Genomic DNA, 144,179 nt, shown 5'->3' with positions numbered 1-144,179 from the left:
GGCTGGAATACCACATATGAGGTACTAAAATCTGAAAGGATTAAAGTAGCCAGTGATAAAACCTATCAGAGCACAAAATGATATTCTGTGCTTGTGTGCTGAAGGAACAAGCACTAAAGGCACATCAGTAGAAACCTGTAGAGTGTGCCAGGTTCTCAATAGAAATATTAGCCGCTGATTCTCTCAGTGGTTTTCTATAGGTGCAGTGGAGACAAATCCTTTACAGCCAAACAGTGAAACAAAGCAATTTCTTTTCATTGATCTGTTTACTTTGGTTAAGTGTCTCAGGACATTAAGGTAGAAGAGAAGCTGGCTCAGTAAAGGAGGATGCCGCACTGTGAGAAACCACTTTCTGAGCTTATGATTGAAAGGTGCATTTTAGAGAGTCTGTCCCAAGGATGTGTTCAAGATGCTAATATTGTTTTAATGTGTGTAATTTTCTGTTCAGGCCGTCTCCTCATCACATTTTCTTGATTGTTGCAGGGCAGCTGAACTCCTCCACGACCCCATGAGTTTGGTTTGGGTAAGTAAAATGGCTTTGTGCGTTTGTGCGTGAGTAAGCTGTGTTGTCACGCATATGCTCGTAGAAGCGCCGTCTACAGTACGCAAAGTTTTAATGTGCAGTCGCTTTATGCATGAACAAATGCTTTATGAGGAGAGATCCTGCCACACACACACACACACACACACACACACACACACGAGTCCCAGTGAGCGAGTCACAAAGAGGCTGCTTTGTTACTGAAGCCAGCTCGCCCTGTTCACTGGTTTTATTCCTTCACTCTGAATACTGAACATCTCACTGCCGTCATCCAAGCCAGGAAACCCAGGACTGCTGTGTGTGTGTGTGTGTGTGTGTGTGTGTGTGTGTGTGTGTGTGTGTGTGTGTGTGTGTGTGTGTGTGTGTGTGTGTGTGTGACAGTTGGTTTTTTTGAACAAATAGAAAATGTGTGCGAGTCATCCCTCCAGGCTGTGTGTGATGTAGCAGCATGCATCAGGAGAACAGGGACTTGTTGCCAACAATCAACAGGCTGTTTCCTCCATGTTTGTGCCATTTTTCTCTTTTTTAAATGCTTCATTCAGTAAACCTTACCACATGACTTCATGTTTGCAGTACTGACCCAGTGGAAATAAGTAAAAGTGTTTGGAGAAAGTGACAGCTGTATGTTCTTTTGCCTTTAAGTTTTCCTTATAAAACTGCCAACAGCCAAATGTCACCTGAACAAAGAAGGTGACACCATGATGCTCTTCTCTAATTCAGTCCCTTTTAATGCAGGCAGATGTTGGATGATGCTAGATTGCAACGTAAAAACAAAAAGATCAAAGCAAATCTAGAAAACACAGTGAAAATACGAAACAGCAAAAAGGAGGGATTTGTTGTTACTGGTTTCTGCATCTAGTTGTGTTGTATCTGCAGTGTTGTTGAATTGAAGAAGTTTTTTCAATTTGCTTTCGATCACTGTAGTGATCAAATTTGAGTTCTGAATAAGATTCCTTTAATGTGGCAACAGTTATGAATGGTCACAAATCAACCATTTCCAGCCACGACTGTCAACTACAAGTAGTGAAGTGTCATCACAAACCCAGGACACTCTTGCTGTGAGGTGGCAGTGCTAACCACGGCACTGCTGTGCTGTAATAGCTGTAATCTGCATTGATCCCTAAACTTTCAAACACAGCAAACTGGTGTTTGAGTTAGAGATGCGCTGATTAGAGCTATCAGACGGTACTGTGGTGCAGTGGCTGGCACTGTTGCCCTGCAGCCAGAAGGTTTCTCGTTTCAGCATCCTGATTGGTTCAGGCCTTTCTGGGTGGAGTCTGCAGGTTCTTCCTGCGCTTGTGTGGATTTCTTCTGGATACTCTGCTTCCTCCAACAGTCCAAAAACAAGCCTGTTAGATTAAATGTGGAGACAGTCAGGTAAAGTGTTTAAAGTTCATAGAATGTGTTAAGCGTACCGTATTAATCTAAATAATAATTGTAAAATGTTTGAGCTGTCAGTAACAGAGAAGTGATATAAATGCTTGTCCATTTTCATTTTTTCTCCCATTTCTGATTATCTTCCTAAAAAATGAGATTTCATGATATACATGATTCATCTTCTTTAAATCTACGAGACATTGGCCATTCAGTTAAAATGTATACAGTATTCCCCCAAATTATTTTGTAAATGTTTGCATCATACTATCATACTAAGCTGTGTTTAGCTTCTTTTAGTATTTCATCTAAACCAGCTGCAACAGCAGAGCTGAGCTGATTGTGTTGAAGATGAATCCATTTAATGCTGAACAATAATTACTTTTATGGGAATCACTGCAGCACAAAAAAAGACTTCCTAATGCAAAGCTATTGGATCGATGAAACGGCAGATGGCTGCAGTGCAATCAGAATTATAATTAAAACAGAAACAGTCACAGCCCAGCGCATGTTCCATTTTGTTTCAGAGAAAAGAAGATACACTGGGTTTACATTAATCAAGGTGTTTACCCAGCGAGTGAATCAGCTGACAGCGCATCAGTGCATCTCTAAATTTAATCAATCTCTAACCTCTTATTAAAAAAGCAACATCAAGGAAGCCTTTTCTCACAGAATTCGTGTTTTCTTTCTTTATCATTTTACATCATCCTTTCGTTCATTTTTTTCATCATCCTTGTCTTCTTGGTCTCTCTGGCCTATACCGCCTCTGTTTTTCACCGTTTCTCTTTCTGGTTCCAGAACACTTGCTGTTATTTCAAAAAAGTAGTCAACCTCGTGCACTTTACATCCGTGATTATACTTCTCTGTCCTTCCTCCTTCTTTTCCGCCATCCCTGAAATGTAATGGAGACAGTGATTAGGGACAGCTCAAAGTATGAGATATATTTTTGACTGGGGAATCACCTCTAACGATGTGGGCAGCGGTCCAGTAGGATGAGATGCCAGTGAAAGTGGCCATTTCCTCTCCATTGTCGCACACATTGATTATTTTTATGCCCGGTTGAATTATCTCATCCTCATTAATACTTTATTACTTTCATTTGATCACATTTTATTACACCTCTGAGCAACATTTCTTCCTTCAGTCGATATATCTGTTCTGGGTGTTTGCGTCCAAGCTTGTGCCCTGTGTGAGAGGTCTGTTTGAAATATAAATTAAATTTATCTGTGACTATCACTTCATTAACCCCATAAAGGTAAAATAGATGAAGTCTCTTTGAGTTAAAAGTGTGGTTTCTGTCCTTCTCCCTGTTTTGCAGTAGGTTGTAGAATGTTTGGATACTTTATACCACTTTGTACTTGATACCATAGGGGAAATTACTCTTGCAGCAGTAGCAGAACAATACAAACGGTATAATTTACAACAAAAATAAATTTTTTACAAGTAGAAGTACTATATGGCCTAAGTGAAGGCCTAATAATTTTTATATATGAGAGTGAGCATGTGCTGATGAGGGATAATGGATATATTGAACCATGGATGTCAAAGACGGTGCTGGCAGAAGGAAAAGACCTCCGAGAAGATTCATGGATGTAGTGAAGGAGGACATGCAGATGGTTGGTGTGATGCCAGTGATTGGGTGAGATGGAAAGAATAAGAACAAGACCAAATTAAATAACAAAAAATAATAAGGTCCAACTGTGTAATATGGAATTCTAACAAGTAGTAGTGCAAATGACATTAAGAAATCTGTATATTATAAAGCAACATCAGCAAAAGGTTTAACACAGACAATTTTTACTTTTTAAAAATTTAAAGTGTTTTTAAAAAAATATGATCTGATTACTGATTCAATACATCCCAGTGAGCGCGGAGCGTGACTTTGAGACTGGCTCTAGAGCAACAGCATCAGCACACTAATATGTGTCCCACCTACACCAATATCTTTGGACTACAACAATATTCATTTCACAGCACAAAGCACCACTGCATGAGCATGTGGATATGTAACTTCATGCATTTACTCAACTGAAGCTCGCTTTAATGTTATTATACTCCAGGTATTTTTATTTCTTCTACTCTACCACCTTCCTGCATGTAAGGCCACATAGTTTAAAGCTTGGTTTCTTCTTCTGTTGCAGATTTTAACATTTGGATTTACTCATGCAAGCTGCACTATTATTAAAGATAAAACTACCCAGTACTATAGAAGTACTTAAAATCATCTCCAGCTGCAACATTAAAGAGAGATACACATAAATAAATAATTATGACCCGGTTGTATAATATTAATTTACGTGTTCCTGCATAATACTGAAGTACTATAGGGGTAAAGACACTGAATACTGCTTGCATTTCTTTGTAAAACATTTGTTGAACACGAAACCATGCTAGACTCTTGTTTATGCAGGTTACAGTAATACATCTGTATCGAGGCTTCGCCTGAAAATCGTACTTTTCGTTCCTACACTGGATTTCTATCTAAGCAGTTGTTCTGTTTTGCCGAGTGCCCCCTACTTTAAGTTTGAATGTGCCGCTCACTGACAAAATCCTGGGAATGGCTGAGACTATCACAAAATGTTTGTTTTAATCAAACACACGCCCACATTAACAAGGTTTTTATTAACTATGCAACATGAAACCTGATCCATCATGACTTCTGCTTTTTTTGGGGCCTCCTTGTAAACCCGTACCTCAAAGGCTGCCATTATATTGTGAGCCTTGAATCTCCACTGACTGCTTTCCTCTACAAAATGATTAAGATACATTCTAAGATTGTCCTTCGGTGTCCCTGCATCAGCCACCCCCCACGTGCAGCTTCCTTTAATCACGTACACATTGTTTGCCAGAGGTTTCATATTTCCATTGGCTTCCTGTCTGCCTGTTTGTAGAATGTAGATGGCAGCACCCGCGGGATTTGAACCTGTAACCTTGTTACCTCCAGGGACTAAATCCTGCCTCTGAGCCTGAATGTTATTACCCGACAATCCAATCCATTACTTTCACTGAACAACACAGACTGTTGCACACCAGTAGCTTCGGGATGCTGGGTGAAGATGATTGAAGCATAATCAATATTTTATTAGAAAGGCTGACACCCCCTCTATGTGTGAAAAAGACACAAAATCAATAAGGCTAGATTTGTGGCATGTTGGTCACAGGTCTTTGTTTGGATTCAGTCTTGGCAAAATCCTCCAATTCGTCCCATTAAAAATGTGAAAAATAAAATAATGTAACCTGTGAAACCAACTATTTACTATTTTAGTATTTATTAACAGTACAGCAGTGTGACAAAAGAGTCATTTGCCAAGTCATATAAAAAATGTAATGCAATAGTTGTAATATTTTAAAGACCATTTTGATGATTTGTTGAAGAATAATTTGGTTTTCTAGTGAACCATGTTATGTATACAGCAGCGATTTGTTTTGAGGCACAGGGTTATTTTAATATTTGTGCCTCATTATTTTATAATAATGAGGTATATTTAATGGTGTTGCATGCATTAGAAAGAGCGTGCATGGAATGAAAAGATAAACGGACAGCAATTTTTCTCCTGCTCCTCGTGTAAACATTGCTCGAAGCAAAGAAGTGAGTATTTTTCTGTAGCAGAGGCACAAAAACATCTCTTTGGTCGTTCCCAAACAAGCACAAATGTTACGAATAGACTTGAACTGGAGCCTCACATGAGCACAGTTGGTTGGCTCTCTGGAAGTTACTGCAGTCGAGACATATTTTCCATTTTATGTCTTTTACCAGGACAGACAATTTTATTTTACTCTAATGCCAAAACCTCTCCTCCTACCAGCATCAATTTGGCCATACTTTAATAGTTTGGGGAATATGTCTCCCAGGGAAGTGATAAGAAGAGACCAAAACAATCTGAATGTGGAGCTTACTGATCCCACAGTGAGAGGAAATCCTTCCCCACCTTTAATCTTGCTATTTTATATTATGAAAGAGAACAGGGAACGGATATTGTATTAAATGTGCTCAGAGTAAAAAAGCTCTATATACTGTACATAGCACTCCAGTCATGTATGCACAAGAATTCTCTTATGCAATTTAGTGCATGTATGTGTTGAGAGAAGATGTCGCTCATACTGCATACCTCTGCATTCTGCACATGTGAGCAGACTACAGAAAAGCGAGTTTAGAGGCTTCACGATGTGATTAGATGATAAATGAAAAGTATGTCTGTAGCTACAGTAGTCGATCGTTTTAAATGCCTTTAAGGAAATTCAACTATAAATGTATTTGCAGTCTCACTCTGACTGAAAGTGACGCATATGTCAGAGCTGTGGGCACTGGTAAAGCGATATTTCTGTAGTAGTGACTGTATCTTGCCTTTCTTCTGTAAACATTGCTTTTTGATTAATGTGTAGGTCAGTTCTGTTTGATTAGTCATTTTTAAAGCCAGGGCCGATTCTTTGTGTGATTTTTAAATCGTTTCAGCTGACACTTTCATTCTGTCACTCAGTCGACTGCAGAGTGACTTTTTTGTGCATCGCTGCAGATTATTTAAACTTTATTAGCGCTCAGTTTGACCAACTTCCTGTCACATTCCAAGCGAATATAACAGTCGAGCAGCAGATACCAGCATGTGTTTCCCACCATGCTGAGCCAACACACAGTGTGTGTGACATGAATAGTCCTGTGTCCATAAATGGTTCAGTGTTCCTGCTGTGTGTGGTCTCTAATGGCTTCTGCCTGGATACAGCGGTGGGTGGATGCTAAGGCAGAGGGGAGGAGTGTGTGGGTGGGTGGAAGGTGGTGAATAATAATTGGCTTTATATAAGTGGACCAAAGGGGAGTTGAAGATCCCGGCGTGTGCGTGTTGGAGAGACGGTGATGCATTACAAGTATATAAATGCTGATGACTTTAAAAGGACTTCGTCTGCACGTGTTTGTTTAGTAATGTCCATGTCACCCTCCAGTCCTGTGTCCCGTCTCACCCATTATGTTCTAAGTTTACCTGAATGAACTCCTTTGGTTCATTTGGTTTACTTGGTCTGAGGCACCAACACACACTGAGTGGTGTGTTGCTTGTAAGCTTACAGTTGAAGGTGGTAATTGGATGAAATTATGATCTTCAAGGTAAAATAATACATTCTGTTTGTTTTTCATTCTGTTATATTTCCCTTCTATCTTTCACTTCATGATAAATTGCTTTCTTTCCTCACCATCATATTTCCAACTGTTCCAGACTTTTCAGCCCACTGAATAGCTCTTATCATTTGATACACAATCACACCCACACCTCAGTCACCTGCTGGTCTGCATTCATGCTGCGTTTAACTTTCCAGCCACCAGAAGCCTTCTGTTTGTAACTGTTTCCCCATGTTTGACTCCAATGCTCTTATTTTTACTTTTCCTGAACATCTCAGGCTCTCTCTTTCTTTCTTGTTTACTCGTGATCACACACGATTTTTAAAAAGCACTCTGTGGAGCACAGTGGGGTTCATGATTTCATGTGTTCTGCAGCCTAATTGGAGTCTTCACACCATCCTTTCACACGGCTTGATTGACAGATTTATTATTTACTTAACAGATTCACAGTGACAGCTGTCATTGAGGAAGCCTTGGAAATCTTTGCTTAGACAAAAATGAACATGTTTAGGGCTCAAGAAAAAACAGTGTTTGGGACTCAGTGCCTTCTTTTACAGCAGTCACCAGATTATAGCATCATTTCATAGATGATAAGGGCACATTTATTCAGAGGTCTTAGTGCATCATCAGGATGGCTGATAATTCCTCCTTGTTGTCCCTTTTATTTTCTCAGTTTTTCTGCCACAAGCCTGATATCAAACTTTTCTCCTCTCCCCCCTCATTTCACATATTCCTCTATTCCTCCTTCCTTCACTCTGTTTGGTGACCATCACTTCCTCCTCCTTCTGTTTTTTTTCTTGTTCTTGCAGCTTATGATTTCACTCTTCTCTCCAAACTACAGCCTCCTTGTTATGGCCCTGTCCATAATCTGTTTTGGTGGCTGTTGTTGTCTGTGCCTTTAAGTCTTTGCAGGTCCCGGAGTGGATGAGCTGACGGCTGCTGATTGGTCCCCTGGCCATGTGATCTTCATTCAAATCCCTCACCAGCAGTTGTCCCGGGGCAGCCACTGACAGCAGCAGCAGACCTGACCCTGGCCTCCAAAACCTGAGACTTTTGTGCCTGTGACTTTGTGCGACTTTTTTGGAGTTTTGTATATAGTGTGTACATTAGTTTTCATTGTAAATAGCCTTGTAAATAGCACTGCAACAGAAGGGGTGAGCTGCCTTATTGTTTTTCCTTGCACTGTTTTCTCCTGTTTATTTCAGTTAGGGAGTTAGGTGTAGCGCTTGTCTTTTGTTTGATATTTGATTTCACATAGGGTTGTAGATAACACCTCCTCCTGACTTAGCTTGTTTTGTTTGTTATTTTGGCCTTTGTTCACCCCGGAGCTTCATTTTTGCAGTGCAGAAAAATAAATCACGATTCACTAAGAAATTGGTTTCCCTTTGTGTATGGTTTTGGGGACCAGGGCGGGGCAATTCTTTCAAACTTGTGTTGCGTTCCTGTACCCCTAGACTGGGGCGTAACATAAAGTGGGGGCTCGTCCTTTTTTTTTTCTTTTGCCATTCTTTTTGCTCATTGTATTTTGTGGGTTGTCTGCAGTTTTTGGTTGGCAGTTTTCTTGTAGTGTTGGGGGTGATCTAGTCACAATGACTTTTGATGTGGATGATTTTGCACTACAACCCACCGTGGATAAGTTGGATCGATGCACAAAGGCGGATTTGTTGTTGGTGGCAGATTTGTTTAATGTGGGTGTGCCTTTACATGCTAAAAAGGCAGAAATTAAGCAGTGCCTGACAGCTCAGCTGGTGGATAAGGGGGTTTTTGCGGAGTCGAAACCTCGGCCGGTTGAGGCGACTGGAGGTTTGGTGGTGGATGCGGGAGCAGAAGCTGCTGCAACCATCCCAAAAGCTCCCAGTGGACGGGTGTCGCCAGGGGCGGAGGCTCCTGCTGCCATTCAGATCCCAAACGTTAGCCCAGCCGGACAATCAACAGGATTGGTTACGGAGGATCTTGGGCTCGCCCTTCGCCTGAAAGAGGTGGAGCTTGCGACTAAGTCCAAAGAAGTTGAGCTTATGCATCTCCGCATAAGGGCTATGGAGCTGGATCCTTCCCGGCAGCGCAATGTTACCTCTACCCCAGTGAGTAAAGTTGTGAGTAAATCTTCTGATTCACTCTCCTCTGACCAATTTGATGCTAGCAGGCAAATTGCTTTAGTGCCACCTTTCAGAGAAAGTGAGGTTGACTCTTACTTTAATGCCTTTGAACGCATCGCAACCACTTTGAAATGGCCCAAGGATGTGTGGAGTTTGTTGCTGCAGTGTAAATTGGTGGGGAAAGCACAGGAAGTGTGTGCGAGCTTGTCTATTGATGACAGCCTGGATTATGAAATTGTGAAATCCACTATTTTAAGGGCTTATGAGCTAGTTCCAGAGGCATATCGCCAGAGGTTTCGGTCGTGTGAAAAATAAGGCTTCATCAGATTAACATGACACACACGACGCTTTCTCCTACGGTCTGGGGTACCTATAACATAATCTGTGTCACTCAGTTTCTCTTGGACAGTATAGGGCCCACAGAGCAGCTTTATCAGCCCACACCCAAAATCTTTTCCTCATCCTCTTCCATCCCTTCATCACTCCAGCTGCACAGTCCTAATGATGCTGGTGGGTATTAATCAGTCATTGTAAAGATGATGTAAACCAGTGTCAATAAAAAAATCAGGTTGAGCTCCAGACTGATATGCCTTTCTGAGAATGAACCTACTTTGTTATAAATGAAAAACACAGGAAATGAGCATGATTAATGTTTAGCATAAAAAACTGCTCCCATGAAGCTTCGACAACATGTCAATAAGACAAATGTGATATTTGCCAACAGCAACATTCCCCCTGTGTCAAAACCTCATGTGAGCCCTATGTGCTGGACACTAACACACATATATTTACGTGTGTAATTAAACTGAAAAATATTCTCAAAACTGTATCGTGATTTGTCAAGAAAAATTATGACGCAGCAGCGTTTATAACTGTAAATAAACGAAGGACATTTTTCCATCCTTGTTTTCTGAGCTACTGTCACTGATGACACACTTCTTACTAGGGATGGGTATCGTTTAGGTTTTATCCGATACCGGTGCCAAATCGGTACTTTTGAAACGGTGCCGGTGCTTAAACGGTGCTCGAACCGGTGCTTAAAGAATGGAGAACACAAACTTTGTCCAAAAACCTCTCATGTTCAGCTGTTTTTTTGTTTTTTTTTTGTAAAAAGATAACAATGTTAGCCTTTTCTGCAGCTATGGGGCATATATGGTATCACTCTTGGCTGGAAGCAGTGCTTAAACAATGGAAAAAAAACACAAACTTTGTCCAAAAACCTCTCATGTTTAACTGTTTTCCTCTTTTTCTTTGGTCATTTTAGCCTTTTTGGCCAGGGTGAAGGGAGTATCTGCCATCAAACAAGAAGACAGCCGCATGTAGCTATGATGATGTTTGCTAGTTCACCTTACATGCATTAATGTAATAACGTGGTTAGCCTACTCAACGTAAATTACACTCGAACAACATTAAGCGACTCACGCAGAGAAGAACGGCTGCTGCCATCAATATCCTCATCATTTCTGCTACACTGGCAGGGCTAGGGGCCAGGACTCTATTCTTCGGGTTTTTGGGGGATGTTGCTCCGGGTCCGATAATTGGCAACCCACCCAACGTGCACAGTGTGAGGTCTGGCAGCAAGCTATCAAATACGGCACATTTCTCGGCTTTTAAAAAAAACGCTATACGTCGCCAGGTGTTTCATCGGATTCTTGGTGTTACCTCCTTTGACAGTATCACAGTATCAGCTTAAAGCACTTGTTGCTGCTGAGTTTGCATATTTTGCTGTGAAGTACAGCCAGACTTTTGACCGCTTCGCCTTGGACATTTTTAATCTGTAGCTCTGCTCTAACTGAACGTACGTACCTGGCCCCGCCTACTATCCTGGGAAACGTAAAATGATTGGCTAGAAGTGTATCACAGCTCAGGAAAAAAAAAGCACCGAAATAAAGCACCGAAATGTGCGCTGCTTTTCGGTCTGGTTACTACCGTTTATGTCAGAACCGGTGCCATCATGGCACCGGACACCGGTACCCATCCCTACTTCTTACTATGAATTATAGCTTTATGGTCCAATAGTAGTGTCAAAGCATAAATCAAATGTAAGCACAGAAGTAGCCCAGGTAGTATTTTTCCCTGTAAAAGTACAACATTGAAGACTCGACACCTTCATTCACCTTTTGCTCTTCCTGTCGTGAAGTAAAGCCAGTGAGTGCTCAGTGCAAACAAGTCCTTTGTTTGCATATTGGTTTATTTTTGCCTCGAGAGGTGAAACACGTTTCTTGTTTCCACATTTAACGGACTCATCACTGGAGGCTGATACACAGCTCTTTCTCTCAGACATGCCCAGGGCTTCTGCACGCACTAGAAAACATACACACGGCGTTGCTATGGAAATGATATCGTGATTTGACATTTTAATAATTTTGTTATAACAATTTTATTATACTGTCCGGTGTTATTATGAACAATATGATATGGGGCAGTCATAGTCCTATTAAATATATAGTCATGTAAATTTAGGTATCCGTCTATTCTTCTGTTCACATAAAGGTTTACCTGTGCTTACCTGGTGCTTTCATGGGTTCTCTGGCTATTTCAGCTTCCTCCTGCAGTACAAACACGGGCTCATTAGGTTACTTGTTGTTTCTAAATTGGCTGCGGATGTGAAAGTGAGCATAAATGTTAGCTTCTGTTAGCCCTGTGGCAGGCTGGGGACTCTTGGATTTGCATTTAAAAACATAGATGGATGCTCATAAATTGTATGCATTTGAAGTTTGAGCTGCTGAGAAACTGAAACAATCTGTGTTGCTCTTCCTCAGGCTGTAGGAAAATGTGACTGATTCTTCATGTTTTCTTCACTTTGTGTAATTGCTGATTTCATGAACTCATTTAAGGAAAAAACAGGCTGCTCATTCAATGGGGAAAATAATTTTACCACATATGTGGCTTTTGTCGTTGCAGTGCTGCCAACCAATGAGCCGCAGCACATTTCACAAGTGTCCTAGAAGTGTCTCTCTGCTGCGTGTCCATCACAGCTGCACAGAGTGTGTGAGGAAGGCAGGAAGGCAGACAGGAACAGCATAGGGAATGCTGTCAATTCTCAAAATAAAAGACCCTGTGCAGGCTGAAGGCTCTGCTTCTGAAGTGCTCCCAGTGTGATTTGAAGCCATGTGAAGTACGGAACAAACAGACGTCACAGGCACACACCAAGTGTATTTCAAGAATTAGGATGTTAATTCTTAGCTCTTATGTCAGATTACCTTGGTAATCACCAAATGAAGGCTGACTTTGGTGCTCAAGCCAGGCACCCCAGTACAATTCATTCAGTGAAGCAAAAAACCCGTTTAGCCTGATTCATGTGTGTCTCTGTTTGTGTGTGCAAATCCCGAGCTTCTTGTTTCAGATCTGAAAAGGTGACAGCTGATGTAGACTGCGATTACCAAGGAGCGGAGGTGGTGGTATTTTGGTATTTGATAAGCACACACACACAAACACATACACAATGTAATGAGGAGAGCATTAGCTGGCATGGAGGGAAGGCAGAGCCACTGTAATTATAGAGCGGCCAGGGACGGGAGATGGATGGCTCTCAGTGAGACACACAAACACACAATGAACTTTGTTAAGAGAAAAAGCGCGAGAGAGGCAGCGTCGCGAGAATAAAAAGGATGAGGAGAGGGGAGAGAGGAGAACTTTGCTCTTTTTTCCCTGAGTATCCACCATATTCCTTTATTGTATGCATGAGTGAGATTTTCTTATCTTTTTTCAGCGTATCGGTACAATGACAGAGTAAAGAGCATGCTTTATGTTTCTGGTTAGGCACACTGTGCAGTCACGCAGCTCATTTCCTTTCTGTCACTAAGGTCTGATGTGCCAGCTGCTGTTTTGAGGCTGAGCGAATTAAATAAATTACAACAAATATGATTGTCAACGATTCTTTTGGGATTTGATCCCACTTTATAGTTAAGCTGTTAATGTGAGTTAAGCGAACTGATGTAAAATTCAGTCTTTACAAATTGCCCAGTGATCACATGGTGCCCGAATAAGCTCATCTGTCTGAACAAAAGAGAAACAGAAAATGTTTCTTTTTCTCATAGAACAGCAAGAATCTTTAGAAAAGACTAAGACGACTGAAATATAGTGCTTTTATGGTTTTAACAGCTCTGTGCTGTTACAGGGGATCTGTGAAGCTCATTTCTAGCTTTATATTATTCTTGGACTGTAGTCTTGGAGTAGGACAGCTTTGTATATTTTACAGTTAAAAAAAATGACAATCTAATACTGTGAAATCTTCAAGATGCAGTTTTAATCCAGCTTTCCTTTGATTATCTGTCTCTCATCAACAGAACGTTTGAGCAGGTTGATAGCACTTCTGTGCTCACAGCCAAAGATGACTATATTAGGAACATCCTCTCCTGCTGAAATTAGTGAGAGCCAAGAGTAGAAAATACCACGTGAAACCGAGTGTTTGAAACAGTCTGAAGGCTGAGCCTTTGGCTCATTACATTGGGCCGATTCTCTGAAATTGTGTCCTGCTTTAATATGAACATTTGCCACTGGAAAAGAATAGAACTAAAAATAAGGAAAATACACCAATAACTTTAAAATGTCATCATGAAATGGGCAAATATTGATAAGTAAATGCAGTGGATAAATGCAGCCTCTCTTGTGGTCATTCCACAAACTTTTACCTGTATTTACCCAAAACCCTGTTCAAAGATGACAAGTCTGTCAAACAGAAACCAGAAGCCTTTGTTACCAAAAATCTTTCCCTTCCTCTTAAAGATTACTTTAGTGCATTTATCCAATATTAGAAATTTACATTTTATTAATGCTGTTTTAGATACGTTACCACTTATGATAGTGGCATACCCTTTATCAGTATTTCTATTAGGAACCTTTATAGTTACAGTAACTGCATAAACACACAAAGTGCTCGCGCCTCACTGAGATGGCAAACAGACCAAAACATATTTGTTAGATCTGCTGAATACTTACTGTCTCTTATACGTGGTTGGTACACAAAAATCCAGCCTCATTTGTTAAGTTCAGTGAGTCAATAAATGTGCACACATAGTTCAGACACTACAAAATATGTAACACGCCAGATGTAAGAAGGCATTTGTTATGTGTGTCAGAACAGAAAGTTGCTGAATGTCGACAGCAGGAAGATGATGGAATGGTCTCAGCCTGGTGCACCAACGTTAAAAGTCTTTAAACTTTGACTCATAAGTCATCCACCGCATGGCGGAGGGAGTGACCTGGCAGCAGAGCTGGCGGAGAGGAAGAACATCCCTTTGCATTTTCAGCTGCAGACAAAGGTGTGAAAAAAGTGGTACATCAAAAAATATCTGGAGAAGCAAATATCTGATCTTTTTTATCCTAGTGTAGGTAAAGGCAAAAAATGGTCTTAATCATTTCTGAAGCATGTCTGCAGTAGACGTTAACTCTGCTACTCTCATATTACTCTCATATTTGTGAGATACAACTTACTTACTTGGTTGTCTTCGGCAAAGACGTGCAGAAATGGCCACTCATCTTTAATACAGCATTACAATTGGAGCATCACAGAATGTTTTGTATTTCTGTAGATCTTATGACAAACCAAGTATCAAATTACAGCATGTCCTCTGCACCCATCCTGTCACTGGTAGATATTGTTGCTCTATAGAAAGCTAATAATAATATAATAGAACACAGTGTGATAAACATGAATTACAATATCTTTGTGAAATAATTTTAGAAGCACATTTTTTTAATATATTAAAGCTGTTTGCTTCAAGTTGGAACTCGCTGCATTGATACTATTTTAAGTTCTAGGCCTACAAAATAAAAAATCTCAAGTTATATATTATTAACAGTAAATTCTCCATTTTAACCATGAACAGCTAGGAGTGTGTTTTGGGAGAGCTTTTCTTGTCCCTTGTTATTAATTTATTTGGCATTATTTTGTTCCCAAAGCCCATCTTTAAATTAACCGTGTTTCTTCTGTCTGAATATTTTTCTCCATTTTCTGATTTCTACTATTTCAATTCACATAATGTGTCTGATGTGTTATATTACTGCTATATGTATAAATATGCCTCAGAGCTAGGCTGTGTGTAGTGTTTATTGGTTCACATATTAAAAAATGAGAATATTCCTTCTCAGCTCTACAAAATAATAGCTGATATGTTAATACCCTTAAAAATGGTCACACCTCAAGCTGAGAGTCAGTTTAATGAGGTTGGGTATGCACAGCTACACAGACGTCACATTCGTAACAGAGTCGCAGAGAAGGGCCCTATAAATAAAAAATGTAAAAAAACATTTTTAATATACAGGCGTCCATTCTAAAATGACCTGAATTGCCTTCATTGTCATTGTTAATACATAAAATGAAATCAAAATGCTTCTCTACAGTGCCACTGAAGACACATGATGTTGATTGGAACATGGATAACTAAAGCATACAATAGAATCTATGATAGATAAAGATGTGAAAACCCTGTATGTATGTTAACAAAGTACAGGAGCATGGCAGGAAGATGGGTGGCAATTTAGTGTTTTTTCTTATTTAGCATGTTTATTGCATGGGGGAAGCAACTGTTACTTAATCTGGATGTGTGTACTCTGGTTGAACTGCAACATCTGCCAGAGGTTTAACAGTTCAAAGAGATGATGGCTAGGGTGGGTGAAGTCCTTAATGATGTTGGCAGCATGAGATGACAGTCAACTCCAGAGGATGTTGTGGGCAGTCAGTGATTTTCTGCAGTCTTCCTTATCCGCAGCCGAGCAGCCTGCATACCACACAGACATGCTAGTAGCCCTGTTAGCATGTTAGCTAATGGCCACCCAGTAGAAGACCACCAGAAGCTTTCCCTCTCTGTGTTGCGTCTCCTGGGCATACTCAGGAACTGAGCGTGCTATTGATAATTCGAGTAGTGCTGGCTGACCACGAGAGGTCCTCAGACACGACAACCCCCGAGACCTTGGATGCCTGCACCCTCTCCACACATCTCCCCGTGGAGAAAAGGGCCAGAACAGTGACTTATTTCCTCCTATAATCCAGTACTGACACTGACAGTCTTTTTAATCCCATCCCTCTGGGCTGACTCATCTCCTCCTGTGATCAACCCAATGACAGTTGTATTGTCAGCCAATTTAATTATGATGTTGGACAAGTGGACCGGTATGCAGTCATGAATGTACAAGAAATAGAGGGCTGGACTCAGCACACAGCCTTGGTGTCCACTAGTGCTTAGTATGATGGAGGAGGAGAGGTGGGGTCTTTTTATGACTCTCAATGGGCGGTTAGTGAAGAAGTCTTTGATCCAGGGGCACATGGAGGGGTCTAAGATGTCACTGATCATGATACAGATTATGATTATGATACTAATTCCAGTCCTATACTCACATAGCTTTGTGTTCTAGGTGGTTTAGTTGCCATGGATTACTATAGCAGCAGCATCTTCTGTGGGTCGGTTAGCTCTGTAAGCACACTATGTGGGTCAAATGTGGGACAGTGGTTGGTTTTAATGTGATGCAGGACTATTTCCTCAGAGTACTTCATGATCATTGGCACAAGTACAATGGGTCTATAATCAATTAAGTCCACAGATTGTGGCTTTTGGTGAACAGGGATTACGATGGCTGGTTAGCGCATGTCAGGGGCCTTTGCTAGGATTTGACTGACCTTAGCATACACATCATATCCTGTTCCTGCAGTGTGTCTGTCTGTTTGTGTGTGTTAATGTCTTGAAGGCAGCCAAGTCATGAAATTGGAGCATCTATTAGCCTCAAATCAAGCAGAGAAGTTATTTGGCTCTGCCCTGTATACCACACTTTATACTCCACCCTTTATAGGTGGTTATATCCTGTGCCCCTGCCTAACCCTCATGTGTGAGGTGGTCTTCAATCCTGCTTTTCTAGGCCCTCTTTGCCTCCTTTATGCCTCTCTTTGGGTCAGCTCTCGGTCTGCTGTCGAGGGTTTTATCACCTAACCTGAAGACAATATTGTGGTTTTTGTGCGCTTTGCAACACAAGAACAGCACTTCCCAATCAAAAGCCTTGTATTGCTCATCCTAGCCATCTGCTGTACTGTACAAGGAGTTCCCTTTCCTTAAAAAGAGACATAAGAACACCGCCACTGGTTTATCAGCAGACACTGAATCAATTCAATTCAAATCAACATAAATTATATTCCCACAGAGAACACATAACAATAAAAACTTGAAAAACTTGACTTGAAACTTTAATTAAACTGAAATGCAATGTATATCAAAATATTATTTTACCAATCAAATTAAGAGCAATAAAAGTATAAACTATGAGTCATGAGTGAAAGAATAAAAAGATCAACCTCAAACACTCAATAGTTGAAATGCAGAATGATTGAATGAATTAAAATAAATATAAAATAAATGACCGCTAATATGATTAGAAAGACACAGAAGCTTGATGATAACACTGGTATCAAAAAGAAGGTAAAAAGAGGCCATTTTTCTTAAAATAACCCAGGTGCATTCCTTATGTTTGCATGAAGAACACAAACAAAAAGTGAGCCCAACTGATTGACAGGGTGCAGGATTTTTTGCGTGACGTCTTTAAAGTGCAACATAAACACATAAAACATCTACTCCAGCTGCTGCTTCACCATGGACATGGAAGTTATAAAATAAACTGATTTTACAGCTCATCACCCCACCATCAGGGGTAGAGACACGTGGAACCTAAAAAAGAAGAAGTCAAGCTATTTTAAAAGGATGCATTATCTCCCCAGGGGATACAGATGGTTGATCACAGTCAAGCTTCTTGGATTCATATTAGAAACCATTTCACCTTATGAGGGTCCCGTGTGTTTTCATGCATGATGCAGTTTGGTCAGCCCACCGGAGGCAGACAGCAGCAAAGATTTTATTATCGGTTTTGGACGACACAGTTATGGTAAAAACAACAAGCGGCATGTCAACAGTAAAATCATTCGGCCCAGCAGGGATTCAAAAGTATGGGGTCAGAGTCATTGGGTAAATTCTGCTTTTCCTTCTCTTTGCTTTCAGTATTCACAGAATGATCTAAAGAGACAGAAAGCTCATCAACCTGCTGAAGATGAATTGATTAATAAGGGAGATCTGAAAGTGCTCTTTATGGCCATCATTAATAGTTTTTGTTGACTTGAGGTTCACAAGAGCTTCAAATAGAGGAGATATGTTTGTTAAATTTCAGAACACTTTGGTTGGGCAGCAGGAATTATAATTTTATACCAGAAAACATCAGAGTACTCTGAGACATTAGTTTGAAAATTTAAAGAGTCACAGTAAATGTGAGGAGTATGAAGACGACGGTGTAGCTTTGGTTCACATGGTTCCAAATTCTTTGCTCCCAAGAATATTTTTCTGTATGATTTTAGGTTTTTTGATGAAATTTTCTTTTTTGTTATTATTATTATTTGTAAGGTGGGTTTTTTTTATATGAGATGCTAAATTTTTACAGTTGATTGTTATCTTTTGTTACAGTTTCTCCATCATTGTTTCTCTAAGGGCCGTCTGCCCAGGAACTACATGTGCAAACCAGCTTTTAGCTACAAATGTTACACTGTATCATCCATCCATTTCCCTGTGGCTCAGTCACACTGGCGTGAAAATGGGATAGCAGGCCCCTTGCCACTCAGAAGGATATGACTGCACTTAATTTTTTTGACAATGGTAAGTAGTTGTGGGACCACAACTACTTACCTCACCCTCTGGGCATTGTCCAATCCATCTCTAAAATTATTTTTAAAGACAGACACAAACACTTAGCAATTAACATGAGTTATTCTGCAGCCGGGGACTCAACTCAGCTGGTTGCATTGTGGTTATATTCCCATTTAAAAGTAAGGTTGCTAACCAACCTAACAATCATGTCTTTGGGGGGTACCGGAGCTGCAGGAACAACATGCAAACTTCACACACAAAGGTTTCAACTGGAAGAGTCCAACCAGGAATCTTGTAACTGTGAGGAGACCATGATAACCACAGCATCTCCACTGGTATATGTGTTGTGTTGTTGTTGAGGGAAGGCAATGATGCAGAAACTGTTCAATCCAGGTTCCTGTACTAAGTGTCTCTACAGGGAATGAACACTAGCATTTTATACATATAATTATGTTCCCAACTCATTCTGGAAACATCGCAGTGTGATTAGAACAGCTTCCTGTCCAGGGTCCTGCCTTTTATTCAGTGTCAGCTGGGTTGTTCTGCTGAGTAGCAGTTAAAAGGACGATTAATGTCTCTGAAAATCAGGCTTTCCAAACAGTACTGTCATACCTTTGGATGAAACTCAAGGTTGACTAAATGACAACAACAAAATAATGACACATGATTTCATCTCTGACAACAATTCTTACTTAACTCAACTGTGTCCTTGTGAAATCTAAGGGGAAATCAGTGAAAGTGAAGCATCTGTTTGGGCTGCACAGCTGGAGCGTGTCGATGACGGTTTTTAATATGCTCAAAAAGTCTATTTTTAAACCGCTTCCATGTGTTTGCTCTGTGCAGTCGCTGTGAACACACTGAAGTTGAAGTCAGATGTTTGTCCTTGAATCTCATTGCCATCAAATCATCCGGCAGCTAATCCGTCGTGTACTGAGGTTTGATGGCCCAGTCACTGTGTTTCAGTCTATCTGCCACACTCAAAGTGTGTTCTCTTAATAAAGTTAATAATACGTGTTAAACAATGGCAGGTCATTAAAAGTCAAACAGTGATAACTGCAGCAAATTACCGAGATGCACATAAACATGAACTTGAGGACGGATCCCTCCAGGTTCCTTCCATTTGTTTTCCAATTAAAATTTTTTTTCAATTTTATTCAACTGTAATGTTTATACATTGTAAAACCCCTCAAGGAACCTTTAATTCATCATATTAGCGCCTATAAAACTGGCTGAGCTTAACTGCTGCCCTGATTTTAGTTATAAACCTCAGCACGGTCACCTTCTGTTTCAGCATGAACGCTTCCTCGTGTTTTCCCGCTGGCTTATGTTTGAAGCAAACATTTATCTGTTTACAGTCACTGAGAAAAGCAAATGTGTACTTATTCCGACACTGTAGCTTAACAAACAGCAGTAAACAAACTCGATTATTATTTAATCACAGAGCTTTTTGTGCTTTTGTTTTTTTCCTTTGAGTATTTTTCAGTGTAAATGTTAATAAATTCCTTTCACATTGTTAAGCTTTGCATTGTATACAATACAAATGGCCTCCCTTAGAAAATTAAAGTACATGTGGCACGTCATGGCTTCCACTGTTAAAACAAATGTGGTAACAGATAATATGGAAACAAGAATGTAATCACTCCTGCAAAATCCAAATTTTTATTTCCCTTCATAGGTCTTGTGTGCATCAGAGTTTGTTTACCTATCTACGAGATCTTGTACATGCAAGTAGCACAGCAGTCGACCTATATTATTTAATATTTAAATAGTTTTCTGGTCCCAGATTTTCAGTTTTAGCAAATAGTAATATAAGATGTGTAATTTGCATTTTGCAGCCCTCGTCCTGGTTATTCATTATAACATTAATTACACCATTATAATACACCAATTACACTCAACTGATATTTTCCTATTATTATGAAGTTCCTACAATAATTCAGTGTATTATAACTTTGATGCACAGATATTATCATTTTATTGTTAACAGGTTATCATTTTCAACCCAAATATTGCTGTACTGTTCCTAATTATTAATTATTGTTGATACAAAATCATTAAAAAATATTACTTACATTTTACTGTGGTAATCAAGTGGTAATTACATGCTGTTTCTTCATTGTTACCTTCATTACCACATTATTTCTGAGCTATAACAGAAAGTGGTGCCAGAAAATGAAGGTGTTGATAGAAGCTGTGGGGCAAAATGTTTCTTGGTTGTGTTATCAAAGCTGCAGAAGAGATGGAAAGATATGAGCACACAGAGGGAGGGGACGCTCTGGGCGTGTAAGTAAAAGTGTTATTTTTAGTTTTGTCCTATATTTTTCTCTGGAGTTGATTTCATGTTTACAGTTGTAAGAAAATTTTACTGAACACAAGATACAAGAGGAGGAGCTGAAGGGAAAGAAAAGCAAAGCAAAAGAGATTTTAAATTAATTGGATAACATTCCAGGTATAAACGAGCCTTACTGAAAAAAGCCACTGATTCATTGACTAGTAACAGTGATTCAGGTAGATCACTTTGAACCCTGGGCAGGTCTCAGGTCTGTTGCAGGGCCCTCTATACCTTTGGATAATCTCAGTGTGCTCTGAAGCAACTGAGAAGGATGATTGTCACTTTAAATTTGTCTTTTATAACATTTTTAATACAACCTGATGTTCAAGTGTTACATATTCACATATTCCAGCTATGTGAAGCAGGAAACTCGTGTTCCCGTGAATACAGCTGAACAGCTTGCTGTTAACACCACACAGACACACATTAACAGCATGATTGTCAAACTGCAGGAAGTCACAGCAAATGTGACACGAAAGAGCAGGTAGAAAAATATTAAATGAAGCTAATTTTATTTTGGTTAAATGAATCAACTTTGCTCGACTCTGTTAGGTTGACATTAAAATTCTGTCCACATGCACGCAGGTAGTTTGGTAATTGTCATTTCCCCCAACATTTTGGCTTTTCATCCGCACATTGTGGAGTGGCTGTAGTTGTGGTTCGATCCCTGGCTACTCCATGCCACGAGATAACCTTGGGCTAGAAACTCAACCCCAAGTTGCTCTCTTCTTCTACTCAATTAGAGTATAAAAGCGCCATATAAGAACCAGTCCATAAGAACTCATTACATAAATGGCATTTTAAATCAGGGAGTCAAAGATTCAGTGTTTTAAAGATGTGCCTGTTTTATCTCCCTTTTTTTAATCTCAGATGCCAGTGCGCTATGTCAGTGTTTGTAGGCTCTCAGCAGACGAACGCATAAGAAAGGGAAATTTGATTAGGAAATGCCCAGCAGCTGTGCCGGTCAGCTGCTGCTGCTCGCCGAGCCAGTCGACTCCATGTTTCTCCCTGCAGCTAAGAGCAATCTCACACTGCTTCTGCATCCATGCAGTTCTTTAGCAACTCTACCTTAACGTTACAGGTTGCTCAGATAGGCTTTGTGTTTGCAGCCGTGTAAGCTGCTAATTAAAGCTTAATTAGCTCCAGGGGACTTGTGAGCTGTGCAATAATGAGCATGCAGAGGTTTGTTGGTCTGTATGTCTGTAAATATTTTTGTAGTCCTGTCTATCATGGTTTGCATATGTGCTGCATGCTTGCACAACAGCTTGGATATGAAATTGTGACTTCATTCACTGGTTTTAGAATTTGGATCCAGAATTCTTTTGAGATGTTAGTGCCTTGGCTGCTGCCATGTTTGTGTTTTAAAGCCAGACATGAGCATAATTAGACAAGAGGGTGGAGTGTTGACTAATCAGCTAATGCCCTTTAGCTTCGTTAGTAAGGCACATCCATGACCTGTAATGCAACACAACATAAAACCTAAGGTTTTTAAGTGAAGTCAAAGTCATGTGTTATAACATTTTGCTTTCTCGCTTTCGTAGTTATAAATCTCTTGAGGAAATTAAAGGTTAATGGCTGTTTGCGCAAAACGTGACCTTTATTTGCAGGCCTATAATAGTATTGCATAGAGTAATGAATGACCTATACTACTTGTAAGTGCAACTTCAGTATGGATACTTTTAGAGCATAAATGCTACCCCGTATACCTGCACATGGACTCTCAGTACCATAAATCAAGTCAGTGAGTTAAAGATCACTTTGGGCACGTATGGTGTAAAAAGTAAGTGTCTCGTAATAATTTACCCAGTTTGTGTTGACAAGAGATCCACCCAGTATTTGCAAGCAGCTGCTCACTGCAGTCTCTAGACTGAGTGCAACATATTTAGTTAATAAATCCTATAAGGTAAGGGAGTGTATCCTTTTTGCTAATGAAGCCTGCTTACCACAAGCCTCCTGCTCTGTCTCCTTGTAATCACTTGATTTCTCAAAATACATCTACAGAAGTATAAGTGCAAAGATCAATCCCACAAAACAAGAAAAATCAATATCGAACCCTTAAAAAAAGATTGCAACTGATCAGAAAAAACCTTTCTTCTCAAATCTCCAGTTTCTTACTTGACTTCAGGGTGAAATAAAACGTTCTCCCCAAGAGGGACAATGGACCCCTTATTGATCCTCTACCTAATCACACAAGCCAAGGTGTGTAGGTGTAGGTCAAATTAGGCAAGGTTTCGGGTGAGCTCTTCCCTGTCCAACATGTGAACATTGGCTTCCTCAAAAGACTGACCTTTGTCCTTTAGTTGCAGACGAACAGCCGAGTCTTGTCCTGTGGAGGTGGCTCTTCTGTGTTGTGCCATGCGTTTGTGAAGTGGCTGTTTGGTCTCTCCAATGCAGAGGCCTGAGCATTCCTCGCTACACTGTACAGCAAACACTACGTTGTTCAGTTTGTGTTTTGGAGTTTTGTCCTTCGGATGAACCACTTTTTGTCTGAGTGTGTGGTTGGGTCTGAAGTACACTGGGATGTCGTACTTGGAGAAGACTCTCCTGAGTTTCTCTGATACACAGGCTACATAGGGGATGACAATGTTGTTGTGTTTGTCTTTCTGATCCTCCCTAGTTGGTGTCGGATCTTCTTTTCTGTGCATCTTTGCTGACTTGATGAAAGCCCAATTAGGATAACTGCATGTTTTAAGGGCTTTCTTTACATGTGTGTTCCCTCTTTTCCCCTTCTGGCTTAGAGGGAGCATTTTCTGCCCGGTGTTGTAGGGTCCTGATTGCTCCCAGTTAAAGAAGTCCAGACGCTTTTCTTTCCAAGCTCCTTAGAATACGATGACCTGGATGACTGAGAGCCTTCACAGACAAAAGGTTCAGTGCTTCACTTGTATTTTATTTTACATTGGTACATTTAACATTATGGCCAAATACTTAATACTGGCTGTCTGCCACAGTAAACAACATAACATTTCTGACTTTACATTCTGTAGTTTTGTTTAATTTTGTGACCTTAAATGTGAAGGAGCCTTCTTAGAGATGCATGTTGCATGTAAAAACATTTAAGAGCCACAGCAGAAAAATGATCCTTTCACAAAAAATGCAGCAAATTTTTTTTTTTCTTTTGGAAATAGAGAAATTTAGTATTAAATGCTCACCCACCTATACCCTGATCAATGGCCTGAATCATTTCCTGAATTGCCTTTTATTTTTACACCTACTGGAAATTCAAGTCTTGTTCCCTGTAACAGGATGGGGCTTACACGATGATACTTGAACATTCAATAGGAAACACTTCATTTTCTCTGATTATAGCTGTTAGCGAGATATGAAATGAAATCCTTTGGTGGGATGTAGCTCAGTAGTCGAGGGACCAGCCGGGCATTATTACACCTCCCGTTCTCCTGCACCACAGCAGCCTATGTGTTTTTCACCTAATGCAGTGTGTGTTCATATGGAGTTCATGTGAAATGAACTGACATGGTCACAAACCTATATGTTGCTGGGAACACATTTTCTTCCCCACCAGCCTGTTTTCAAAGGGATTTCCAGTAAAGTTGGTCTTACTGTACATCATATTCCCAACAGAATATGCAGTATAAGGTTCCCACTCAGCGTTGTCATCCTAATCCATGTTCATAGTACTGGAAATCTTTTCCAGGAAGTGATGAGAGAAAATGGAACAAAGGGGAGGGCGGACGTAAAATCAACCAGGATGCAAGAACACCAAGAATTACCAAATTAGGCACTAAGTGACAGAAGCCCAAACTCCCACAGGTCACGACTTCTCCAACAAAAAGCATTTATTGCTCCTTATGAATGTTTGGCCTCAGGGTTATATTATCTTCTATTCAGCAGCTTTCTGTTATTTATTATACATTATCTGTTTGAGGTGTGATGAAAAGGACTCTACCTTTGAAAATGTACTTGAATTAAATTTGATTAGTATCTCCTCAAAGTAGACTCCCTGTGCAGAAATCGACCTCTCCCACTCCCACTCCCACACCTTAGGCGTCCTGTTCTTTAAGAACATCAAGGACCATTGACCATTTTAAAATCATTCGAACTCCTCCACTGTGCCAAAAAGGCATCTTTTCATCATCTTTTCGTCATCTTGAATTGAGTTTTCGGAAAGAAAATGAAGTCAAACACAGACATATCTGGCAAATAGGACAGATAAAGGGTACCAATGGTTTTCAACAAGCAGACACGTTGTGATGGAGCACCCATTGTGCCACTGGATTGCTCTTTTCTTCCTTAAATGCTTTGAGGATGTTATGGTGAAATTTACATTGACAGGGAGACTCTGGGAAAGACTCTCAGCCTCTTGAAGGACAAAGAAAAAGACCAGCATGGTCCCAGCCATGGTTCTGACTGCTGAACAATGCTTTTTGGCCAACTCTCTCACCAGCAGTCATTCTCGGCATGAAGGTTGGCTCCTCCCAGATCTGTTGACACAGACTGATGGTCCTTGTTGTATGAACATGCCTTGCATAACAGGGACAGAATCAGCTCATATGTCTTGTAAATGTCAGTTGTTAAGTGCTAATGTTGTTTTATTATTGCATCAGTGTGCACTATCATGAGGTCAAAACATTCCACAAGTAATGTACATGTATGCCTTTCAGATTAAGAATGAACAGCAGAGGAAATTACCCAAAGACCGCACAGATCAATAATGAGAACACAGTTTAAGTCATGCAGATGAATAATGTTAATTATTGCAATTTTCTTTTCTCTTGCTTGGCCGCTTCTTGTTCCTGTTTTATAGTGAAAGTGCCGTGATTAGAGAAATGTGGGACGGTAATTTGAGAAACCTGCTTCGCTGTGTGACGAGTAAATCTTGTCTGAATAAGATATTGGCATGAAATCTGCAGGATGAGATGAGACTCATTCTGATATGGTTCAGTATGCTTTCTAAATGGTTTTGCAATTTCTTTGGTACATCAGGTAAGTCACTGCTGTGGCTTTACGCCTCAGTTCAGCTGGTATTGTTCATGTCAGAAACACATGAGCAAGTGCAGTTACAGTCCCAGCACATTTACCCCAGTGTCAAACTGTGCAGTGCTCAGAGAAAATGCAAGAAACCCCAAGAGCTGCATCTAAGACTCTCTTAAACTTAAACTTCATAACAGTACAATTAGAAAAAGTGTGTCTCATTTGAAAGGATTTCCAGGAGAAAGTCTCTTCTCTCTACAAAGAACATGGCAGCAGGTTTGCAAAGCTGCATTTAAACAAACAAAAAGGCTTCTGGACGGACAAGACCCGGGCGGGGATGTTGGGCAGTGCACAACACCGCATTTGGTGAAAATCAAAAACAGCATACACAAACACTTTACACTAACTGTCCAACATGGGAGTGGAAAGGTTAGGATTTGGTATAACTTTCAGGTTATTGGAGCTAAAGTTGGGTCTACAAGCTACTGAATCATGAGGTTTACTTAGTTTTTCACAGGACTGAGCCCAGAGTCCTGTTTGTACGTGTGAGGCTCTGTTCTGAAAATACATCTAGAAATAATTATTTTCATTCTAAAAATACCACCTGGTGTGATTGAAGTGATTGTTAATCAGAGGGGATACATGTAAAGATGACAGAAGAAAAATGTCTGATGTAGATGAGTTGAGTGTACAGTAAATGGTAAATGGCCTGCATTTGTATAGCGCTTTTCTAGTCCCTAAGGACCCCAAAGCGCTTCACACTACATTCAGTCATTCACCCATTCACACACACATTCACACACTGGTGATGGCAGCTACATTGTAGCCACAGCTGCCCTGGGGCGCAGTGACAGAGGCGAGGCTGCCGGACACTGGCGCCACCGGGCCCTCTGACCACCACCAGTACAACTGTAACTATTCGTATGTGAGTTTAAAATAGATCCGGTAATACAATACAGCAAGGGTATCGAACTCCAGTCCTTTTTCATGCGCCCCTGTTGCAACACACCTTAATACAATTAGTAGGTCATTAGCAAGGTTCTATAGATTTGACTGCATGCTGAGGTGGCAATTCAGCCATTTGATTCATGTTACAGCAGCTCATGAGTGAATGAACATGGTGCAATAAAAGTACTTTTAGAAGTATTTTTCCAAACACTTAGATTTACCTAAAGTTACTTGAGTAGGGTTAGGTGTTGTCATCTCAGCATGCAGTCAAGTTCTGCAGAGCCTTGCTAATGACCTACTAATTTTATTCAGGTGTGTTGCAACAGGGACACATGGAAAAGTTTCAGGACACCGACCCTCGAGGACTGGAGTTCGAGAGCCCTGCAATACAGACTCGTTCAGTTGTACAAGCAGTGACAAAATTTAACAAGGACATTTATGCACAGCACAATATCAGACCTCTTTTATTAAAATAACATTACCGTGCATGTTCTTTTATTTATGCCAGAAGTCATGACCGTGGTTTATTGTATTTGTGACATGTGACATAAATATCAGGCTACCCCCATATATCCAAACTCCATTCCAAAAACACTTTAAGGTGAATGTATTTTTGTCTTGAATCAGTTTGGGTGATTCATCAAGTGGTTTTAAAATCACCTCAGTCTCCTGGATAAAAGTGCAAGATTTGATTTACACCACCACCACACCAGCCTCCTCCCAGTGCAGACTGTGAGCTTTAAACTACGACCCACTGCTGCTAACTGAGAACAGAAATGGGACTTTAATTATAAGAGTAATGGAGAGTATTTGTTGTGCACAAAAACATTTAGGGAACAATAAATCCCTCTGATTAAATCAGGGAAAACTTTATATGGTGATGTAGAAACTAAAGATACAAAACAGTGATGCATTTCTACTGATTCCAGTAGCTTCCATCTCACCTCAGAGGGACTGCAGGAAGTCTGTTATTAGGTCAGCCTGAGATGCTGTTGCTGCATCTGTATACCACTTTGTAAACACAAGAAAATCACATTTTATTAATGTACACTTTACCAACAATGAATCCATGCAGTCACCTGTTAGAGCCAGTCTAACATTCTCCTTGAGGTCTATCCAAAAACAGCACATTCACATTAGCATAAATCAGGAGACTTAACATGTTTCTGTTGAGAAGAAGGGCGAGATGTGATATTTTGTTGAGCGAGCGAGAGAAGCGATGGATTACAGGATCAGAGCTCAAGGAGCTTTTTGTTCTTTCATAATCCAAACTGTTGTCATACTGTGCTGATCTGGCTCAAAGCTGTACTTATTCTGAGCCTTTCCTCGCCTTTTTAACATTTAACCTTTTTGTTTTACATAATCCCTGCGTTCTAATTGCCTAATGTGAGAGCCACCGTTTGGTTTCCTCTGGAAAATTGCTGTCAACAGGAATATATTAAACAAGCGAAACAAGCTACCTCGCATAAATATCCTAATTCCATCATTCAGTATTATTTCAGTAGCCATAAAGTCACTTCATCTTGAACTTTATTGAATTCCATGAGCATTTTGCAAAAGGCAAAAAAATCGAAATCACATTTGTCTTTTGCAAACTGCTGGAATTATAACGTGATAAGGGACAGGTGTGTGGTTTTATTCAGTTTGTCTTTTTTCCATCTCTGTTTCTGCTGCTAGTAGCATTTATAATGATTGTACTACACAACAGCGGTATTTTAGGGATTTTAATCTGAGAATATAAACTGCAGCGAATCATCAGCCCTTTTCATCTTCCACTCTTGTTTCAGCACTCCCAGTTTTACGATGTTTTCCTCTGCTTTTCCTGGTGAGAATGAAAGTGCTGATGTAACAAATCTGCCCAGCAAACCAGCTCCTGCTAAATCCCTTTTCTCTCTTCCATAACAATCCTGATCTTTCCACATCCTCAGCAGCTTTCCTTCAGATTTCCCAAGCTGTCACTTCCTTTTATCACCTCTAGCAAAAAACGAATCCCGTAGTCTCATCGGAGATCATTAATGAACACAAAGTTCATTTACTAATTCGTCTTTTAAATCAAATTGTAGGTTACCCACCATGTTTCTTTTTTCTTTGTACTGCAACAACTTCCTTTAAAACAGTTTTTTTTTCTAAATTTGTGTAATGATTGCTTGTTAACTTAAAGCTTTTTAATTCCATTTAATCACACACAGATGCTCTAATCAGCTGATCATTTTTCCTTCTGCCAGAAGTTTTTCCTTCCACAATACAGCAATGAGATACAATGTATAATACACAGAAAACAACTGAAATAGTGTCATAGTGCTGTCGTATCTTAGAGGTGAACCAAACACGCTGGTACACGGGCCTGAAACACTCTTTTGGAGGAATAAACAGTCTGACAGAGATTTGCAGATTCAATATTTGCCAAAAAATATTGTCTGAAGGCCAAAAAAATGCCAAAAAGATTTATTTTCGTTACTAACATACTGGTCCACTTGATTGTCGTCCACTTGGCCATTTAAAATAAACCCACTTTTGCACTGGCTTCACGTTTCAAACTCAAAAGCGACCTCCATCATTTTAGTATGTACAACTAGAGAATTTGTTGCTGTTGCTTATTCTGGGGTGTGTTTGATTTGTGCACCTAATGACGTCAGTGTCAGAATTGTCAGCTGGAAGTGTTGAAGTTAACATTTTTGACTGTTTTTTTTATGAGGTGTGACTCGAATCTCACGTTCTGCTGTCACAGGAGGAATTACATCTATTAATCTGCCTAAACTGTCACGCCTGTCACTTTTCCGAGCACACCGCACTACTTCCAGTATATTAAATCATTAACATAAAGCAGGAGGAGGAGCAGTGAGTCTTAACAGCTTCTCACTTTAGCCAGCTACTTTCACATCAGTGTGGCACATTATGCAGCTCTGCTGAGTTTTCTGTCATCCTGTCAACCAATCCCACTTCTTTGATTCAAACAAAGACTTTTGCAGCATTTAAAAAACCCACAAAGTTATTTGCACAACTCAGTACATTTTTCTTCCATCTGCCTCTGGGCTGTGTCGCCGTGGGTCATCATTGTACCCACCATTAAGACGCTCAGACAGTCAATAAAAACTCATCCTCCATCTCGTTTGTGTCTCATCCCTTTTAAATGAGACATTTTCTCCTCTCAGTCATGACCACGGGCCCTGACTGAAGCCCTAAAAAGCCCCACGCCCTGCACCCAAATTATAGTTTTCTAAATTATCTTTCAGATATTAAAAAATACTTCTTTGAATAGTTTGTGCTTCACTTTTTAGTGGAGTTGAAGACCTTACTGTTACAGTAATGCCTGACTGTTAATGCATACCTACCAAGGCTAAAGCAGTCAAATGCAAGAGTTCTGCAATGCCTTCCTGTTACGTGTAGGCTGTAAAACTTAAAGCCATGATTGTTTTACAACTTTTGTTTGTGGTGCTTGTCAACATTGCAGAGTCACACAGAGTTGGTTCATCGATTGCAGGTCAAAGGATCCAGACGCTCAGGAGGCAGAGTCCTAGATCATGCATAAGAGATACAGATATCAGCCCGCTGTGATCGGTTCTGGGCCCTTTATAGTCAAGGGTTACCATTTTAGCTAAGACTAGCAAGCTTGTTAGCAAGATACATACATAGACAGTCCATATATGTTATTGGTACAGGCGCAGATACCTGCTAATAAATGCAAGTAAAAGCTGCCACAGACTTTTTCGACAGTTAACTGCACAGTCGGCCATATTAGTTGTTAGATAATTGCATTAAAATGTTACAGAAGGTACCAACTGCACAAACACTGTCAAACGGCACAGATAAGCTGAGGTGAAGCAGGCAGGAACCCAAACTTTGGCCACCTCAGTTATCATTCATGACTTCTAGGTTTACAACACATACACAAAGGGTGGATAAACAGACATTTCTTGGTTTATTAGTTATTATGACTTGAATCTTTAAACAAATGGAGCTGGCAAATGTTTTCCAGTTTTGCAACTGAACTTTAGTGATTAATCAAAGTGGAGATGAATTTTCTGTGGCTCAGATTGGGCACTCATTTATGTGAAAATATTACAGCAGCTCATGCTGCAGTCGCCACTGTAAGAAAAGCCGCTGTGCCCAGCAGGACTCGGGGAGAGTTTTCCTTCACTCCAACAACTCGGTGTTGTTCATCATGCTGCTGTGGTTTGAGTCCTGAGCAGAAGTGGGTGGCTTTCTACAGAGCTGAGCTACTTGTAAGTTAAAACGCTGTTGTCTGTGTGTGTCTGTGTGTGTCTGTGTTTGTGTGCGCCTGCTCGGAGAGCCTGCTGCTGCACAAACCCGTAAACAAAACCACAGAGCACACAGAATACATGCCCACACAGACCTACACACCACGCTCACACTGATGCAGTTTAACTCACAAACACATACATCCACAAATCATGTAGACACGGGCCACAGAGACGCAGAGGAGGCGACAGATTAGTGTGGGAGAGGAGGTAGTGGGTGTGAATTATTCAGGAGAGTGTTTGTGTGTTTAGATGGAGAAAGGAAAGACAGACTGAAGGCAGATACACCAGCTACACTACTTCTGCGTTTCCTTTGGAAACATAAGAGGAATAACAAGGGCAGCTCGAGGTGCAGGATCTCAACATTTCAAATAATTTATTTGTTCATTACCTGTGTCGGTTCATACTTTGTTCCGCACACCTCTAATTTGTTTTGATCCTGAAATGTTTGGCTGTTGATGCATTTTCTTAATATTGGCTCTGTGTGCCACCACAAATTATTAAATCTAAAACAGCTGACAAAACCCCAGAGTGTCGGTGGGGTTGAACAAAACTATTGCATGAACTTTTCAGCAATAATAGCTTTTTTTTTTAATACACGATTTGCCATTTGTGTCCACCTACCTATTGGTGCATCATTTTATGTGTTCATTCATTATTCCATCAATGAGACTGCATCAGATCAGCAAACCTCTGTCCATAACCATTATCACCTAACTTATGCTTCTTTCAGTTTTTCAATAACAATAGCGATTCATCAGATTTAATGCTAATGTGTCACTAATGTGACTAATGTGTGGCATTCATCACACCCAGACTGAACTACTGCAACTCCGTCTACTTGGGCCTCCAACACTCTTCTCTTTACCAGCTTCAGTTAGTTCAGAATGCAGCTGCGCCTCTCTGAACAGGTACTAGAATCTCACTCCAATTTTAGCCAACTTACATTGGCTCCTTGTTAAATATCATATAGATTTTAAAATTCTTTTGTTCACTTTTAAAATTCTGAATAATTTAGCGCCCAGCTATCTTTCCGAACTCCTCCATCTGTACAATCTCAATAGAGCACTTAGATCGTCCAATCAGATGCTCCTAGCACAACCTCGGAGGTGACTGGGCCTTTGCAACCGTAGCACCTAGACTCTGGAATAACCTCCCTGTTCATATTCGTACCGCCGAGTCTATCCAGTCTTTTAAATCACATCTTAAAATCTTTTTACTTTGGCTTTTAATTCTAACTAGTTGGCTGTTATCTGGCTTGTTGTGTTGTCACGTATTGTTTCCTGCCCTGTTTTCTTATTGTTTTCTTTTAATTGTCTCATGCTTTTACTGACTGTGAAGCACTATGATCAACTTTGTTGTTTTTAATATGTGCTATATAAATAAATTTTGATTTGATTTGACTAACTGACTCTGATTCACAACTTGATCACTTTCTATTTAAACATCATCTCGTTGTTTGTTAATCTCCCATTTCATCCCATCTCTACTTGTTTATCATATCGTGCAGTCACTTTTCAATCTGCAGGGATTAGACTGTTCAACTATGGCTCGTTATCAGTTAAGTCATCAAGTGTTTAATGTTTCGTTTAGTTTCACCTGCTGTGAGTCATCTGAATTAGATTTAACCAAGAAGGTCCTGAAGATGCACAGTGATATACCAAACAGTCCAATTAGAGTCTATACAACTTCGTATTTCACCAACTTGATTAGTTTGTAAAGAAAAAATAAGTAATTTTATTGTTTTTTTATCATATTTTTCTCTGTTTCTTCCTCCTAATGTCTAACACACCTCCTAATGTTACAATTTACTGCCAGAAGTAAAGTAAAATGTTTCAGAGGGAGGCCAATAAACCTGTGGAAATGACATCAAAAGGAATCCCTGAAGAAATCTGAATGTAAAAGTCTTCCTGGACAGGACTGATCGAATATTTTTCCCAGTTCATTTCGAGGGTTTATTAAAGTTTTGATTAAAGTAGCAGAAATGAAGAATTTGATGCTTCCCAGCTGAACCTTTCATAATCCACTGATCTTTTTACTACAGTAAATTTATCGTGCTTAATGAAGGGATGCAAACTTTTAGAAACAACACAAATTAGAGGAAGAGAACAAACTAAGAAGATCAAGGGACAAGAGTTTGAGTAGTTTCGAGCTGAACAGTGAAAGAAGAAGAAAGCATCAGTACAAAGTCACACCCGCAGCGTGTAATTATGGGCAACAGAGAGGTCAAGCAAAAATAGTAAATAACTGGACCATAATCAGGACAGAGGGACAGGAGGTCATTGTGTCTCCAACTATGATGTCAAAACAGAGAGCGTAAAAAGCAAACACATCGTATGAATACATAAACACCAAATAATTAGACGAGAGCATGAAAGAGGCTGATTAAAGCTGAGCACAATAAGGAGGAAATGAGGGAGAGGAAGAGTGTGGGAGTGTTTGGATGCAATAATGTGAAAAGGAAGAAATTAGTCTCCAGAGCAGAAAGGTTCTTGCTCGTTGCTTGGAATCAAAAATGTGGGTTTACGCTCTCATCCCGCCCTGAGTGAATTCATCGTAGCGCGACGTTTGCCTCCAGCTCTTCACTCCTCAACGTCACGACTAACGAGTGATTTAGCACGCAGTAATTCCTGCGTAGTGAAGGAGAAGGACGTGAAGATTAAATTGTATAATTTAAGATTGGGAGGAATTATTGTAGACAGCTGAGGAGTGAGCAGCTTTGCATTGTTATATGATGATGTTGCATAACAAAAAGCAAACAGCTACAATGATATTCAAATGTTTGCAGTAGTTTCAGACGACCTCTTAAAGGCTTAAAAAGTGTGTTTTCCTCTAACTCTAATAATGCTGTTGGCATTTACTCTGCAGATTATGTGACATTAGTCACATTAAGGGGCTGAAAGCTGTTCCATTCTTTATGTTTTGTGTTTGCTAAAGTCAAAGTTTACATCAGGGCTTGTTTTTCCTACTCCTCATGTTTCAGTTACATCAGTTAAAGATGGAGAAGATGTGAGTGTGAGAACATGAAGAGTGAGAGCACATAGTAACTTAAAGTCAGTGAAGTGAGCACGCTGACTCGACTAACACTGGGATGTTTAGAAAAGTGGTTCTCAAAGGGTGGTTTTGGGACCTCCTGGGGTCCAAAAGCTGTAGCTTAAGTGATCTGCAAAATAACATAAAATAAACTCTAAGCTTTAATGTCAAGTGCATGTCTACAGATAGAATATACATAAAATGTACACAAACAAAAACCATGTTGTGTAATTTCTTTCCACTCTCTTAGTCGTTCTCATAGTCGTGGTATTTTTGTCTTTGCAGTTTCCTTAATTTCCCGTGCCTACTCTCTACCCCTGTCTCCATTAGTTTCCATGGTTTTTTGTGTAGTTCTATATTGTGTATTTTGTTGTACAGTTATTTTATTTTCAACTTTAATTTATATATTTTCTTATTCTTTCCCAGTTAAATTTACCCTTCATTCTAATTTGTGTTGTACAGTTATTTCATTTTTAACCTTAATTTATATTTTATTCCTCCCTAGTTAAATTTACCCTTTTTAATTTTTCATATTTATTTCCTATCTTATTCATAGCCTTTTCCTTTTTTTTTCTTTAGGTCACGAGCAGTTGTCCAAGCATTTCACTACATATCGTACTGTGTATGACTGTGTACGTGACAAATAGAATTTGAATTTGAATTTGAATTTTACTTCTTATTTTACTTCAGCGTGTGAAAGAAGTGTTTACGATGCATCAAAACTCGTCCTTGTGTTATTTCTCTTCACTTCTGCCCTTATCCATTTCTGTGTCCCCTGTGTATATACTGTCCCCCTTGTCTTTGTCAGGTTGCCTGTTGTGCAGCTTATGTTCACCGGGCTTTGTTCCCGTGTGTTCATACTATAACACTACCTGTGTCCTACATTTGGATCCTCACTCCTGAAATGCTACAGAAACTCACATGTGTGCCATAAAAGCCGAGTGACTTTTAAGTACAAATCAGTGTCTCCTTTGATAAGGATCAGGATTAAAAGGTCGTACTGTTGATTAATTGCTGAGCTCTTTGTTTTTCCACCTCGAGCTTTCAGAACAGCTTCAGTGCTCGTTTCTATGCATTCTCCAAGTCTGTCACATTACTATAAAATCTCCCATAGGTGTTAAATTTCACAGGGTATGATTTACACCATTCTCAGCTGCACCATAGTTGAGCCAAGCCAGCACCTTGAGCGTGTTGTGGAGTCTGCAGAGAGCTGCCATCACCTCTTCAGTGTGTTGGCTGCTTAAGCTCCTTCAATCAGGCAAGATCTATATGTCAATCTGCTCGCACACAAATAGACTGAAACTGCTTTAAAGTCCACATAGAGGTTCTGTATTATTTGTACCTCTCCACTTACTGATTTTTAAAGCACAGAAAAGCTGTGCTGATATAGTCTGTGCCCTCACCTCTTTCACTCCAACGAACAGTTTTTGTTACAAGTTTGTTCGTTTAGTGTCTACAGAGGCACTGATTTGGAAAATTGGCTTCCTGCTTAACAGGAAATTAGAGCTCTTAGAGATGAAAGAGAGGCTTTTTTGTAGTCCCAAGAAGGATGCAGACAGGAACCAAGTTTTTTGAAACCAAAAATGTAAACATACAAATTTAAATCTTAAGATTGAAGGTTTTAAAAAAATCATTTAATAAACTAACAAGTAACGGTTTAGTCACAAGTCAATCATGTGGTGACTGTGCTTGAGGAGTTTAGAAAAGACTATAAATAGGAGGCTAAATAAACTTTACTACAATATATTATTAGAAATTGAGAGCATTAGGAGTACACGGAGAGTGGATGCTTCTGGAGTTTAGTTGGAGTATTATTTTTTTTAATCCAAAAACTATTGCCTACCTGATTTTATTTTGAAAGGAAGAACTCTTTCCCTTTTTTAAAGCTCCATTTTCCATGCATTGTTGGAATGCTTCCGGTTTGCACTGTGCATGTTGTATGTTGATGTAAGTGTTTGTGTGGTGCGTAGATAAGACTAATGGGAGTTGAAGTTTGTGTCATTTCTAATCGGCTTCTTACAGACGGCCGTCCTAAAGTGTAGTGCAGTACAACTGCAGAGGTTACAGAGGTTTTTGGACATTGAAGGGCTTTTCTGTTTCACATCCAATAATAATGTTGGATTGCATTTGACAGAAGCACTTATCAGTCATTCTTCACTGGGGAACGTTAGCAGACATGGGGCTTTGAGCCAGTTTGTGAAATGAGGAGAGAGAATTTGGCAGAAGAGAGTTGTTGTTGTTTTTAATGTGAAAATGCGAAATTAGTTTTTACTGATGGTTGGATACAGAAAGTGGCAACATCGAGAGCTGAGTCTCAGATGAAGGTAGGAGATAGTAAGCAAATGCAAGGAGTGCAGATGCTGGCGTTGGTGCAACAGAGGAGGCAGGTGGCTGATGGACATTTTTGAGACTTACTGGAAAATCTGGTGGAGGCTGAGAGGAGGGACGCATGAGAGACTCCTGAAGTGCTGGGCAACATATTCAGCTCAAGGAAGAACAAATAACGTATTATTATCCCATTATGAGAGACCAGAGAGCTTCTTAAATTGTAGAAAGTTGTAAATTAGGTCTGAGGCTTACACACCAGGCTGTTGCACTCTGAAACTTCCAAACTTGATTATTAGGAACAGCAATGCTAAATACGCAGCCTCAGGTCTCGGTGTCATTAACAAAATCTTGGAAACATTCCTGTGAGATTTTGCTCCTGTTGACCTGATTGATGATGATGTCACCGCTGAAGATTTGTCATCTCCACTATCAGTATCACTATCAGATGACAGCTATCAGTCTCGATGTGGTTCAGATCGTTGTTTTTTTTTTTTACTGCAAAGAGGTTTTTGCTGAAGCCAAATTAGTAAAATGAAAAGTTTAAATCCTCTCCAGATGTGTTTCATAGCAGCTGTACCAAACACCTGTTGCATATCACTATATTAAATACCACAACGTTGGGCATGTTCTACAGCTGTTGGATTCCCTATAGTCCACAAGTGCAGCAGTAAGCACACCCATTAAAAACATCCCAAGTTTCCTCTTTTTTAGTTTAATGAAGTTCAAGTATTCTCTGAATGAATGATGAGCAGTGGGGTTTTAAAAAGAGCTCTGTTGCACTTAAGCTGTGGTAAAGTCAGAGAAGTAAAATTTTCCGACTTAAAACATTCAAATCAAACAATCAAACAATCAAGGCTTTATTCGCCACGTGCAGGTTGCCCTGCAGTGAAATAGGACCCCCCCCCGACCTTACACACACAACACAGACATCACATGGGGATACAGGTCGGAGATCGGTAGCGTTACAGAAAAAAAACCACTGAAATATACACTACAATGGGAAAGTACAAGAGGAAAAAAAAGAGACCTCTACTCATGCTGGGCTCCTGGGAGGACAGCAAACAGTCTTCCAGCCAACCCAGGTGGCCTTGCATGGAGTGGGAAGAACAGTCTAAACACAGTCGTTATCAGGGTGTTGTTGTTCGGCTCCAGCATTGCGACCACAGCTGGCGCCCAAAGGGTATCCGCATGAAGTGATGGTGCTTTTTACTTTAGTGCGAACAGCTCATATGAATTTCAAAGCAGTTCTACAGTCCAACACTGGTCTCTCAATCTCCCGTTGGCGAGCTGTGAGCTTTGCCATACTTGCGTTCTGTGATGTTGTCATTCTTGTGCTCAAAGAGCCGATTCTGAGAACTCACGATAGTGTGCCTCCCCGAGATGTCATCCAATTTGCGCTCAGAGATGTTATTCCGAGCGAGCCCTTCCAAGATGTAATCCAGTCTGCACTCAGAGGTCTTATTCTGAATATTCACCGCAGCCGTAGCCTCTCCAGGATCTTATCCGTGCTGCACTCAATTAGCCCGTTTTGAGAAACTCACGCCTCTTCCCATCGTTTCAATCCCAGCGGGCAGCCTTGTGGGGGTTTGAACAGCCGGTTCCGCTTCCTTAATTCTTCGATAATTCAGGGCCAAGCCAGCTCCGATCAGCCAGAACCCTGTTACCATGGTTCTGAATAGGTAGATATCTTCAGCACTCAGGCTCACCCGAGCCCAAACTTCTCGTTGAAAAAGGGGTGTCAATTGCATTTAGAGACCAGTTGATCCAATCCATAATTCCTCTTTTAGGTTTTAGAGAACAGACTGTGAGAGAGTGTTCCAGGGAAAAGTAATACAAAAAACATGAGACTAGACAAGGACATAAGAGGCTAAGCAGGGAAGCTAAGGGAGAGGAGGAGGAGAAAAGTGCGACCGCCTTCGTCAAGAGCAAGAGCAGAGAGGGCAGGGTAACAACAAAGCTCCAGTCTTTTTCAGTAATTTCTTTCATTGTTGAATTTGGGGGAAAATCAAATATTTAAGACACTCTTTTCTTCTCCTGGTGTTTCACTCGTGTTGGCAATTCAAGAATTATAAAGATCCTTCTTCAGAATCTGGTGTCAAGGATTTTAAATGGGTCTTTAAATGGGTGCAGCTTATTTTCAGCACCAGTGGCAGCATTTCTCTGAGGATAGCAATGTCAGGTCACTCTGTCTTTCTAACACTTTGGTCCAGACTTAAATATCTCAGCAGCTATTACAGGAACCCTGGTACAAATTGGAACTTGAAATTCAAGCTTCATGGTCTCATACTTTGGGGTATTACCTTATATCCTTAGTGATCTCCTAACTTTTCACAACTACAAGGACAAGTTTTCTTTTTTTTTCCAGGAAGTATCTCAAAATCTACATGGATGAACGTGGTCCAAATTAATTTAACTCAATTCAGTTTGATTTTATTTATATAGTGCCAAATCAGCTTAATACTGTAAGGTAAAAACCCTACAATAATACAGAGGAAACCCAAACAATCAGATGACCCTCAGTGACCAAGCAGTTTGCTGACAGTGGGAAGGAAAAAAAAACCTTTTACCAGGAAGAAAGAGTGTTTTTTTTATTTTATTTTAAGAGACATTTGTGGCCGTCTTGGGAGGAATTCTAATAAAGTTGGTGATTTAAATCATTTTTTGTTTTTACTGAATGCAGTTCTCAGGCTCTCAGTAGCGTTTCCATCATTACAGGAAAATCTGCACTCTTTAGATGTGTTCACTGACCGTGGCGATTCCTTGTGTTGAATGGACTGGTTTTGACAGGATAAATCCTGGTGGATCTGAATGTTTAGTTTCCTGCAGGTTTTTTCTGCATACAATGAGAGAATTTTTCTCCCTCACTGTCGTCCCACCTCATCAGCAAGACAACACTTGTAATTCTGTCCATAATCACAACAGATCCTGATTTTGTTAAAATCAGGATCTGTTGTTTATGCATGACCATCTGGACTGCTTAACTGTGGTAAGTCTTTCAGTATAGAGCAGAAAGCTGCCAGCTTGATTCACCAGACTGGTGGAGAATATCCACGCTGTGAATGTGTAACTCTCACTCAGATGTGCAGTTTGTTCCTCTGTGGGTTTGCCTTTTGAGCTTTGGTAAGTTTGTCTTTATTCGTGGCTGCTCACTGTCCCTGGAGTTTTGTTTTGGCGTTTTTCTGATATGTTTTGCTCTGCTGGTGATTGATGGACCAAAAGTGTGTCTGAACTCACTTTGAACTCACTCTCAGCACTTCGTGTCAACCAGAGTCATTGCTGTTTACATTTAGCACCCACGGGCCAAACCGGGGTCATTGTGACTGATGCAGGGCGAGCAAATTCATAAAGAGACTCAGCCAATGGACTTGTCAGAATAGAAGAAATGAGAAGCCTCAGAGCTGCAGCGCTGCGTCGTCTGTGCAGGACCATAACAGCGAGAGCAGCCTTCATTTCTCTGCAGCGCTCCGTGCTTTACCCTGCAGCCTGAAGGTTTTCAAATAAATTGTGTCAAGAGCTCTTTGGTGCTTTCACGGAGATACTTTATCCATTTAACGGTTGCATTATGACAATTTACAGTATGTATGCATACATATCCTGCCATGAGCTGAAATTCTTTAAGCTCTTTAACAGGTGTGCATAACGCTTTTATACATCCATCTACGTCTTTGCTGCAACTATTTGCATTGAAATGAAGGCACCAATTTAAAAGTTGGATTAGGATGCAGGAAATGTTTGATTCGTTCTCATTGACGCGTCACCTGGACATACCATTTTAGAACTGAAAGCAGATATCTGTGCTTCTAAAGCTGTTCTCTATCCTCTTGAATACAGGAAAGAACAAATAAAACAAAGCTTTTGCAGATTTTACATTTGTATTGGATATTTTTCCTCTCTTCAAGTTTTATTTCTCATTAATTTTTTATATCTCCCCCAAGTAAACAACTGTATTTATTCTCTGGGTTTTTTTTTTAATTCACTTATTTAAATTTCATTCAAATTACTTAGAACCAAAAATATCTTTGAAGACTCAGCAGGTCTCTGTACGCTTTCAGTTTTGCACTGTCATTATAGTTTCGGAGGCTTCAGCCATGCCACAGTACTAGTATATTGATGGATTACCCCTCACTGGAAGACTTAATGTTCTTTATTCAGCTGCCAACGTTTCATAAATGTGAAAACGGATCATCTCTCCTCAAAACTACAGAGACTGCAGCTGTTTCTAATCAGTAAATCAGTGACCTGGCTCCCTGTAAATGTGCTGATGAGAGCTTTGGCTTCCTCCCCCGAGGAAAAAACAGTCTCCTGAATAAAATCTCCAGGAGACTGTTTTTTCCAACTTCTTAGATTGTGGCAATAAAATGTTTAGGTGAAAGGCGGACATTTATATAGAAAGATAAATTGCATATTTAGAGAATAAAGTGAATTCTCATTAAGGTTTGATGGTTTCTTGCTTGCTAATATAGATGAAGGTTAACAATTATGACTGCATGCAAGAGCAGCATGATTTAATTTTTTAAAACAGTTCATGTAATAATTGTGTTTCGGTTATAAAGCTGAATGTTTCCGCTAAGAAAAGTTTTTTGGGATTGATGCACTTTTTGACTCTCTTGTGGAGAGTTGGATTAGAAGATTGATGCTGCTGCTGCCAGCAGTTGGCTAACCAAGCTTGGCATTGGGAATGAAACGAGGAAGCAGCTAGCCTGGCGCTTTTCAAAAGTACAGTCGTGAGTGTAAATTATGACTCTATTAGTGCCTGACAGCTATATCAAACACAGGTCCACACTGCCTCTTGTAAAACGTCAGCATTTATTTTTTACATTTCCATTTATGAAAAAAAAAAAGATATAAGGATTGCTGAGCTTCAGAGCTGCTAGACTGAAATATGCTAAGTGGTTTTCCCAGTTAGCATTGTTGCTAACCCTCACTGAGAGACTCCAGAGTTTAAAATTTGGTTAAAAAATATGCCAAGCTAGGTCTCAATATAACCGACCTGGTTGAGCAATTAATCCAAATGTTGACGACTACTTCAGAGGACTAAGTTTGCATTCATACTGTCCACTCACAGCCTTTCTTAGATGGTGTACTATATAATAAAGACTTAACAAAGTTAATTCTCATCTTGCAATGTTCTTTACTGATGCATAATAGAGTTTGTGCCCAATGGCATCAACTTTGGCACGCTGATGGCAATAAATATGTTAAATATCAAACTGCATTTGAAACAAAGTAAGTCAAAACAGTTCAGAAATGTTGATCTTTACCTTTAAATACATGAAATATGAAACGTACTTTCTTTCCCTTCATTAAATCTGCATTCATAATGCATACATGTCATACATGTTCCTCATGTTTGCACAGCACATTCATGATATCTCTGCTTCGTGTAAAGTCTGTTTGTTAAGCTGATATTACAGATGCAAAGACTGGAGACTGTGAGACACTAAAAAATACTACTGGTTACCAGTGCTACTCCTCAGCCTTCTAGTAGATAAACCTATGGTATCAATTTAGAAATCCTGCATCACCTTGGCTTGATGCATGCTCAATCATCCAGGTAAATAAACCCCAAAAGGTTGATTCTGTTTATCTGGATGTAGTGTTCTCCCACTGAAAACGCTACAACCAGATGAACAGAATCAACCATTTGGGACCTACATCACATTATTCTCACGTTCTAGTATTCACAAGATTGTCAGAAAACTTGACCTCTGATCTTAAAGGTCAATGTCTTGGATTCAAATTCGTCCAAAATCTTTCGTACACCTTTGGTATCAATTTGAACCTCCTGCGTCGCCTGGTTCTTGAGTTATCATATTCACAAACTTGGATTTCCAAGCTGCCTGCCCGCCTCACGGCCTTTTACGTCAGAGGGATAAAGAGTGTATCCACTTAGGCAGGTCAAGGCTAAGTGGATATGTTTATATACATGGCCATCAAACTCAAAGTGTTGGTCCGGGGATGTTATATCCCATTTTATAGAGAACAGTCTCTCTGCTGGTTTGGAAAGTCTGAAGCTCCAGTATTTAAAGCAGCCACAATTAAGGAAATGCCTGCACCTTTTATCTCTGAGACAGTGTGAGCAGTGAGTAAACCGCAGTTTTACTGGTTGGACTTTCACCAAAATTAAGGGTCTGACCAAGACATCTGTCCATTTTTAAAACTTTTTTGTGAGGAGATTGCTCACAGTTGAATTGTGGCACAAAATACTTGAGAAAATTACTTTATTTTTTCTGATACTCCTCATCCCCTGTGTCATGCTCTCTGCAGTAACACAAAAACAAAACACTTGAGTCTGTTTGAAGCTGCTTCAGCCTATCGTCACTTTATTAAGGGACACCCTGAAACAAAGGGTTCTCATTGCCATGACAGTCAAATAGGTACGGACTGGCCTTATTATCCCCATTGTGGAAAAACCTGACTGGAGAAAATGAATTGTTCTGTACACTTTAAAGGCTTTTTCATTTTCAACATGTTTGACTCAACCTTTAGAAATGCTGTCAGATGGGTCAGCAGCTAAGAGCGGTGATGTGCTGCATAACTGCACTTTACCTCATGTAACAGGGGAAAAAAGAGAGCCATGCTGGTTTAAAGAGCACTGTGATTAGAGAGACAGCTCCGAAGATCTTTTGGAGTGGTGAACTATGGCATCTTTTCTCCTGATGAAATGCATCAGTAACGAAAGTGTTGGCAGTCAACCTTTAGCCGAGACCTTTACATCAGCTGTTCTCTGAGCAGAGAGCGAGGAGAAAATCTAATTTTTATGAGTGTCACATGCAAGGTTACCGCTCCTTTATTACACCTACAAAACACACCTGAGGACTGTGGAGAGCTTAGCTTTATCAAAGCAACAACTTCAACACCTTTACAGGTTGTACAAACCATTTTATATGCACCATGTAAACATGTCATGGTCCAAGGGTTGTTTTTAAGTTTTGGATTCAGATCTTTTTCTCCTTTTGTCTGCTCCCTTTAGATATCGCCACCACAGATCATCTGCCACTATCTCACCCTATTGTTTGAATCATCGTCATCTGTCACACTAACTCCCTCCATGAATCATCTCTCTGGCTTTTCTTCTTTCCTGTTCCCTGTTAGTTATTGGTTGTTTGTTCCCTTCCGGTTTTGCTTTGGTGGTTGGTTTGCGTGATGTCTTGTTTGTGTCATGTAATATGAAGTTTAAATTAGTTTTCAAGCACAATCAAGTGTTTTGATTGTACATTCAAACCTGGTCAAACTCAGGAAAGAGGTGTGATTTTCAGTGTGTAGTCTGTCCTCTCGGTCTGCTGAGTTACATCACATGTGTTGACTTGCAGAGCAGTTAGTCGTCTCCTTCTTTCCATCTCAGACCGGCCGCCCCTCTCAGCAGATAGACAGCTATTGATAGAGTAAAGAAAAAGCTCCATCTGCCTCTTAATACAGGATAAGACTGTGGGAGGAAGGATGTGGGGCTTAATCTCTCTGTCTTTAATTGTGTCCCAAATCAGACAGATCCTCAGATTTTTAGACCGGCTACAACAAAAAAAAGCCTAAAAAGATCTCTTTTCTCAAATATTAAGATATTTGATCAATAAGACCCTCGGTATGTTATATTTTATCCTCTCATCATCAGTCAGTTATGCAGTGTTAAGTTGATACATCACATAAGTACAGAGAATTTGAATTTAGGTTTAAAAAAACACTATGAGAAGCAAATATTAAAGATTTTTTATTCCCTCTCAGTGGAAAAAGGATGCAGCACATTTTGTTTTAAATATGCACGTCTACAAAAGAAATCAAATTTAATTCAGAAAGCCCACAATCTTGATACAAAAACAAGCTTTACTTAGAGTATAAAGTTACCAGAACCATAGAGGCAAACAAACAGAGCAGGCAGAAAGAGTCTGAGAGAACTAAAAGCACAAAGTCAGCCTGGCAAAGAGGGAGTGGTGAGAGGTTTCAGTGGAATCAGGTGAGCAAAGGGTGATGCAGCAGGTGCAAAGAAGGTACAGGTGGGGGTGACTGCCACGAAGAGACATGACAGTAGATTAGAAGAAGATAAAAACAGACTTAACAGATGTCTGAAAGACAAAAGAAACTAGTGTTTCTGAGTTTACATGGTATAATTCATTGTGGTTTGAAGCTGTGTTTAATTTTATTCAGAAAGGCAAAATAATTATGTGAATATAATCTATAGCATCAGAATTTTCACCAGCAGAATTTTAATGGAACTGTGGTCAGGCTACTTAATCCATATATCCATTTATTTATCCATTTATATATTTTATACATTTAGCCATGTATTAAATCTGTTATTATGAAATGCGATTCTAGAATTTATCTATTGGAAAATGTGTCAGCCAAACCAGGGTTTATGGTTTTGGACCCTCTGGGGATCCACCGGGAGTGCTACAGGGGTGCAGGGTATCTGGTCTGTTGTCATGAGCCATTCGGTCCCTGCACAGTTATAGTGAGACCTGGTCCTTCATCCCATCAACACGTCGGACACATTCCAGATTTTTGTGGATAGAATTTCTATGCATAGCCAAGTATGCAAGGTCACCCCTCTGCTTTCAGTAGATGATGTGCTTCGGCTGACTTTATCAGCTGGTAACCTTCAGCTCCCACTGAAGTGGTTCACAGCTCAGTGTGAAATGTGGGAATTAGAATTAGTGTGACAGAAATTAGTTTCCTCTAAAAGGTGTCTGGGCTCTCCTGTAGTGATTCAGCCATAAAGGAGGAAATCACAGTAGAGCCGTGACTCCTCCACATCAAAGGGAGTCAGTTGAGGAGGTTCGGGCATCTGACTAGGATTCCTCCTGAATGTCTCCTGGATGAGGTATGTGTCCTACAGGGAGGCAGACCCAGGACTCGCTGTAAGGATCTGTCTCTCAGCTGGACTAAGAATCACTCAGTGTTCCCGTCGAGGAGGTGGCTGGGGTGAAGGAGATTTGAGCTTCTCTGCTTAGAAGGCTGCCTCTGCAAACAGGAAGTGACAGAAGATGGATGGATAGATAAGGAGAGATTATCTGCATGACATTTTAAGGACTTTTTGTTGTAACCATGGCAACACTTTTATGAGTGACTTGGTGATTTAAAAGGTTAGACTATGTTTTTCCTGGTAAAACTCACACTGTTGAGCATGAGTCCTATCCTATCTTACCAGCATGAGGAAAATCCAACCATAACTTAAGGGTGGAGACACCTGTTTGTTTGCCACTGTGGGACAGTAAAACTCTCTTAAAACCAGAATGTTATCACAAGTTAAAAATGATTTCTTCACCCCAGTCAGCAAGCAATCTCTTTTTTAATCTGCAGTGGAGGACTCAGATTTACCAAAACTGAAAATATATGAAAAATCAACCTAATGTATCAGTTCAGGGATACATCTGTCTCACCCTGCGTCTCTTCATTGGTCCCTCTGCTCCTGTAACATCTGCTGCTGTGGCAGAAAAACACTGCACACACATACCACACACAGAAGTGTGTGCGTATTAAAGTTTATGCTCATAATCCATGAAGATGATAATGCACCTAATTAACTGACACCTATACACATGAGATGTCATGACTGACCTATATTACTACTTGCCTATTTCTTAAACACTCTCTATGCCCCCTTTATTTTTCCCTCCATCTGTCTCTCGTGGTAAATCCCTCTCCCTCCTCCTGTCCTTGAGCTGATGTGGGATGCTGCACTCCGTATTCATGCTTTTGTGTTTTTGGTGCGCGCCTGTGGGAGTGTGCAGAGTTGTTAAGATGCTTTTAGCCATCGATGTTTAGGTCTTTGCTGCAAAATGTTCACGAAAACATCAAAAGTGAACGCAAACTCATCTGCTTTTCTTTCTCTCTCGTTCTCTGCAGCCTGCCAGGACCACCTGAGACTAGTGGTGAGTTTGCTCTCCTTCCCACCTTTTCTTCCTCTTTCTCCTGGGAATTGCAGTGATGGGGACAGACATTTGATGCTGGTCCACCTCATCTATACCATGTCGCAGAGTTACAGAGTTTTATGGTTGAGAAATACTCGCTGTTTTCAAGACATTGTTGAGACCGTTTGCTTTATTGCCTTGTGAATAATAGTCTGATGCACCACACATAAGGTTAGACCAGATCTACAATAACGATGTTGGTCTTAATTCATTCTTTTTTCTTGCAAGTCGGTGGTGTGTACAGTAATCTGTAGGCAAAGGTCAAGAGTTTTTTCACCAGTTGTTGTTTGTAGTCTGAGTAACTACAAGTCCTTGTTATTGTTTTTTTTTAATCTGCATTCATAGTTAGATTATAAGAGGACAATTATCAGTTATCTATATGCACTAAAGGCTCCAGAACAGTGGCTTTTACCCCCAGAGGCTTAAACGGAGTATACACAGGAAGGCTTTAGCAGGATTGTGCTGATAACTGACCATCTCAATGAAATCTCATAGACTTGCAGTGATTACAAGCAAAACAAGCCTGGATTGACCACTATAGCGATCCACTGTCAGCTACAAAGGGATGGGAGCAGCAGTGGAGCTTTCAGCTTCTAACGGCAGCTTTTCCAGATCAGTTTGCTTGTGCCTAACTTAGAACTAATTTAGCTCTTATATATTTTGCTGTGAGACTGGATCTTATTCTCATCATTTTAATAGTTTATCACAAACTGTATGATGTAGCCTAACAGACACCTCTCTGTTAACTGCACATCTGTTGTGAATGTCCTGTTCAGTACCATTGATTCTGCCTTTGCATTTGCATGTTCCAGTTTAACCGGTTTTCATACTAACTGGTTGTGTTTGTCACCGTTTCAACTCGGTGTAGCAAACTCCAGATATTTCCACTCACAGACTTTAGAAGTGAAAATTGAAGGCTGAAAATATGTGTTTACGTTTTCCCCTCAGTTTTTGAATGGATCGATAAGCAAATAATAAATATCGCCTCAGTGTAAAAAAATAATTATCAAAGCCTCAAAATGAGGACTCGCAGATGTCAACAAATCCCTACAGGAAAATTGAAAAACCTATTGGAATGGGTGCGAAAGAAAGAGCAAGCTTGAGGGACAGAAGTAATCTGCATGTAAAACAGCAGGACACAACCATAATGTAAAGCACAGAGATGAACGCTGGCAACGGCTTCGACCACTTAGGCTCAAGCAGAAATCAGCCATGAGACACAAAAGACGCATAAAAATCTGCAGCTCTGTGAGATATTCAGTGACTCCACACTTACATTTTTTTTATTGATTTATACTCTGTTTAAATTTTACCATTCATTGTATAGAAAACGCACACACACCATACACAAACAGCAGTGAGTGACTTGCTGCACTTTTTGCACAAAAGCACTCAGTTCCACGCGTGTCAATGAATGGCCAAATAGCGTGAAGCCTTGAAGGGCTAATGCAATGCATTCTGGGTAACAGCCACTATGATGCCTCATTAGTTGTATCCCGCAGCGACCCAACCAAGTGATGAATGGGTGCTGTGTGGGGGTCATTACTGTGCTTGTATGCATGTGTGTGTCTTTGGATCACGTTGCTCTTGTTGTGTGTGTGTGTGTGTGTGTGTGTGTGTGTGTGTGTGTGTGTGTGTGTGTGTGTGTGTGTGTGTGTGTGTGTGTGTGTGTGTGTGTGTGTGTGTGTGTAAGACAATCTTTTACTCTGCTCTTTGTATGTGCGTGGGTGTTGGGTGTAATTGAAATATCTGCCACACACATTTACTGCATGTCTGTATTAATGGAGATCATCTCGTTCAGAATTTGCTGATGGAGCTCTGAGCTCAGGTCAAGGTGACAGGAACCCAGAGGGAAACTGCAGAACACTCAATTAAGGTGTCCAAATGAACCACCACCCTGAGCGCGTGCGCACACACCCACAGACACACACCCACACACCATGGTAACCCTGACTCTGCCAATATACGTATCATTTTTTTCCATTATTGCCATATTAGATAGTGCACTCCTCTCCCTGTCTCACTCTTTAATGTCTCTGCTCTCATCTTTTGTTTCTCTACTTCCCCCTCTCATTTCTTCATCTTTTCTGCCACCCAGACTCGTCATGTCTCTTTATTTACCCCTGTCAAGTTAAAGAGTATCCTTATACATTATTTATTTGTGTGCGTGTGTATATGAGTTGCTCGATTGAATATCTTCATTCCGATGTTGAATTCAGGTTATGCAATGTTCAAATTCAAAGACTTTCACTTTCAGACATGCTTGGACAGCAGAAGTTACAAACACTGGAGCTGTGCACAGATTATCCACTAAAATATATTGTTACATAATTACACCAGATAACATGCTGCATAAACAGATGCTGGAACATCTGCATCATATTTGTGGCCATAAACAGCAGCGTTGCCATAGCAGCTTATCACCTACAACATACTTTATTGCGACATTAAAAATGAGTAACTGTTTTTTTAAAGCAGTGGTAATTTAATCAGTCCACATTTATCGTGCAGCACTTTTCCTGCAGGTGAGTTTAAAGTGCAGTGCTTATTGTTCAGACTGAACAATAAGACTGAACAATTGTATCCAAAATGAGCGATTAAATATAAATGAAATGAAATAAATGTAAACAAAAACAACAGAGATTGTATGAGTGTAACGTGAGGGTTCGTTGTGTGGTTCTGAATCTCACAGAACTATTAGAAACAGCAAGATGGAGATGGATAACTTACTCTCTGCACACCTTCTTGTGTACAGCCCTCGTGATACTTCACTGGCCGCTCAGAAGCCAGGAAATCCTACACTCAGATAAATGCAGGAAAACCAACTAGGTAGATTCAACACATACTTATTACTGCTTTGAAAGTGCATGTGTAAACATTCAGACATTCAGATACATATAAATATCAAAACGGTTAACCACCGAATGGGTACATAACTTGCTTCTACACTTTACATCTGTATGCACAGCTACTGGTTATCCCTAGCACATTTATACTTTAGGCTGAGCAACTACAATCTGAAATATGGCTCCAATATGTGTTTTAATAATAATTTTTATGATCATCTGTGTCAGCTTAACAGTTCTCATCAGAAACCCTAATAAAGTCAGCCATGTGCATGGAAAATGAAACAAAAGCCAAAGCAGTGAAACATATTCCATATTCCTATAGAAGAGAAGACATTACTTCCCTTTCTCTCACGAGAATTATGTCTTATTCCAACCTGAGCTCTTACTGCTTAAGGACACAGAAACACCAGAGTCTAAAGAATTGGTTAAAATTTTGTCTCTTTTGAAAGTTAATCATCTTTGATAATGTTACCATAACAAATGGAAACAAAAGAATTCATAGAGTTCAAGAACTCAGAAATGTGATGGATGGTAGAAAAGAAGGCGTTAGGTGAAACAGACGAGCCTGTCCTGAAACATAACCTCTGCCCTTTGTGAACTTCAGGACAGGAGAGGAAGCAATGGTGCAGAGAAGGAAGAAGAGAGGAGCTGAAAGCATGTAATGTCTTTGTAAGCCAGTTTTTTTTCCTTTTCTTTTGTTTTTTCCAAAGCTAACCGCTAATCAAGGACCTCAACAAAAGAATGTAGAGTGAAATAAAATAAAAACGATTTCCTTCCTTCTCCTGTCATCTCTTGTTAGTCGTCAGGAACAACTGCACATTAAAATTCTGGAAACGTCATTATTCCCTTTAGCTGGTATTAACTGTGGAGTCTATCCAGTAGAGTTGTGTATCTAAATTATTCATGCGGTTTTGCTTGTACAGGTGTTAAGACTCAAAACAAAACGTCTCTCTGGATACGATGCAGAATAATTTTTCAGACTGCAAAGCTGTTATATTGTATTGGGATTCCCTCCTTCTACCATTTTGGTTGTAAAATAATTTATGAGGTGAAGCTTCTTCATACAGTCTGAACAATGCAGGGCACCATGGGGAGGGTGTGTGTGGGGTTGTGTCTTTCAGTTGGTATAATTAATCCCTTTCTGATCTCGTGTGATTCTGTTAGTAAAAAGTGAGCAAAGTGGACAGATTCAACATCGCTGAAAGAAATCGACAGTAAGAACTAAATTCCTCTGGCAGATTTTAATGATACACACCACCTATGATCAAAGAAAATAAGTTTTAAATTTCAATTCATTGTTCATAAAACTGTGCAGGGTGTGAAATAATTTTATAACACTTGAATTTGGAAGTGCGTGCGTGTCTCCTGTGAGCTGGGTGGAGTCGTTTTTTGGTGGGTTTTTTTCTGCTAATTAGCAATAATTAGCAGATAATGATATACAGTGGGGCAAAAAAGTATTTAGTCAGCCACCGATTGTGCAAGTTCCCCCACCTAAAATGATGACAGAGGTCAGTAATTTGCACCAGAGGTACACTTCAACTGTGAGAGACAGAATGTGAAAAAAAAATCCATGAATCCACATGGTAGGATTTGTAAAGAATTTATTCGTAAATCAGGGTGGAAAATAAGTATTTGGTCAATAACAAAAATACAACTCAATACTTTGTAACATAACCTTTGTTGGCAATAACAGAGGTCAAACGTTTACTATAGGTCTTTACCAGGTTTGCACACACAGTAGCTGGTATTTTGGCCCATTCCTCCATGCAGATCTTCTCGAGACCAGTGATGTTTTGGGGCTGTCGCCGAGCAACACAGACTTTCAACTCCCGCCACAGATTTTCTATGGGGTTGAGGTCTGGAGACTGGCTAGGCCACTCCAGGACTTTCAAATGCTTCTTACGGAGCCACTCCTTTGTTGCCCGGGCAGTGTGTTTTGGATCATTGTCATGTTGGAAGACCCAGCCTCGTTTCATCTTCAAAGTTCTCACTGATGGAAGGAGGTTTTGGCTCAAAATCTCACGATACATGGCCCCATTCATTCTGTCCTTAACACGGATCAGTCGTCCTGTCCCCTTGGCAGAAAAACAGCCCCATAGCATGATGTTTCCACCCCCATGCTTCACAGTAGGTATGGTGTTCTTGGGATGCAACTCAGTATTCTTCTTCCTCCAAACACGACGAGTTGAGTTTATACCAAAAAGTTCTACTTTGGTTTCATCTGACCACATGACATTCTCCCAATCCTCTGCTGTATCATCCATGTGCTCTCTGGCAAACTTCAGACGGGCCTGGACATGCACTGGCTTCAGCAGCGGAACACGTCTGGCACTGCGGGATTTGATTCCCTGCCGTTGTAGTGTGTTACTGATGGTGACCTTTGTTACTTTGGTCCCAGCTCTCTGCAGGTCATTCACCAGGTCCCCCCGTGTGGTTCTGGGATCTTTGCTCACCGTTCTCATGATCATTTTGACCCCACGGGATGAGATCTTGCGTGGAGCCCCAGATCGAGGGAGATTATCAGTGGTCTTGTATGTCTTCCATTTTCTGATGATTGCTCCCACAGTTGATTTTTTCACACCAAGCTGCTTGCCTATTGTAGATTCACTCTTCCCAGTCTGGTGCAGGTCTACAATACTTTTCCTGGTGTCCTTCGAAAGCTCTTTGGTCTTGGCCATGGCGGAGTTTGGAGTCTGACTGTTTGAGGCTGTGGACAGGTGTCTTTTATACAGATGTTGAGTTCAAACAGGTGCCATTCATACAGGTAACGAGTGGGGGACAGAAACGCTTCTTACAGAAGACGTTACAGGCCTGTGAGAGCCAGAGATTTTCCTTGTTTGAGCTGACCAAATACTTATTTTCCACCCTGATTTACAAATAAATTCTTTACAAATCCTACCATGTGAATTCATGGATTTTTTTTTTTCACATTCTGTCTCTCACAGTTGAAGTGTACCTCTGGTGCAAATTACTGACCTCTGTCATCATTTTAAGTGGGGGAACTTGCACAATCGGTGGCTGACTAAATACTTTTTTGCCCCACTGTAGGTACTGCACTGTTAGAGTCCAGCTTTGCAGCCAGTTTTCTAACTGATGATTTAGCATTCAACCCTCTGGTCTACATACACCTCTGGTTCCAAAAAACAAGAACAGCAACAACAGCAGACAAGATGCTAACACACAACTGTCAGAACCCAGAGTGAGACTGATATGAAGAAAATGTACTTTATTGGTCCCCGTGGGGAAAATCCCTCTCTGCATTTAACCCATTCACTCAGTGAAGCAGTGGGCAGCCACTGGGCACCCGGGGAGCAGTGTGTAGGAACGGTACCTTGCTCAGGGGTACCTCAGGGTAGCTGTTCAGGGGAATCGAACCCCCGACCTTCCGATCATGGGGCCACCACTCTACCTACTGAGCTATCCCTGCCCTTATCCCTGAGTGCTTATCTGTTAACAAACTTTATTTCAGAACGATACTTTTACTGCGCATTCACACAGTTCTCTGGACATGTTCAGTGAAAAATGGATAGTGCTATAAGCTTTAGATGTCTGAAAATATCTGATGGAGGTAAATCCAAAGCTTGGACTTTGAGCTTCTGGGTCTAGGTCGAGACTGCTGAGACAAATGAAATGGTTCTGATGAAAGCCAAGGTGGAATTGACTCACATAGAGGTTCGCAGGCACAATAAACAGCTGCTGAGGTGAATCCGGGTGTAAATTGAGGTCTGTGATTAATTTGACCTGTGGGCTTTAGTCAGCACGAACAGACACACGTTATATGGACAGGATGCCTCTAGAGACAAGTAAGAGACGAGTTTAAAAGAAGAGAGGATCGATATTTAGATGCTTCTCACGTCTCTATTATTGTGACCAGCAGGCATCTTTTAGAGCTGAGGAGCTGCAGCTGTTTGGCCTCTGCCGCTCTGCTGGTAAGTCTCCATCAGTCATGTTCACAGGTATAATTATAGCTCTTTGGTTTGTGATCGGCAGGCTGGGCAGCAAATCAGTCGCAACCCCAGAATGTTATATTACTTTTAGGGCTTTTTCAAAACTTTTAGTTTTCGTCCAATAAACCCCAATTTTGACATTTTGTGTCACTAAACAGTTTTCAGTGTACTGGTCTTACTATTATCCCTGCAGTGGAACCGGATAGCCTGTCTAAGAGTGGATGAATCACAGGGAAATTATGTGCTGAAATTTTTATCTCATTGATGCCAGTTAGTCTTTTATCACTGTGGACTATGTTCACACAGCATCGGAGGGTCTCGGGAGGTTAAGTGGCCGTTGAAGCAAACAGTTTATCAGACTGCTTCTTCACATTCAAGTGCTCAGCTACAAAAAGTAAGGTGGCTTTTAATGTAAAGCAAGAGTTTGTAACAGTGCGTGGAGCCAGCTGCAGTCTGTTATTAGAAAAGCAACTAATGCCGAGGATTTTTCAGCACTCTAACATTTTTTCATCTTTTGCAGTTCCTACGAACTTTTAGATAAAGAGCTGCAGGCTGAACACCTCCAGCTCTTCAGGAAGGTCACAAACTTTTTAACTGTGCTTTGCGTTTTTTTAAAAATGCATCAGATCAGATCAGCTGCTCATATTGTGACACCAAACCAGACTGTTAACCTGCTGTTTGCCTCTGCTACCTGCTGTAATCGCTATGCATTTAATTCTTGAAGAGTTCAGCTGTTCATTTTGAATCAACTTTATTGAGGAGCAGCAGAGATTTCTTAAACCCTTTTAGACTGTGGATTTATTTCTGAAAGGAAATCAGAGGATTAACATTACCTGTGCTGGTCAGTGATTTAAATGCAATCTAGTGAGTGCATGTGGGTCATTATTCACCCTCATCACAAGACTAATTACACTCACAATTAGCCTCCATTTCTCTGTGAACCTCGTGGCCCTATTGTAATTTAAATCTAGAGGGATACCCTTTTTTTCCATCACAGGAGAGCTGCCTCTTCTGTCCCTTCTTTAATCAGCATTGTGTTAAATTACATTTTTGCTTTTTTGCCAGAGGAAAACAGTGATTTGGGCAGCACACCAGAATAAAAAATAAGTCATCTGGAGAGAAATCATCAGCTCACCAACTGCTGTCACGTAAATTGTCTTTTAGTCTTGCAGAATGATTGTCACATTTTATCGAAATCACTATGGTTAAAATGTTGCATATATATGTAAAGAAGCCCCGTGTTTCATATGTCCTGCTCAATAACTGAGAGACCAACATATTTACTGTGGGCCTGAGTTACAACAAAGCTGACTTAGACATGATGAAGCAACAACTTGACTAATACACATTGTCTCATAATTAGTAGTTAACAATATGAACCTTAAGCTACAGTCCCACACACCAACGCAGATCTCTGTCCTAATGGGGACACACATACGATCTTCTGTTTTTGGCTATTAATGAACAAAATAAAGTTGGAAACCAGTTCAAAGACACTTCAAAGTGATCACCTCTGAAACATGAGCAGGTAGATGTAGAGACTTCTGCCTGACTGCTCATCAGTTTGTTACCTGTTGAAGTTCAGGCTCTGCTGAGCTGTGGTCAGCACTGACTCATCGCGCTTCATCATCACTCTGGGTTGTTGGCTAGTTTTGTGTTAGCATGCTGTCCGTGCAGATGCTCACAAAGAGCTGGAGTTGTGTTAGCAGTGTTTCTGTGCTGCATGCAGTTGCACTTTATCATCACGCTCTTGTTTTTTTCAGCAATAAAAATAAAAGTAATGTTTATATCGCCGCTCCTCAAAATCTGTATCGCCCTACTGCTCCACCATTTTCCTCCTCCTTCACATGAACTGAAATCTTTCTGCCTGTGCAGAAAACTGAAGAGCCTCTGAGCGTCCTGTCAGGCAGGATACTTTAATCTGGGGCAGTAGAACAGATGTAGCCTCAAATCCATATTTACTGTCTTTTTGTCATTGTTGTTGTTTTATTGGGGCGTTTTTTGGGGGAAGATTTTTCTCTGTGGACTGAACTCCATTCATACCGAGTTGCTGCAGGCTTTGTGCTCAGTGACCATTTAAGGCAGGATTATAACAGAAACTGCTCTCAGAAACTGTCAGCTGCAGCAGCTCAGTGGAGCTGGAGCACGTTTCACTGCAAATGGCTGCCTGCAGTACATTTTTAAAAAGAACAGCTTTGACATTTAAATGGTCATAAATCTTTTATTCTCTATAGTTTCTAACGTGGCATATATTCTGAACTGGCACATGTGCACAACTACCTGGAAAGCAAATAAGGAGTTGAGCTGGAAACTTGGGAAATGTGAGACATAAAAGGAGCAGAGAAAGAGGAAGGGAAAGCTTTATGCCCTGTAGCCGCCAACTACAGTATAACCCTGCAGATGCACACAGAGAAACAAATGTACTCACAACCAACACACACACACACACACACTCACAGTTGTAATCCTCCGACTGTGGAGCTGCTTGTCCACACCCTCAGGACTAAAACTGTCTTTTAAATACAATAAAGTATAATCCTGTGAGCAGACATGCACACCAAGCAGCATTTTTTCTGCTCTTCTTTCACTGTTTTTAATTCTTATTTTATTTTCAGGCCTCAGTTTATCCATTGATCTGCTTTTACACTGTATTCATGCAGCTGCTGCTCTTGTTTTGAATGACCTGCTGTGCACTGAAAATGAGTTTATACATCTCAAGCAGATGGCTTGCTGTCTTAGTTCGAAGCTTTTGAGGAGAACTGAACAAATCATGGGCTGAAGAACTAAATGATCGATTTTATCAGTGTTACAAACGGTGAGCTTAATTTCTGTGATGCTGGAAACAAAGTAAACAGTTAAAACAGCAAATAATTATCTCACAAAGGACATAATGAAGAGCCGGACGTGCATATCCCCCTTTTAAAAAATTCAGTACTTCAGGTTTGACAGACAGATGGACCTCAGATGCTGCTGGAGGTGAAAATCAGTCTGTTGTGTTTTACTGCATTCTGCATGGGAAACCTTCACTTCGTACGACACTTTCACGATGAGATCACAATGTAAACAAAAGGGAAAGTGCAATGATTTGAAACAAATTATGGTGTCCAAGAGTGTTACTGTTTTTTCTTACGTAAACTTACATTTGTCTCCAACTGTGGTGTCTTACCTCTGCTTTTATTAACAGTGTTTGGGCACTGTGTTTGCTGTAGAAGTCAAAAGGACATGTTTTCTGCGGTGTTCCTGCTTAATACCAGATTTTTGCTGATGAATAATTCTGGCTTTCCTCGACCATATTTTTGTTTTTTAACGTATTTAATGTCAAACTGATGACTGAAGTGCAGCACTTGGATTCTCACTGTGGAGACAAGCTCGTGGGTTATGTACAAAATGTGGTTTGGCATTATCTTGCCAAAATAATAAATGCCTTGTTAGCAGTGTATGTTACTCCAGAACCTTTAAATATTCAGTATTAATAGAGCCTTCAGAGTTAGTTACCCATTCCATACTCACTAATGTATCTCCACATTGTCCTCATCTGTGGCTTTTGAACTGCTCGGGGAAACTGTGGTTTTCCACACTTTTTTTTTTTTACATCTTAGAACTAAATACAGTGTAAATGCACAACAGAGTGTTTTACACAGTAACAAGACATTAATATAAAAAGAAACAGGAGATAAAAAACTGAACACTGAAGCACTAAAAATAGCAAAGATAAAGAGCGATATAGGATTGGGATGTATCTATTTTTATTATAAGAGCACTGACGCGACACGTGAGCAACAGAAAGACTTTAAAGTAGTTGAAGTAAACATGACAAATTTCGGGCTCCCGTCTTTATAGAGCTGTTTTTTCCTCTGTGTGCTGTCAGTGGATTCTGAAGCTTTGGCCTATCAAACATTTCTTTATTGGGATTTTCAGTCACGCTCTCGCCAAAGTCTTGAAGCTGTTTTAGAGCCACAAACACTTTTTTTTTGCATTTTAAAGTCTGTGTTTTTTTTAAGGGGGGGCTTTGGATTTGATGACATTCACCTTTTGTGTATCTCTGTAATGTGAGATGACACTGATTGTCTCCTTCTAGCCAACAAGCCTCAGCAGACATAGAGAAAATGATTGTTGAGAGACCAATTTGCTGTGTTATTCAGCCTCAGTCGCAGCTAATAAGAGTTTCTGTGTGTGAAGAAGAGGGAGAGATTGGAAAAGAGAGCACGTTTGTGAGGCTCTCTTTGTTATTTGTCCCTCACTGTGTGTTGCTCTGTCCCAGAGGACAATGGGTCAGATTTTATAGCGACAGCGAGGTGCTCGTGCTGTAGAATCACTCCCGATTCATGCAAACGCACTTAGTGTCAAAGTATTTCTGAAGCCTGTTTCCAACATACTCCGACTCTGTCAGGCTGCCACCATACGTCTACATTTAGTTGTGTAAATGTGGGTAAAATGTAGATAAATAAAATTGTATAAATGTATAAGTGTACTTGTATCCTTTTCTGATCACAGTTGACGGGCTGTGCCTGCCCACTCAGTAAATTTCCTGCAGCTGAATGACTTCTCTTTTGTGACCCTGCTCTAAGTTGTGCAGCTGTTGGCAAAATTAAAATGAACTTTTGTAAATCACCCGTGAAACGAACCACAACCTTCAGCACTATTTGCACTCAAATCATTTTCTCCCTTTTATTTAGTTAATCTTGTCCTGTGTGATCAGTAAAACCTGATGGTAGGAATCTTAACAAATACATACTTTATTACTTCCCACCAGTAACTCCAGTATTCCCTGTCCCAGTAATGAAGTATACATATTTTGTAGCTGAATTTTGAAGTATCCAGTACCTACCATACATATATTTTTCTACATTTACTCCCTACAGTTTTACAGATATTCCCACTTTCTACTCCTACATCACTTTGGGTTTAATGATTGACGGGAGTTAATATTTCCTGTTATTCTTGTCTTCCAGATGCCAAACCAATTTGAGACTAAATGGAGAAAACAATAATACTTAAAAAACTGTCCTGCTGGCATATCCATCACTGAGAGATGAAAACGTTTATGCATCAGTTAGAGCATTAGACTCAACCTGGAACTGCATATTTGGTCCAGATGTCCATAAATTGTCCATCGAGCTGAAGTATAAGGGGAGTAACATTTTTCTAAGTGACAGGTAATTTCAAATGCAACATCTCTAACAGATCAACAAATATAATCAAACACATACTGTTTCATTTCTGTTAGTCACACAGTGTGTCTGTCAGCTAAAGGCACTGAAAAGACTAACAGATAACTTCACTCAGAGACAGAGAAAGATGTAAGAAAGAAAGGGTTGTTTTAAAGGTAGGGCTTCATCAATAAAACCTAAAATCTGCAAATTTAAAGCTCACATGGAATGTCCTCATTCCTATTATCTAGAACTACACTAGTTATGTTCACTTCAGTCACTTCAGTAGTTTCTCTGCCATTTTAAATTAATCTATTATTGTTTTAATAACGATATTCAGTTAGCTTTGGAAGAAATGGCCTGTGGGTGGAAACATCCACCAAAGAGCTTCTTTTTACTTTGAGTACATTTCAGAACCTGTACTTTAAAGTGAAAAAGTTTCTGTGACATAATAGCTCAAGTCTGCACTTTTACTTTAACATGGATCAGTGGCCTGAGGGATTATTTGAAGCTGCTTCATGGTTGTTCGTCACCACATTCGCACTCTAGAGAGGGCTGTGATATCAGCAAAAGTCCCCCAGCCAGGGGTCACCTCATAGATATAGTGGTGATGGCTTTGCACCTAAACCAGCGGTCCCCAACCCCCGGGCCTCGGACCGGTACCGGTCCGTGAGTCGTTTGGTACCGGGCCGCGAGAGTTGAGGCTCAGGTCTGAAATGTATGTTTTTCAGGGTTTTTATCGGTTTTCAGGGTTTTTATCGGCGTTATTTTGTTATCGTTTTTATCGTTAACTCGGTTTTTCTGGGTCTTTTCACGTGTGTTATGAATAAATCTTATTTTTTTCTGTACCGGTACTAGTTTTATTTTGTTGTATTTATTTAAAGGCCGGTCTGTGAAAATATTGTCGGGCATAAACCGGTCCGTGGCGCAAAAAAGGTTGGAGACCGCTGGCCTAAACCATTATATTATTTTTATTATTTGTTACAACATTTAAAGTCCCTTCACACAGAAAAGACGTTCACAGGTACCTCTCTCTCTTACTCTCTGTTTCTGTCTCTCTCCCTCTGCTAATGCATTTCTGTCTTCTGCTTTGCACTGAAAGCCTCACACTGGCAGCAGGATGGCTTTTATTGAGGAGATGCCACAGAAAATGAAATGCATTTGCAGCAGAGGAAGGACTTTCGGTGTGCTTTCGATCCCTAACTATGTGTTTACCAAACAAAATAACAGTAATTTTAGAATCTTCCAGACATCTTTAGAGGAGCGGGATGAGACAGAACCACTAATATGAGCTGCCAACCGCAGTCACACATCCAGACACAAACAGCAGAAGCTGAGAAAGTTACTAATCTGAGAGCTGTTGTAGTAAAACTGAGGATTATTAGCAGGATTTTTGAAGGAATTTTGAAGCCAAACTTTATCATTTGATTTGATTTGATATACTTTTATTAGTCCCACAAGGGGAAATTTCATTTAAAGCTTTACTGCACAGACAGACATGTTTTCTATAGCTTATTGAATGTTGCACATAATTTAAGCTGAAGGGGAACTATAATGACAAAGTGGCTGAGGTTTTAAGTAATGAGAACAGTGTATCTCTGCAAGTAATCCCTGCCATGGGACTGCCTTAGACTAGTGTAAGTGTTCAGTTTTACACAGACAAGAAAGGAGAGAGAGCTGCCTTCAAGGGGAACAGAGCTAAAACTGTTTGTCTGAGACTGCAGGTGAAATAAGGGGCTTCACCGACGCCCAGTACCAGATAAATTATGAATATACTTCTTTAGTGAAGTCCAAGAAAAAGAAAACATGGAGCTGAAAATGAGAAGAATAGCTTCCTTTAGCTTTATTTATTTTGGGGCAGCTCCCTCTGTACCAGCTTTATTTAGTTGACATGGGAATATTCTGAGCTGTGGAGAATTAGATTTCCCACAGGAATGCTGAATATGTTAGCTCTGTTGACTCATATTACTTTGAAAACTTCAAGCTGTTCTCAAGTCACGGGATTGCAATAGGATTCTTCTCATTTTGTTAAATGGAAGCAGCGAATGAAAACACAAAACAGGAAATATTTAAGAAAAAAGACGCGCTTAGCAGATTCAACAGAAAAATAAAAACTAGAAAGATTGAATTCTGTCAGCTTTTACAAAGAAAGTACTTGACTCTTAAATCCACCGACTACACACTCTCTCTTTACACTAAATAATTCACAGACATTGAAAAGCTTTGTCCAAGTTCAGGAACAGCCTTGTACCTGTTGTTTAATCCTCCTCCAGTTTATTGACTGACTGTAATGGAGGTCATCTGCAATTTTTCGCTGACTGTAGTTGATTGGTGCACTTAGCTGAAATTCTGTGAAAACCTTTTCATGAATGACTGAAACAAATAAAGTTTAATGTAGGCCTTGTATTTAGTTTGAACTTGTAAAAGACTGAAACGCTGTGAAAAAGCATTTCTCTTAGATTTTTATTTAGTTCCCAGTGCTCTTCCCAGCCTAATGGCTGGTTGGTTGCGCTATTCATGCTCCATTCAGTGTGTGTGTGTCTGTGCACACAGCTACTGAGTGTTGCTAAGTCTTGCTTTTCAAAGTGCTGTTTGTCGTCTACTCACTAAAAATTCCCACAAGAGACGGCGAGTTTGGGGACCGTCATTCCACTGTAGAAACAGATGGAGATATATCAGGTTATATGCTTGACTGTGCATATCTGTTTCATTCTTTATTATAAATAAAGCTTTGTCTGTCTTTGAGGCTGTGTTTGCTGCAATAACAATAACTTTCATGTAATGTACATAAGTTACATGGAAACATAAGATTAATTATTTATTATATGGTGATTATTTTTCATCAAACAAATAATTTATAGAAGTAAAACAGATAAGAACTTAATTGTGTGACTTGTAACAGTCTTGGAATAGTTATGTGTTACATTATTAATGTATGCAGAAAGGTAATGTGATTACAGTAAGACTGCAGGCCACAGAGGAAGTTTGACATTGAAGTAGCAGATTTCTGAGTTTGAAAAGGTCCAAGAACATTTTACACATGTGAGGTGAAAAACTGCATTGAAGTAATAAATGAGAACTCTGCAGTATAAAGTGGGGCACAGTACAAAGCAAAGAGTGCAGTAAAATGTTCACGTAGGTCACTTTACTAACAGGAATGCAACACCAGGTCTACAAAAATAAGCCTTTTAGGTTAGAACATAGATATCTGGTGTATTTGGGGAGATATCAACTCACATCTAATTGACTGGACTGAAATGCCAAAAATGAGCAACTCCAAATTTAGTTTAGTAACTTTTCCAAACACCTATGAGGTCTAAAATCTGTTTGGCAGAAGGCGCCCACGGGTGCACTGCTGCATCTATTCTCTCTTCTACTACAGCAATGACTCATGCCGGCACAAAGCCACTCTACCGCTGATTGATTGCAGAGTTTTCTCACTGAAAGCAGCCCAGCATTGAAATAAAGCATGAGGCCACATTGGTGGGGAAGTGCTTTTAGGAACCAGGGAGGCAAGGAAACACCATCCAAGAATCCAGTCGGAGTAGCAGATTAATGTGTTTAAAGGCATATCAGGTGCCCAGACGTGAGATGGAAAACTGAGGGTGAACGCAGTGTGAACAGCAACATTTCAGCAGGATGATGTTTCTTTGGGAAGCTGAGAAATCTGTGTATAACATTTTTTATTTTTCCAGAAGACCTTGCAGTGCATTCCTAAAGCCCTTCTGCTTCTTACTTCCTTACTTTTGCTGTGATGGGGGGGTTCACACAAGGCTCCATTAGGGTTTACAATTTTCTGGAGCCTGTTAATATTGCTTATTACTGTAGTTTTCTCTTCAGTGTTAAAATATTCAACAATATGGTGCTGTGTTAAATCTTCACGAAGGTCATGTAGATGTTTTTTTCGCAACATATCACCCACCTCGATATTGTTGCAAACCAAGCATCCCCTCAGAGGTCCTCTGTGGAAACACGCAGCATTACACTGGTGGTTCCCTTCATTGTTCCCTACAACACTTGGCTGCCTGAGTATATTTTGCAATTTATTTATATTTTTTACTTGCAGTCTCCCCACTCTTCCGTTCTGCGTGTCACTCGATTAATTCTGCCCTTTCATTCCCCACTTGGTCAAACTCCAAGTCAAACGTCTTGTTCTGCATCTGGCAACAGCGTTCTTGTTTGTTCCACAGCTGGTGGAGAGCTGGCAGCTTTATGCTGAGCTCACGAAGGCTGCAGAGCAAAACAAGGATCAGTCCAAGACCAGCTGGAGTTCATCCACAGGATGGGGAACTTACTGGGGAGGCAGATATGTTTTGTGTTTCTGTCTTCTTTTTTTTAAAGTGTGGGTGCATCTCCTTTTCTGTGCCCTTCACTAACTCCAGCTCTATGAGAAACATGTATATCAAGCAATCATATAAACCCCCAAATTTTGGAAATTTTTAAATGATTAGACAGAAAAATGATTCTGAAAATCTGCAGGTGAAACACTGAAACACACGCACACATCCATCAGCTGAGGTTTCCCAGCAATCCCATGATCCTCTGAGGGATAGTGTCTAGAGGGAAATGCAGTACATTGTTGTAACTGATAAAACTGAGAGAGCGATGAGATAAGAGGAATGAGACAAGAAGAGAGAGAAAAGTTTGATGTACATGCACGAGTAATGCGTTCATCCCCTTCTTCTCCAGTCAGGTCATTAATCACAGTGCTGATTGTCTCATTCCGGTCATTGTTCAGATACAGGCTAAAAACACTATTTATTGGTGATTGAAGACTGGGACATAAAATGGATTCACAGTGTTGTGTGTGCATATGTGTAATGAAAAAATGGATTTATAGATCACGTGTGACAAATCGGGCACAATATCTGTGTGTAGCTGTGTACGGATTGCCCACTCATGAAACATGCGCATGTTTGGTGGATGAATATCAAAAGAGCTCACAGTTTCCCTGCTTTTAGTGGTTTATTACTTTTGCTGCTTAACACATTAGAAATGCTCTGTTCCTTTTCTCAGACAAGAGAAGGAGAGGGAGGGTGAGAACCTGATGAAAAGTAGAAATGTGTGGGTACACTTGTGTGTGCTCAGGTCCTGCTGGTTCACAGATGTCTCAATTTGTGCTTTTGCCAGTCACTGATGACATCACCTCCCGAAAAGGAGCCACACCCACACACAGGAAAGATAACACTGCCAACAATAGGCAAATTTGTGGTAGAAAGATCAATTCTGAATGTCAGTGTTTTAAAATTCCCATTATCCTTCTTGTCAGTACATACAGCATGGTTAAGGTTATGGAAAGACTTTTACAGCTAGCGTCCCTCCAGATTTCCAGCCTTCACACATTTACTTTCCACTTCATTTCTTAGAGGACACCTTTTATTCTGCAGTGGCAGCAATAAAAATGGCACAGCATGCAAACCATGAACTGCAGAAGTGTTCAATATGTGTGCAGTTCCTTTATATATGGGGCTTCACATACAAATTAAAAAGTGTCTGCATCATTCAGTCAGCCCAGTATAATGCATTGTAATGAAGATCTAGTATTCTTTTTCTTATGTCATAAACTCATATTTCTTTGAGTGAGTGGATGTCTTACTGAGCTTAAATGCACTACCAGACGCTATCAGCTGTTCAGACCTTCTGTTTGTGACGGGCAACCAATCAGAATAAAGTTGTCTTAAAAGCAGAGAAGCTAAAATATGTCTTGTCAAACAGAACGTGGACAAACTCCTCTGTAACATAACGAATACTTATTAACTGTGAATGAAGCAAATCTACTCTTCATTTAATCCAAAAATAAGAAATATGCGTACATGATGTTAACATTTAAAAAAAACTGACAGCTAAGTCTTCGGCTTTCACAGTTGATAGAAGACATTCACTGTGCTTCATATCTTTCTGATGTTCCTCCTTTGATGAGGTAGTGATAGTGCTAACATCACACACGCAGACACACAAAATAATGTTTTTCTCCGTTTGCACATTCAGGCTGAACCATTAGTAAACATGCCTGGCTGCAGGTTTTGCTGCTGATTTTCTTCAGAGGAACACTTTATAATCATTCCTTCCTAAAAATTAGTGTCACCAAAATTTACAGCAGCAAAATGTTTTCTGTGAGCCTCAGCCAGCTGGCTCCGGCTGATATTTCGGAGTAACCTGACAAAGGGAAATCACTCATCAAATTTCCTTTGACTTGGTAAATGGGATGAAAAAGTGGCACAGAAGGAGGACGTGGCATGTGAAAGAAAATAGAGTAAATTGATCTACTTGTGCCCTGGGCAGTTTTTTCATCACTCAGTTTCAGTGACACAAAGAAAGGTAAAAAAATCTTCAACCTGAAACTGAAACAAAACCGAATCTCTTCAGATTTCAGTGACAGTTTGAGGATAATCACTATGCATGACTGCGTGGGGACCAGGGGACCCACAGACGCCGTGTTGTTTGTTCTGAAGGTGTGACAGCACTGTGTGCACGAAGCTGGTTGTCTCCCTGTGAGCTGTGCTTTGATTAATTAGCCCTCTGGTGCATGCTGGGAAAGGCTCCAGCTAGTAGCTGGGAAGAAATTAAGAGGAATTTGATTTCTGTCCTGATGGTGTCATACTAACATTTTATAGTAATAGTGTTCAAAACCTATTGATGTTTAGTAAGCAAAGCCCACATCATGCAACAAAGGTTTGGGGTTTTTTGGAGGGGTGGTGGTGGTTAGCACTGTTGGCTCACAGCAAGGTCCTGAGTTCAATTCCACCATCAGGCCGGGGTCTTTCTGTGTGGAGTTTGCGTGTTCTCCCCATGTTTGCGTGGGTTCTCTTTGGGTACTCTGGCGTCCTCCCACAGTCCGAAGACATGCAGTTAGTGGTGATGGGTTCACTGGAAACTCTAAATTGCACATAGCTGTGAGTGTAATAATTAATCAATTATTTATGTATGAATGGAATATCTCAGAGGCAAGATTTGGGGAAATCAGTACAGGTATTACCATAGAAATGCACTTTTTCACAGCGGTTGACTCACAGTCTTGTAGACATCCAACATCTCAATATGCACATCTATCAATGCCTCTTAAGATAAATTTTGATTTAAAAAGAATTAATAAACATTAAAAATTAGATAATATTTTCTCTGTATTTTATTTATTTTAGTTAATTTTTCAAGTTTACAAAATATTTTCAGTTGGTTTAAATTGTTTACGTGGGTCTAATTTTATGTTATAAAGTACAAAGGTTATTATAACTGTACAGGTCCAATCCAACAACACACATATCATGCAGGCCATCAATCTCATAATTCAAATGGAAATTGAACCAAAGGAAGATCTAATTCAGGTTCAGTTCAGTGGCTCTGATCCGTGTCTACGAGGGCTAGCAGACAGCTGTTTCACAGCATCTGTCAATGAGATTGGAGTTTTAAATAAATTACCCACTTAGAGTTATGAAGGGAAGTCACAGAGCCTAAAACTGTATTTGTACCCAGTTGTTTGTTTATTTGTGCTATAAAGTTGGGCATTTTAGAGTTTGTGTGGATTCACACACAAATGTTAGTGTTTCACACGTCCATTAGTGCAAGTCATCATGATATGTTAGATATTACCAGGCCATTTATCCAGCTTTAGAATTTAGAGCCAAGTGAGGTGACCGAGCACATGAGGGCTGACCCAAATACAAAACAGATACATTTAATGAAAGCTAATCATTAGTTAATTACTATGAAGATTACTTAATTGTCCTTCCCAAGCCAAAAGGTGTAAATTAAGTATCATTTTATCATTTAATCATGCTTTTGAAAGCACAGTGTGGAACAGCTGTGCTGACATCAGTACAGATATCATATATTTATACTGACTTGCTCCAGTCTTTGTAGCATGTCACTGTTGAACAGCCTCAAGATTGTGTTTAATGTCTTTGTGTCAAAATGACAAGCCTCTGGATTAAACCTAACATTTGATCAACAAGTTAACAAACTCAAAAGAGACCAAAAATTTTAACTAATGGGTGAGTGGAAAAGATAAAAACTTAAACACAACGGTCCAAGTCTGTAGAGAAAAATTGTCACCTGGCATATAAACTCCAAACTCCTTACCCTTTAGTTTTCTTATTTCCTGCTAACTAATACTGCCACAGCACCATCACCAAAAGATCCCATATATGTAAGGAAACCATCAGGGTTTCTGTCACCTGATGGACTTCAGCTACAAAAGAAATAATGCCTTGTTTTTATTAATTAACTTACAAGTCAGCATATGTGTGCAGAAATCGACACACTCCACAAATGACAGAACAACAAAAGTGAAAACTGAGGGAATACAAAAGCTTTAAATACACAAAAGGTAATTAGGAAAATGGGAAACGCCGGGATACACAGCTGAAACTAATCAGGAAAAACAAGTCAAGGGAAGCAACATTGAATACAGCATACAGACTGACTCCCCGGCACCGCCCCTTTGATCTCACTGCACCACCCCTCCCCTGCAGCTGAGCCAGGGACCACACCTCCGCCACAATGAACTGAATGAAGAATAAATTATGCCAACAACATGCAATAAAAAAACATCAAAGTCAAACACTTGGCAGAAGATTCATCTCAAGATTAAAAGCTGAAAATACAAATAGTTATTTTGTGTAAGCTATGACATGTGATTGGTTACTGTTTAACTATGCTTGTCAAAATTAAAAAGCTTTCTTCCTACAGTTACTAAGAACTAGAAACCAAATCAGAAAATATTTGATCATGACATACCAGACACCAGTGTGTGTGTGTGATACAGAGCAACATTTTGGGGCTGCTGATGAAGGTTAAAACCAAACATATAAGTCCTTTTTGTAAACTCTTGACCTCATTAGACAAAGTGGTTTCTTCCTCTGAGTTTCAGATTAAAGCTTCAAACACTTCTAAACTAATCTAGATCAGATCACTAGATCTGGCGCTGGCGAAGAGATCGAAATAGTCCTTCAAATAAAGAGGAGTCTTATTAGGAAAAAGGGGCTTTGTTGTGAGGCGAGTGTTTGGGAGAGCATCAGGTGGTTTGTTTATTTGCTGACTGAAAGACACTTTTCTAATTCACGGATTGTATCCTGCTGCGTCTCGCCATCTCCGTCTTTTCCTCATCCACTCACCATTCAAAGTTTGGATGAGGATTTCTGTGGTGACAGTAAAATAACAGCCAGCCATCTAAAGGACAGTTACTCTGAAAAATGATTGTGTTTGTGTACCAGAAAATGAACATTGAGAGAGAAAGACAGAACTGAGAGAGAAAGCGATGGGCTGAGAGGCAGAGAGAGGGTAGAAATAGATGGAGAAAAGCACCAGGGACCATAAAGCCTCTCCCCTCTGGAAGTGTATTGCTGCGACAGCTAATACAGTCTGCTTTAAAAGACCAGAGACAAGTCTGTTAGACTGCTGGCTATTTTCAAAGTACCCAGGAGTGGCATCTGTCCTTGAGTTAGCGCTCTCTAAGCCTTTACCAAATGTCTCACAAATTTTAGCTTTTAGCATGGCTTTAACCCAGCAGACCTGCAGGTGTTCCACATCATCTGGTTTTTGGTGTTAAACACACTGTTGCAAGCTTACATTGTGTTAAGAGAAAATGCACCGTTTGAAGACTCACATTTTGTTGAAAAATAGCTCAAAATAAAATAACTTTGAGTCCTGCTTATTTCCTGCCAGCCATCCAAATATATGGTTGAATTCCTATACGTGGGTTTATTAGCAATCCGTTTTTCTTAGCAGACAGCAGTTTCTGTGTCTTTGTCTTCCTCTGTCTATGTGAGGGTTACATTGTTCCATGTCAGATCGCATACTTCCACACATATCTACATTTCTTCATGTGCATTATGAATACCCACGTGGTGTGCACGGTAACATGCTTCAAACACGCTTCAAACTCAGCTTCTGTCACGGACCCAGCTCTGGAGGACTCGGGGTCCGTGAGCAGTTTTGACTCACCTCCCGTTGATATTGTTGTTATTATTATTTTGGTGATGTGTGTGTTTTTCTGCACTGTGCTGTGTTAGTCTGTGTCCCACTCATATGTATAGGCAGGGTATGGGTGTGTATGTCTGCGGGTGTGGCTGGAGGATGGAGCTCAGCCACCTGCAGGCCTGAGGGGTGTGGCCCTGCGGAAGGACTGGCCACACCTGAAGTTCATGCCACACCTGTTGGTGTTCAGGGCTCGTCGGGGGAGCTACTTAGGAGAGAGTTGGAGCTCCCACCGGCGCGGGATCATTAAGCTAAGACTCCAAGTGAAACGAGGGACCAGAAGGGCAGCACGCACAGGGTGTGCAATAACACAACAGCGGGGAGCACGAGCACGAGCACAGACGTCGGAGGGAAGCACGCACATGGGGTTCGAGGGAGCAACGGGGAGTTATTGTGTTTACAGCTTTCCACTGTAAATAAAGAGCACTGTTTGCATCGCAGAGTCTGCGTTTTGGGTCCTCCTTTTCCCACATCCCCACGGTCTGCCCTCCAGACCGTGACAGCTTCACTGTCTATGCTCGCTAGTGTAAGGAAAGCAACCACCAGTCGATTTTATCCAGCAGCATGAAGATAAAACATCTTTTGTCAAAGCTGGGAAGGCGCCAAAAGAAAGCTGCAGCCGATCCAGGAGAGAAGGACAACCGCTGCCCAAGCGAAAACCTGCAGTGATCCCGTACATGTCAGGAGCATCGGAGCAGTTGAGACGCATTTTTTCTAAACACCGGGTCTCTGCGGCTTTTAAACCCCAAGGATCGGGTCCCCCGACACAAACAGAGTAACACAGTGTACACTGTTAAGTGCAGGAGGATTGCCAGGATTTATACATCGGGGAAACCAAACAACCTCTGGCGAAGCGGATGGCACAACGCAGAAGAGCCACCTCGTCAGGCCAGCACTCTGCAGTCTATTCACACCTACAGGCCAGTGGACACTCTTTCAATGATGAGGATGTAACATCCTGGACAGGGAGGAACGCTGGTTTGAGGGCGGAGTCAAGGAGGACATTTACGTGAAAAGGGAAAGACCATCTCTGAATCGAGGAGGGGGCCTAAGGGTACATCTGTCACCATCTTACAATGCTGTGATTGCAGCCATTCCCCAACTCTCTGTGAATGGTACTCATGGCCATTGATCAGTGGTTGTTGATCAATGTCATGAGAATTTACATAATTAAGATTAAGGAACTGACCTCCCAGCCCATTGTTCCTTCAGTGGGCTGGTTTCAGTCATTATGCAAATGTACTGTTTATAAGATTGGATACCTGCAGTCAGCTGAGACTGAAGAAGTCACCTGGATGAGTGACGAAACGTTTCTCCCACAAAACGCTACGTCCAGATGAACAGAATCAACTTTTGGAGATTTTCTTTCCAAGCTCCTCAGACCTTTGTTAGAAGGCTTTTCTTTTCTCTAATGTGTGCTTCATCGTCTGCTCTGTCCCCCTTCCTCCTGTCTGTAAACAGGAAATTAATCTCAGTACGCTGTGCTGAAGGATTCACTTTTAATTGTGGATGCACAGGTGTACCCTTTGCAGAAGTGTTTTTACCTTCGGTGTAAAAAGGAGGTGTACAAACGAGGGTTGATGGATGAATGGATAGGTGGGTGGATGGCAGAAGGACGAGTCCTTAAACAACAATTTCTTTGTTTTCATGAAATGTTTGAGCTATTTAAGATGATTGACTTTGTGAAGAAACTCGTCACTTCTACACTTTACTGTTTATGTTCTGTTGATGATACATTAGCTTGTAAATGTAAGTAAAGTAGCCTTAAATATAAATCTGTGATCATAAAATCTGTCATCATAAAACACAACAGCAGTCGTAATACAAGCTTTATGATGCACTTCTGCCACACCTTATATTTAATTGAAATTGCTTTAAAATGAGGCTTCTTGGAGGATGTCTCACTTTTTTGTTAAATGCCTCTCGGCTTGTGCCGCTTCCTCACCTCCTCCTGTCACATTTGGTGGCAGGAACTGAGAAGCACAGAGAGGTTTCAAGGAGAGGAATCGAGTGCTTGAAGCACTCAAGCTTGCTTTGATCTGTATGATAGAGAATCTAGAGAGACAGACTCTATTATATAGTTCATCTGTGCCTTATTATATTTTGTCAGATTGTGCAGTTTTTGTCTGTGTGCGTTTGCACACACTCTATGTGAGGCCTCTCAGTTTGGTGACCATAATAAGGACTGTTATTCTTGTTTCTGTGCTTCACATTAAAAACAATTATAATTAAACTGAGAATATTGTGATAAATTGTTGAATTATTATCTCTATAGAACTACACGATGAAACAGTTCAAAAAGAGACCTGGCTTTGAAGCGTCTCTAAAAAGAGCAATTCAGGATGATCCTGTCTACATTTATTTTGTTCCTGAGGCTCAACTAACAAACACAAAAGCCCCAAAGTGACAATTTGGGAGCGCAAAACTTTGAAGTAGTGGAAGGATGGAGGCATGGTTGAATGCACTGGTGTTATTTCGACTGTAGTTAAAAAATGCCCAGGTTTTGTTCTTTGAGCAGCAGCATGTGGTGTGACAGGCTGCCTCTCACCCTGTTTCACCTGCATGACCCGAAAAAAAAGTCAAAGGACCCTTTTTACATGAACTGTTTGCTTTTCAGAAGCCATATGAAGTTAGAGTCATAGTCATGTTCCTTCACCACACTGGTAGTTCACTGGCTGCTGCCAGAGTAAAATCTGTGCAGCTTTTGTCAGTTTAAGTAGTTTCAAGGTTGATTTACTTGGAAAATCTGGCAGCTGCTCCAAAACTAAACGGGAAAAATGGTGTACAAAATACAAAATACGATAAATCAGCTTTTTTGTTTGTTTGTTTGTTTGTTTTGTTTAATGTCCTCGTGTGTGCTTTCTCCTGAAAAGTCACATAGTGTTTGTTGCTGTGAAACCTGTATGGCTGAAATAAAATCCTCATCCTGCCCTGTCATTTTCAGCACAAATTACTTATTGATATGAAACATTGATTTGTCATTTACTGCTGTTATTTGCTCAGGGGAGAATAGAGCAAGAGAGGGAGAGAGGACTGAGTCGCCTTTAAAAGATAGAAAAAGCTTGCCAGCAGGGTTTCATACATCATCCAGGAGATGAAGGTTTTCATTCGTCAGTCTCACATTCGTCTGCTGGAGCAGACGTTCAGGCTGTAATTAATCCAGCCGTCTAAACTCTACAACAGTTTGTGTTTTACTCGTGTTACATGTCTAGAAACACATGAGCTAGATTCCTGATATTTATTAGCCCTCTCAGGCTCAAATTAAGTTTTTGTTGCTAATGCACAAAAGAATACCTGCAGTGGTACTTCTGAGTAAAAAAAACCTCATAGAATATGTATGTGGGGTAATCAGGTTGTTAGCTTTTAACTGTTGCAAATCTGCAACGCCTGCCTTGAGAGGGTTAATGAACCGAAATGCACACAATGTTTTGGCCTGTGCTGACATTTCTTTATGCAGCATGCAGTTTTTGAGTTGCTGACATATTCTTTTTCTTTTTTTTTCCCGCCTGTCCCGTTTGGTTCTTTTTCATCAGAATTGTTGTCTAAAGGCGAAGAAAGATGCCCAACGGATTTACTTTACCAAATGGACCATCCCAGCCTTGCCGTATTGGTCTATTTGATTCACCTTTGTTTTTATTGTTTATTTTATTTTATTTTCACTTGCTACACACGGGACAGACATGACTGGGGGAAAGAAAACAGCAGGGAAGAGGGACAGTCAAAAACAAAAACCAACAAAACAAACAGACAAAAAATACATACATCAATCACCTGGATCACCTGTTGAGAAAGAAAAAAGAGAAAACAAGCAAAACAAGAGAGCAATATAATAAACAACGTCATCACGATGATCTAGGTGAATATGACAGTAAATACTAAATATTAAACATTATTGTGCAGCACGTGAGATCGACAGCGCACAGTGTGCTTTGAGGTAGGAGCCAAAAAGGGTGTAGTTTGTGTGTGTGAGCACCCGTGTGTACACCTGTGAGCATGGACGCGCTTGTATTTAAAAGGTTCCTTCATGTAACGATCTGCTAGAGGGTGTGGGGGGGCCACAGCCCCGTCCTCCAGGGCATGAAGCAGGTATGGAGGAGATCAAAACTCCAGACATCCAGAGGCCCCCAGAACACAAGAGACCAAGGAAGACCAACAGAGGGGCAGCCGCGCCACTGTCCCAGAAAGAGCTGAGGAGAGTCCCAGATGAGGGCTCACTCAGCAGCAGCCAGGGGGAGTTGCAGTGACGTGCCTGTGAGCTCCGCCGGCAGCCAGCTGTGCCTGAGTGACCGAGCCCCAGGCTCCAGGCCCCGACAAGCAGCCACCAGGAGTGAGCTGGTGTGTACCTGGACGCCCACCCCCAGACACCAAGAACCACCAAGGGAAGGAAGGGACATATTCTTGATTTCCATCAAGCAGCAGCCTGTCAAGCTGAAAAACCAGTGTGGAAACGGTAAAAACTGCAGTTTCTGTAATGGCCACTTGAGTGAGTCAATAGTCCTGAAATAAAATATGAATGAATGATAAAATGATACACAATGAATATAACGTGTGGAAATAATCCATGGTTTTGGGAAGATCAAGTATGGTTTTCTTGTCTGTTGTAATATCCAATGTTAGTCTTTAATAGCAGGGTCTAAATGTGATAAATATACTGATGTCTAAGTTATTAGCAACTTTTAAAAACTGAGATATATGAAATTTAAAGTTTATCAGAATCTTCACAAAAACTCTAACTTATTCAGTCCTTTATACTTTCATATCAACTTGAAATTTGGTGTTTCATTTTGAGCCACGTACCCATGGTTCTGTGATTCTTCGATGGAAAGGTAATTTGTGGTGAAGACAGGCAGCGAACAGCTTCAGTGTAGATTACTCTGTCTCCGGATGCTTAATGTGCAACCACAGAAACCGCAGGAGCAGCCACTTCACTCCTGTGTTGATTCTTAGTGGGTAATTAATAGCGCAGTGTCAGACTATCAGTGTAGCTGTGATTAGTTTAAAGAGGAAGCTGCATGTGTCTAATCAGTGCAGACAGAAAACACATCAATCTTGCTCCTGTTTGATGTTTCATTGACCAGAACTGCAGATGTAAGTCAAGCAGCTCATCAGTAGATGACAGTTGCATCAAGCTGTTCAAAGAAGTGATACAATGATGAGAAGATGCTTATCTTACTAGATCCAACTGGTGTTACTAAAATTATTTGCATCATAAAGTGCTCTAAAACTTTTCAATTTGAACATGTTATTGTTTAGCCCACTTACATGTCCAATTTTAATTTGTATTTCCTGGTGTGTTTGCACTCCTGTCAGTTTCACTTCCTGTCTTTGACAGTTTTCTCTGTTTTTTATTGTTTGCGCCAACCAGATTCAGATTCACCTACTTTCAGTCTTCATTGTATATTATCCCCTGTTCTCTCTTGTCAGTTACCAGATTGTCTTCCAGGGCGATCGTGGCTCAAGAGTTGGCAGTTCATCTTGTAATTGGAAGGTTGCCGGTTCGAGCCCCGGCTCGGACAGTCTCGGTCGTTGTGTCCTTGGGCAAGACACTTCACCTACCGCCTGCTGGTGATGGCCAGAGGGGCCGATAGCGCAATATGGCAGCCTCGCTTCTGTCAGTCTGCCCCAGGGCAGCTGCCTCCACCAGTGTGTGAATGTGAGAGTGAATGAATAGTGGTATTGTAAAGTGCTTTGAGAGGTCCTGAAAAGTGCTATATAAATGCAATCCATTATTATTATGTGTTGCTTTCAATTGATTTACTTTCCCTTTTCGGGCTGTTTTTTGGCTTTGCCTTTTGCTGCCTGGGTTTGGTTTCGCTCTGTACGACCACTTTACGATGATTAAAGTTGTGAATTTTGGGAAAGATTTTACTTTTCCTCTTCCTCTTCTTATGTGTTGGGTTTCTCACTTCTATTACCAGTGGTTTCATTTAATGATTGGTCACATTTTGGTCACATGACTGTTGTCACTCTAATGAACATATTCAAAGAAATCATTTAGTGGCAACACAACAGAAAGCTAATTAATGGTGAGACCGAGCGCTGAGCTCTTTTTCTGATCATTTAATCTAAAGTAACATATTTAATAATAATAATAAGCAGCCTGTCATTCATGTCTGTGAGATCAGATTCTGGTTGTTTCTGCGGTTTCCACATTGTTTTTCATGTTGCACACATTGGGGTCAAACATGTGGACTGCTGTGCACCCCAGCAATCATGGTTAATCATCATTTGTTGTAAATGGCTATTTCATGAGTAGAAGATTACAGTCGGAGGCTAATGACAGTACTTACCATAACATGCATGATGGGAGACGGCTGTTTAGGTACGCAGAGTGAGCAAAAGGAGAAATGAGAACGCTGGACTGAAACAGTGGAAGCAGAGGCGTGTGTGCATCATCAGATGTCATAATTGTGTGTGTGTGCAAGCATGACTAAAGACAGTGTAATGTAGTGTAATATTGCAGATGCAGATTGCTAATCTAGTGTAGGATGACTCTGCTCTGAACTGCAGCATCTCTTTGGATAATCATAATACTCACAGGGTTTGTGAGCCATTATGCAAGATTATATTTCTTAATAATTTCTAAATGTTATGAAGAATTTTTCTGGAAGCAGCTGTTACATGTTTCCCATCACTGTGGACCTGCAATGTGAACAAAGAACTCAGTGAGAGGAATAACACATGAGGTTTATTTTTAAAAAGACAAAGCTGATACAGTCTTTAGAAAATGTCAAGAAAGTTCAAACTAAAAACAAGCCAAGGAGACAGGAATAGGGGACACAGACATGGTTCTGGGTCATTTTGACCCAGTGCTTTTGAGTTCCTGTGTTTTGGTGTTAATTCCTATGGTGGTTTATGTTTTATGTATCATAGCAGTCTTAAGTTAGTCTGTTTTAAGTTCTTTATATTCCCAGTTTGGTTTCTTTCCCTTTTAGGTTCCCCTTGTGTTTTTGTCCTTTGTGTCCCTCTCAGTGTGTCTGTGTTGATGTGTGTTTGTGTGAGTCCTCCTCCTTGTGTGTCATTCTTTTGTTTAGTTCTTTCCCTGTTTAGGTTTAGCCCTTGGTTTTGTTTCCCTGTTTTTGTATCTTCATGTTTCAGCATGAATAAACGGCTCGTCTTTTGTTTAACCAAGTTCGTTTCTCCTCGTGTCGTCTGCTTCTGGGTCAGTTTAAATAACATCAGATCTGCCTCCGCAGCCCTTTGAGAGATTGGGAAACAAGACAGGGATGAACAGTTAATGCAAGGTAGACAATGGGGAAAGAACGGAAATGCAGCCAGTGAGACGGATAAGAAGACTAACCTTAAAAGTAAAACTGGAAGTAGAAAAATAAGAGAGTTAAATAGAAATAGAAAGAGCAGACAGGGAAATGTAGAAGACATGGCAAACAGCACGGGCTAAATAAAACCAACAGAAATCAGCAGAAAACAGCGGCAGTGACAGGTGGCACACTTCCACCCAGTCGATGGAGCACTGTTTATTTCTGTTTCATCAGATTTGGTGACGTTGTAGTCAAAAGTTTTGGAGCAGGAGGTTGAGGATTGGGAGTGGTTTTGACTCTGGCTCCTTGGGGAAGTCAAATTAGCAAAAAAGTGCATCAGTCAGTGTGTGTGACGGATAAAATCCTGCATGAAGGTGTGTATGAACAGCTGAAGATGACTTTCACGGTTGTCTAGAAAATCTCTGCATAAATATTCTTGTGTCTATTTAGAGTCTACTGACTCATTGCTGCAAGGCTTTTATGTCTCCTGTCACTTGCTGTTTTGATTTAGCAAAAGGAAAACTGTCACCAGTGCACTCCTGGTGTTGAGAACACCGGAACTTTATTTGTCGTAGAATGGATGTTTGTTCACTTTGGCCTCTCATTTGTGTAGCTGTTACTGACCTGATCCTTAGAAACAAAGGCCTGCATGTAAATAGTTGGAAAGACTTTTAGCGCAGGTGTGTTTCTGGCTTTTCTTTGCAGTCTGGGTTTCATTGCATAAACAGTCAGCATTCATAAACAATACAAGTTGCTAGTAGCCTCAAAAATTGGCCATTGTACCCAGAGATTAGGGCAGCAGATTAATTGATGGGTTCCCAGATTTTACTGCCTGATTTGTTTTGACTGAATGAGAAATTCTTCCACAGTCATCATATAATTGATGATCCATTGGTTTTCATCAGCACTTATCCGATTCAAGATTTCAGGGGGAATGGAGCCCCCCAGTTGCATGTCACTGGACGACAGTCAGACTATATCCTGGCTACACATAAAAACAGCAAACATGACGTATGGTTATCACAAAAATAAATAATCATGGAATTTCGATTTGCTGTCAGTTACTTGAGTATAAACTATTTACAGTGACTTACAGCAAAGGCTGTCTCTTGAACGGAATCTTTACAGGGTTTCTCTCGTGTTTAAGTATCAGAATGTTTCAAACTGTGTGTGTGTGTGTGTGTGTGTGTGTGTGTGTGTGTGTGTGTGTGTGTGTGTGTGTGTGTGTGTGTGTGCTTCTTTGTTTGATGTTGCCTCGGCCTCTCTGCTGAGCCAGCTCAGTCTCATCTCCTGATGAATGAATGCTTTCTCACTTTCTAGCCTCTCGCTCAGTCTCTCTCACCTTAACCAACACACATTCAACTGTACTCTGATTACAAACCATATACATGTTGAGGACCTGAACTCACATCACTCTTGCATCTTTATTTTTCATCCTCTCCTCCCTCTGCCTCCCTTCCTCCTGAGCATTATTTTTATTTGGTGTTTTATTACCTCTCATATCTTTATTCCTCTTTTTCCTACCCTCCACCTGTGGTTTCCTCATCTTTGATCATTCCCCAGCATTCCCTTTGTAGAGGGCTGTCCACGCAGGAAGAGCCTAACAGAGACCATGGTGGTGACCACATGCAAAATAAGTAATCCTGAGAGGAAACGTGTCATTCATGAGGTTGTTCCTGAGGTCCCTACAGGTTCCTATGTAGCTGTTTACTCTCAGCAGAGGGGAGCGTCATAGAGAACCAGTTTGTGAGCTACTCTGTTCATGTCTGTGCTGTGTTCAGCTTTTTAGTTTAACTCCTGCAGAGAAGACAATCGTCAGAGTAGACTTCTTGAAGTTAAATGTGTCTGCTACAGCCAGGTTCTGTGCTTTTCATGCTGCTTTTTTAAAACTCTACCTCTTCACAGCATCATCAACACCAAGCTACATAGTATTGTTGTGTTGCTGTTAGCAACATGTCTGCATTGGCTGCATACCTAAAATCCTTTGTGTCACCAAATAATTGCTCAAATGGACACAAATGGAGTACCGTTGTAGATATACAAAGAGATGCATGATGTGTTTGATTGTTTACCAAAGAGTCCTGGGTATTACTGTGATACCACTACTACTGATTCCTTCCTCTGTTTATTCACTACCCGCTGTCCTTATGCACCTCCCATCACTCATGTTGTACTCTTCCTTCCTCAACTTATTGGCTTTTTATCTCTGATTCGCCCCTCTGTCACTCCTCATCTGTACTTCGCATCAGTCTGTTAATTTTTGCTTCTTCATTCCTCCTTTAAATCCATCCTCCTCACTCTTTCCCTCCCTCTTTGATCTCTCTTCATCTCCTGTCTTTAACTCCTCCTTTCCTGCTGGCCCCATTTTTTTTATCTCTAATTTCCCATTTGGGTTTCACACAACTCTTCTCCTCTTTCTTTTATTCATGGGTACATCCTTCTCTTTTCCCACCCATCTCTCACTTTTTCCAGTTCTCAATAAATGACCTTCATCCATCTTTATATTATCAACTTTTCACTAAACAACCCATCTGTCTGTGCATAAATACTGACTCATAAAGCATGCTCTTTGGTGTTTTGGCTTATTCTGTAGACGTTGCTCATTTGTGTTTTTACAATAAACCATAAAATCTTCTGTAGATCATTTTCTTCTTTAAACTCCTTCAAATTGCATTTTTAAGCAGGGAGTAAATGCTGCAGCAGTCTAGGTGAGTCAGTCAAAAGATACTGAAGCTAATCTAATTCTGCTGAATCACACTGGAGTCTGTTAAGCATTTCAATCTGGAGGTGCTCGCATAAGCTGATTAATGAAATACCTCAGTGTAATTATTATCATTAGTTTACCCACATAAGCACATTTAAAAACACAGAATTGTCTTTAGAAATGCACTGAGTGGTTTTATGGTTGATATGCACAATAAAAAACTAATTTCTGCTCATATTTGTGAAAGGCTCAGTAAAAAAATAACCTCAGCAGTAATATTTATGTTAAAGTGTTCATTATACTGAAAGGCATGCATACATCAGAGCACATTTTAATCCTCAGTCTCTCCTTCCTCTCTCTTACCTGTGTTTTAGTCACCGGGTTACAGGGGCTGGGTTATGGCTCTTTCTGAATCTAAATGTTTCAACCCAACAACAAAATGATTCTCATGAGCCTCAACGTCTAATTTTCTACATTTATTTCTGGTCAGACATCCTGGAAATGTTTGTGTCTCATGAGCAGTTTAGTCAACACCATAATCAAAGTAAGTCAGTCATTTTTATCACTTTTGAAAGTCTCTAGTCAGCAGTGATTTCTGTCCGACAGCAAAAACTGCACCGAGGTTTGGAAGTGTTCAGCCTGATGTTTTCCACATACACGTACACATGTCTTCTAGTCAGATCTTCTATTAACATAAAGTATAACATTATTAACATAAGGTATAATATCAGCTGACTGTTGATTTCTCATGTTTTAAAGTCAGGCAAAATGAGACCGTCCAGATGCATCTGGAATCCAGAAAATTAACCCATTAATGACTGTAAATATTATTCATACAAACTTTGTTATTACCATGATCATTAAATATTAGTCTTTACAGACTTTACATCAAAAGTGCCGTATTCTTTTCTAAAAATCTTCACTAAAATCACTTTTTAGTTTCGGTTATATTTCTTAAGAGCCGGTTCGCAGCAGCCTCTGTTAAGCTTCTCAGCTGATAACTGAAGTCTAATATGAAACAGTCCAACAGGACAGCCTGGCGCTACTCATATAAATTTATTTTGTTTTCTTTTGAGAACAAGCACACTTTCCTAGGCAGACAATGGAAAGCACATTTTATCCTGACAGCCTGATTTTGTGTTCTGCAGTCCTTCAGCCTCGTTTATAAAACAATATGTAGGATCCATACTGTAATCTGGTTTATAAAACCTTACTCGCAGCCGGTGTTTCCTTTATGAACCGCAGTCCTTGTGGAAGTGTGCACACATGAATCAGCTTCAGATTCTGCCCTCTGAATGGCTCGTAAATACAAAGCACCTCATGAGTGCTGGTGCATAGAAACGAACCTACTAATCAACGGCTGCTTCTTTCACACAGCCGTGCCAGTGCATCCATCATGCAGCATTATGGAGCTGTGCTACCAAAGTATTTATATGTTTACAGCAATCAGACTGATGATTCATGGCTTAAAAACTTTGGTGCAGCATGATGCCGCCAAAGGACAACTTGTGTGTACCAGCTACGCGAGCGACTGCAGACAGAACAGCAGTTTTTGACACACTTTTGCTTTTGTCCTGTTGGGCTCAGGCTGCAGTAGATACACAGGAGCAAATATGGAGACTAAACATGTCTTCTTATACAAACACAAGCTGAAACCACACAGAATCTAATCGTCTAACTAATCGTGCATGATGTTTGTAAAGGTGGCATCTAATATTTGAATTGGCTGACCTTTGTGTGTGTGACTGCTGGGAAGTGTGATTCTTTCTTTGCTGTTGTGTAAATGTAAAACTGGATCCTGGCCTAAAAAGAGCTCTGGTCGTCTTTTTCAGTGATCTGATGGCTTCAGAAGTCCTGCTTCTGATGGAATAACTAAACCTGTGTTCTCCAAAAAAAAACAAAAGAAAGATAAACAGCAGGATTATAGAAGTTATCTTTTTTTTTTATATGAGCATAATTTTCATATTTTCATCAACCAAATTAATATGAGAGCAGATTAGGTGTGTAATGTTGTAAAACAGAAGGTGTTAGCAGGTGCTTCCCTCCTCACTAATGGACGGATGGAGAGAGATGAAGCGTGAGAGGGAGAGCGAGGTGGAAGATTAGGCACTGCTGCACAAACTGCAGGAAACACTGTTCGGTCCATCTGTCCATCCTTTGGTTTCACGCTGAGGTCTAAATTTCACCAGTTGGCAGAAGTGACGTTGCATGCTCACGCACACACAAACTTACCTCAGACAAGCGTTAGCATTGTTAGTGTGTTGGTGTCTCAAATTAAAAGGGAAAGAGCAGAAAGACATTTGGTGAGCAGTTCTGGGTTTGCATGACTCAAACAAAAACAAGCCTCTTTTTCTGGAGGCCATCATGGCGACTCGTCCTCCCTGCTGTCTCGGCTTCTTTGTACCGTCTTTCTATCTTTTGACTCTCTTCCTCCCATCCCTCTCTTCTTCTGTCTCTCATGTTTTCACTCAGAGTTTTTTGCATTTGTTTGTCCTTTTTCCGTTTGTTCTCACCCCTGCTCCGGGTTTCTGCCTCACTTGTTTTTCTTTCCATCTGAAGTTCAAGGTAAACAATAGAGAAAATGCTGCTTTTAAGACGTTTATGCGACACGAGGTAACACTAAACCGAACTAAAAGTCACACACTACTATATTCATCCATTATTCATTCTTTTCTGTCTGCATTTGTCATCCTTTCTTCCACTTAGCCTTCTGCTCCAGCTTTTTCTATTGAGCCTTGATAATATAGAGATAAAATAATTATTTTTCTGTGTTCTGGTGACTCACCTCAATGTTTCATTCAAGAGTGAATTACATCATCCACCCTTTTATACCTGCCAGCGTTCACTTACAACTTCCTTTGTCTATATTTACGGGGAAATCTTTACATAATTCACAATCCAGTTATTTTCTGCTTTCATATGAAAAACAAGAGCTACAGTATGAATGCAAGGTCAAAAACATCATACATAAAACGCACTGCAAAATAATATCAAGGGGACAACAAAGTAAGGTTACTTTGAGTGGGAACAAAAGCCAGTGTGAAAAGGTTGATTTTCCTAAATTGCTCTGGAGTTTCTATTCCTTGAATGAGGAGCGGGAGAGAACTCCAAAGCACCGAAGCCCCATCACAAACAGCTCTGTGCCACAATATCAGCAATGTAGAGAGGGGATGAACAGCTCTCCTGTATCAGAGGGGGAATGAATACTGCAATGAACACTGTGAAGGGACTTTTTAGGAGGAGAATCTTATTTAATACACTAGTGTAGGTGGCTGAGAGTAGGCATTATGTCCTGCCAGCAAAGCCTGGCAGTCGAGTTTTGGAAATCCTGTCGCCTATCCAGGACTTTGCTAGGCATTCTAGATTAAATGCCATTACAGGGAGAAGGCAACGAACGCATGGGTGAGAGATGCAGCACGGTGAAAATGAAAAATGAAAGCTAAAGTCAAGAGGTGTGATTTTGTGACAAATTTGACATTTTCCTCAAAAGATAAGGGTCAGTGAAGTCATCATCTAAAGGGTGATGACTTCATCATCGTATAAATAAGGCAAAACTGTTTCTGGTGAAACTCTTTAAAAAGAGAAAGAAATCGATATACTGACGTATATCTATCTACAAATATTCAAAAAAGTATTTCTTGGGTGCAGAGCAAGCCAAGTGCAGGGCTGGAATTTTAATTTGATGAAATAAATTTTGGAAAGCAACTGCTATTGCTGCCACTGAGTGTGTAATGAGGAACATGTTGTAAACTTCTTAGTTAAAACATCCATCCATTCATTTTCTTAACTGATAATCCAGTTTAAGGTCGCGGGGAAATAGAGCCTACGTCAGCTGTGATGTGGAGAGTTGAGGTACACCCTGGAAAGGTTGTAAGTCTATCACAGCGCTGCTGGGCTGAAACAGTAAGATTACAGAGCCAGATATAACTGCATCATCATTATTCTCTGAGCTGCATTTTCTTGCTGGAACTAGACAGCAGTGTGGATATTGAGTGGTACCCAGTTTCCACCAATGGAGTGCCAGTTAATGAATATTGTATCTATGCTCATTAATTCCTTTGGGTGGGTGGATGCATGTATAGATCAGTGCTTAGTGGTTCCATACCTTTATAATATCAAAGACGGGTGGTGACTATGGGAGGGGCTGCAGTGAGAATTTCACTATTGCATTGAAGGTGTAGAGATCATACAGATGACGACCTCTGTGTTATTATCCTCTGAAGGGTTTCACACCTTTTCCTACAAAAGCTGTGTAAGAATCGTTTCTGAAACCTGTCGAAATGTTGGCTGGCTCTCAAGGCTCCACCACAGAACTGGCTTCACACTAACACTGACACATTTTGCTGGGAAGGGTGTAAATTTGTGTAACTTTGGTAAAACCACAGATGCAACTGTAAAAAGTTTGTGTGATTTTTAAAACCTAGCGTAGCCAGAACTCTTCTCTCCTTTCTATTCTTCCCTCAGTGTTTTCATTAAAAAGTGTCTGACAGCATAGAAGACACTTCTTTTAGTGTTTGCTTAATGTTGCATAAGCTTCAAATGCACTCTTTGTTTGGTCTTCGGTACAGCTTTTAAAGCCTTTTCTTCTCTTTATTCATGAACTAATCCTGATTTTCCTTCTCGTTCTCTCTCCCCCCTCTGCAGGTGAGCTAGTCGCAGCACCCTCGGCTGTACCCAGCATCTCCCGTTCCCGTCTTCTTCTTCCTCTGCCTATTCCCATCATCTTCTGCCTCGTCTTTCCTGCTTCTCGTGGGAATCAAACGTCGTGATGTCTCTCTCCGCCTCTCCTGCCCCCTTCCTCCTCTTCTTCCTCTTCCTCCTTCCACTGCCACCCTGCCAGCCAGAGTCCCAGCGCAGTGACCCCAGCATGAACCCTGACCCAAGAACAGCCTTGCCCTCCATATTTCCCTCCTCCTCCGTCCTGCCTTCCTTATCTAATGATAATAGTACATCACCCAGCATTGGGGATAAGTGTGATGAGGTGACCGTGTGCAAGCCGGGCATCCTGTTACCTGTCTGGTACCCCGAAAACCCTGGAGTCGGTTACCAGGTGGCCAGAGCTGTGGTCTACTTCCTGTCACTCATGTACATGTTCCTGGGAGTGTCCATCATTGCTGACCGCTTCATGGCATCCATAGAGGTCATCACATCTCAGGTAGGATGACAAAAGTCATTTAATTATTTATAAAAGCAAAAATTACATCTTACAAGCTTGAACATGACATATACCTTGAGTCAGGCAAATGCACTCAATCCACGGGTGGTATAGTTGATATAAATGGTTTTTGTTTGGATCTCAGTTTGCATGAGGGGGGATGTTTAGCTTCCAAGGCCTGTTGACCTCACCGCTGAAGCTTTCAGACGGGTCGTTTTTGCAAACTTCTCAACTTTGAGAGCTGCTAGTTTTTCATCTTTTATTTCTTCAGGTTACAGATAGACTGCAGTGAGGATAAGTTGTGGTATGCTCCAAAAACAAAACACACGGTGGTCATAAATGTCAGCATACCTGGATTTGCCTCAGCACACCATTTTGGAACCAATGATGTAGGAATTACAAACTCATAGATTGTACAAATCTAGCAGGGTGTCGACCATCTTCCAGGCCAAATTACTCTACGAGTTATTTAAACTTTTGTCAGGTGACCACCACAGAGATCTGGAAAAAGGATGTACTTGTCATGGTCCTGGGCCATGTTGGCCCAGTGTTCTTAGTTTCCTTGTATGTTTGTATTTTATTCCATGCTTCCCCTGCCCATTATGTCTAAGTTCTCCCCGTGCTCTCTCTTCCCCCTGTGTGCCCTCTATGTATTTATGAGCCCTCGTCCCCTTTCGTGTTTATTCCATGTCTCCCCTGCCTGTTACGTTGGTGTTCTACTCGTGCTCTCTCTCCTCCTGTACTTCCTGTTTCACCTCTCCCGTCAGTGTTCAGTTCACCCCGCCCTGTCTCGTTATGATTATCAGTGTCACCTGTGTTCCCCGTGTGTTCCCACTTCCCTCGTTAACCCTCTGTGTATTTCTGTCTGCGTCTCCCTCTGTTCAGTGTGACGTCGTCCCTCATGCTGCGTGGATTTCCCTGTGTCTCTCTCTCTCCGAGTGTTAGTTTACTTTTCCCAGTTTAGTTTTGTATTTCCTATGTTCTGCCTCTTCGGCAATAAAGCTGCCTTTTGAGTTCATCCCCGTGTGTGTGAGTTTTGCATTTTGGGTCCTCCTCCTGCCTGCCACACAGCCGAGCCTTGACAGTACTACCCAGAAACATGGAATCAAAACTCAAGCACACCTTTCACATCAGTGCAGTCTCATGGTCAATCAGGAAATAGTGATGAATATGATCTGTTTCTTTACAAACACAGGATTGCCCTCATTTTCTTTGTGTCGCTCAGCGCAGGTTTAAAAGTAATGCTGGCGTCGTGTGTCTTTACACGACAGGCAACCTAATAAATCAGTTTTCAGTTACCAGGTGAACATACTTTAAACAGAACCATGAAATATTCATTAATGTAGTAAGAATGCTTTAGCAGCAAGTGAAGCTGAACATCAACAACAGCTGAACCTACAATTTGTAGTTTTAAAAAAAGTGCACAAAGATATCGATCAATCCAAGTTACAAGCGGCCTTCCCTTTATTTATTTTGAGTCGTAATAACAAAGAAATTAACGAGGCTGTCCCCACAGCGGATAGCTTTGTGTATTTGATTTGGACGATTTTACACCGGATGTCCTTCCTGATGCAACCCCCAAAGGATTTGTGTCTTCTCCTGGGGAACCTCTGGTTGTTAGGCAAATGTGTGAACCACTACACTATGGAGCTGCAAGTAATCTGAAGCAAGGTGTGGGATTCAAACGGTAGTGTATCAGAAAGTTATGATCTTCCACTTCCTAATTTGGCCTTTGTTGCTCTTTTAGCCTGGAGGTACATGACTTATGTCCATGAACATGAACTATTACACCGACCACGATGCTCTACCATCAGACTGTGTGCCGGAATAATTTGGGACCATTTCATGAAACTGCAGTGAAAATTGCTGTTCATACATCTTTGATGGAAAAGTTTTTTTTGATTAACCTTCATTTTCACAGAATGTATTTACAATAGGTGTTCCAATGTGCTTTGTAAGGTTAAAAACGCCATTATTAGAGAAAACCAACAGACTATCCCCTGTGAGCAGCACTGTTTCCGAGTGCTGCTCACAGGGGCCAGTATCTGCAGATGGCTGCCCCTCCCTGAGGAAAAAAAGGAGAATAAAAAAGGAAAGAAAGAGAGAACATGAGCAACAAACAGGAAAAATGCAAACTACAGGAGAGAGGAAAGTTAAATGTAATGACATGTGGTGGTGGAAAAGTGAAAAGAGGGGAGTGAAGGAGGAGTGCTCTGTGCATGATGGGAAGTCCCCCAGCAGCCTGAGTCTATAAGGATGGTTCAGCGTCACCTGATCCAGCTCTTACTACAAGCTTTATCCAAAAGGAAAGGAAAGATAAAGCTTCCACCTGTCGAGTGTTTTCACTCAGCTATAGTGCAGACTGTTTGCTGACCGTGCACCAAACACTTCAAAATAGACCTACTTCATGTTAATGCATTAATAAAGTTGTGTTCCCGTCTTCAATGAAGCCATAAATGATTTGCTGGAACCTGTGAAGTGAATTTGTGCGCTTCATCATTCAGTCGTCTCCTTCCTGTAAAGCAGTTCCTTTAATGGCAATTTCATAGATTCCCCTCCTCTCTCCATTTCCACTGCAAACTGTAACAGTGCAAATGACCCTCAGCTGTTTTCAGAGTCAGCAGGCAGAGTTGTTATTTGTCAAAGTTGTCGTGATGTTTTTGCAGGAGTACAGCTCACAGGGTGTGTGTGTTTGTGTCCCAGGTGGCTTTTAATGGATCGGGTCTTGAGGTTATGCAGTGTATGCAGTGTTTTTTAACAAAAGATGATTGCGCCTGAGTTTTGAGGCTTCAGTGGACCCTGAGGTCCAGTTTGAAAGGAGGATGAGGAGACATGAAGGTCAGCTGGAGTGAGAAACGAGGACATTGAGACGCTGTTCCCAGTATCAAAGCTGTTTTCTGGTTTTAAAAAAAAGATGCTAACATCTACAGAGTATAAGATTTTGTCTTACACGATACTCTCCATATGATTCCTTTTCTGTTGTGGGTAGAACAGCAAAAAAACAAAGTATTAAAGTTTGAGTACAGAACATTTCTGAGTTTATTTCAGCTCCCAAGGAGTAATTTTACACATTCAGAGTAAAATGTTGCTCAGTGCTGGAGTTGTCTGACAGGACTTATAACATCAGTGTTAGCTCAACTCCTTGGAGATGCAATTACACTCCACCCACACATTTCATTTCTCCGGTTGCAGCAGCAGGAAAGAGTCGGTCTCCTCACTTCTATCATGTAAGCTGCATATAGACAGATGGCCAATGACTGCTTGTATTCTGCAGAGAGAGGCAAGTAGGGCAAGAATACCTTTATTACCAGAGGCTTAGAGGTCAATAAGAAACAGGAGTTAGCTTCTTTATTTTGAGTGTGCAGCACTTAAAGAGGGTATGTTACATGATTTTGATTAATTTACATTTTATAATGAATCAACCCAGATTTTGTTATTATAGATTGCTTACTTCATTCAGAAAGTTAAGACTTAATGTTAGTTAAAAGATTTTGTCACATTTCTGTGCCCCATACACCGCACTCTTACAGGCTTTATTATTATTTTATTTATATTTTCCAAACATCCCTGAACATGAATAGTGACCACGTGTCATTTTGAGGTTAAAGTTTTGAACTTTTGTTTTGTTTTTTGGGGGGTTTTGGCTGTGATGACTTTACCATTCTGCTAATACTATACTTTAGTTTTATCATTTAAGTTCGATTTCACATGTTCAGTTATCAGTTCCTTGTTTATTATTATTATTTCTTATATTTTGGGTTTGTTATTGATGTCAGTGTTTCTCTTCCTTCATCTGTGTGTTTATAACTTTGTTCTCGGATGTTCTTTCTGGTTCTTCTGGTTCCACCATGTTTTGCTTTGAAGCTTAATTTTCTTTCATGTCATGTGATAATTTTATTTTCTTGTCTTCCCTTGACTGGCTGATTAAGTGTTTCCAAATTCAGGGGCTGCATCCTTTGAAGGTTGCATTTGGAGGTCAGACTGACAGTCTGAGGGAAGCAGTCACTGCATTTAAATGTATATCGCTCTATAACATTGAATTTGGCTTCATACAAGTTACATGGCATTAGGGATTTTGTCCTCCATCTCTCTCCAACACCTCTCTAGCTGCCAGTTTCATGGTTGCTAGGCAACAGAGGCAGCGCTGATAGGCTACACTTCCGGTTTCTGAAGTTTTTGTGGCCTGTGAAGGTGTGCCCTATGTAGGCCACGTCCTTCGAAACATGCAGCCTCCAGATTTGGACACAGTTTCACCTGCGTCTGGTCCCCATCCTGTTTCTCATTCCCCGATCCGTTCCCGGTGTATTTATAGTCTTACCTTCTCTTTGCCTTTTGTGCATTTTCTGCGTGGCAAGCTCAGAGTTATTTCCCAGTGACCTCCTGTGTTCTGCTAGGCCTCTTGTGTCTCTGGATTTATGTTTGTTTCAATTTTTTTTTTGCATGTCTTTACTTTGTAGAGGTTGTTTATTTTGGACTTTAGTTGAGACCTGTTTTTGCATTTTAATGCAGGAGTCTGACTCCTTTTACACCTTTACACTTTTCTCTGCCACACAAGCACTAGAAACCATATCCACAAGTAACCACCACAGCATATCGCATTAAGATGTTGAAGGCATATATTAACAGTCTTTGTGCTTGCCACTGCAGAAGTGTTAAACACTTGGAAACATTTATTAAAAGTTATTCATTGAAACAACCATGGATAGCTATGCTCCTCAGCAGAGATGGGCAATAACGCGTTACAAGTAACGCATTACTGTAATCCGATTACTTTTTTCAAGTAACCAGTAAAGTAAGGGATTACTACTGCAAAAAAGGTAATTAGATTACTGTTACTTCCCCGTAAGCACGCTGTGTTACTGCGTTACTAAAACCGTGATTTTTTGACGAGTGTCTCATGACAGTGACGTAAGCGAGTGCGATGTTCGTGGCAACAGCTGTGTGCAGATCAACAATGAATAATATATCGAGTGCGGGAGAGAGTATGAGCGTGCAGCGTTTAAAGCGTGGAAGTACTGACCTTACTTTGAGTTTGATTCCATAAAAAGTGACAAAAACATTTAGTCCGCTGTTCACTGCGTGGGAAGAAAACTTCTTTTTACAGCGAAAAACCCCCTAAACTTCTGAGCAAGCACCGACAGTACGCTGCCACGGGAATGTGAAACTCCCAGATCCTTCCACTGACCGCTACAACACACCTGCACCAGGGTAAACCTCCGCCTGCCCCACTCCTTCTAAACAGGTGAAAATAGAGCAACAGGACCGCTGAGTCTTTGATTTTATTTATTTTCTGCTGTGGTTTACTCACATCTATTAGAAAGAGTGAGTGTAAACACAAACAACTATTTTATTTTATGTGCTGGAATGTGCAGAAAATAGGTTTAAATGTTCAACAAATTTCTTCCAGTCAGAGAATGTTGCATATCATTTAATGTTTGCTTGATGCATAAAGTTAAAAGATTAAAACTAACAAAACAAGTTTTAGAAAGAGACTTTTCCATTTGATTACATTTTATATGATGGATTATGCAAAAAAAGTAGAATTGGGCTAAAAGATCTATCGCTTTATTACCTATTCATGTTGTAAATCGTGTTTTTAAAAAGTAACTAAGTAACTAATTACTTTTGAAAATAAGCAAGTGCATTTATTTACTCTGGAAAATTTAAGCAGGCATCCAGCCTGAAAACAGCTGTGGAGGCAAACAACCACCATCTAGTTTAAAGTACCAGTCACACGGTCAAATGCAGTCCAGGTTAATTTGGTTCCGGTGACAGCTTAGTAAATCATTTTTAGTGGAGCCTCTTGACCGCAACTCATCTTTCCACAGGAGCTGTCCAACTCCATTCAGGTCATTCCCTGAGCCTAACAGATACATATACAGGGATCCAGAGGAATTACACTGAGATTGAATGTAATGAGAAATCTGTCAGATAAGGGGCTCTATAACGGGAAAGACAACAAAGTAATAGGCATGGTGGTAGAAGCCACAGGAAACATTAGCTCATCCATCCCCTTCATGGTCAGTGTACACGGATATCTGAGTGTGTACCCCACAATCCATCACCGTGGCAGGCACAGCACCACCTCTGCACCATCTACCGGTCAGGGCTCCGGTCAGTCTGTGTGCTGGTGTGTCTGTACACTGCAGGAGTATGTGGGAGTGCTGACCCTACATGTTCTACACCAGCGGTCCCCAACCCCCGGACCTCGGACCGGTACCGGTCCGTGAGTCGTTTGGTACCGGGCCGCGAGAGTTGAGGCTCAGCTGTGAAATGTATGGTTTTCAGGGTTTTTATCGGTTTTCAGCGTTATTTTGTTATCGTTTTTATCGTTAACTCGGTTTTCCTGGGTCTTTTCACGTGTGTTATGAATAACTTTTCAGTACCGGTACTAGTTTTATTTAGTTGTATTTATCCGCGACACCTTAAAGGCCGGTCTGTGAAAATATTGTCGGGCATAAACCGGTCCGTGGCGCAAAAAAGGTTGGGGACCGCTGTTCTACACTTCACTTCCTGTGTGAGCTCCTGTTATGAGGATTTATGAATGCAAAGGAAACAGAGTAAATGTAGTAACGACTATGTCAGCGAATAAACTGCTAATGGTGATGAATACAGCAGAAGCAGAGAGATAAATCTGTCTCTTTGTCTCTATGTAGATAAATACGACAAGAGAGCCACGACTCAGAAAAATTACATTCCCACTCACATAAACTGAATTCTGATTTAGAGGGAAATGTGTTTTGTTTTTTTCGTGGATTCTTTTTTCAACAGACACCTTTATTATCAACGTGGCTTTTCTGTTTATTTTCTTTCTTTGTGGTCATAGACTGTACGCGTGATCAAGAAAGAAATGAGGAACGGGAGTAAAAGCAAACTTGCTGGCTGCATATATAAAAATTCCCTTTCAAAGCCAGTAATAAATGTTGACTTTAGATAGGAAGCACATTTTCAACTTTCAGGTTTTTAACTGAGTTTTAAACTTTTTTTTTGTTAACTTAACCGTTTTGGGAGAAGTTAATGAAAAATAGTGTAAGTCATGTTCACGGATCCAAATGTTTAAACTGTGAAAATATTTGACTTTTAGTTTTTTATTTTATTTTTTTTAGTTCTGTTAATGTTTTCAGGCTTATGCTGCAGAAAATGGAGCTCAAGCCTCTAATGTGGTTAACATTATGAACATTTGTATTTGAATCCAAACCTTTCCCTCAATGAAAACTTGATAGTTTTGGTGCCTACAACACAACAACACGGAGTATGAAAATTACATTTGAAAGAAAATCTAATCTGAAAATAAGTGAGTGAGTAGCTGGAAGTCAAACTCTACTTGGCTGGATGACACTGCCTATCTTGTTAAATGTAAGGTATTAAAACTGCAAAACTGCTTTCCTGAGATGTAATTAAAAATGCTGTTTAGTGGAATGGGAAGGTCGTTTTTAAAACACAGGACTGGATGAGAACATGGAAGATTTGTTCTCACTGCAAATTCTCAGCAGGTAGAGATATTGAACTTCTTCTTGTTAACAAGAAGAAAAATTGTCCCCCTTCATCTAAGTTGGGATGCAAACTGAAAGGACCACTGTCGTTGTGAGGTAACGGTACTACCCAGGCTGTATCCCAATTCAGGGTCTGCAGCCTTAAAGTACGCAGCCTTAACGGTCCACAAGGGCCGCGTACTCAAAGACCGCTAAGGCCGGAAGTGCGAGGCTTGTGAAATGGGACGGTTTAGCCTCCTTCGTGCTGCCCAGGTTGCCTAGCAACCATGATACTAACAGCTGGAAACTTTTCAGCTTTGTTTGACAGAAATGAAGGAGAAAATCTTTTGTTCATTTGTTTGTTTGTTTCTACATGAGCTTTGATCATTCTCTGTAAGATTAAGCTCAGCTATTGAACGGCGTATATTTTAAAGTAAAGGCTTTAAAACCAAGTTAGTACAAACGTCACTAATGTCACATAACTTTGCCGACAGTAATATTTTAATGTTCTTCGTTATTAAACATTTGCACATAAAGAAGTGACATAATATTAAGTACTTACTTTTAAAAGTTTACTCTTCCGCCGTTTTTTTTCGGCAAAATTATCCACACCCACCGCCGCGCTATGCATTCTGGGATATGTTGGGCCACGAAGTCTACGCCGCCACATCCTTAAAATTCAGGGAAATGAAGGACGCATTTGAGGGCCGCATTTCGAGCAGCCTGCGAATTGGGACAGCCTTCGTCGCGTCGCTGTGACGTAATCGGCCTTAAAATGCGGCCTTTAAGGCTGCAGAGCCTGAATTGGGATACAGCCCCACTGCATTATCTGCAGCCCCAGCATGTGAGAACAGTGACTTTTTACTGTCCAGAGGCTCATACAGATCACCATGGAAAACGTATTAGCAAAAAAGAAAATCCTTCTTGGTTTTTCATTCTTGAAACAACAGGGAGGTGTGGACTGGCTGCTACTTAGATTCCTATTTTTCTATGCCGAGTGCTCTGTCAACCAATAACACATTTAAACAACTATTATGTTCCTTTAAGGACCTTGCCTAACATACTAACAATCTTATATATCTTGACCAGAAATACTTCAACATGCAAACTGAATTAGTAGACATTATGTCGTTATGTTCATGTGTGTCAGCCATTTCCCCATGTGTTCCCACTTCCCTCATTATCCTCCTGTGTGTATTTAATCCAAGTGTTTTCAGTCACTCCTTGCCGGATCGGCTGCGTTTTTCCCATGCCATGTCGTGCTTTCAGATTTCCATATCACTTTGCTATGTTTAGAGTTTTTCTTGTTTGTTTTCTGTTCCCCAAGATTTTTCTTGGTTCTTGTTTCTTTTCTAGTTTACCCAGTGTAGGTCATTGTTTAGTTTTATGTTGTTTTCGTCCTTTTATTTTGTACTGTTTTGTCTGCCTAAATAAACCGCTCATCATCAGTTATGTTTGAGTTTTAGTATGTCCAGACCTGGGTCCACTCTTTGCACTCCATGCAGTTTGCCTGAGCAGACTGTGACAAGGAGAGCAAGTTAAAAAAGATTTTTTCTTTCTCTCCATGACTGTTGGAAACTCATGAATGAAAGCACATGATGGCATTCCTCTGAAACAAATGGCTGTAGTTCAAAAAGTATGCATGTGTGGGCTTTGAGGCATGGCTTTTTGAAAAGCAAACAAGCGTAGCTACGTTTTGCAGGTAAAATGATGGCTGTAGGTTAAAAATTGTGGTCACAGCGGCAGATTAAATACCAAAATTTCAGACGAGATTTTCTGCATGTCTCACTCTAACCTCACTTTAGCTTCCCAGTGTACATGAACGGGGAGAGATTTGAGAGATTTCTCTGGACAGTTTTGACCAAAACTGAAAAACTGTAAGAGGTACCGTGAAAATGTGCCTAAAGGAAGAGGAGTGACAGCAGAGAAGAGAACGAGTCTCTCCATTCAGTGTCTAATTTAAAAAATCTGAATAGAAGCGAACAGTGCATGAACGAGCCGCTTCTTTTGAGGTATGAACAGCGTATCTATGACTACTTGGTGGATGAAGAAGAAGAAATAATCTGATAAGGATGTGGAGGTTTACACAGACCGTGTACTGGCATCTTCCTAACTCTCTGTTCAGCCTAGGGTGGGGCAGGTTACATCTTCATCCTTCTACGTAGTCCAGACTTTTTACATCAAGCACGCTAACACAAATTGTGTGTTTGGGCCAACAGGAGAAGGAGGTGACCATCACTATGCCTAACGGGGAAACGTCAGTGATGACGGTTCGAATCTGGAATGAAACAGTGTCCAATCTGACGCTCATGGCTCTGGGCTCCAGCGCTCCAGAGATACTGCTCTCTGTTATAGAGGTACACACACACACACACACACACACAGTAACTCTGTGTATCGTTTATTGAGATGCAGATGGTAAGTAGACTTGTCTTTCCTCTCCCTGTTACAAACTTTTTGCAGGTGTGTGGTCACGAATTCAAGGCTGGCCAGTTGGGTCCAGGAACCATCGTCGGCAGTGCTGCCTTCAACATGTTTGTGATCATCGGGATCTGCGTGTGGGTGATCCCCAACGGCCAGAGCCGGAAGATCAAACATCTGCGGGTGTTCTTCATCACCGCGTTCTGGAGCATCTTCGCCTACATCTGGCTCTACCTTATCCTGTCTATCATATCACCGGGTGTCGTGGAGGTGAGGCAGACTCAGTGTGAGAGGATGAAAGAATCAGTGAGCTCAGAGGTGCAGTGGCAACATACCAGATATTTATTCATCTTTTTGGTAAATTGGTAAGTTCTCAAATGAACCCTCTAACATGAAGACGTGAAGCGAAGTGATCAGGAAATAGTTTTGACACGGAGCAGTTTTTGTCTTTTATTTGTTTTAGAGGTTGGGGAATATGTGGAGGGAGACATGTCAATATCGTCTTCTTCCTGCTTGCTGATGGACAAACTTCTAAGCAAAGATATCTCTTATTCTTTTTTACCACACAAGTAGTGATGTTAACTTGTGAATCCAAATGTGACCACATACTGTTGTTTCCTTATGGGCCAGGTCGCCTCACAGCAAGCAGATCCCGGGTTCAGAGCTCCTCCTTCAGAGTTACTTCAGCTGTTAAGAAGATGGATAGATGAATGGATGGATGGATGACTGATCTTTAACGACTATAATAGTTCTAACTTTATAATCTCCATGTGTGTTTCAGGTGTGGGAGGCCCTGGTCACCCTGCTCTTCTTCCCTGTCTGCGTCATCCTGGCTTGGATCGCTGATCGGCGCCTGCTCTTCTACAAATACATGGGCAAGCGTTACCGAGCCGACAAGCGCCATGGCATCGTTGTCGAGACTGAAGGGGATTTGACACCCAACAAAGGCGGCATGGAGATGATCATAGATGGCAAGTTCCCAGCGCGAGGGGGCGCTGTGGTTCCTGCTGAAAACTGTGGGGGCGGCACTCAGGACGGGACCACAGGCGCCACAGCCAACAACATTGGAGCGGCAGCAGGAGCCGTGGGAACAGGAGGGGGAGCCAATCTGCCCCACTCCACCAGCGCTACAGTCAATGTGGAAAGCAGCAAGGAGCTGGATGAGAGCCGCAAGGAGGTGAGACAGAGACGGGAAGAATCTTCAGAGAGCAGCATAGGAGAGCATCTGATCACAAGCACAACATCAGAATCAAACATTAGACTGTTAGTTTGAGAGATTCAGTTACACGCCAGATGATGTGTTACATAAAACTGTGTGAAAGGTCTTCCTATAAAACAGGTGAACTTCAACCATCAGATCAGCAAACCAGAGAGTCAAAACATAAATAAAAATATTTCTGAAGACAGACAGGAAAACAACAAAAACCTATGGAGCACTTGTTACTGCACATTTTAACACTGTCACTATGCAAACAAAGTTTTTCTTTCTATTCCTCAGATGCATTTCTGGTTTGTGCAGAACATCTTAGTGCTATGTGTGGAAAATCTGTGTTCAAAGTGAGGAAATGAAGAAACAAGTGTTTCATTTTCATGTAATCTTTAGAATGTAAATCCATTTGGACTCTGGGGTCATTGCATATGTGGCTTACCATATATTCATTTCATAATTGGATTTCCCACATTTTTATGTTGATGAAAAATCTAAACTTGCACTTTCTGCTTTTTTAGGACAGAATTGTAGTTCTCCAGAAGCTGATTGTGTTCATCTGGACGTAGCGTTTTTGTGGGAGAAACGTTTCGTCACTCATCCAGGTGACTTCTTCAGTCTCAGCTGACTGCAGGTTTCCCCAAACCTATAAACAGTACATTTGCATAATGACTGAAACCAGCCCAGTGAAGCTATACCCAGGGGAATCTACACCAAGTCTGTATGGTTTACTGAAAATACATAAACAGGGTGCACCTTTAAGACCGATTGTCTGTATGATCAACTCTGTCACCTATAACATCTCCAAGTTTCTGGCTTCCATCCTGAACCCGCTGGTGGGCAGCTCTGAACACCACATCCAGAACACCCTGGATTTTGTTGAGAAGGTGAGAGATGTCATTATGGAGGCAGATGAAACCATGGTCTCGTACGACGTTACATCTTTCTTCACTTGCATCCCAGTCACAGAAGCGTTGGAGGTAGTTCGTAAGAGATTACAGGATGACACCAACCTCAGCAACAGGACCACTCTCAGCATCGACCAAGTGTATTTGAACTGTGCCTTCATTCCACCTACTTCACATACAAGGGTCAGTTCTACAGGCAGAAACATGGGTGTGCCATGGGCTCCCCAGTTTCACCCATCGTGGCCAATTTGTACATGGAAGAAGTGGAAAAGAGGGCTTTGCTGTCCTACCCTGGAACACCACCAAGCCATTGGTTCAGCTATGTGGATGACACCTGGGTGAAAATCAAATCTCAGGATGTACCACAATTCACGGATCACATTAACTCGGTGGACCAACACATCAAATTCACCAGGGAGGATATGAAAAGTGGCAGGTTAGCCTTCTTAGACTGTGAGATTTCCATCAGTAATGGGGGACATCTAAAAGCTGACGTGTACCGTAAACCTACACATACAGATCAGTATTTAAGGTTTGACTCTCATCATCCACTGGAGCACAAACTGGGTGTCATCAGGACGCTACAACACAGAGCGAACACCATCCCCACTGACACAGCGGCCAGAGAGGCAGAAGAACAGCACATCAAGAAGGCCCTGAGTAAATGTGGTTATCCCAGCTGGACTTTTGTCAAAGCTGGGAAGGCGCCTAAAGAAAGCTCCAGCCGATCCAGGAGAGAAGGACAACCGCTGCCCAAGCGAAAACCTGTAGTGATCCCATACGTGTCAGGAGTATCGGAACAGTTGAGACGCATTTTTTCTAAACACCGGGTCTCTGCGGCTTTTAAACCCCAAAACATGCTGCGCCAAAAATTGGTCCACCCCAAGGATCGGGTCCCCCGACACAAACAGAGTAACATAGTGTACGCTGTTAAGTGCAGGAGGATTGCCAGGATTTATACATCGGGGAAACCAAACAACCTCTGGTGAAGCGGATGGCACAACACAGAAGAGCCACCTCGTCAGGCCAGCACTCTGCAGTCTATTTACACCTACAGGCCAGTGGACACTCTTTCAATGATGAGGATGTAACATCCTGGACAGAAAGGAACACTGGTTTAAGCACAGAGTCAAGGAGGCCATTTATGTGAAAAGGGAAAGACCATCTCTGAATCGAGGAGGGGGCCTAAGGGTACATCTGTCACCATCTTACAATGCTGTGATTGCAGCCATTCCCCAACTCTCTGTGAATGGTACTCATGGACATTGATCAGTGGTTGTTGATCAATGGTCATGAGAATTTGCATAATTAAGATTAAGGAACTGACCTCCCAGCCCATTGTTCCTTCAGTGGGCTGGTTTCAGTCATTATGCAAATTTACTGTTTATAAGATTGAAACCTGCAGTCAGCTGAGACTGAAGAAGTCACCTGGATGAGTGACGAAACGTTTCTCCCACAAAACGCTACGTCCAGATGAACACAATCAACTTTTGGAGATTTACTTACCTGGATGATGGAGCATCCATCAAGACGACAGAATTGCAGGAAAATAATGGATTATTTCTCAGCAGGAGACAGAAAGATAGAGTGCTCAGTACATTTCAAACACCACCCATTGTAAGGTTTCTGCCACAGGCCCACGCTCCTTAGTCTAAATTATATTTTTCATACTAAAATATAATTATTAAATTTACAAATGTACTGTGTTACAAAAAAGCAGAACAGAAGATTTAATTTAAGTATTTGAATATGTGCTTCATTATTTTCTGGCTTCTGGCTCAGAACACATGTAAAAAGTTTGTTATTTTGCCTCATAAATAAAAACATAACTTTTAGTTTTTTGAACAAGTTTTTAACAGATTTCTAAAGTACTTGTGTTTTCTTGTTTTTATGAAATCTCGTCTGATAAATTTGTTAAGCGCCTCAAATGCAGATAAATGTGTCTCCAGTTTAAATTTCCTCGAGTGAAGCATGCATGCTTTGTTCTGCACTTTATAATCTCATTTTGTTAACAATCGCTGCTTTGCACCTGTCTGGAATGCAGATGACAATAAGCCCATTTACATCTGCTGTGAAAAGATTAACGGCTCTTACTTTTGAGGAGTAGAACGAACTTTTTTCTTATCTGAACTGAAAATCTATCAACAGTACAAATCATAAAACCCCCTGAGGAGACCTTGTAATACTTGGCTCTATAAATATAATTTACTTGATTTAGAACTGAGGGTGGAAAATGAGAAAAGCAGAGAAATGAGACTCTTGGGAAGAAACTTTATTAAAATAAAAGCTAGACAGACAGTAAGAACTGAGAGACAAACAGGTCCTCATCCACATCATTTTTCTGGTCCAATTACACCAGGCTTTAAAATATCATTCTGATATTTTAAGCTAAAATATGCTCCAAAGTGGACTTTTTTAAAGTTGCCTTTCACAGGTATTTTCACAGTTTACCTTGGACTTGGGTGACAAGTTTGAAGACGCTGCCCATACTTACATAATTGGAGTTTTAGAAATGTAATTACATTTTGCTTTTTTACTCCTAATTTGGCTGTATGTGCGGTTCATGCTCAGATATCACAAGCTGTACTGAAATGTACAGTACTGTATTTAGTACCAGAGAAAAAGTAGCCTTAAAGTTGAGGGTTAAACGTTATTCTGCTGATAATATTGCGCTAAATGGCCTTTTAGGTAGGTTCGCACCCTGAAAGCCAGCTGAAAGTGTCGAGTGCACTCCACCCCTGCAGTTTTGCTATTTGAGTTCGCTGTGTGGGCAGAAACTTGATGTAAATGTGTGCAGAGGCAGAACGCAGCCTCAGGCTGTGGGCTTCACTTCCTCTCACTGAGGTGACCCCTTCAGGACCACTCACTCCTTTATTGATACTGAGCTATCACTTACTGTGAAACCTGGCTCCATGCATATGCAGCACATACAGGTTACACTGAAAAGGGTTATTTCTTTTTTTGCTAACAGTCGCTCTTAGAGGGAAGATAGACCAAAGCAGACCACATATGGCCCGAGTCCCTGGATCCAGCAGGACTATTTTAATCCACATTACAAAGAATCCTTCACAAAAGTTCTGGATTCAGATCCAAAGAAATTCTAAAAGTTAATCACGCCACACCGAGTCTTGCAAATACATCCATAACTGAAAAATAACACATTAACAAGGAAACACGCTGTTCACTCTTGTTTGTCTACAAGGTTTTTTGTTATCTGTTTTTTGTGACTCAGTTTCATTACTTCCTTCCAGGTTCTCTCGCTGGTGTTGTGCACAGCATTTTGTTCTCTTTTTTATTTATAAAACAAATAAAGTTCCTCTTTGCATCTCTTTGAGATTCCTGATAGGCATTTGGATCCTCTCTCTACACCCGGTAGCACAGGCCAAAGGTGCTTATCAAAATCTGCAAGACTGACTTAGTCTTGTTTGTCTAATAAACTGCTGTTGGACAGACAGACTTATTTCCCATACTCAGCATCAATGTTTTTGTCTCTTTCAGTCCTTGTAAACAAGACAAGACAAAGAACAGCCCATCAGGGGAGTCAGACCTGCACATTTTTACATATTTTAAGAGCAGGTTCACAGCTCCTGTTAAAATGCCAGAAACAACCTGTGTTTCATGTTGTGTAGAGAAAATGAAAGAAATGGTTTAAGTATTACCATATTTGTGTTTGCTTAATGGTCTATTTGTAAATCTGCAGAGTACCTGGTACAGACTGAGAGTGGGTTATGTTATATCTTTTTCAAAGTGACATGCAAAAATATATCCTAACACCAGATCAGCTTCACCTATTCTAATACAGTATGTGGTTATATTGTGAAGGCGATTAGTAGGAAGCAGGATAATAACTGCTGATTAAAACTGTAAATCATATTGTATCTGGTGGAAGTGAAACATCACCTGACTGGATATCGTTATGGAGAAAAGGCGTTATGTTAGTTTTGTTTAGTTTAGATTTTTTTTGCTGACCATTTCAAGTAGCACAAATGTGGGATGTTTTCTGCACCAACTCATGTGATCAAATGTAATTAGACATCAGGCCTCTTTGTGTGACTGTCTTTGGACAGCAAAGGGGTAATTTATTCCTTTAACTGATGACATTTTCTCTTTTAATGCTTGAAAGTTGTTGGAGGTTATTATTTCAAAATGTCATCCTTTTGATAGCTCGAGCTTTTAGAGAAAAGATGCAGTGATTCTGTTATTATGAAACTGAAAAAGTATATAAGATATTTCTGTGTTAGCCTTTTTTGTATTTTATATCTCTAAGACTTGATGCAATCTTGTAAAAAACTAAATGTACCTGTACTGTATCCAAAGGGGGGGGGGGGGGGGGGGGGGGGGGGAGAGAGTAAAGAGCAGCCAGACACTGCTAACAAACTGCACTTGATTAGTTGATCTTCAACAAGTGTGATGAGCTCTGTGAAAGCAGAAGTTTTGACAGTTTGCTGGTCTGGAGCATTAGTTGTGTGTTAACACAATTCCTCAGTCTTCCCAGGAATTCTAAAAAAGACAGAACAGCTTAAGTTTGCAAAATTATGTCTGAGCAAAGCCCAAAATTTCTGGAACGATGTCCTTCAAACAGACGAGACCAATGTTTGGTCACGATGCACAGCAGTTCATACCAGTTGCATACCAACTATTACACGGGGTGGAGGAGTGATGATTTGGGCAGCCACAGGACCCGGAGTCGACCAGAAACTCCTCTGCATAGCAAAGTACTCTGGAGTCACAACCATCTGTCACAGCAGCAAACCTGCAACAGAATGGCTGAAAAAGAAAAGTATCAAAGTGTTGCATTGATCCAATCAAAGTCCTAAAAAAGCTGTGCATATATCTGAGACGTGTAATTTAAAAAAAAAGCCTGAAAACATATAAAATATTTAGTCTTGGAGGCAGTGAGAAATTCTTTTCTTTTACGTGAGTGGAAACGTGTCTGCAGAAACTGTACGTGATGAGAATGTCTCGCTCTTCTGTCGTGTCGATTCCATCTTAAGCATATTTGTGTCCTCTCATCTTTCCTCCAGGTGATTCGTATCTTGAAGGAGTTGAAGCAGAAATATCCTGATAAAGAGCTGGACCAGCTGGTGGAGCTGGCCAACTACTACGCCTTGCTGCACCAGCAGAAGAGCCGAGCTTTTTACCGCATTCAGGTAACACACACACACACACACACACACACACACACACTGTCTCTCTCTCTTAGGCCCTGAGGTAAACACACAAGGTTGTCCAGAACTGTGGGAACGCATAAAGTAGTTCAAGGGCTTCTAAAAATGATTCTGTACTCTTTGTTTCCTTTAACCCCTCATCCTCCTCTTCCTCTCCCTGAAGGCGACTCGTATGATGATCGGAGCTGGAAACGTCCTGAAGAAGCATGCAGCGGACCACGCGCGGCGCACAGCCGTAGCTGACGAGGAGGCCCCAGAAGACGACGACATGGCTGTGTGCAGCCGCATCTCATTTGAGAGTCCTCACAGTCAGTGCATGGAGAACTGCGGCGTCCTGATGCTGGCTGTGGCGTGTCAAGGTAGCGAAATGAATTACGCATAAGCTTATAATGAGTCCACATAAATAAGACAAGAGGCTGAGAGCTGCTGTGGTAATAAAGCATAAAATCTTTCTGTTCTACAAATCAGTGCAACATTTGATCTAAACTTTTTCTGTCTTTGATCCGACCTGTGGTCAGTTTCCTCCACTGAACCTAAAGGAAGACATTTAATTACTTGTAAAAGTACTTATGGAAGAAGCACTTTAAAGAGAGCCTGCAGTAACCCGTGCTTAAACAGAATTTCTTTTTTTAACACAGCAGTTTGAAAAAATTTCACGTAGCTTGTTTTGAGGAATCCCAAGAAAAGGTTTTTGGGGGTTTTTGGAGTAATTGTCAATGACCAGCTACCACATTTTGACCCATCCATGTGGTCACAGTACGAAAGCAATTTTTTCACACAGCTTTATTAAGTATGTCAGAGTTTCTGATATATATGCCTGATTCTAAGGCACCTAGATGGGAGGCACTGATTGATGGACAGCTATACATAATACAGCTGAATAGGATTCCCCCCTCCCACACACACACACACACACACACACACACACACACACACACACACATATTCTGGTGTCAAAAATCCAGATGCATACATTTCAGCCTGTAGATTCATGACTATTTCCTTCAAATTCTTAAATTCGTTTGTTCATGTTTCCATCCATCCATCCATTTTCATCCGCTTTGTCCGGGGCCAGGTCGCGGGGGCAGCAGCCTAAGCAAAGAGGCCCAGACCTCCCTCTCCCCAGCCACCTCCTCCAGCTTATCCGGGGGAACACCAAGGCGTTCCCAGGCAAGCCGAGAGATATAATCTCTCCAGCGTGTCCTGGGTCTGCCCCGGGGCCTCCTCCCGGTGGGACATGCCTGGAACACCTCACCCAGGAGGCGCCCAGGGGGCATCCTTGTCAGATGCCCGAACCACCTCAGCTGGCTCCTTTCGATGTGGAGCAGCAGCTGCTCTACTCTGAGCCCCTCCCGGATGGCCAAACTTCTCACCCTATCTCTAAGGGAGAGGCCAGCCACCCTTCGGAGGGAGCTCATTTCTGCCGCTTGTATCCGCGATCTCGTTCTTTCGGTCACTACCCACAGCTCGTGGCCATAGGTGAGGGTAGGGACGTAGATCGACCGGTAAATTGAGAGCTTCGCTTTTACACTCAGCTCCCTCTTCACCACGACGGACCGGTGCAGCGTCCGCATTACTGCAGCTGCAGCCCCAATCCGTCTGTCGATCTCCGGCTCCCTTCTCCCATCACTCGCGAACAAGACCCCGAGATACTTGAACTCCTCCACTTGGGGCAGGAACTCATCCCCGACCCGGAGTGGGCACTCCACCCTTTTCCGGCTGAGAACCATGGCCTCAGATTTGGAGGTGCTGATCCTCATTCCCGCTGCTTCACACTCGGCTGCGAACCGCTCCAGTGCGAGCTGGAGCTTGTTGCACTTTTAATTTATCTGCATTTCAATTCCCAGATCTGCTAATATTAAAAAGAACAAAATGTTCCTTCTATCTTTATCGTTTCTTTTCTTGTTGCGAGCTTGTTCATGTTTCCTTTTTAAAAATCTCACTCATTAGACCTTTGTGCACCTTATGTACAAAGGTCTGGTTTCCACCTCCAGTTTTAGTCATGAATAGATTTAGACACTCCAAGACAATCACTAGCATGTAAAAGGAAGTCTAAATTCATCCAAATTTAAAATAGAGTCCCTCTTTAGATATGTTGAATAAATGTATTTCAGTTAAATTCAGTTCAGTTTTATTCATATGTATTTATTTATTTATATCGCTCCAAATCTCAACAACAGTTGGCTCAAAGCGCTTTGGCTTCAGTTCTGAAATCATAAGGAAAACAAAATCTGCTGGTGAAAAACACGAGCAACATAAATGCAAAAGTAACTGAGAGTCAGCTTATCTTCCTATATAGGTTTTGTAAGAGTGTGAACATCACAGTACAGATAGATACAGCTCACAGAAATAATATTGTGTAATATATCCAGTGTAACTGTGTTTTATTTCTGTTGTTTAGGTGGTCTGGGAGAGAATACTTTCTATGTGGACTACAGAACAGAAGATGGTTCAGCCAACGCTGGATCAGATTACAAATACACCGAAGGAACGCTGGTGTTCAAGCCTGGAGAGACTTGCAAAGAGATCAAGGTGAGTTCAGGGAAGACTGCGAAGAGAAGATAACCTGCCATTTAAAAAACATCCTTTTATTAAAAACAAAGAAACACAAGGTTAACCGTATACAAAAAATCACAGGAACACAACAACAGTGACTCAGGTGGGGCTTATACTTTGTTGGGGACATGGACAGCTGCTGACAGTACGGATGAGTAGCTGTTCCTTTTATATAAGCTCAGGCCAGTTTACACAATCACAAAATACTACAGGGAGTCTTGTCCTCACCATCTGATGTTAAAAGTTACATCACTCAGACCCCAGCTGACCCTGGCATGGATCTTATGGATGCAGAAACTGTAGCAGGCCTTTCAGCGGTTATCAGTGTTGCTCGCAGCATTAGTGTCGCTGGGTTTGAAGTCAGGCTGAGCATTTCCATGTGGAGTTTGCATGTTCTCCCTGTACAGGTTTTGGTATGTTAATGTTGGCCATTTGGATCCAAGACGCTCAAGAGTTTTGCTTTCTTAGAGGCAGAAATACAAGTACAGGGAAACAAGACACGGCTGAAGCTTGAACGTGGAAGCAGTCTTATAAATCTTAAACTCTGAAAGGGACAAAGCAAAAACTTCATAATAAAACAGGAAGTAAAAAGAGCGAGTGAACACAGACAGAGGGAGGCTCAGACACTGATGCACAGAAGAAACAGTGAAAAGTGTTAGAAGCACAAAGGAGGAACAAAAAGAGAAGTGAGGACACAGCAGTGACCACGACACAGACACAGTTTAAGAGTACTCTCTTCCTTCATCGTGGCAGATGGAAGATGAGTTTGACAATAAGGGAACTTCAGTGTTAAAGATTTATTGAAGGTTTTTTTGGAGACAAGTTGAATCTTTAATGATCCCTGTGGGAAACTGTATAGCTGATTATATGAATTATGAAATATACCTGTCAGTTCATCCCAAAAGCTTTGAGCTCCAAGTTGGTGAAGAGATTTCTAATTCAGCTGATTTTCTAATTAGGACCTACACACGGTAAGTCACCAGCTTTGGTGCAGGAGGAGCTCTGGACTGAGAGTTTTACTTTATAAAAATGCACAAACACTCTGCGGGCTTCCTCCACAGTGACTGTGAAATCTGGGAAGATTTCCAAGGAGATCAAAGTGAGGAGAAAGAGGTGGGAGAGGGATGAGGAGATACATAATGAGAGTCCCGGGAGGAGAGACAGACAAAGGCTCTGGAAAAACAGAAGCCCGGGTTCGCGGCTGGGAGGGAAAAATACTGTTTTGTTTTTTTTTTGTTTGTTTTTTTTGTTTTTTTTAAATGACATCAGAAACAGCAGTATGCGACATTACGTGATGGCAGAGCTTCAGTTCATCCTTTGTCTTTTTTTTTTTTTTTTTTTTTTTTTTTAATAAATAGGACAGGGGGAATGAATGAGAGAAAGAGGGGGAGAGAAAGAAAGAAAACCAAAGGGGAGAAGAGACGGTGAGAAGGGGGGGGAAGAGAGAGAAAAAAAAAAAGAACTCCTGGGTCACCTGTATGGAGAAAAAAAAACAAACAAACAAAAAAAACAAACAGAGGAGACAGCAAACAACAAAGAGCAACATAATAATAGAGAAAACAAAGCACCATCACAATAAACTAGCTAGCCATAGATATCAATATTTACTAAATAATAAACGATATTGTGCAGCACGCAAGATAGACAGCGCACAGTGTGCTTTGAGGCAGCAGCCAAGAAAGCTTTAGTCCGCGTCTGTGAATACCCATGTGTGCATACCTGTGTGGATCAGCATGCTTGCATTCCAAAGGTTTCTCCATGTAATGATCTGCTAGGGGGTGTGGAAAAATACTGTTGCTTCCAGTCAGACTACTACTGCTCATTCTGCTGCTTCTACATGTGGGTTATGTTTGTTCCCACTAACATGAATGTAAAGCAGAAAGTCACGGGTTTGCTGAGAATCTATGAGCAGCTGAAATTATAAACATAAAATTAAAGTATTAGAAAAAAGAGAGATGATATTGAAACCTGTGGCAATTCTGTAATCCCAAAGATGGCAGTTATCACTCACCTCTCACGTAAACCAGTCGTGTTGGTTCACTGCTAAGTTATCTATTAACTAAGACTAGCAAGTTTGTTTAACAAGCTGCTTCTGGACATTTTAAAGCTCCGTCACAACGACACAGATGCCTTTTAATTAGTGCTAATCTAAATAAAATACTTTGACTCTCAGAACCCGATACAGAGACTTCTCTGATTGACTCTTTCTCACTGCACGGCATATTATTTGTTAGCACATTTCACCGATGCACAAAGAGCACAAACACGATGGAGACGTCCAATTCAGCCCCTCAAATTAGTGGAAGTGAAGCCAAGCAGGCAGTAATGAGCTGATACTGCCTGTGTCGGTCTGAGCACTCATGTTCCCCTAACCTAAAGCTTTAAAAAATCCAGATGTTTGAGTTATGTGTAAAAAAACGTCACACTTAAGTGAGGAGGAACTGTGGGATTTTGGTGCTTCTACGCTGGATCACCATTTTCAGCCCAACCTTTAAAACTTCTGAAGAAAAGTCGACAAGCAGATGTCAGACACAGTTTCTGTATCTTGGTAACCACTGAAATTAAAATGTCAGTCAGTCTCTTCCTGTTCATTTAATCAAGGGCTCAAAATAACTTACAGAGCTTGCTGCTTCTTGCTTTTACTCACATTTAGAGATGAAACCCTTTTTCAAGCTTGGTTTTTGTGTTTTTCTAACTCATTACTTTTTCATTAAAGATCTGCGTTTTATTTTAAGATTCCAGTACCTTTGTGATTAAGTGAACGTGTTTGTACTGCCTCCTTCTCAACCTTCAAAAACTGCCTGCTGCTTCCAATAATTCAGCACTATTACTGTAAAAAACTGTTTTTAGTTTAGTTTTCGATGATCAGTGAAGTGAAGTGCTTCAGAGTTCCCCATCTTTTACTACAAATATCAAAACCTTTGAATTTGGGATCAAATAACACAATAAAGATGTTTTTCTTAATGTGAAACCAAGAATATTATCTCTAAAGTGCTGCATGCTGTCTGCATTAAAAGGAGACATGGTAAGCCGGCTAATCCGTGCTTGGATTCAAAATGTGATGGGAGATCAGAAGGAAGTGGGGATGAGTGGAGGGGTGGTACAATAGCCTAAAGAGCCACATTAAATAAGAAGAAGTGTGGACATCTGAAAAACTGGCAGCATAAATTGGCCCCTCCACCACGAGTGAGCGGATGGCCAGATGTGGAGTAACTATATTACAAAGGTCGGTGTCATCCTTTTCACCAGCACCGATTTCATCGAACGCCGTTCCAGTTAGAAACGAGCAGCAGGGAAACCAATTAAACTTGAATACTTCAGCTCTCTGCCAGAGCTCCACTTTCTCTGTCGCATTAGTTCCACTGTGTGACGGTCACCGCAGCCTTCACAGGCTCTGACTATACGAGAGAGATCAATCTGACAGAGCCAATAACAGGTCTCATTGTCAGCACTCTTTGTTGTAATGAAGAGTCATAATTGTTGTGTCAAAAAAAAAGGAGACAATTAGCAGTTCTGAAAACGTGTCTCCTCTTCTCAGCACAGTTTATTCCAGTCAAATAAATGCAGCTGATCATTACTTTGTCTGATTACTTAAGGCACAAAATTTCATTTGATCAATTTTTAATCTGCATTATTTGCAGACCAGGCGCTATGCTTGTGGCCTCACACAGAGCCACGCACAAAGTTTCCTTCTTCAGCATAATGAAGATTAAATTAACTGTCACTTCATGTTTGCTGATTGAATGAAGGTCTGTGCTGTATCTGAAGTAGGCAAATCAGCCCCATTAGTAACAGAGATGAGACATTCAATTATAAAACACAGCTTTGTATTAGAAACGACACAGGAGAGTTACTGTTGTCTGAATCCAATAAACACTCTGGGTAGTCTTTCATTGGTGACTGAGTTGTAGTTTAATGATAATGATCGTCATCATTTCTTTGCACTTTTGTTGGTAATAAATACGATTTTCAAGAACTTTGGTTTTCTGGTGTTTAGCAGTTAGCACAGGAAACACTCAAGACAAGAGACAGCAATGCCTGTGCTATAAGCGATGGTTATTCTAGGAAACTAAATCTAAACCAAAACTAAAACATCAAATAATATTGTAAGAGTGCTGAGAGCTATAGAGCAGAGTTTAACTCCACCCCAGACCATTCACCCGCTCTCCATCCTCGTTTCCTGTCTGCTCTGCTGTTCTGTAATGAAAATAATAAAAGCCCAAATAAATCTTTAAAAAAATATATTGTTTGTTCTCTAAACTAACTAAAATCAGATAAAAATGTGTTAGTTTTAGTCTTTGACAGACTGATTACATTGTTATCAGAGCCAGCCTGATGAGGTTTTGCTACTTTTATCATTTTAGAGTTAAACAACCAAAAAACTTAACATGAACTCACAAAGGAAACTCACTGAAACTGAAATAGATTGAAAATACAAAACCAAGATTTAAAAAATAAAAAAAAATTTGACTGTAACAATACAAATACACATTGATATGATTTCTCATATTTTGTTGTCTTGTTCAGCCGATGGGCCTAAATATGGTCGGAGGGGGTCCTTTCTTTGTGCGCATGCGCCAACCAGCATGCAGCCTGCTGTAACCCATAATTTCCTTTGGGATTAATAAGGTATTCTGATTCTGACATTCATTTAATGAATCAGTGTGTAAAACTCCCTGAAGCTGATGTCTTCAGATATTTAATTTTGTCCAAACTGTCTAAAAACAACATGAAAGGATTATTTAAGTTGAAGACTAGTTTAACAAATGCCTTAAAAACAATGTTTTTGTAAGTCCACGCTCTACAGATTTACAGTTTATTATGTAATTTGTCAGCACATAAAAAGTGTACTGGTTGTACTCTTGGCACTATGAGGGAACAGTATAAAAACAACTGTCACAACAAAGAGAAATCCATTTAAAATCAGACTAATTGAATTCTTATTACTTTAATGCAATTCAGTTTTATTTATATAGCATCAAAAAAAACCACAATAGTTGCCTGATGGTGCTTTATATTGTGAAGTAAAGACCCTACAATAATATAAAGAAAACAGAGAAGACCCCAACATGGTTCTTGGGTCTCTGACATCATGTTTCAAACCTCAGGTAAAGAATTTGATTTGTATGTTTTTGATTCTTGTCTTAAATTTAGACTTTTAAGTAAATTTCAACCATTTCTTTCTATTAATGAGCTTAAAAACATAATTCTGCAGTTTGTTATATTTTGGACTGAGCAAAACTAATAGCATGATCATATTTCAACTATTCTTAAATAGTTGAATTTGCTGATGTATGACGGTGATGTATAGGATCAATTATAAAAACATTATTTCTCATACAAGTACTTGCAGGGGTTTAATCCACGTTACCGATCAGATCCATGCTTCTCTCTCAGGTCCATTGATCAGCAGTTTTCAGCTATTCTTAATTCCCAGTTGGCTCTTACAGCCGAATGGTTGTTCTCAGTTAATGTTCCAGAACTCTGCAATAGCCTCCCACGTCAGATTAGGTCAATTAACTCACTAACTTCACCTCTTCTCACAGACCTCTTCACTTTCAGACTAGCTTTAATTCACAGTGCCATTTTCCCCCACTGCTTGATGGTTTTACTGGTTGTACAGTACGTTGGCCAACATTTATTGTGTTTTAATGGGTTATAGAAACAAACGGACTTTGCTGGTTGGGCAATAGATCCTAAAATTTATACAATATTTCAAAAAAATTGACGGTGTCAACATTGCTGATATTTTATTGACGCTTCCAGGCATCAGTAAATGAATTATACATCCTTATTTTCTAATGAACTATACAACACTGCACAGTACTGTCACATAATACAATTGAAAGATACTTTCTACCTATGCAGGAGTTTAAGTTACTTAAACTGCTTTTTACTTTTGCTGCTTGTATCTCCTCCTCGTTCTACTCAGTGGTGTGTTTTTGCTTCAAGTGGTGAAACACCTTTGTAGTTTCCAGCTTTAGCAGGAAGAAATGCATAATTTGAAAAGTACTGGGCTTTGTTGGAGCTTGTTGAAGTAACTCTTTCTTCAGGCACTAAATTGTCATCAGACGTGACTCTCTCTCTCTCTCCCTTGTCTCCTTATTGTGTGCACTATGGGATGTAAAAACAACAAATCATGAGTGATGCCGTATGACAGAGTGCAATAAAAGATAAGATAACTCTTTATTGTCATTGCACAGTCATACATAGTACAGTAGTACAATGAAATTGGAAAACTGTCCTACGTCGGCACTACATATAACACAACACGACACGATACGACACATCGCAACGCAACACAAACAACACAACACAGTATAATAACTTAGTAATAAAAAAGAAGAACAAGTGTATTTGTATTGCACACTGTTATTATTGCACATTAATTATTGTTGCACCTTGTTATAAATATAAATATTATTATTAGTACTGTTTTTACCATTGTTAACCCCCCCCAAAAAAAGTCCAGGGAGGTAGTCAGTCAGGTCAGCTATTTGCATTGATCAGGGCTATTGCCCTGTTGTAAAACTGTCCTTGAGTCTGTTTGTTCGGGACCTCAGCAGCCTGAACCTCCTGCCAGATGGCAGCAGCTTAAACACCCGGTGTCCTGGGTGTGTACCGGCCATATTGATGACCCTCTGGAGTGCCTTTCTGTGTGCTGTGGTGCAGCTGGAGAACCACACACAACATGAGTAACTAGAGTAAAAAATAAAAGCAACAGATTTAAAAAAACAAAAAAAACATAAAAGGTGTACCTACAGAGCATGATTCCATGATTATTAATTGCTAATTAATTAATAAGTGCTCTGAAATAAGTTTCGGAAGAATGATCTAACAAATAATAAGCCGTGCTGTGAGAAAGAGTCCATCAAAGAAATCTGTGCTTCGACTTTGGAGAGTAGCACTAATTAAAAGGTGTCTGTGTCTTTGTGATGAGCTTTACAAATTAATGCAAATGATAATTTTTTCAGTGACTTCTGTATTTGCCTTCATGTGCATTCGTTTGAACTAGTGCTGTCTCATTAAAATCAGATTAACGCCATGACCGCATTAACGCGGCAAATCTCCGTTGGTGAGTTAACGCAGATCGCCCCGCGCGTGGGGCTGCACGACGCCAACGCGTTAGTGCGGTTAGCTCGTTAACACGTTAGCGTCGTACAGCACCACGCACAGGGGCGATCTGCGTTAACTCACCAACGGAGATTTGCCGCGTTAATGCGGTCATGGCGTTAACGTGATTTTAGCGAAATTAACGCTGACAGCACTAGTTTTTTGTATTTTGTCTAAACAGTGGCATGAATCAAATTTAATAGGGATTTTTTTTATCTACATTTTTGCAAAAGCAGTGCTGACAGAGAGGGGATATAATAATATAAACAGAACTCTTTATGGGTTATAGTGAAGCTCCACGTCTCCCGGATATTTCGTATTTTTTAAGTGTTTATTTCTCTTGCAAGAAAAAGTCACATTTATACACTTCCATCTGTGGCAGGCTTGGCTGGACACGCAGACCTGATCTGATTTGGGAATCCCCACCTGCCACCTGCTAATGTGCAGTGACATGATTGGATAGAGTTGACTACAGAACCAGCAGCTGAGGGAAAAGACTGGCTCTTGATATTCACCTCAGCCATCCAGATACAACAACACTGGGCTTAAGCATCCTGAGCAGGGTTCAGTTTAAATTCAGCGCATGTAGCATGACTGCATTCCACATAATACTGGGATTGTTGTTGAAGTGGCCTTCTAGGATAGAGACATTTTCACTCTTTGACCATATAATTCCACCTCAGAGCTCTCCGAAGCTTCTTATTATTCACTAATAGGATTCTGCTCAGGAATCACATGTTATGTCCAAATTTGAATAATTAATAATTACACATGAAGGACACTGAACAGAGACGTTTCTTTTATTCTGTCTTCTGGTCTCACTGAGCTTTGCTCTAAAATCCAAAACACAAAAACTGACCAGGAATTATTAATCACTACAGGAATCTCACTCACACTCACCTGTTTGGAGCTAAAGTTTCACGCTGTTCTCTGGTATCTTCTGTTTCTAGATTGGCATAATCGATGATGACATATTTGAAGAGGACGAGCACTTCTTTGTCCGCCTGTTGAATTTGCGTGTTGGTGATGCAGAGGGGATGTTTGAAAGCGACGAAGTGGGTGCCGCACCCAAAGCTCGCTTAGTTGAGCCCCTGGTGGCCACGGTGACTATCCTGGATGACGACCATGCTGGCATCTTCACGTTTAGCGAACGAATGGTACGGGTGAGTGAGAGCGTGGGCACAATGGAGTTGACGGTGGTGCGCAACTCAGGCGCCCGTGGCACAGTCATCCTGCCGTACCACACCGAGTCAGGCACCGCCAAGGCTGGAGAAGACTTCGAGGAAGCCCGAGGAGAGCTGGAGTTCACCAACGACCAGACCAGGTGAGTCAGGATGACATCATGCTGCTCTTCTTCTGGTTCTTGACATGTAAGTAATAGGGAGGAGAAAGCTTTTCACAATTTGTATAGGAACATTTGAGTGGACACATCTAACACGACCAATGAAACTCTTATGCTTTTATTTTGAAAATCAACCATCTTGTGACCAAGACTCTGACCAGGACACTGTTGTGCTGATCTTCAGTATCACTCAGCAGCTTTCGACCATCATCTTTTAGACTCTAATGTCATCATCTTGGACTCCAGCTGGTAATGATAGTCCTTGTCCTGCTGCTGGGCAGCTCTGACCACACAAGAAGCAGGTGAGGAACCGCTTCATGTGGCGCTACGCAGAGCAGAACAAGGACTACCAGCTCCAGAAGTTCATCCAGGCTACAAGAAACATACTAAACCAGCAGCTGATTAGGCTGCTGTCATTAACTTTCCACGACCTCCTCGTCAATGAAGATGCAGATGAAAATCTTAAACGCTGTATTGTTCATTGTTTGTCCCTTTATCCATGTGACTGCATGCACTCATCCATCCCCAGTACCACTAACATCCCAATCAGAATTAGAATATGTGGGGGAAACTAAGTTTCTATAGAACATGACACAGAATATTGTGTTACCTCTGTCCTGGTTCATTTACATTTTATTTCACTAGCTGGGCCCACGTCCCCATTTTAGGTTTGACAGCATTTGTTAGGCGATAAAGGCGAATGGCTTAATCAAGAATTGAGCTGTGGTTTGGGAAGGCCTCGATGGGGACTGGTGGTGGCAGATGGTCCTACTCCTGAAAGTCAGATAATTCATCTCCAAACTAAAGGGCTGAGTAAACCTCAGCTAATGTTTTAAAATGGAATTTGCTGAAGATGAAACATATTTTTTTAAAACTACAATGATTTAGTGTCAGGGTAGGTTTCTTCAGTTAGAGACCCACAAAAACAAAGGAAATTGATTTCAGAACAAACAGGAAGAGACACACCAAGTAGCGCTCACTGATGACGGTATTGATGCTGTTAATGATTAGCAATATTTCAGAGCAGTGACTGATGAGTACCTGTGAAACTGGGTACTCAAAGACCAGTGTCATTAACAAGAAAGCATTACAACAATTACACTTCATGCCAAATCTGTGACAGTTGATGTGGATAGATGCACATCGCTTCTTTCTAGTTCTTTCTGTTTTTTGCTTCTTTTTCTTCCTCCTGTAGTTAATAAGAACAGAAACATCTGTAAACAAAGTTGTAAATATGTCCAGTAGGATTGCATGTCAACAAGAACACAGACCTGTATGAAACTGTGCTAACATACCAACAATAACAATTGTATGAAAAGATCGTATCTGGGCTGATAAAATGTGCTACTGCAGATTTTATCAAATAAATCTGCTCATTCTGGGACCTGAAGCTTTTGTTCCAATCGAAGATCTTTTTTGCGTTAATGTCAGCAAGCAAAGAAAGAAAGAAGATTTAAAATCTGACCAATTACATTAATTTAGGATGCTGAGTATTTCAGAGCCCTCTGGCCTCCTGCTGCAGTTAATTAGTGAAAATGCATTAAAACAAATAATCTTTCACTTTCAGACTTTGCTGCTCTGCGTGTTTATGCCCACAAAAGAGGATAAGGATCTTTGAATGGTGAATAATTCAGGGGATGGAGTAAAGAGAGTGTATGATTTTCAAAATAAGTTGTTATTGATTAGAAATTTATGCTTTCACCTCTTCACTCCAGCTAAATGTATATTTTATTGAACTTTTCTATAACAGTAAGAGGAATGGGCAGAGGGAGGTTTCAGCTGCTGCGTGCTTCGTGGTGATGTTTGCTCGTCTCCATCCTCTGCTTGTTTCACTTCCTCCTCTTTCCTCTTGTTTATTCGCATGTCTTCTCTTACCATTATTCTCTCTTCACCTCTTTCAGCGCTCCCCACACTGTCTTTGGTTCACCTTTGTGCCTGCCAGACGACAGTCCTATCCATTATTCATCACAGCTGACCTGACGGCAGGCTCAGCATGCTCATGCTGGATCTTTTCTGAGTTTGTGTCACATTATACTGCACGGTAGTGTTGGAGTGAATCGACCAGAACCTAACGAGTAACGTCAGGTCATATTTGGTTGTATTTATAAGTGTAGCAGCTCTTTTTTGTGTAGCCGGGTCGCACCACCAGATGGCACTGTGCAGCGTGTCGGGGTCTCCTTAGAGCCGGCGGGGGTGCTTTGAGCTTCCGATAGGATGCGTCTTCACATCCAGCTCTAACTGTCTACAGTAACAAACCTCACAGGCAACGTTTTTGACACCGGAGCCTTTCTCCTTTTCAGAACTGTGTAGCACTTATGACAAGTTTGAACGACTCGTGCTTGTGTGATATTGATTCCAGGAGCTCCACATTGATGTAAACAGGTTCACTGACTGGCAGGACAGTGAATTTAGTGAGACAGGTCTGGTGATGGGAGATCTCAGCATGTTTCTGTGAAGCAGCACTTTGGCTCTGCTCCTGAGGAGGGATTTATTCCTGTTTGCTGTTCCACTGGTTAATCATGGCCCAGTCAGCGTGTCTGAACACGTCAGCTTTCACTCAAAGCTCCCACCTTGTGCCTTTTGTGCCCCTTGTGACCTTATTAAGTTTCTGTGTGGCTACATTTAGTTGCATGATGACCGACGATGCAGTTCCTAGAGATAGAGTTCCTAGAGTGGGCAACAATTCTCTGAGTGCAGCTCCAGAGTTATTCATGCCTCTGCAGTCGTTTCATTTCTGTGAGAGGACTCCAGCTCTCAAGGGTGTAGTTTTGTTCTTGGACATAACATGTCACCAGCTTTCTGCTAAAATCAGGACTTGGTGTTTCACATCTTTTTAGGCTTTTTTGCAGCTCCACACTGCTCTGGCTCTAGCGTGTGCTGACCGCTACTGCTTGACCACAGCTGGCACTGTTTGCACATCTGAAAACAGAATTTGAACAAATCCTTGCATGCTTAAAATTACTGAAAAGGAACCTTTAGTGGGTCTGTTTAATTAATAAAGAAATGTCTGAACATTGTTTGACTTGCGTGCAAATTAGAGTGGCCATACCTATTTTGTTGTTTACAGAAATTTGCTCATTATGAGTGTGAAATCCAAAATAAATAAAATAAATAGCAAAGATGACAAAGTTGTCAAGAGGAGGGGTTGAGTGAATAGGTATACTTCAATATTTAAAGGTTTTACTGGGTAGTAAAATACTTCTTAAAGGTATTTACTATTTGAATTTCACATCATATAAATGGTGGCAGAGAATGATAACAGCATCACATTCAACAATCAGCTGCTTGACATTTTGAATGGAAGCAGATTAAAGTAATTATTTTAGCTTTTGTTTTGTTTTTTGTGCCCTCTATTTTTTTATGTAAAATGATTTTTAGGAAGTGAGAAGACTTTCTGCAGACTCGCAGCTATCAGGTTAAAATGCCAAAGTTGACAATCTGCAGTAAAATAAAGTAACAGCAACATCGGGGTGAAGACACGTCAGTGTCGCCCCCTACAGGTGAAGTAGCTGGTCTGGTTTTATTAGTTATTCTTGGAGGGAATGAGTGTCAAAGCTGCATTTTGCTAGTAAATCTACATTTGTTAACCTGTAATTATTATATGACTATTTAATGACTACTAAATCAAAACTAAGAGTAAATAACTACTAACAACTGTTAGCAGTTGGATATTTAGAAGAAGTTAATAAGTCACGTTGATTTATGAGTGAGATAGGAAGGAAGTTTCGAGCTGTCAGCGGCGCCGTAGCTCTCCTGCTGGACTGTTTTATGATCGTTCTTTCTGCTCATCATCACCTCATCTAATCGCCTCGCTCCTTCATTCTGTCATTTTCACGCCACATTGCTTACCTGTCAGGATGACTTGACTATTGATTGCATCGGCCCAGTTCCTTTCCTTTTTTTCTCCCTCGTTGACTCTCACAAAGCCCTTTGGGTTTTTTGAAGCCGGTGTAAAAAGCTGCAAAATCAAACATGTGGCGCTACACGTGGCGGTGACCCCTTGTGAATGAGGGAGTGCTTTGTTGTCTTTTCATGGCTCCTTCTTTAATGAATACATACTTTTGTATTCCATCCATTCGTGCTCATATCTCGATCTCCTTACACTAAACACTTTTATTGTTCATCTTTCTTCCCTCTCCTTTTCGCTCTTTTTTCCACACCTGTCCTGTCTTCCTTCAGTTTCATTCTCTCCTCCTCCATCTCTTCCTCTGTGTTGTCACAGTAGATTTTCTTCTACCTTCAGTAGGTCGCTCTCTGTGGTGACATTTCAGTCCGGCAGTCCTCAGAGACCTTAACGGGGCTTGTCATCATCACTTCACCTTCACTTCTTCTCTTCTAAAATAAACCCATCATTTCTAATACCGCTCAAACGCTCACTGTCATTATGGTGTTAAAGCTGCTCTGCCTCACTATTGCTTGATTCTTTCCTATTCTTAGTGTCTGGCTTCTTTTCTCCTCAGTGCAAAGTTAATTTCTCTTGGTATGGATTCTGAAAACCAGTCAGCCATGTTGGAGAAGTCATAAATATTCAGCTGAAATCTCCATATGCTATGTGAGCAGATACACTCCAAGTGAGAGTCCCATTATTTAACATTAATGCAGTCTTTGATATTTAAAATGTGGTATTTTAGAAATAGATAATTGCATAATCATCCATGACATCAATCCTTATTCATTATATTTCTCTGACTACTAATAGTTTCCCTCTGTGAGTCTTTTTAATCTGTCTTGCAGTTTTCTCCCCTAGCTCCCACCTTTAACTCACTTATTGAACTTGTGTCCTTTCTATGCATTTGGTTTCCTCCTGCTCTGATTTACACAGCAGCAGGTCCTGAACAGACACAGCAGGGCAGACCTCTGCAGTGTGTGTGTGTGTGTGTGTGTGTGTGTGTGTGTGTGTGTGTGTGTGTGTGTGTGTGTGTGTGTGTGTGTGTGTGTGTGTGTGTGTGTGTTCACAGGCCTTGAGATTTGCAATGGCAACACGTCGTTAACAAGGACGACCTGTGGTGAAGGCGCCCCGAGTGCTGAAATCACCTATTGATGAAGTGCTTAACTTCATTATGTGTTTGCAACTGACAGTTTTCTGTGTGTGTGTGTGTGTGTGTGTGTGTGTGTGTGTGTGTGTGTGTGTGTGTGTGTGTGTGTGTGTGTGTGTGTGTGTGTGTGTGTGTGTGTGTGTGTGTGCGTGTGTGTGTGTGCGTGTGTGCAGTCAGACTCTCCAGGTGAGGATAATTGATGATGAAGAATATGAAAAACATGAAAACTTCTTCATCGTGCTGGAGGAGCCGCGCTGGCTGAAGAGAGGAATCTCAGGTACGTGACTGTAACATGTTTCCCTTTGTTTGATGGATTTACTTTAACCTTTTGATCGACCGTCACCAGCAAACATGCATCAAACCCTGACGTCATCTCCCTGCTCGACTGTCGGTTACAAAGTGAGAAGTATAAATGAAATTCAAAGAGAATATGCTCCACATACACAGACTCGTATTATCAGAGGGTCTTTTTATATGCAAATAATATTTACGTCTAAATTTTGTCTCATTAGTTGCTCCGTGATGCACAAGTTTGAGAGTGAGTCATGTGTTTTGAGACTCAACTTTCTTTCTAGAATTGTTTTTTTAACCGTGACATTTGAAAGAAGCGCTAGTTGACGGTTATTCAGTGTAGAAATGTTTGCTTTGTATTTACAAGACATCATAGACGGGGCTGAGTACTGAACCTTGGCGTGTTTGATACTCGTTAAAACGCAGCTGCAGAGGTATCAAAGTACTGCAAATGTTTGCTTTCACAAAGCTGGCGCTGAATTTCTCTTCTGACTTTAAACATTTAAAGCAGTTTCACAGCTTTGCATTCATGAAGCTTGTTTAAGAGTTTGCCTTAAACAAGCTTGTATAAAAATGAAATGTATACATTTTTACATTCAGATTTAAAAAAAAATATGCAGCACCCTGAAACAGAGGATTGTATTGTTGGGTCTGTTCCGCAGCGATGAGTCTTCATACTCCTATCCATACCTTCTTACAGTTTTCAGCATAGCTGCTATTTTTAGATCTCTCCTTAGAAGTCTCACCAGGTCCACTTGTACATATTCTTTTAGGCAGAGTCTTCTATGAGTGTCAAAGAGATCATCCATCAACCTTTTCTATTTTGTTCCATTTTTGGGAGGTGTTGCATGTTGGTATTGCAAAATGTGTATATATATATTATTTATTTATTTATTTATTTTAGCGCGCTCTGAGCCACTCAGGTGTTCTGCTGAACGCTGTCACACAAATGCCACAGGATGTTCATGTTGACAGTCTCACCCTGGGGGATGAATTCATGGTTCACAACGCTCTGATTGTCAAAAATGACGAGCAGGCTCCTGGTCTTCCTGTCACCAGGATCACAAACTGGACTCTTCTTGTGAAATCTGCAGAAAAGTGCTCTAATGCGGAGGCACAAAAACAGAATTGAATGTTTGCTTTCTGTCTAAGGTTGAGGTGTGTGATGAAATGACAGAGCGCACAGTGTGCATGGTCTGAAGGGAGCGTGGTAAATAGCAGCTACTGAGCTGAATGAATGAAGGAGTCTGAATACAATCTCAAAGATGACCATGACTTTAAAACAGCTGTTATGTTTCTTGCATTTCAAAGCTTTCAGCCTTTCAGTCACAAAACTAAGTTACACCTCTTCAGTAAATTCACAGAAGAGGCTTTACAGCAGCTCAGACTGCAGCTGGGCTTTATTTGTCCCAGATGAACAGGTGGACAGCGGCACATTATTTGTGTATATTTTGTTGCCTTTTCTTTTCCTTTTTTTCTTGTCTTTTACTTGTTTGTTTGTTTTGTTTGACCCACTCTCCTCACAAGGATCGATAAAATTTCATCTTATCTTAGGAACACAGAGACACACGTCTTCAGGGAGACAGCCATTCATCTTTCATCCATCGACACACAAACCCTGCTTTTCTCTGTGTAACGTGGAGACGGGACATTTCCTTTAAACTTCAGATGATTTTTTAGACTGTCCTTTGTGTTATTAACTTGGACAAAACACTAACAGCTGAAAGACAGACGAGTAAGAAAAGAGATCGTTGCTGAAGGCACTCGAGTTTTATTGTAAAGACAAAAAGGTTTTACTGAACTGTTAATATTGACTCACTTGTGAGATCAGGTTTGCGCTTTCATTGTGGAGTTTTGTTTTGATTGTGCTTTCCCTCCTGAATGTTCGCTGGTACTTACTGCTCTTCTTTTCTTGTCCACACGCCCTCCTCTCTGTTTTCTTCACAGCTCTGCTGCTCAACCAAGGTAAGACCATCTGATTAGTTCCTCTGCTTCAAACTGTCAGGACGTCTGAGTCGAGCCACAGTTTTTCAGTCAATATGTTGATTATTTTGTGGAATAATGAATGAAATGAAGTGAAGCAATTATAGATATATATAATTTTTCTAAAGCCTTTTAAAGTTTTTTTTTTTTTTTTTCTATTTTTTTTTTTTATGGTAATTAAGTATTTTGTGGCCTCAGTTGGATTTCTGCTGTGTGTTGTGTTGTTCACATTGCACATTTCATATAATCCTGTCCCATGTTTCACAAAATCAACCTACGCACAATGTCTCACTGTTATCAAACTAAGACTGCCCCCTTGTGTTAACTACACCTCACTCCAGTGTCTCCCTTTTTCTTCTAATTTTCTGTTTTTGCAATCAACTGATAAAAAAAATTTGGAATATGATCACAATACAAGAAACTTTGGCTCTGGCTGCATCTCTTACTGTTACAGTCTGATATTTATTTAAACAAACTGAGCCCAGTGGGGTTTTTTGGGTGGTTTTTTTTTTTTGGACTGACCAAAAAATCTAATTCCTCAGTCAAACATTAAAACAAAGCCGGGCTGCTGAGTATAAGCCTCAAATGTCTATTATTAATATTTGGTCTGACTCAGCACTCCATCATTCTGTTTGCTCTTCTGGCTAAAGGGATAAAGGCTGCATTTGCTGTCTTCTTCTTTCAGTTACCCCCTTTTAGGGTCGCCACGAGGATCATCTCACTCTATCCCTAGCATGCTCCTCTGTCACACCAAGCCTCTGCATGAATCTTCTTTGTCGTCTTCTTCTTTTCCTCCTGCTCGGCAGCTCCATCTTTAAAATCCTTTGCCCAATATATCCACTGTCCCCAAAAGTTGATTCTGTTCATCTGGTCGTAGCGTTTTCAGTGGGAGAAATGTTTCGTTACTCCTCTGCACATGTCCAAATCATCTCAGCCCTTCCTCTCCAACTTTGCTAACTTTTCTGATCTTGTCCATTCTGCTCACTGCCAATCAAAACCTTATGGTCTTCGTCTGTGCCACCTCCACCTCCACCTCCTGTCTTTTTGTTACCGCCACCATCTCCAAACCATCATTTCCTTACACACTTACTACTATCCTTGCCCCCTGGACACTCGTCTCCACACTCTTCATCCTGTCTCCATTCTCTTCTTCACATCTCTTGCTTTGTATGGTTGACTCCAGGTATTTAAGCCCATCTCCCTTCACTGGCACTGCTCCTTGCATGTTTAATTTTCCATCTGCCTCCCTCTTATTCGAACACATATATCTTGTTTTGCTTCTGCTGATTTTTATTCCCCTTCTCTCCAGAGCATACCTCCACATCTCCAGGCTCGCTTCCACATGCTTCTTGCTCTCCCTACAGATCACAATGTCGTTTCCAACCATCATAATCCACAGAGACTCTCGTCAGTCACCATGTTCTTTACCACTGCAGACAAGAAGGAGCTCGGAGCCATAGTACCACAGTTTCTCTCTCAGCACCCTATCATAGGCATTCTGTAGATCCACAAAGACACAGTGAAGCTCCTTCTGACCATCTCTATACTTCTCCATCCGCTCTCTCCAACCAAATATTGCCTCTGTAGATCTCTTTCTCAGTATCAAGCCATTCTGCTCACTGATCTCCACCTTTCTTCTTAACCTAGCTTCAACGGCTCTTTGCCATAGCTTCATGCTTATCACCATTATCCCTCTGTAGTTACTCCACCTCTTCTCCAACACTTGTTCTCCATTCTGCAGGCATGTCACTCTCCAAGATTGTGTTAAACAATCTGGTTAAGTCCACTGCTCTCTCACCTAGACATCTCCATACCTCTAAAGGTATGTCACCTTAACCAGTGCTCATTGCACACTTCCACATCCTCTCCATAGCTGCTCTCACTTCCTGCGTGCTAATCCTCTACACTTCCTGATCCACTAACTGTCCTTCATCCGTCCTTCTCTCTCTCATTTTCTTTACTTATCAGCTACTCAGAGTACTCCTTCCACACTCGTCACTCATTACTACATTTCCATCTCTTTCCTTAATCTCCCCAACCAGCTGCACATCCTTTCCAGCTTAATCTCTCTGCCTGGCTAATCAATACAAGTCCCTTTCTCCTTCCTTAGCCTTACATATAACTCACTGTAAGTCTTTTTCTTTGCCAGCTAGGCCCTCGGTACTCCTGTCTATTTTCTCCATCCTGACTATCCAACTTCTTCCTTTGAATGTTGTCCTATACTTCCTTGTTTCGCCACCAAGTCTTCCTACCCTCTTTCCTTTATCCAAAGGATAAACCAAATACCAAATCTTGGGACTTTTCCTACAGCTGTGCTTTCTCAGTTATCTACTGACTCTTCCTACCACTCGGTCTGCCTCAACTCTCCCTGAACTCTGTGCAACATTCTTCCTTCTTCAGCTTCCACCATTCATCATCTCCTTAATTTCCAAAGTCATCCTACAGACTGCCAAGCTGCATTCTCCTCTGACACCAGCTTGCATCCACCTATGTGCACCTTCTCCGCCATTATGCCACCCTGTGCTCCTGCCTCTTCTTGAAGTCGGTGTTCACCACAGTCCTTTCGTCCTGGTAGCAACCATATATCTGTTCTTCCACATTTCTCCTTACAACAAATCTACCCAACACCTCTTCATCACTTCAGTTCAATTCACCTACATGTCCATTCTGCTCCTCGCCCTGAGGACACTCACTTCCACTCCACAGTTTAGCATATCCACCCAACATCACCCCTTTGATTTCCAGCTTCAAACCCATGATCCCATCTGAAATTTTAATTTAAAGAGTTTCCAATTTTTAATTTAACAATTTTAATCACTCATAGATGCAATAATTATTCCAGATGATTTTTATATTCTAGATACAGCAAAGTTGTTATAGCCACCTGTTTGCATCTGGACCACAGCAGAGCTGTGAGCAGCTTGTGAATAAAGACTCACAAAAAAATCAACACTTGGTGGTTTGTACAGATTTGTCAGAGTGTTTGTGGCCTTTCTAAGTCAAGAATATTATTAATATTAATACTATATTATATACACAGCTTATTGTTCTGGAGTTTCACGTGTGGAAAGCTTAAAAAAGCAAAACTGTTTATATTAAAATAAAATGCTGTCTTACATGATATCCATAATGCTAAAGGAAAGGAAAGAAGATGAGGTGAGATATACTTTTGTTAAATCCCATCTTGGGAAGTATAATAACATAGAACAGCTCAAAAAGCTCAATAACGTAAAAAGAAAACAGTCTAACAAGTACAAAAAAATAAAGCAACATAAAATCACGTAGCTCAGTAAGTAAAAATCTATATAAGCGTTTTATTAAAAGAAATAGCTCCACAAAAAGAGCTTACCCAGTTACCAATAAATGTCAGATCACATTTAATTAAATATATGTCAAATCAAAATCGCAGTCCTCCCACATTTTCATTTCAGGAGCTCTTTTAAGTTTATGATCAACACAGACAGTTAAAAATCAAAAATCAATGCTCAGCTCTGCCAGCAGTAAACAAACAGGCAGCCATAACATTTTTCCATTAACTAAACCTTCCAGAGTTTAGAGTATACTTCCTGTCAAACTTGCTATCAAAGCAACTGAGCAGCTTTAACCTCAAATGACCGACCATTAGAGGCAGAAAAAGCATGAATGAGATGCTCATAGACTGAGGAAAAGTGCGCTGAGTGCAGGAAGCTCTCCAGTAGAAGTGGTTTACAATGACACTTGTTGACCTGAAGGTAATTTCTCATTCAACTCCATCGACTGTCACACTGGGAGATGCAGAGCTCCTTCCCTGAGGTAAATATGTTTGTGCTCAGAGAAGTACCTTAAAGCTAAGAGAAGTCACACAAGCCGAGTGTGTGTGTGTGTGCGCGTCGGTGTTTATGACAGCTTGAAATAGTGCCAGTGAATACTGCCATATGCTGCTTTGCGCTCTCAGCCTTTTTGGAATTAGATGTATACACCATAAAGTGGAGAGGGGAGGTCTAATCCTCGTCTCTTTCCTTTCTTCTTTTCTCTGAGCAGAAAGGCCACGCGAGTAAATCCCGCTCGAAACACAATGAGCCTTAAACTCAAGCTCTCTGTGAACCCCCAGACAGCTACTACCTGTCTCTAGTGTAAGGAAAATATTGTTGGCTGTAATACAAACCCTGATTGGCTCTCGGTTATTTCTCCAAGATGAACTCTGGTTGGTGTAGCTGCCGTTGCCACTCTGTTGGCAGTTGATCAGTAAACCAAACTGAGCCATATGTCAGCGTAAATGAACTCTTTCTGCAAGCTCTTTAGTGTTTTCTCTCTCAGACTGAAGCAGGTGTGTATATAAAGCACACGGTTTAGCTTATTAGCATTTTGCATTGTTTCAGCCAGCTGAATTTATGCCATAGAAAAATGTTAGAGTTGTTTTGGCTTAAAGTTGACCGTTTATGCTCATTTTCAGCTGCTTAGTTTTATTATCAGACTCCACTGGAGAAGCTTTTCATGAGTCAACATTCATGATGATCCTTAAACTGAAGGGCTATACTGCAGCCTCGGCTTATCCACAGTCTCAAACAAGCTGCTTTAGCTCCTCCCCTCATAAGTCATAAGCAACAATGTTGCTTGGTTAAGAGGAAGGCCTCACATAACTAATTTTCCATTTGTTAACACTGATTTATTTTTTTTAATAACAAAGGCACAGTGAGTCGATTTGTGCAGTTATAAATTTTATTTGTTATTTGTTTAAGTCATTTATTATGCAAAATTAATTTTTTTTTTTTGCTCTGGGTCACAGGAAAATAAATCTTTGAGTCCAAAACTGTTGGTTTAAGTTTCAATATGTGGGTTTCATGGGTCAATTTTATTTTTTCAGAAATATAGTTTACATAAGCAACACTGTTTTCCACAAAGAGTGTCATTAACTTAAATTTCATAAGAAAAAATGTACAGTAAACTCCTCCAGGACGGAAATGGATTCACTAACAAATCAGTGATTTCAACACATTTCAGTGTGTTCCATTCTGTTTATTGCCTGCCACTTAAACCAAGTCAACCTGTTTGTGGTATCAACATTTTAAAACTGACTTGAATTACTGACTTTAAGCCGTACAAGCCCCACCCGAAACATACCCTAACCTGTTTGAAAAACATTTATGCCCCAGTTGGTCTGGTTTTAATGCTGGTAGAAAATTTGAGTTAACCAGGTTGTTTATTTATTGTAAGTAAAATTGGAAACACTGCAGCTTAAATCACCACATCTATGATGGTGAAGATGATCATTTTGATTATGATAATAATGAAACTAAAACTGACAAAAGTAAAATCTTTTGGGGTTTTCAGTTTTTAAAAAAATCCACTCTGATCAAATATGAATTGAATGACTCTTATGTAAATCCCTTAGACTGACTCACATAATGTGACATGCTTATGCCTTAAATTATTTTTTTATTTTAGTATTTCTCTGAACATATGGTACAAATATTCTGCCACCCACCCTTTGTCTCCATGGAGCGACACACACACACACACACACACACACACACACACACACACACACACACACACACACACACACGCAGGTATCTGTCACGGACACATAAAAACTCGTATTTCAGGCTCATGGTGATGCGCACAAGTGCTCCTTAAAATAAAACACTTCATTGTGGAAGTACCATTACAAGTTTCTTAGTTTCAGGCCAGTCTCACTGTGCTGTCCCTTCTCTTTCCTTCACATCCATCTTCCACAGAGGGGACAGAGGGGCAGATGACTGCTGAGGAGGAGGAGGCTCGGAGGATAGCAGAGATGGGGAAGCCCATCCTGGGAGAGCACAGCCGTCTGGAGGTGGTCATTGAAGAGTCGTATGAGTTCAAGGTGATGATTCATCTTCTCTTCTTCCTCTGTCACACCGTTGTCCTCTCTGTGCAGTAAAAATAAATTTATTGCTGCATGTCTTTTTTTTATTGAAGTTATTGAATGTGTTAAAATTTAACACATTGATGACTTATTGATTATTGCCCCACAGCAGCTTTAACGTTTATCACTCCACTTGATTTATTTATTGCAGTTAAAAAAAAGGAAAGGAGAAGAAGCAGCATAGAAACTCCATTTGGGATAAAGCAGAGCTCAGCACGTTGTTTGAGGGAGCTGCAGAGGACAGAGTGTGATAGGATGTGGGCTTGTTTTGTAACACTAGATTTGTAGTGTTATTAGAAGAAACGCAACAAACCTAAGCTGACTTGCAACAAGTTTAAATGCACACCTCAGTGTTTCCAAGAAAGGGCTTTTCCTCCTGTGGCCTCAATACAAACTCCAACAGTCTTTCATAGCAGTTGGGTTGTAGTTCCTAAATGAGGGCAGTGATCGTTTGATCATACTTTATTCATCCCGAGGGAAATTGGGTTAAGGCTGCCAGCCGTGCCAGCGTATGTAGTGAGTGTATGTATGACCCTTTGCATGGTTTTAACTTTGAAAAGCCTCAAAGGGAACGCTACAAACTTGCAGCTCGCCCTACAGCTCCTCTGACTGGGTTGTGTTTAGTGGCTTAGGACTAAGAATTGGTTTAGGCGGGAGGAGTGAGTCAGAGCCACCACAGGTCCAGAGACAGCGAGTAAATAACATTTTATTTTGTGCTATTTTAATTTCAAGTGAACTAATAATGTCTGTATTTTATTACTTTGATGAATTTCACTTTTTTATACACACACCTCATGCCATGCACATATTCCATATAAGCATGGCAACTGTTTATTTATAAGGACAGGTGGCTCAGTGCTTTTCTATTACCACCTTTAGCATCTGCTGGACCTTTTATTTATGAAAGAAACGAAGATAATTCTATCCCACCATGTAAATGTTAATTATGGTGATCCATCCATTCATTTTCTTAACCAGTTCTTACCAGTTCAGAGTCTCTCGGGTGCTGGAGCTGTTGTAGGCCCAGTAGCAGGGTACACTATGGAAGTTATCAGTCTACTGCTGCACTAACACAGAGAGAGAGAGACACAACCATTCATGCCTACGACCAATTTACAATCACCCAATATTCACGTTATTCATCTGTGGAAGGAAGCTGGAGGACATGCAGACACAGGGAGAGCATGCACGCATGAGTCACAATCTTCAGGGTGTTATCAACCCAGCAGGCATCTACGGTCACATCACGAAGAAGCCTTTAGAGTAGAGAGGTTGCATTTTCTGTGCACTGAGACTCTCTTTTCCCTCACATCTTTCTTTGACCTCATGATATTTCCATTGCACTGCAGACAGAGGTTAATTTACTGATTTCTGAGGGCAAAAACAAATGCTAAATAGAAGGAACTGTGCTCTCCTGGCAGAGTTATGCAATCCACCTTTACGCTCTTTCTCACATTGTTAAACCTCGGTCTTAACCCTCTCTCAGTGTGCCGGTCTAAAGTGGGTTTAAATTATTGAAAATGCATGAGTTGCCCTCAATATAGCAGCTCTGTCGAGGCGCACGGAGGATGCAGACTCTCTCAGAGTTTGCAAAGCATCCTCCGTGTGCTTCTTTCTTCTGCAAGCTGTCCAGATATTTGCATGGTGCTTTGGGCTGAGCTCAGGTTGTATTTTAAGCAAATAAAAGCAGCCACCACCTCCACATAAGCCCTCTGCCTTCTGCATGCTCCAAGCAATAACATTAGATTAGTTTACTGGTGACAAACATGCAGAAGGACCATTTGGATGGATGATAATCCGTCATTTTTAATTACACTTCACGAACGTTTAATTAAGGAATCGTATCAGGTCACTCATGTGAAAGGACCATTTTCTGTTTTGCTAGGAGGTTTTTATTGTATTACAGGTCTGAGTCTGTGTGAAATACACAAAATTAAATAATTTAACCATCAACAAGTTCTCTTAATTCCTGTTATCATCAGCTCTTATGTAAGCAGTGGGTGTTTCACAGGTTTTAAATCATGAAAATCCTTCTTAAATGCAGTGAATAACACAAGTGCTGTCACAATAAGCAGTCGCTGAAATACACCTTGTTTGCTTTTATGCTTTCCTCTGAATGATCTGAAATCTAATTAACACAAAATGTGTCAAAGCAGATAAGGTCAGCTCAACGAAGGACACGAACAACTCAAACACCAGTCTCACTCTAAGCCAATTAAACGCGAGCAGAAGCTTGGATTTGTTTGAGGATTAATTACACGAGGAACGAGCGCTGAACAAACATCAACAACGCCGACGGAGGAGAGCCATCATTCCATCATCACATCAAACACCGTCCACTGAGACACCAGATCGTCATCCTCCGCTTGATTAAACCAACCCCTTGTGATCAAATAAAATTGTACTTGTCGCTCATCATTAGTGGATAGTGTGAGTGACCTTGAGGAATAACGCAGTCACTGTGAAGTATGTAAAACAGTGGGAGAGGTGTGCATGTTTGCACTGTATCATCTGCTCCTTCTTGTGTTTGCTGGTTAAATTGCTGAAGTGAGTTTCACAGCTCCAAACTCGACCGAGCACACTGAGCTTTTACCTCATGTGTTTGTGCAGCTGCAGACAAACTGCACGTACTTCAATCATACAGAGACGATTTTATCATCGATGCCCAGATGTTGACGTTTTGGCTTCGAGGTCTACACACAGCTCCTCTAACTGAATCGAACTGATGATGGGTGTGTCATTATATGGAAAATTAAATAATCTGAAAAGAAAAAGAAAAAAATGTGTAACACATGCAGCAGTGAGTGAAATATCTGATGTGGTGTCTTTGTCGGCCTCACTTCATATATGACAGATGTCATGAAAGCTTACGCAACTCGTAACTAAATACAGTGTCATTTAATTTAGGTGGTCGTGGTTAACACGATCACCTAATATGCAAAAGGTCCCGAGATTCTTTGCAAGTAAGAAATCACAAAGACAAACAAAGCTCGTCTTTATGATGCATCTGTTCAGCTTCTGTGAGAGTTTGCAGGTAAACCGTCAGCTGGATCTGGTTGGTTGTCCTTATGGTCAGCACTGTTAGTATGAAAATCAGAGTGCAGAGCTTTTCCCCTTAATAAATGAAATGAAACTGCATTTTGCATTTACTCAGGTTTCCTTTGCCTAGCTTTATGTTACATTGTGTTTGATGATCTGAAATACAAACGAGCGGGCAAATCCTTTTTTCATACACTGTAACTGTCAAAACTGAATCAAATGCCCAGAAATAGTCTTCCTCCTAACACTTCCTATAACGCAGCGCAGGAGCATCTTTTATTAGAGCCGTCCCACCTGCCGGCTGCACTTTTAAGCCAAAACCGTCCTCCTGACAGGTAAACTCATATGTGTGAGTTTTTGAAGGCCCCCTAAACTTTTCTCCTCTTCCCTTCAGCTGCACAAAGCATGACTAACAAGCTCTATCTCACCTGAGTGACTCTTGTCACCTATCCTTGGATTTAATTGCTTGCTAATGAAGTGTGTTGTGCTTGTGATTGGCAGAGCACTGTTGACAAGCTCATTAAGAAGACCAACTTGGCGCTGGTTATCGGCACACACTCCTGGAGGGAACAGTTTGTGGAGGCGGTCACTGTCAGTGCAGGTGAGCTCTGTTTGTGAGAGTCTGTCAGTGGACGCATTACTAGAGTGAACAAACAGCTGTCACATGGACGCTCTCCCCCCTTTAACGACACAGTCAGCCAGTCTAAGCAGAAGCTGTGAGTGTGACCGAGGATCATCTGAAGTTTAGGATTGTTACGCCTCCTCGAGGGCAGGAGGGGGTAACACAACAACTCCAGATACTCGGTACAAGTTTTATAAACAGAAACAAGTTTAATGGCAGCTTTCTCACAAAAACAATAACCAAACTTCATACAACAAATATGGGGGAGAAAGGGACAGTTAGTGTAGAATATATATATACTGGAAGTGCTGGGTATACAAGTCTGGCCTAAGTCTTCGGTCAGAAAGACTGCAGCAGTCCAGGAGTTTAGTTCACCGTCTTTAATGAAGCTTCACAGAAGATATGCACTTATAATTGTGGCAGGTGCAGTATCGGTGACTATAAGCATGGTTGTCTGGAAACAGAAACAGGTAACACTATAATTAGCAGGCTCAAAGACAACCAAGCAACAATCAGAACACATCATCTACTCAGACACAGCAATATTTTACAATGTCCACAAGGGGTCGCCGTAAGACCAGAAGTTGGCTAAATAGCACATATCTTCCCAGTTGCTAGTACTAAGGCAAGCATGTGGCAAGCTAACAACAGCTAAACTAAACAATAAACAACAGAAAAATCCTTTAACCGCGGGATATAATCATTGGGGGAGATTCTGGCCACTGGTATTAACTTAGTGCTAGTTAATTAAATAATTAAATAAACCTACTAACGTGGTAGCAGTGTACTGAGGCATAACTTTAGCTTAAACATACACAAACAACTATAACTATTATCATACCAGTTAACCTGTCAAAGGCAATAACACTTACAGTCTCATTAACGCACACGGAATCACACAAACTGCGATACAACTGCCATGCTCTGCTGCTGCTTTTCGTCCCTCACTCTCCCTCTGCGTGATGCGCACATGATCACTGGTGCGCTCATTTGGGTGCGCTTGGTTCTTGCCTCTAGACATCCTGAGGCCGAGTCAGCAGGGAATTTGCACAGCCGCCCCCAAATTCACTAAGGGAATTTGCAGAACACAAATGTCCCTGCTGGATAATATATATATATATATATATATATATATATATATATATATATACACCCCTTCAGTTCTCTGGCATTTTTGGAAGAGTAATGAGTTTAGTCACGGGGCGAATGTATTTAACTCCTTTGATGTCAACCTCAGCTGTGCGTATCTTGCCATCATCACTGGAGATTACTTTAGTTACCCGCCCAACTGGCCACAGGGCTCTTGGGAGCTGTGGGTCAATCACAATGACCACTCGATCTACTGTGAGATCTGGGGTACTGATGCACCACTTGTGACGAAGCTGAAGGTTAGGTAGGTAATTGCGAGTAAACTGAACCCAGAAATGGTCGGCAAGCACTTGGCTGTGTCTCCAGCGGCGGTGTCCCAGTAGGTCACTCTTGCTGTACACTGCTTGTGGTAGGGATGCATCTCTCCGCCCCATAAGCAGAAGGTTAGGAGTAATGGGATCTGGGTCCGCAATGTCTGATGTTGCATAACCAAGGGGTTTCGAGTTAAGAATACCCTCCACTTCTACGAGCATAGTCATCAGCACTTCTTCTGGGACAGCTTGGTCTTTCAGGACAACACGCAGGGAAGCTTTGACCGACTTGATTTCCCTCTCCCAGGTGCCTCCAAAATGTGGAGCAAGTGGTGGATTGAATTTGAAATCAATACTCTGTTCAGCGAGCTGTTGCTTCAAAACTGGTTCCATGGCAGCAAAATCTTCTCTGAGCTCCCTCTCTCCTCCTCTGAAGTTGGTGCCACGATCACAGAGAATCTCAAAGGGTTTTCCCCTCCTTGCCACAAAGCGCCGAAGAGCAAGCAAGAATGAACCTGTGTTCATGCTGCACAAAAGGTCTAGATGTACGCATCTGGTGGTCAGACATTTAAAGATAATACCCCACCTTTTCTCATGCCTCCGTCCTATTTTTATGGTGTAAGGACCAAAGCAGTCGACTCCAGTGGACCAGTATGGTGGTTTAGTGATGCGTAATCGTGCAGCTGGTAGGTCGGCCATCTGGGGAGTGACTGGTTTGCTGCGCCATTTACAACATTCCACACAGCTGCGTTGATGCCTCTTGATGATCTGTCGGCCGCGAAGTATCCAGTAGGTCCTCCTCATCTCTGCAAATATACGGTCAGGACCTGCATGTAACAGACGGTTATCATAGTCCTGCACTAACAGCGTTGTGACAGGGTGGTCTGGTGCAAGAACTATAGGATGGATGGTGTCCTCTTTCAGATTTTCAGCCCTCCGGAGCCGACCTCCAACTCTGATCAACCCTACAGTATGGTCTAATTCAGGTGAAAGCGACAGTAAGCGACTGTTAGGGCTGATAGGTTTACCTGACTGCAATGCAGCCAACTCTGCTGGGAAACTCTCACTTTGTGACCTTTTCAGTAGGGCAATTTCTGCCTCCCTTTGACTGGAGGCAGTCATGGGTAGAGCGGCCGCCCCGTGGAGGGCGTGATATGTGACATGTACCAGCTCAGTCCAGGATTTGAACTGGGTCAGATCAGGTATCAGCGGCTGCTTGTGGAAATGTTGCCACAGAAGGTGGTGTCGCGGATCTCTTCCTCCTGCACTGAGCTCACTATGGGGTGCGTAGGCCAGCTAGCGTGAGGCTGATGGAGGAATGCTGGGCCATCTGTCCAGCGGTTTGGCTTAATTAAATCCTTTAAGGATTTCCCACGTGTGATGTCATCAGCAGGGTTCTCTTCAGAGGGAACATATCTCCAGCTCTCAGCTCCAACAAGCTCTTGAATCTCTGCTATTCGGGTTCCCACAAACACTTTATACTGCTGGGATTCAGACTGGATCCAGTGGAGGACAGTGGTCGAATCGGTCCACAGAGTAGTTGTCTGTAATGGCAGGGTTAGCTCGGTCTGCAGAACTGTGGCTAACTGTGCTCCTGCTAGGGCAGCACAAAGTTCCAGGCGAGGTATTGAAAGCTGCCTTTTGGGTGCCACGCGAGATCGGGTCATCACAAATGCCACTTTAACTTCATTGCTGTCAGCCTCTACTCTCAGGTATGCAACCGCACCATAGGCTCTCTCTGAGGCATCACAGAAGATGTGTAGGTTCACAGGGCTCCCAGCCGAGATACCAGGAGTGTAACACCTTGGCAAGCTGAGGTTTGGCAGGTATGGCAGCTCACTTTCCCATGCTAACCACACGGACAGGAGCTCGTCAGCAATCAGCTCATCCCAACCCCTCTCCTTCTTCCAGAGTGCATGAACTAGAACCTTGGCTCGTGTTGTAAAGGGTATGATATAACCTAATGGGTCATATTGGCTTGCCAGTACTCTGTAAACATATCTCAGGGTTGGTGCAGTACGTGGAATGGCACGGTGCTTGTATCCCAATGTGTCAGAGCTGCAGCGCCACAGGAGACCAAGGGAAGACTCTTCTGGATCAGTCTTGCTAGTGGTTAGCCATAACTCACACTCAGTTGATTTGGCTTCAGTTGGTAGGTGAGAGATAACCTCAGGTGCGTTGCTAGCCCACTGCCTTATCTCAAATCCTCCACTGGCAAGGAGGGCTCTCATCTTGTCTATCAGGTATTTTGCCTGCGTCTGAGACTGTAGAGACTGTAAGCAGTTATCCACATAGAATGCATGGAGCACAGAGTGCAGTACTTCTCCATTGTCTTTGCTGTGATCCTTTACATGGCGCTGCAGGGCATATGTAGCACAGCATGGGCTACATGTGGTCCCGAAAGGAAGGACACGCCACTCGTACACGTCTGGGCTGCGCTCCCTCTCCCCATCTCGCCACAAGAAGCGTAGAAGTGGCTGGTCCTCAGGCAGAAGACGCACTTGATGGAACATGCCACGAATATCCCCACTGATAGCTACAGCATACTCTCTAAATCTCAACAGCACGTCAAGCAGTGTTGACCCAAGAACCGGGCCTGGAAGCAGGTTCTTGTTAAGTGAAGCTTGCCTGTAGTTAAAGGAGCAGTTGAAGACGATTCTGGGCTTGTTGTTGTGGTACACCATGTGGTGCGGGATAAACCATGATTCCGCAGAGCTGCTCACCTCATTCATGCTGATCTTTACTACATAACCAGCTTTCTCCAACTTGTGGATTTCCTCATTGTAGACAGCAGCTTGATCTGGACTGTTACACAAACGTCGCTCTGTCGCTCTGAGGAGTGCCATCACAGCTGTGGGAGGTGCCCGAAGAACAGGTGCATTCTTTCTTCGCAGCAGTGGAGTAGCATAGCGAGCCACTCCATCGACGGTGACCCGGACAGTCCCTTGCTCCAGTCGTTCTATGGCTGCTTTATCTTCGCCTGATCGCGTCACCTCCTTGTTGGTGTGGAAGGGTAGGGTGTCCAGCTGCCAGAGTCTCTGGACGTGTTGATGCAGCTCATCTGAGGAGGAGAGAGTGGGCAAATGCAGACAGCTTCTCTCATCTGTTGATTGCTGCAAAAAGCTTGCTGGTCCCTGAATCGCCCACCCCAGCATTGTGCACACAGCCACTGGGCCACCAACTGGACCGGTACGCACAGGCTGGGTAGGTATTATCAGGTGAGGGTTATCAGAACCGATAAGTAGCAGGGGCTGGACTTTGTCAAAAGACTGCAGGGATAAGCCTCTCAAGTGTTTGTATCGTTGTGTCAGGAGGTCAGCGGCACGTGATTGCTCTGCCAGAGTTACTTCGGCGGCTGTAAAAGCCTGGTGAATGTCGTATTTCACTCCCTGGTTTGTCATACCTGACACCTGAAAGGATACAGTGGCTCCCTTCAGCTGTACGATTTCTTGTCGAATCGTCCTGAGGGACAGAATCTCTTCTGTTCCAACAAGGCCAAGGTGATGGATGGCAGCAGGTAGTATGATTGTTCTTTCAGAGCCATCATCCAGGACAGCATATGTGTCCAGTGTTTTCTCCCCATTATGCAACCGCACGGGGACAACCTTTAGCATTACTCGCCCAGAATGGCTGACTTGGTCCAAGAAAACCATGTTAGAGGACGTATTCACGGTCAGGATGCTCTCAGCAGTAGCAACTTCATGTAGCCGTTGCCCACCTCTCAATTTTAAATACACTTAGTCATTGAGGGTTAGCAGGAGGGACTATGCGCTTACCTGCTGCTCCTTGGCAGGTAGCTCCATGCCCTCCTGGGTTTTAATTGCACCTTAGAACACATATGCATCAACACTACAATGAGCGGGTGGAGGGAGGTTTGGAGTCTTCTCCCACCCCCATTCTCTGCGGCCTGCTGGAGCGGGAGGGCTAGTAGGAGGAGTTGGCCGTCCGACTGCGGTCTGGGGTGTGGGGCCTCCCTGCTGCTGCGGAGTCGGGGTGGTCTGCCTCTCCCCACCGCAGGGAAAAGGGTAACACCACCTGGGTCTGGGTGCAATTCCCCCCTCCAGGGGCAAGGGTACCTAGACCCGGATTGTAGAGTACGCTTGGGGAGTGTGATTGTGTGTACAGCGTCTCTTTATGTCTGTCTCCACGTTGGTTGAGTGTGGAGTGAGTGCATATGAGAGCATGAGGGTGGGAATGGATGTTTGTGTCTGTGTGTGCCTGTATGTCTGTGTCTATATGTCAGGTTGGGTATCAGACGCCACCTCTCTGGGGACACCTCAGGCCCTCCAAGGTTTGGAGGCCTATCTCCACCCACCACCACTTCCCCTGCCGGTGGCGGACTCCCTCAGGTGTCGGTGTGTTGGTGGTTCTTTGTGTCTGGGGGTGGGCGTCCGGGTACACACCGGCTCACTCCTTGGCGGCCGCTTGTCGGGGCCTGGGGCCTGGGGCTCGCTCGGGCCCCCTTTGGAGGTGGGGTGCCCCCGGCCTCTCGGCCTAGGGCTCGGTCACTCAGGCGCAGCTGGGGGCCGGCGGAGCTCACGGGCGCGTCACTGCAACCCCCCCTGGCTTCTGCTCCGCGGCTGCTGAGTGAGCCCTCATCTGGGACTCTCCTCAGCTCTTACTGGAACAGTGGCGCGGCTGCCCCTCTGTTGGTCTTCCATGGTCTTTTGTGTTCTGGGGGCCTCTGGATGTCTGGAGTTTTGATCTCCTCCATACCCGCTTCACACCCTGGAGGACGGGGCTGAGGCCCCCCCACACTCCCTAGCAGATCATTACATGGAGAAACCTTTGGAATGCAAGCATGCTGATCCACACAGGTATGCACACATGGGTATTCACAGACGCGGACTAAAGCTTTCTTGGCTGCTGCCTCAAAGCACACTGTGCGCTGTCTATCTTGCGTGCTGCACAATATTGTTTATTACTTAGTAAATACTGATATCTATGACTAGCTAGTTTATTGTGATGGTGCTTTGTTTTCTCTATTATTATGTTGCTCTTTGTTGTTTGCTGTCTCCTCTGTTTGTTTGTTTGTTTGTTTGTTTGTTTGTTTTTTCTCCATACAGGTGACCCAGGAGTTTTTTTTTTTTTTGTCTCTCTTCCCCCCCCTTCTCACCGTCTCTTCTCCCCTTTGGTTTTCTTTCTTTCTCTCCCCCTCTCTCTCTCATTCATTCCCCCTGTCCTATTTATTAAAAAAAAAAAAAAAAAAAAAAAAGCAACTTCATGTAGTATGTGCAGATGTTGTTCTCCACATGTTGCACAGGGCTTCTTCAGAGTGCAGTTTACTGGGGAATGTCCTCTCCCACATTTCCAACATCGTTTTTTCTCTTTTATCCAGGTAGCTCTGGCAGTACAGGTTAGCGTGGCAAAGTCAGCACAGGCATTGAGGTAGTGCTCCTGGTTATTACAATAAGGACAGAAGGGCTTGAAACGGTCCCTCTTCTTCAGGTGTGGTACAGTGGCAGGGCTCGGAGAAGGATTAGCGGGCTTCGATCCCTGCTGAACCCCAAGCAGAATAGTAGCAGGTTTGACCCTCTGTTGTCTCCCTGCTTTCCGGTCCTTGTACTCAGTATGTGCTGGTATAGCTGGGAAGGGGCTTGTGATTTGGCGAGACACCTGCAATGTCTGGGCCTTCCTTTCCAGCCACTCCGCTAGATCAGGGAGAGTGTATGTACGATCACTGCCACTTTGGATAATTCCTCGATTAAAGCAATGTTCAGCAAATGCATCTCGATAGTTAGTGGGGAGTTTGGTGAGTAGGGTGTCCACATGAGACCCACACTTCAACTCTGACGATGAGGGGCCCTCCATGGTGCTGAGCATTCCCACCAGAGTTCCAACTGCGGTAGCAAAGTCCTCAAATGCTTGATAATCTCCAGCCCTGACTGGTGGGGAATTCAGAATGGCCTTCAGTTCCCCCTGCACTAGCTGCCTTGGCTGTCCGTACCTCTGCGTGAGCGCTTGCATGGCACTTGTGTATGGGGTCTGACTGTTGACATACCTCTTTGCCACTTGAAGTGCCGAGGGGAATGTGAGATGGTCAAGCAGGATCTGATACTTATAGTCTTCACTTAAATGCTTGTGCGGACCAAGTAAGCTGTCTAGACCCTTTTTGAGCATAAGAAAATCACTCTCTTTCCCTGAGCTGAATACAGTCAGTTTGGGTTTAGGAATGCCAAATGATGAAGCAATCGCCATCTCCATCATACTCGGCTGATGTGAACTATCTACTGGGTGAGGTGTTGGATAATAGTGCTGACCACGGGGTCTTCTAGGATGATGCACAGGTGGATATGGCAGTGGAGCAGACTGCCAGGCCCTGGGGAGTGCATCATACTGCTGCTCTGGCGGGACATGCTCAGGCTGTAACGGTGTGGTAGAGGGCACTGGCGGGGGCACATGTGGTTCTGGCTGCGGTGTGATAGGGAACACTGGCGGAGGCACATGTGGTTCTGGCTGCGGTGTGATAGGGAACACTGGCGGAGGCACATGTGGTTCTGGCTGCGGTGTGGTAGGGGACACTGGCGGAGGCACATGTGGTTCTGGCTGCGGTGTGATAGGGGACACTGGCTGAGGCATCATTAGAGAAGCAGGAGGTAGTGAGAAGGGCAATGCAGGCTGTGTTAGCCACGGCGGCGAGCAGGCTGAAGGAGCCGTGGATGCGGGGGCTGGTACCGACATTGCTTCTGAAGCAGGTTTTGGGTTTGATGCAGCAGTGTCAACCTGCACTTGAGGAGCAGGGGCTTGTGTTGGAGCGTGCAGAACCTCGTGCTGGATGTTAGGTGCAGCTCTTGGACTGGGGGGCCGAACAGGGTAACCCAGTTCTAAATGGGGGAGGCTACTGTAATGTGGCTGAAATGCTGCATAGCGGTATGAAGGGTGAGGCAGATGTGCACTCTGTGGATACGAAGTCAATCTGACCCTGTCCATTTCCACTTCAAGTTCTTTCATCTGCTGGCTTATCGTTTGCCAACGTGCTTCCAGCCCCTGCCATCTTTCCCCTGCACTTGCCGTACCATAATGACCAGCTGCAGGGTAGTTAGGGGAACTCCCAGGGCTGAGTGGTGCTGCGTAAGTTGATGTCAGTGGTGATGCTGGTCTTACTGTGGTACTATAAAGACGGTGAGCTGGGTAGGTGAGTTCAAAGTCCTCCAGATGTCCGGGAATGCGTCGCACCCTGCTGGGACGGGGACTCAGTGCAGGCTGGTTGTCGTTGAACTCTCTGGGTGTAGCCATAGCGCAGCTTGTATAATCCGGCTCGAAGGACCACTTATAGAATATATATATACTGGAAGTGCTGGGTATACAAGTCTGGCCTAAGTCTTCGGTCAGAAAGACTGCAGCAGTCCAGGAGTTTAGTTCACCGTCTTTAATGAAGCTTCACAGAAGATATGCACTTATAATTGTGGCAGGTGCAGTATCGGTGACTATAAGCATGGTTGTCTGGAAACAGAAACAGGTAACACTATAATTAGCAGGCTCAAAGACAACCAAGCAACAATCAGAACACATCATCTACTCAGACACAGCAATATTTTACAATGTCCACAAGGGGTCGCCGTAAGACCAGAAGTTGGCTAAATAGCACATATCTTCCCAGTTGCTAGTACTAAGGCAAGCATGTGGCAAGCTAACAACAGCTAAACTAAACAATAAACAACAGAAAAATCCTTTAACCGCGGGATATAATCATTGGGGGAGATTCTGGCCACTGGTATTAACTTAGTGCTAGTTAATTAAATAATTAAATAAACCTACTAACGTGGTAGCAGTGTACTGAGGCATAACTTTAGCTTAAACATACACAAACAACTATAACTATTATCATACCAGTTAACCTGTCAAAGGCAATAACACTTACAGTCTCATTAACGCACACGGAATCACACAAACTGCGATACAACTGCCATGCTCTGCTGCTGCTTTTCGTCCCTCACTCTCCCTCTGCGTGATGCGCACATGATCACTGGTGCGCTCATTTGGGTGCGCTTGGTTCTTGCCTCTAGACATCCTGAGGCCGAGTCAGCAGGGAATTTGCACAGTTAGGTTGGGCCAAAAAAAAACATGGATGACACCAACCTACTTATCTAGTGTTTCTAACAGAAAGGACTCCATGTGAGTAGGTGTATGGGGTCCCCAGACTTAGCTACTCCTCTTTACTCAAACCACAACCTTCAAACAAATGAAATACACCAGCAGCACTCTACACATGTGCCAAACAATTCTAAGCAAGGAAGATAGATCTGCCCCCAGCCACAGGTGAGTCTCCTTATCAAGGTGTGCACTCCTGGTTTGTCCAATCAAAGCCTCCTTCCTCTAATTAGCTGGAAATCCCCAAATTGACACCAGCCTGCAGTCTGTGTACCTGAGAAAATGGCAAACAAAAGGAGAGGGAAAGAAAACGTGCAGCCTGCAGACACGTAACAATGATTTTGATTTTGGCCATCTGTAAAAGTGCCATTAAAGAGTCTACTGTGCTTTAAAAATTGATCCACACCCTCACGCAGACTGCTGTGACACATCGACTTGATTCATAATGAATTAAATTGACGTTTTAGCATTTTGTAAACGAATGAAACTAAAAGAAAAGCTGTTGATCCCTTTTTTTACACTAAAGCCCCAACATTTGCACTTCAGTCACATCTTGATTATGTTTTAAAATCCACCATTAGGTGTACAGGGACACAATTACAAAACCGTGTCATTACCCAATTAGTCCACTACTACTAGGTTCAAGTAGAGATAGGAGTGCTACTGTAATGTTGCTTCATGCTGGTGTAATTCATGTAGACTGTCTGGCCTAATGTGTGTATAGCTATAAGACAGCACAGGATTAGGATAGAAGGAGGCTGCTGAATGAGTGAGCTTTCACCCAGCCAGCAGACTGGTATTAATGTTACGCCAGCCTGAACAAAGCCTTGTTAGCTACCGACACCTGATTGTTTGCATCGTCTTTTTTTTTTTATTAAAGATTCTTCAGGAAGACAGTTTTGGTAACTCAGATTTGTATGCACAAGTTTTCATTTGATGACTAGAATTTAGCCAAGTTACAGTCTCTTGGTAGGATACACAGAAAATCACTCCTCCCAGTTAAGATGCTCAGTGGTTACCAGTCTGGTCAGTAATAGTAAGATTTAATATAGATAGATAGGAGGGGAAGTTCCCTCCCTGGGCTCCCGCTTACAGGGATGTTTAACACAGCTATAGTTCAACAGCTGTTCAGACTTGAGCACCATCAGCTGTAATACAGCTTCCTGTCTGTGTTCACTGGCAAGTTAACTATCTCCACATTAAGCCAGAACTCATGTTAAAAAATGTCCAATCACCTTTTAATGTGCTCAAAACAGTGAACTCAAAATCACTCAGGCAACATGAAGTCTGCCCTCTTTGTGTTTTGTTTTAATAATGAGATGCAGAGTTTTCCCAGCTTTGCTTTGGAAGATACTGACATTGGCTGTTTAAAAGCTGCCAGATGAATTTCACTGAAGGAGAAGACTGATCAAATGTTGTGGGTAAAAGGGGGATTTTACCAAGGCGGGGCCTTATACCAGGATCACAGATTGTATATAAAAGATATACTGTGACGTCACCGTTGTGGCATCATCAGCTAAGGGAGGGGTGGATCGGAGTTAGAATCAAAGTGACACTGTGTCTTCATATGTGGGTGACTTGTAAATCCCTTGATGAAGCATACCTTGCTTTATCCTCTATCCTCAAATGCTACAAAATGACCTTCATGTTCTTTGTGTTGTCATCTAAAATTACCAATTAAGAGCATAAACGCATCAGGAAGGTGAGGGAGCTCATGTACAAGTCTCCTTTCTTCAACCTCAAGAGTTCCCAGCTTTCTGGTGATTTAAAAGAATTTCATTTAAAAGAAAGGCTTTATTTTCCAGACCTGGTTGCTACATCTATTTTTACACACAGTATGTACTCAGCGTGCATTTGTTACATTGTATCTTCGCCCCAAAAATTAGTCAGATAAAAAAGAAAAGATTCATTCCTCTTCTCAAGCACATAAACAGCTGATTCATCACAGAGACGTTGCCCTTAGCGAGAGAGAGCAGGGTAGCAGCAGAGCTGTGGGAACACCTTACCCAGGGTCGCTGAGGTGTTTAATCATCATTATTGTCTAGTCCTACACCCACCTCTACCGGTCCCTGTAGCCCAGTGTGTGCCGTTTCCTCTTCTTGGATTCAGACAGCATCTCCAGCATGTCACATGTACAAAAACATGCTAGCTTGTAATGTTGTTGTTTTATTGTGTCACTTCCAAAGGCATTGATCTGTAAATGTTGTATAGAAAAAACACATTGAAGAAAATAGAGTCATCTGTTCTTATGGAAACACCAATCTCTCTGTCTGTCATTGAATTCTGTGTGACAGTGTGATTTAACTGAAATGTAAAACCGTAACAACATCGCAGGTAAATTATGCTAAATGAGAAAAAGATGCTTGAATTAGACATAATTCAATCCCTAAAAACAAAGCACCAAATGTTGCTGTAAACTGCTCCTCTAATCAGTAAAATATATTAGCATGCTTCTAGTCTGTAGTGTAAGAAAAATAATAAGTCTAATATTTTAAATAGCTGCCTTTTTCAGGCACGAAGGGTCGGTGGAGGTCAGATTTGTAAGTGAAGGCCACCATCTAGTGGAAGTAACAGATCTCTGCAGACAGTCAGCTAACTGTATTCCTTGAAGCATATTTCTATGTGTAGCTGTGAAATTTCTATTATAAAAATGTTTCCTATATCATTAATTTGTCTAATTCTACAACTTTTCATAGCTTTTTACAGGAATTAGCCCCTGTTATGGAGTGGATAATGAAAAATGTGTTTTTACCGTGATGGGTTTTGTTTTCATTGTATTTTGTTATGTTAAATATAAGATTTTTTTTTTTTTTTTAATCTGGTTTGTATGAAGTAAGAGATGATGACTGTTCAAATAAGCTTATTTCTTTAACATTTCAACATTTAAGAAATATATAATAGATAAAGGACCCAGTAAAAGTATGATAAAGATTTTTTAAAGTGTTCCTGTACAAAAGTCAAAGGCCGCTCTGTCCTTTAAGGTGCTAAGATAGTTTGGTCACTTCAGGGTTAGAGAGCTACGACTGCAACAGCACATTTATGGGATTAATATCCTGCCACGCCATGAAACTGGCAGGACATGAATCCCACACATCACCTACAGAATCAAAAAGACCTTCCTCGTGACAGCGTAAACCCAGGTCACGTACTGGGTCCAAACCCCCTGAGTACTCTGAGTAGTATGATCTCCATGCTGTTCGTAACCTGTAAAAAATATCACTGTGTGTTTGGCTCTTCCAGGTGATGGCGATGATGACGAGGAGGAAGGTCGTGAGGAGCGCCTTCCATCTTGTTATGACTACGTCATGCATTTCCTCACTGTCTTCTGGAAGGTTCTGTTCGCCTGCGTCCCACCAACAGAGTACTGGAACGGCTGGGCCTGCTTCTTCGTGTCCATCAGCGTCATCGGCCTCCTCACCGCCATCATCGGGGATTTGGCATCACATTTCGGCTGCACTGTGGGGCTGCGGGACACCGTGACCGCCGTGGTGTTTGTGGCGCTGGGAACTTCCATTCCAGGTGAGTAAATGTCCCGTTTCACTGTGTGAGAGAAAGAAAAGGCAGAAAGGAGTTTTTGATGGATTATGGGAGAATACCCAGATTTATGAGTGCATGTAGTGTCACTTTGTAACTTGTAACTCTTTGTAGTTGTTTTGTGTCTTTCAGCCATTTTGCTTTTTTGCATCTGTTTATAATCATTTATTTGTATCTTTTGTTTTGTAAGATAAGATAAGAAGAACTTTATTTATCCCGAGGTAAATTCTTTTGTCATACACATGCTCAATGCAGCAAGAGAGACAGGGAACAGAGGAATATGATATACAATATATACAATAAGAATAGTGGTGATTTGTTTGTCTTTCTGGCCATTTTGTGTCTATTTGTCAGTTTATATCTTTTTAGTTGTTTTTAGTCACTTTTTTGTCATTTTTGTGTCTCTAAATTATTTTATATCTTATTGGACACAAGCTTTGAGCCTCATTAAAGTAATTTTGGATCTCTCTGTAGTTGCTTTGAGTTTCTGTCAATCATTTTGTACCTTTGCAGTTGTTTTTTTTTCTTTTTTTTTGTATCTTTTTGGTCATTGTTTGTCTCTTTGGAATCATCTAATTGCTTTCTATTAAAAACATTACTCCGGCTTCCTCCCACAGTCCAAAGACATGCAGTTTGTGGGGATAGGTTAATTGTTTAATCTAAATTGTCCACAGGTGTGAATGCGGGAGTGAAGCTGAGTGCGAATGGTTGTCTGTCTCTGTGTGACCTGTCCAGGGTGTACCCTGCCTCTCGCCCTATGACAGCTGGGATAGGCTCCAGCGCCCCCCGTGACCCTGAAAAGGAGAAGTGGAAGCGAATAGATGGATGGATGGATAAGAAACATTTTCTGGGAGGGCGATTGTCTTTCTGTCTGTGTGTTTGTTTGTGTGTGCTTGAAGGTGTATGACCCACATTTTCCACTTTTTCCTCCCCCAGACACCTTTGCTAGCAAAGTGGCTGCCATACAGGACCAGCATGCGGACGCATCGGTTGGAAATGTCACTGGCAGCAACGCAGTTAACGTGTTCCTGGGGATCGGAGTGGCGTGGTCAGTGGCTGCCGTGTACTGGAGAATCAAAGGAAAGGAGTTCCAGGTGGATCCTGGATCACTGGCGTTCTCCGTCACGCTCTTCACCATCTTCGCGTTCATCTGCATGTCCGTGCTATTGTTCAGACGCCGGCCCTCCATCGGCGGAGAGCTCGGCGGCCCGAAGGGGTCCCGCCTCCTGACCACCCTCCTGTTCCTGGGTCTGTGGTTCCTCTACATCCTCTTCTCCAGCCTGGAGGCCTACTGTCACATCAACGGCTTTTAAAGAGGAGATGAAGAATGTTCCAGAAGAATTTTGCACAGCAGCACACACAAAATCTTTGACTGTCAGTCCATTCGGTCCACGGTTTAACACGAAACAAGTGTAAGATTCATCTGGTTAATAGGGCTTCAGATACATGTTCACAAACACACAAACACTACATTTAAGCATGTGTAAACAGCGCATTTCAAACACACTCATTGTTACTTGAAAGATGAGGGTTAAGAGGAAGTATTTTTGGAGGGTGAGAGCGTGAAAACGAAAGGTTACTGCAGATAGTTAACGGGGAGCAGACGGAGAGTGACAGAGAATGACTGTGACGGGAGATTCAGAGGTAAAAAGAAGGTCAGGTCAGTCAGAGGATGCTTTATTCACGTTAAAGCCAGGTGTGTATTTATTTATTTTTGAGTTGAGTTGAGTTGAGGAGCTCACTTGCAGGATCAGACCACTGAGATGGATCACAATCCTGTGAGCATAGAAGGAAAAATACTTTTGTTTTCCTTTAGTCTCTCATTCAGTCCACCAACTCTGCAGCTTCATGTTTCTTCACTGAGGAAGTGGAGGAGCACTGCATCAAATAAGGAGTCAAATGTTTACAACAACATTACATTTGTTTACTACAAGAGATTCTTATATAGTGGTGATGCTTGTCTAATACACAGTATAGCTGAAGGTGGCTCTCCACACGCGCTGTAAATAGTACAAATATAGAGTGCAGTAATTTCACAGGGCAGGCTGCCACACAAAAGGATGCAGAGGCAGAAACGCAGGTTTCTACTGTCGTTGTCAGCAAAGCTTAGATGATTTTCGAATTCATGCACAGACTGGAACACTGGTAGTTGCAAAGATTACAAATGTCAGCGGTTTTAGTTTTAGCGACATGCTAAGTGGAAAATAAAAGTTTTAGCAACCAAAACAAGCAAATAGGAAGCTGCATAAGTGTAACACTGACTAAAAGAACATCCGTGTACCACTCGCTTTACCAGACCACAGCCCCTCTGACAGGGGCTTGCATATAAAGCTGAAGGATTATTTTTTGCATGTATAGCCATGTACAGAGCATCTTCACATTATATGTCATGTACATGCTATGAAAAAGGGAATAACCAGCCTGATTATCCACCTGTAAATTACATCCCTGTGTTTTTGTGTCGACTCTGTGAACAGAAACTGTCAGCTAGTCCTTGATGTTAAATCTTCCTGTATAAAACAGAAGAAGCCGTTTGGTCCAGGAGGAACAAAAAGGACATTTTCATCTCCTGAAGGACCAAATATGCGCTCTCACACTCCCGATGTG

General features: G+C 41.4%; 1 protein-coding gene across 11 annotated transcripts; it reads left to right on the top strand.

The window, feature by feature from the left end:
• Positions 1-83,118: 83,118 nt before the first annotated feature.
• slc8a2b (solute carrier family 8 member 2b) lies at positions 83,119-142,885 on the top strand. 11 transcript variants are annotated; one of them, XM_085370402.1, is made up of 15 exons: positions 83,119-83,505; positions 93,197-93,334; positions 93,441-93,668; positions 94,180-94,575; positions 100,538-100,663; positions 100,845-101,040; positions 103,083-103,213; positions 111,301-111,674; positions 116,902-117,005; positions 118,967-118,984; positions 120,744-120,824; positions 124,720-124,844; positions 128,427-128,526; positions 141,279-141,557; positions 142,509-142,885. In XM_085370402.1, exons 1-15 carry the CDS (start codon positions 83,119-83,121, stop codon positions 142,883-142,885), a joined length of 3,060 nt encoding a protein of 1,019 aa, XP_085226528.1. The 11 variants fall into 11 exon arrangements, with proteins under 11 accessions (XP_085226528.1, XP_085226529.1, XP_085226532.1 ...); XM_085370406.1 differs by lacking the exon at positions 120,744-120,824 and having other exon boundaries at positions 83,290-83,505; positions 94,180-94,369; positions 94,481-94,575; positions 124,729-124,844; XM_085370412.1 differs by lacking the exons at positions 118,967-118,984; positions 120,744-120,824 and adding an exon at positions 117,760-117,776 and having other exon boundaries at positions 83,344-83,505; positions 94,180-94,390; positions 94,502-94,575; positions 124,749-124,844.
• Positions 142,886-144,179: the final 1,294 nt, after the last annotated feature.

This window comes from Diplotaxodon limnothrissa, linkage group LG14 (genome assembly GCF_057381915.1).
Source record: "Diplotaxodon limnothrissa isolate DT_005_m linkage group LG14, D_limnothrissa_male_GT1.1, whole genome shotgun sequence".
NCBI lineage: Eukaryota > Metazoa > Chordata > Actinopteri > Cichliformes > Cichlidae > Diplotaxodon > Diplotaxodon limnothrissa.
The sequence above is the reverse complement of the archived record's forward strand: the minus strand, read 5'-3'. Positions and strand labels throughout refer to the sequence as shown.

What these genes read in the sequence shown, in the direction of transcription:
- slc8a2b (XM_085370402.1), top strand. Translation starts at nt 83,119, where the DNA reads ATGTCTCTCTCCGCCTCTCCTGCCCCCTTCCTCCTCTTCTTCCTCTTC. An exon ending in ACATCTCCATACCTCTAAAG is followed by an intron (nt 120,825 to 124,719) that starts GTATGTCACCTT and finishes CATCTTCCACAG; the next exon opens with AGGGGACAGAGGGGCAGATG. An exon ending in GCTGGGAACTTCCATTCCAG is followed by an intron (nt 141,558 to 142,508) that starts GTGAGTAAATGT and finishes TTCCTCCCCCAG; the next exon opens with ACACCTTTGCTAGCAAAGTG.